Genomic DNA, 144,179 nt, shown 5'->3' with positions numbered 1-144,179 from the left:
CTTATTTGCGGATTCTAAAGAAAAGAATAAGTGAATGAACTAATCAGAAACTGGGAGACAATGAGGAAAAACTGAGGGTTGCTAGATGGGCGGGGGGAGTGGGGGGTGGGGGGGAGGGTGAGGGGATTGGAGGGCAGTCGGTGACCACAGGATGGCCACGGGGTTTGAAAATTAATCTGGGGAACGTAATTTGGTGGTTACCAGAGCGTAAGGGGGTTGGGGGGTGGGGGATGAGGGTGAGGGGGATCAAATGTACGGTGATGGAAGGGGAGCTGTCTCTGGGTGGTGAACACACAGTGTGATTTATGGATGATGTGATTCAGAATTGCACAACTGAAATCTATGTAATTCTACTAACAATTGTCACCCCAATAAATTAAAAAAATAAAAAAATATTAAAAAAAAAAAGTTGTTTTCAAAGCTACATCAATGTGATATCACTGATCTATATAAAAAGATCACAGAGAAATCAATCTGCAGAATTTAGAGTTGTATTTATTATAAGGCTTTTTAGGAGACCTAGTACATTTCACCCAATGACTGTGAACTTTAAATTGACTTTAACTTTAACTTTAAATTGATGCCATTAACTTTAAATTGATGCCAATTGGGAACCAAACTAAAAGAAATACAGAGGCAGAGGCTGAAAATAGCTTTACAAAAAGAAGCTTTATTTTCTCTTCCTTCTCCCCCAAGTAAAAGGAGGAAGGAAGAAATGAAGGAAGGAAGAAAGGAAGGAAGGAAGGAAGGAAAGAAAGAAAAAAGAAAGGAAGGAAGGAAGGAAGGAAGGAAGGAAGGAAGGAAGAAAGGAAGGAAGGAAGGAAGAAAAAAAAGAAGAAAAGAGAGGGAGGCAAGAGAGGAGAAAGGAGAAGAGAGAAACACAAAGAGCAGAGGAAGAGAGACTGGAAAAAGAGAATATCTACACTGTTAAAGATGGAGAAAGAACTCTGATTGTAGAACACCTCTTGGATGCTGAAGACTTTGTTAGCAGAGGAGTAGATAGTAAGAAGATTCCTTATGGAATTTGGTAGAAATTGTCTCTGGAGCTACCCCATCCTGGCACAGTTTGCTCAAATACGTGAATGTGATCTGAGTAATGAATACTAGTGAGATACTTCGACTTTCTGAATCAGCTGCCAGTGGCTCTGCTCAGCGTGAACTCAGGACACCTAGTTGCCATTGCTACGGTCTGGGAAGCCCCTTTTGACAGGTGCATATTATTTCCTGCTACAGTAAATGGTCCTCTAGGCACTTTCTCAGCATCCTGCGCATTTCTAACAAAAGCCATCCCATGTTCATCTTACACATTTTCAAAGATCAACATGTATTTCTTATATACATTCTGTTTCTACCATATCTCCCCAAAAATAAGACCTAGCCGGACAATCAGCTCTAATGCATCTTTTGGAGCAAAAATTAATGTAAGACCCAGTCTTATATTATAGTAAAATAAGACCGGGTCTTATATTATAGTAAAATAAGACCAGGTCTTATATAATATAATTAATATAATATAATATAATTAATATAACATAATACCGGGTCTTATATTAATTTTTGCTCCAAAAGATGCATTAGAGCCGATGGTCCAGCTAGGTCTTATGTTCGGGGAAACACGGTAGGAATATCTTCTTGCTTCTCTATTTTAATACACAGTGTTCAATTTCCAAGGTCTCTTCAAATCAAAGGGTCATTACATGGTATAGTGGATAAGAGAGAGTAGCCTTCAGTAAGGGCCCTTCTTAATTATATTACCAAAATATCCCCTTTATTGAGGACCTATGAATGAATGCCTTTATGTTCTTAAAAACAAGAACATTTATATTTGCTTTAAGAAACTGAATTCCTTTTATCTAATAGACACTCTGAATTAAGTATCTGATCAAGTTTCCCTCTTTGGATTTTCATTTGATAAAAAGCATAAAGCCTCAACAGAATGAGAAGACAAGTCACAGACGGGAAGAAAGTATTTGCAAAAGCTATATATGATAAAGGACTGTTATTCAAAATATACTAAGAACTCTTAAAACTCAACAATAAGTAAATGAACAACCTAATGTAAAAATGGACAAGAGACCTAACAGACAACTCACCACAGAAGATACACAAATGGCAAATAAGCATATGAAAAAGATGCTCAACATCTTATGTCATTAGGTTGAAAATTAACACAACGAGATACAACTACACAACGATCAGAATGGCCAAAGTCCAAAATACTGACAACACCAAATGCTGATGAGGATGTGGAGCAACAGGAACCCTCATTCCCAGCTGATGGGAATACAATATAAATAACCACTTTAGAAGGCAGTTAGTTTCCTACAAAACTAAACATACTCTTACCATATAATCCAGTAACAGTGTTCCTTTGTATTTATCCAAAGAAGTTGAAAAATTATGTTCACCCAAACCTGTGCACAGAGGTTTATAGCAACTTTATTCATAATTGCCAAAGTTGGAAGCCACCAAAATGTCCCTCAGTAGGTGAAATGGGTAAATAAACTGGGATAATCCAGACAATGGAATATTTTTCAGCACTAAGAAAAAATAAGCTATTAAGTCATGAAAAGACATGAAGGAATCTTAAATGAATATTACTAAGAGAAAGAAGCCAATCTGAAAAGGCTACATACGGTATGATTCCAACTATATACATTCTGGAAAAGGCAAAACTATGGAGACAATAAAAAGATCAGTAGGGCAGCCGGATGGCTCAGTTGATTAGAGCGCAAGCTCTTAACAACAGGGTTGCTGGTTCAATTCCCACATGGGATGGTGGGCTGTGCCCCCTGCAACTAAGATTGAAAACAGCAACTGGACTTGGAGCTGAGCTGTGCCATCCACAAGTATATTAAAGGACAATGAGTTGGAGCTGATGGGCCCTGGAGAAACACACAGTTCCCCAATATTCCCCAGTACAATTTTTTAAAAAATTAAAAAAAGACCAGTAGTTGCCAGGAGTTAGGGGGAGGGAGGACCAATAAAATGAAAATTAATTCATTAAATTAATTTTGTAATTAAAACAAAATTTATTTTAGTTTGTTCAACATATGCTCACTTTGTCATGAGAAGAAAATCAAATAACATGTGAAACAAGGAATTCTAAAGTACATAGCAAAGAAAGCCTTTCCCTGGCTTTCTAATAACTATTGGCCTAGCACATCTCCCTATGAATCTTATATAGCGACCACCTCTTGGGAATGTGGGACCACAAGGTGATGTGATGGTCAGATCTTCCTACCTCAATTTTTCCTAAAACAAGTATTTTACTTCCTCCTTGTCTATTTTGATCATCCTCTGCCCCACGTTGTTGAAGGAGTCATCCTCCACAACTCTCCACTCTGCCCATCACCCTGGAACAGCACATGCCACAGGACTCTTCTTACAAGCATGTTCATTGCCTACTTACTCAGACTTGTGCCACAGTTTTTTCATATAATTTTGATATAATTTCAAACTTACAAATTGCAAGAAATTCTGTATGACTTTCAATCACATTCCACAGTTACTATAATTGGCTTCTTTGTCTCTCTATATACTTGTATGTTTGTGTGTATACGTGTATTTCATGAATCATTTGAGAATATGTTGAGACACCATGCACATTTACTCCTAAATACTTCATCCTATATTTCCTAATAACAAAGGTTTTTGTATTTCATAACCTCAGTAAAATTATCAAAATCTGGATTTTAACACTGACTCAATACTAGTGTATAGTATATATTCTATATATATTTGAAAGAGAAAGACAGAGACAAAGAAGAGGAAGAGAAACGAGAGTGAGGAGGAGAAGGGGAGACTGACTTGTCCAGAATCCAGGATCACAAATTGCTATTAGCTGTCATGGTTTTGTAGTATTCTTTAATCTGGAACAGTTCTATAATCTTTGCCTTTCTTAATCTTCCTATTTTTGAAGAATGTAAAATGTCCCTCAATTTTGGTTTGCCTGATGTTGTGTTAATCATGTTTTTCTTCATAATTAGAGTTGGGTTATGTATTTCTTACAGGAATACCACAGAAGTGAGGTCTGTCCTCCTCGGTGCATCATGTCATCAGGCACTTACTACTATTTGTCCCAATACTGATGATGTTAGTTTTAATCAAGGTGATCTCCACAATATTACCACTTTGCCTTTTGTAATGAATTAGTATTTTTAAGAACATATTTTGAGACTCTGAATAGCCAAAGCCTCATCAGATTTTCATCATTACTTATAGTATACACTGATGATATTTGCCTGAACCAATTATTGCAGTGATGGTTGCCATCCTTCTTCATTTACTAGTTGGTAAACTACTACAAGGAAACCTTTTCCTTTTCTCCCATTCATTTATATATATATATATATATATATATATATATATATATAATCAGTATGGCACATAGAGTTTTATCTTATTTTATGAATTATATCTGTTATTATTATTATTTATTTTGATGCTAAAATTATCCCAGTTTTGACAAATGGGAGTCACTCAAGAATTCTATGTCTTTCTGATATGTTTCCATCACTGTACATTTTCTTACTTTCTGGCACAAAATATTTCTCACTCAGACAACCCAGAAAAAAATGGATGAGTTCTTAGAAAAAATCTACCAAGATGAATCATAAAGAAATAGAAAATCTGAACAGACTGATTACTAGTAAGGAGATTGAATCAGTAATTAAAAACCTCCCAACAAACAAAAGTCCAAGACTAGATGGCTTTACTGGTAAATTCTACCAAACACGTAAAGAAGAATTAATACCAATCCTTCTCAAATTATTCCAAAATACAGAAGAGTAGGGAATAATTCCAAACTCATGAAGCCAGCATCACCCTGATACCAAAAGAAAAGGATACCACAAGAAAATTATAGAACAATATCCCTGATGAATATAGATGCAAAAATCCTCAAAGAAATACTAGCAAACCAAAAAAAACACATTAAAAATACAGTAAAGGGATCATAATGATTAAGTGGGTTTATTGTAGAGATAGAAGGATGGTTCAATACCCACAAATGAATTAATATGACACACTACACTAACAAAATGAAGAATAAAACTCATGTGACTATCTCAATAAATGTAGAAGAAGCATTTGACAAAATTCAACATCCATGTATGATAAAAACTCAGCAAAATGGGTATACAGGGGATATATGTCAACATAATATGAGGCCATATATGACAAGGCCACAACTATCATCATACTCAAAGGTAAAAAGCTAATAGCTTTTCCTCTAAGATCAGGAACAAAACAAGGATGCCCAGTTGCACCACCTTTATTCAACATACTAGTGGCAGAGCAATTAGGCAAGAAAAAGAAATAAAAAGTATTCAAACCAGAAAGGAAGAAGTAAAACTGTCACTATTTGCAGATGGCACATTATATATAGAAAACCCTAAAGACTTCACCAAAACTTGTTACAACTAATAAATTAATTCAGTAAAGTTACAAGATACATAATCGATATACAGAACTTTGTTGTATTTCTATATACTAATAATGAACAATAGAGAGCCACAATAGAGTATTAATAGAAATAAACCCACACATACATGGTCAATTAATTTATGCAAAGAAGCCAATAATATACAATGAAGAAAGTCTCTTAAATAAATAGTGTTGGGAAAATTGGACAGCCACATGCAAAACAATAAAACTGGATCATTATTTTACACCACACACAAAAAGTAACTCAATATTAAAGACTTAAATGTTAGACCTGAAATCATAAAAGTCTTTAAAAGAAAACATAGGCAGTCAGTTCCTTGATTTCAGTCTTGCGATGATTTTATTGCAAAGAGAACAAAAGCAAAAATAAACAAACGGGACTGCGTTAAACTAAAAAGTTTCTTCAAAGCAAAGGAAACCATCAACAAAATGAAAAGGCAACTTACTGAATGGGAAAAAGTATATTGGCAAATCACATGTCTGATAAGAAGTTAATATCCAAAACATATAAGGCCTTATACAACTCTATAGCAAAAACATAAACAAACCAATTTAAAAATGGGCAGAAGATCTAAATAGACGTTTTACCAAAGAAGACATACAAGTGGCCAACCAGGTACATGAAAAGGTACTCAACATCACTAATCATCAGGGAAACACGTATCAAAATCACGAGCTATCACCTCACATCTGTTAGAGTGGCTATTATTAAAAAGACAAGAGATAACAAATACTGGTGAGGATGTAGAGAAAAGGAAATCCTTGTGCATTGTTGGTGAGAATGTAAATTAATGCAGCCACTATGGAAAACAGTAGGGAGGTTCCTCAAAAAATTAAATAGAACTACCATATAATTCAGCAATTCCACTTCTGGGCATATCCAAAGGAAATGAAAACACTAACCTGGTAAGATATATATGTGCCCCATGTTCACTGCAACATTATTTATAGTAGCCAAGACATGGAAGCAATCTATGTGTCCATTAATATATGAATGGATACAGAAAATGTGTGTGTGTATCAACACAATGAAATATTTTTCAGCCATAAAAAAAAAAAACTTGCCATTTGTGACAACATGGATGGACTTTGAGGGAATTATGGTAAATAAAATAAGTCAGACAGAGAAAGACAAACACTGTATCATCTCACTTGTATGTAAAATCTAAAAAAAGGAAAACAAAACTAAAATCCCAAACTCTTAGATACAGAGAGCAGATTGGTGGTTTCCAGAGGCAGGTGGGGGTGGAAGGGACAAACTGGATGAAGGGGGTCAAAAGATACAAACTTCCAGTTATAAAATAAATAAGTCTGTGGATGTGATGCAGAGCATGACGATTATAGTTAATAATACTGTACTGTATATTTGAAAGTTGCTAAGAGAGTAAATTTTTTAATTGAACTTTTTTTTTTTTTTTTTTTTTTTTTTTAAGGAGGATACAGCTCATAGTGGCCCATATGGGGATTGAACAGGCAATCTTGGTGTTATTAGCACCACGATCTAACCAACTGAGTCAACTGGCCACCCATGGGTGTAAATCTTAAAAGTTCTCATTATAAGAAAAAAATTGTAACTACACATGGTAATAGATGTTAACTAAGCTTATTGTGGTGATCATTTTACAATATATACAAATATCAAATCATTATGTTGTACGCCTAAAACTAATATGTTATATGTCGATTATATCTCAATTTAAAAATAATTTTTTTTAATAAAAAGATGATGGTTTTGTTAAGAAAAATAACTTCCTCAAAGGAAGACCAGATCCAGATTCAAAGTGTTATCTTCTATGTTAGGCCAGTTTTAATTCTAACACAAATATCTTTGATCTTCTTTTCACTTCACTGTTGTCCCAAAATTAAACTAGGCCTAAGATTTTTCTATTTGTCAGATTCTTGAAGATGTAATAAAAGGTCTTTTAATATAAATTTAGAAATTAAGTAGAGCAAATTTTAAATAAAATGGTATTGCTTTTATCTTTATCCGATTTTTTGCTTAATACTTTGTAAGAAAGTTTAATTCTTTGGTGCTCAGGACCACATTTCATGTTCTATAACTAAAAGGACCCGCCATATTTGTAAACTAACTGGGGCAAGGCATTCAATCAAGATTTGCAGCAAATCTCCACTCATATTGCAAACCAGATGGAGAATTTAACTATTTTATAGCGTCTAGCAGCTGTCGTCTTTTACTGTTCACATGCCTAGATTCAAAACCCATAGCCTGCTGAATGCATCTAGTGAAGTACGAGGCTTAAAAATCATACTTTTCTAAGTTTTCCTCCTAAAATATTTTTTAAAATTTTAGCTAGCTTGATAGTACACCAAATAATCAAACAGAAGGACATTTCTTTCACATGTAGCCTTGTATCTATGTGATAAGTAACTTCATTTTACCACAGGCTGTTCACCAATGTTTTACTATATAGTTTGTACACAAATTGGGAATAAAGATCAATGACTTGCCCTTCTATATAACTTATTGCTCAATAAAAAACTGTCATAAAAGATTTGGCAACTAACTCTGACTGGCCGGAAAGACCTACAAATGGTTCATGTCTTTCTGGCGTGCACTAAATCAGAGCCTTAAAGAGAAATAGATAGGGAAGCTCAACTTAATGTTCTCATTACAGAAGACAAATGGTAAAACAGATGGTAGAATACAAAGCAATTCCAGCTCTTTATCACTTTGGTTCTTCCAGAATTAAACATTTAGACCACGATGATTTTAAAATATATCTGTGAAAAAGCAGGAAAACAGAAAAGACATGTAAATTTTTCTGGAATCCAAGCCACAGTCATGGAGATGGAATTCATGTGGGCTTCAAAAAAATCAGAGAGAGTGAAGATTGATCTTTTAATATAAAATTAACATAGAACCCAAAACTCTGTGGTGCTTTCTGGTACTCAAATGGAGACTGTTTTAGTATGCAAGGTATTTTTTTTAAGGCTGACTGAACCCTCAGCAGGAGGGCAATCTTTACTTCACATCATTTAATTGACCAATTTTTTAATACTCATTTTGATAGTAACAGCCAAGAGCAGCTGTAGATTAAACTAACTATGAAAGCCTCAGATTCAATTTCACTGTGAAATTTCACTGTGAAATATAGTCAGAGATCCAGTTGCAGAAAGACATTAACCAGTATGACTCCACTCTTAACCTAAAGACTCAACGAAGGTAGCCAAAAAGACAATGGAGAGGAAAAAGAGAATGAATGGCAGAAGGCAAAGGAGCAAAGAAACTTGGATCTGGGTACCCTAAATCATTGCTGTGAATGAACCTGATAACATATTCCTGGAAAGAACAGTATACTGTAAACACAAACTGGACCAGTCTGGCATTCTTATACAGTTACTGCTGCAACATAATTAATGTGGTATTAAATTATTTCTTTCGTTAAACAAGAACAACATCAAGGGAATACAAAAGTGAACTGATTTCAAATAAAATGGAAACTTAGGCCACAGTTCAGTCTTAAGGACCATGAAAGTTAACATAATAACAAAGGCAAATTTAAGTCCTACCTCCCAACACTAGCATTTCCCAGGGGTTCTTCTGCAGTAACTTCAATCAATAAAGTATAGCTTTCCCTCAAAACACTAAGCCAGACAAGAATGTTCAGCCTTTCTGACACTGTACTGCCCAATATTACTGATCTGAGAAGGGATAGAAATATGTAGCAAACTTTTAGGCAATTGGAATGCTCTCCCTCCAGAGTTCAGGAAAAATCAGAGATTAGGATATCCTGAAGGAAATAAATATTTAGTTTTATTATACACTTAGGGACAAGCTAAGATGAATTATGGAAAAGAAAATGCTTATCTTCTGGGCCCTGATATTGTTGTTTCCTTCCTTTTAACAAAACAAAACATAAATGCTGTTGGGGATGGAACCTAGAGACAGAAACACTTAACTTTGCCACTTCCTAACCATGCATCATTCACCAAGTTACTTAACCTCTTCACCGTGTTATTAATTAAGTTCTAAATCAAGAAAGGACATAAAACTCACTTATTCTAAACCCTGACTTCTAACCAGTACCTTACTAGAACTGAAATCCAAGAAATCATCTCTACCCTTGCATTAGCTCTGGGGTTTGGGATGGGTATATGCATATATGTCTGACACAAAGACACGTTTTTCAACAGAGCTAGGGAAAAGTTACATGGCAATATGAGCACAAATGTGAAAGCAAGCAATATGTTCTACAGTAAAATTTAAAGAAATGGAGAGCTTGTGTAAAACACATTTAAGAAGGATGGGTTCAAATGTTCCAAGCTGCAAAGAGTCTCCTTCCACCCCAGAGAACCTTGTCTCTCCCTACTGCCTAGCCAATCACAATCCTCAGGGAGCTGCTCTTAGCTAGCTGACAATTCTTCTGCCTGACGTATCAGCAAAGTCTTTAAGGTATTCCTCCCATGGTGTTCACTTATATGTAGTCAAAGTCTTAAATTTTAACAGATCAATCACAACGTCTAAAGAGCTATTACACCTCAAAGGAAAGAATCTCTAATCATAAATTTTTTTAAAAAATTACAAAGCCTTGGGAGTTTAAAGAATAGGGTGGCTCTGTGTCCAGAATACTTCTCATATCATACCATGTGGGTAACTACATACTTTGACTAATCATGAGACCAGTCCTTAAGAGGTTGCTTTAGCCTGATAATCTTCAAAGAAAGGATGAAGCTTCCCTTAAACAGCTATTTATTTTTCCATTTGCTCGTATCTCTTACCTCAATTTGAAATGATTTTCTGTTTCCAAAAAGCCTAGCAGAGTGTCTTGCATTTATTTATGTGATTAGTAAAAATTCATTAACTTGAATTTTAAGCTGTAAGATTTTCAGAACCAATTCAAGGAAACCATTTCTACTTACAACTAGTGAATTGAGGGGTGAGGTATTATGGATGCAACCCTAAATTTCTACAGAGCTTTCCTGTTTTGAGAAAGGGTCATTTTCCAAAATGGTAGCATCAGTAGCTCAATCATTGGCGTTAATTCTCTAGAAGAGCAACCCCTTAGACAGGAAGCAGTCTCAGTGCATAAGGGCAGTGGTTATACCGTAGTGGTTTAAAATAAGGCTTTGGGCTTGTAGCTGCAGTCAAATCTCAACTCTCTCACTTAATGGTGGTATGAGGTTGGTAACTTTGTCCAACTTTGCTAAACATCAGTTCCTCTATCTATAAAATAGAACTCATACCTAGTCATTTTTATGTGTACACTAAGCTTTTTCCAGTTTGTCATACACAAACTTTCAGGTATTAAAATCTCCTGTGGCCATTACTGATGACTTTTCATTGAATCTTGCTCCTAGGAGCTTACAAAAATGAAGCCACAATAGACTAACCTGGAAAATTAACCTAAGGAATCACTGACTTACATTGTATGCACAACATTCTAACAGCAATTCTTACAATGGGAGTTGGAATGGTAGTCAGGAATTCATGATCAAATTTCTTTTAAGGCTCAAGTCAAAACTGCAGTGACAATCGACAGCAACTGGCTTCAAATTTCTGTTAACTAGAAAAGGCAGAGTCCCTACCATTGCCAACACCTCATGGTACATTGGTCAGGCAGCACAATTAATCTCTAAAGAGAAGGAGACAGCCACCTGGCTTTCCAAGATAAACCCAAATAGGCTTGGACATGTTTTCCTAATCTAGGTTTCATAATACAAAATCATGGCTTTGAAGCATTCTACAAAGTCTAATGCTCTCAGTCTTGTGTGCATTGCAGCTGTCAAGTACAGAAGTATAGACTCTCCAGAGTCTTCAGTGCTGCTGCATAGTCACAGTTAAGTCAGACAACCCAGGAAAAGAGACATGGTGTGACCTGGGTCCAACTCCAAACTGATGATTCTGAGATAAAGGTGTCATCTAGAGATCATAACAGTGATGGGGATAAGAAGTGGCTGTTTTGTAATCAACCCTCTGCCGTGGCAAGAAGATAGCTAAAGGGAGTATATAGAGGCTGAAAACCAGAACCACCCCTATCAGTTATGCAATTACAACTGCAAAATATCTTGTAATTTGAATAATACGAGGTCTGACAATAAAGTTCGCGAACTTGTTGCAAAGATGGTGCTAACCTTTTTTTTAATATTAGAATGATTATACATTATGAATTTGTACCAACTGGAAAAAAACAGTTAACCAAGTTTACTATTTGGAAGTGCTAAAAAGGCTGAATGAAAAGTTAGACGACCTGAACTTTTCGCTAACAATTCATGGCTCTTGCATCATGACAATGCAGCAGCTCACACAGCAATGTCTGTGAGGAAGTTTTTAGCCAGTAAACAAATAACTGTATTGGAACACCCTCCCTACTCACCTGATCTGGCCCCCAATGACTTCTTTCTTTACCTGAAGATAAAGGAAATATTGAAGAGATTTTGATGACATTCAGAACATCAAAGGTAATACAACAACAGCTCTGATGGCCATTCCAGAAAAAGAGTTCCAAAATTGCTTTGAAGGGTGGACTAGGCACTGTGTCGGTGCAAAGCTTCCCAAGGGCTGTACTTCGAAGGTGACCATAGTGATATTCAGCAATGAGGTATGTAGCACTTTTTCTAGGATGAGTTCACAAACTTAATTGTCAGACCTCGTACTTCCTTCTTCTCGTCCAAACTTCACCTACTTTGCATCTACCTTCACATTAATAAAGCAATCCAAAGACTTGCCCAAGTTGCTGGTATCTCTCTTAGAATTTCTGAGCCCAAATTCTAAGTAAAAAAAAAAAAAAAAAAAACATGCTCTAATGAGAAGTCATTTCAGAATTATCTGTGTTTATCAATATAAGGTGAAGTTTTAGCAGATTTGTTTCCAACCCACTGTGAAATATTGGGGTTTCCTAAGCTCTGGGTTTCCTAAGCTTAGAGTTTCCCAGCCAGAACACAAGCCTGCTGCATACACAAATGGCCAGCCTAGATCCATACTTCCCCATGGGATCACCAAGGTCACTGTTCAAACTCTATCATACTAGTTGAACTCCTCTCTCTGCCCAATCCGGCTTCCTTCACTTTTATACAGGTATTATTTATGTGAAAATCATCCAATAAACCTCCCACATGGAAATCTCAGAATCTACAGTCCGTTCTCAGGAACCTGACCTGAGATGGGGAGAGCCTTTATTTCTATAGGTATTCACAGGATTCTCACCAACAATTTGTGATGAAGCCTAGACGTACTAATAGAATCCTCTGCTATTTAAACTTTTTTCCTCACTTCACTCTCATATATGCTCACATTTCAGACTAATCTACTATTAATCAAACATTTACCACTAGGCATTTTTAACTGAGGTCACAATGGGCATATAGTTATTTGAGATTAGTCTCTTGAAAAACCTCCTAGATGAAGATTGAACATCATAGGATATTAAACTCAAGGCAGATTAAGTAAAGAGTTTGCATGAGTTTATATTTCCTGAACTGTGTACACTTTCTAAAATGATGGACTGCTTCTAAGAGAACAGTTTAAAAGCTATTGGGGGCACTTGTATCAGCAAATAAGGAGGACATGAGAGAACTGAGTAATTACACGAAGGCCTTCCTTTCATTTTTGTTTCCTATTGAAGGATTTTTTTTTTCCCCCAAGAGAAGCCAAGTTCCTTTGCCTGAAAGAGGTAAATGCTGGAACCCTGGTCACTTAACCTAAAATCATCAATTAACTGAGTTTTTTGTGTTTTTTTTTTTTTTTAATTCAAAAACCTAAGCATGGGAACCAAAGGACATCCTGAAAAGAGGACAGAAAACAGTTCTTTGTCAATATTCATTTACTGAAGAATTTTGCTTTAATAAAAGAGAAATTGGGTTTGAACCTTTCTATGCACAGCTAACAGAGCCAGAAAACCAAGAGGCACTAAGGTAATTATTTTTCCCTAAAAAGGAAAAGTAAAGCACCAATTCTTCAACCTCAGAGAACAAAAAAATCTTCTTACTTTCAAAAACAAAAATTCACCCAAAGGTAAATCAGAGTCAATTGCTGATCTTCTTAGGTGAAAGAAAGAACAAATGCATAAGTCACTGGCCTTGTTACAGCATAGTGTTTATAAAACATTTAATACAGTGTTTCCTTGCCAATTAAAAGTGAGTATAGGATTTACCTTTCAGTTTGTTTTTTTCTAATTAGTTTCAGGTGCACAAGACAAAGTAATACTTAGACGTTTATCATTTATATCCCTCACACTGTGGACCCCCTCCCCCCATCCACTATCTCTCCAACATCGCACCGAGCCATCCTATTTCCACTGTCTCCACTCCCAATGCTGTACTCTGCCTCTTGTAAGTGTATACATACATATATATACATATATATATATTATAGTTGGCATTCATTATTGTTCAGCTTCAGGTGTACAGTGCAGTGATCAGGCATCTACATCTTCCCTGAGGTGGTCTCCCGAATGGGACATGTGTCCATCAGATACCCTACAAAATCTTTACAACATTATTGATTACGTTCCCCAGATTAATTTTCAAAACCCCGTGGCCATCTTGTGGTTACTGATTGTTTTATAATCCTCTCACCTTCCCCCTAACCCCCATCCCCTTGCCCCTCTAGCAACCCTGTTTTTCCTTTGTCTCCAAAACTGTTTCTGATTAGAAACCTTTTCTGTCAACCCTCACGCAGCAGAACGCCCTGCGGTGGGCAGATCCAAGTCTCACAACGAGTCAGCCTAGGAGTTAACCCCACCTACTCACAAGCAAAAAGCAATTAAAGAACTTCTTGAACAGGACAATATACACAACACAAGAGTCACCTTTGGAGCACACCCAGAGGAGAAGAACGAAGTAGTCCAAGTCAAATATAAAGGACACATACTACATAAGATAACCTCGCAAGAACTAAGAACTCTAGGGGATCTACCTAATACATCAAAGCAAACACAGAGAGTCAGCCAGAATGGGGAAACAAAGATACACGTCCCAAATAAAAGAACAGAAGAAACTCCACAACTGGAACCAAATGAAGCAAACGTAACCAACCTTTCAGAGACAGAGTTCAAAACACTGGTGATAAAAATGTGTAAGGAGCTTAGAGAAGACATAAAGAAGAATGTAGAAATCATAACGAACAACCAGTTAGAACTAAAGAACATAATTACCGAAATTAAGAACTCACTTGAAGGAATTACCAGCAGGTTAGATGAAGCAGAGGATCGAATCAGCGACTTAGAAGACAAGGTAGTAGAGATCACCCAAACGGAACAACAGAAAGAAAAAAGAATAAAAAACAATGAGGATGGCTTAAGAGACCTCTGGGATAACATCAAGCACAACAACATGCGCATCATAGGAATACCAGAAGGTGAAAAGAGGAAGCAAGGGATTGAGAACATATTTGAAGTAATAATGTCCGAAAACTTCCCCAGCCTGATGAAGGAACCCAACATACAAGTCCAGGAAGTGCAGAGAGTTCCAACCAGGATAAACCCAAACAGGTCCACACCAAGACACATTATAGTTAAAATGGCAAAGCTTAAAGACAAAGAGAGAATCCTAAAAGCAGCAAGAGAAAGACAGAGGGTTACATACAACGGAACTCCCATAAGACTATCAAATGATTTTTCTACAGAAACATTGAAGGCCAGGAGGGAGTGGCAGGAGATACTCAAAGTGATGGAAAACAAAGGCCTACAACCTAGATTGCTTTATCCAGCAAGGCTATCATTTAAAGTTGATGGAGAGATAAAGAGCTTCCCAGAAAAGAATAAGCTAAAGGAATTTATTACCACCAAGCCAGCATTGCAAGAAATACTAAAAGGACTTCTGTAAATAGAAGAAAGATGAAACCAATCTAACTACAAATTTAAAAATGCCAATAAGTATGTACCTATCAATAATCACTTTAAATGTAAACGACTTAAATGCTCCAATCAGGAGACATAGGGTGGCTGACTGGATAAGAAAGCAAGACCCTTGTATATGCTGTATACAAGAGACTCACCTCAGAACAAAAGACACACACAGGCTGAAAGTGAAGGGTTAGAGTAAGATACTTCATGCAAATGGAAATGAGAAAAAATCTGGAGTTGCAATACTTATATCTGACAAAATAGACTTTAAATGAAGAACATATTAAAAGATAAAGATGGGCACTATATAATAATAAAGGGATCGATCCGTCAAGAGGACATAACCCTAGTAAACATCTATGCACCCAACATAGGAGCACCTAACTATGTAAAACAGGTACTGACTGACATAAAGACAGAGATCAACAGTAACACTATCATAGTAGGGGACTTCAACACACCTCTGACAACAAGGGACAGGTCTTCCAGACAGAAAATCAATATGGAAACAACAGCCTTAAATGATACATTGGACCACTTGTATTTAATCGATATTTTCAGAGCATTTCACCCCAATGCTGCAGAATACACGTTCTTCTCTAGCGCACATGGAACATTTTCTAAGATAGACCATATATTAGGCCACAAAACAAGTCTTGATAAATTTAAGAAAATTGAAATCATACCAATTGTCTTCTCTGATCACAATGCTATGAATTTAGAAATGAACTACAGGAAAAAAACTGGAAGACACACCAATTCATGGAGGCTGAATAACTTATTACTAAATAACGAATGGGTCAAGCAGAAGATCAAGGAAGAAATCAAAAGATATCTCGAGACAAACGAAAATGAAAACACGACGACCCAAAATTTATGGGATGCCACAAAAGCAGTCCTAAGAGGGAAATTCATAGCATTGCAGGCCTACCTAAAGAAACAAGAAACATCACTAATCAACAGTTTATCTTCACACTTAAGGGATCTGGAAAAAGAACAGCAAAATAAGCCCAAAGGGAGCACAAGGAGATAATAAAGATCAGAGCAGAAATAAATGAAATAGAAACCAGAAAAACAATACAAAAGATCAATGAATCCAAGAGTTGGTTCTTAGAGAAGATAAACAAAATTGACAAACCTTTAGCCAGACTCATTAAAAAAAATAGAGAGAGGACCCAAATTAATAAAATCAGAAATGAAAGAGGAGAAGTGACAACAGACACCACAGAAATACAAAAAATTTTAAGAAATTACTATGAACAACTATATGCCAACAAATTTGACAATCTGGAAGAAATGGACAATTTTCTAGAGGCGTACAACCTTCCAAGGCTAACTCAAGAAGAAACAGAAAACCTGAATAGACTGATCACCACCAGGGAAATTGAATCAGTAATCAACATTCTCCCAACAAACAAAAACTCTGGACCAGATGACTTTACAGGTCAATTTTACAAAACGTTCAAAAAAGAATTATCACCTATTCTCCTCAAGCTCTTCCAAAAAATCCAGAAGGAGAGAAGACTCCCAAACACTTTTTATGAAGCCACTATCACCCTGATCCCAAAATCAGACAAAGACACCACAAAAAAAGAAAACTACAGGCCGATATCTCTAATGAACATAGATGCAAAAATCCTCAACAAAATATTAGCGAACAGAATTCAGCAATACATTAAAAAGATCATACATCGTGATCAAGTGGGATTCATCCCTGGTATGCGAGGGTGGTTCAACATCCGCAAATCATTTAATGTGATACACCACATTAACAAGATGAAAAATAAAAATCACATGATCATATCAATAGACGCAGAAAAAGCATTTGATAAAATCCAACAGCCATTTATGATAAAAACCCTTAAGAAAGTGGGAATAGAGGGATCATATCCCAACATAATAAAGGCCATATATGACAAACCCACAGCTAACATCATACTCACTGGGGAAAAGCTAAAAGCATTCCCCCTAAGACCAGGAACAAGGCAAGGCTGCCCACTTTCTCCACTTCTATTCAACATAGTGCTGGAAGTTCTAGCCACAGCAATCAGACAAGAAAAAGAAATAAAAGGCATCCAAATTGGTAAGGAGGAAGTAAAATTATCATTATATGCAGATGATATGATACTATATATAGAGAACCCTACAGACTCCACCAAGAAGCTATTAGAGCTGATAGATGAATTTAGTAAAGTAGCAGGATACAAAATTAATATTCAGAAATCAGTTGCATTTGTATATACCAATAATAAAACATCAGGAGAGAAATTTAAAAAACAATCCCATTTACAATTGCTCCAAAGACTATAAAATACCTGGGAATAAACTTAACCAAAGAAGTAAAAGATCTGTACTCAGAAAATTATGACACTGAAGAAAGGAATGAAAGAAGATATAAATAGATGGAAACACATATCATGTTCATGAATAGGAAGAATTAGTATAGTTAAAATGTCCATACTGCCTAAGGCAATATACATATTCAACGTAATTCCTATCAAACTACCAACGACGTTTTTCACAGAAATAGAACATATAATCCTAAAATTTATATGGGACCATAAAATACCCCGTATAGCCTCAGCAATCTTGAGAAATAAGAACAAAGTGGGAGGTATAACAATACCTGACTTCAAATTATACTACAAGGCTACAGTAATCAAAACAGCATGGTACTGGCATAAAAACGACACATAGATCAATGGAACAGAATAGAGAGTCCAGAAATAAATCCATGCCTATATGGCCCTTTAATCTACGACAATGGAAGCAAGAATGTAGGGTGGGGTAAAGACTGTCTATTCAATAAATGGTGCTGGGAAACCTGGACAGACACATGCAAAAAAATGAAGCTGGACCACCTCCTTACACCATATACAAAAATAAATTCAAAATGGCTTAAAGATTTAAATGTAAGATCTGAAACCATAAAATACCTAGAAGAAAATATAGGAAGAAACTTCACAGATTTTTACTGATATATCCCCTCGCGCGAGGGAAGTAAGAGAAAAAATAAACATGTGGGATTATATCAAACTAAAAAGTTTTTTCACAGCAAGGGAAACCATCAATAAAACAAAAAGGAATCCTACTGAATGGGAAAAGATATTTGCCAATGATATATCTGATAAGGAATTACTATCACATCTATTAAAAAACTCACTCAATTCAACTCCAAAAAAACAAACAACCCAATTAAAAAATGGGCAGAGGACATGAAGAAACATTTTTCTAAAAAGGACATACAGATGGCAAACAGACATATGAAAAAACGCTCAACCTCACTAACCATCAGAGAAATGCAAATAAAAACCACAATGAGATACCGCCTCACCCCAGTCAAAATGGCTATCATCAATAAATCAACAAACAACAAGTGCTGGCGCGGATGTGGAGAAAAGAGAACCCTTGTGCACTGTTGGTGGGATTGCGGATTGGTGCAGCCACTATGGAAAACAGTATGGAGGTATCTCAAAAATCTGAAAATGGAACTACCCTATGATCCAGCAATTCCACTCCTAGGCATCTAATCCGGAGAAATCCAAAACTCCAATTCAAAAAAATTTATGCACTCCTATGTTTACTGCAGCACTATACACAATAGCCAAGACATGGAAACAACCGAAATGCCCATCGGTAGATGACTGGATTAAGCAACTGTGGTACATTTATACAATGGAGTATTACGCAGCCATAAAGAAGAAATAAATCCTACCATTTGCAACAACATGGATGGACCTAGAGAACATTATGTTAAGTGAAATAAGTCAGACAGAGAAAGACAAATACCATATGATCTCACTTATATATGGAATCTAAAGAAAAGAATGAGTGAATGAACTAATCAGAAACAGTTTTGGAGACAAAGAGAAAACACTGAGGGTTGCTAGATGGGAGGGGGATGGGGATAAGGGGGAAAGTGAGGGGATTAGAAAACAGTAACTACAAGATGGCCATGAGGTTTTGAAAATTAATTTGGGGAATGTAATCAACAATGTTGTAAAGATTTTGTAGGGTATCCGATGGACACTTGTCTCATTAGGGAGACCACCTCAGGGATGATGTAGATGCCTGATCACTGCACTGTACACCTGAAGCTGAAGCTGAACAATAATGAATGTCAACTACAAGTTTATATATATATGTGTTTGTGTGTGTGTGTATATATATATATGTATATGTGTGTATACATACATATGTATACATATGTATATATACTTACATATATACATACTTACAAGAAGCAGAGTACAGCATTAGGAATAGAGACAGTGGAAATGTAATGGCTCTGTGCGATGTCAGAAGGGTAGTGGATGGGGGGAGGAGGGTTGACACAGTGTGAGGGATATAAATGATAAACGTCTAACTATTACTTTGTTTTGTGCATCTGAAACTAATGAAAAAAAAAAGAAAAATAATGAACAAGACAAACAAACCAGCAAAAACTCAGACACAGACAACAGTTTAGTGGTTACCAGAAGGTAAGTGGGGGAAGTAGACGAAGGTAAAGAGGTTCAAATATATAGTGATGGAAGGAGATTTGATTTTGGGTAGTGAACGCACAGTGCAATATATAGATGATGAATTATAGAATCGTACATTTGAAACCTATGTAATTTTATTAACCAATGTCACTCCAATAACTATACTTTTAAAAATAATAACAAAAAAAAAGAGAGAAAAGAGATCACCACAATGAACCAAATGCCCATCACACTATAGACATTGAATAGCTATTTATTAAATGTGGAATGAATTAAAAACAAAGGCTCAAAATGATTTAGTGCCTTAGAAATACTTAGTGTTTTATTTAATTAATTTAATTAGTACTTAGTATTTTAAATAGACTATTTCTAAAAGTCATAGCTACCCTAAAAAGTAGGCATGATCAGCAACTGATTAGGTGTACCATGGCAACAGAGATGTACCCTAAAAGCAGAGGTTCATGAAAAAAGGTAAAACACAGAAAAAACTATAGAACACAATAATATTCATGAAAATTAACAATAAACATGTAACTTGTCAAAAGTCACTGAATGCTATGCATAAAAGTTGATAATTTCTCTGTGTGTGAATTTGACCTAAAAAAACTATAAACAAATACTGAAATATAATTAGTGACATGCATGCTAAAGTGTTTAAAATTAAACGGCACTGATGTCTGCAACTGATTTTGAAATTCATCTAGAAATTAAGATGGATGATGAATGGATAGAGTGATGAAAAAATTAATGGATATGTGATGAAGTAAATATAACAAAATCTTCTTTGTAAAATCAACCTGGTGTTCACTGTACAATTCTTCCAACTTGTCCATATTTTAAAATTTTTTTACAATAAGATGTTTGGGGGGGAAAATGCATGCAAAACCATGGCTATTTTCTAAACATACAAACAGAAAATTTATATATATTTTCATCCCTGAGGTCACTTTCATTCTCCTTAAATTTTAATTTTGTCCATGTTCTCCTGGATACTTTCTTTCTTGTTGTTTTATGGATGTCATTGAAACAATTCCTGAGACAAAGTTTTAGATCCTCACAATTGTTGTCCGAGTCTCATTCATCCATAGGGACTTTGTTTCTATGCTGCATGTTGAAGTACCTCATAATTGTTTGGCATCAATACCTTTCATTTTCTCAAGTTACTTCATTATATCAATTCTCCCTTTAGAATGAAGGATGTCCAAAGACCCTAATTCTTAACATGTGCACTTGGAAATCAGCGTTTGATTTGGACCAGAGAAAATGAATCACAAAACACATAACAAAATTTCATACTTTCTCAATCAATATAGCCTGGTATTGATGGTTTTTTTTTCTTTTTTTTTGAACAGCAATTTCTAATGTTGGTTGCACCTACTCCCATGATTAAGCCACCTGATCCACTGGAGAAACAGAATATGAAAACACTATTTTTTTTTCATCATTTAAATTTTTGTATTTTTTTGTCATTCTTTGGAATTTCTATTTCTGTGTATAGGACTTACTAATAATATATTAGTACAGTACGTATTACTCAGGAAAGTTTAGAAGCTACTGCTATGAATTTATAGTCCTAAGCTTTTTGGACTTTTTGGAAGTCTTAAGCTTTTTTCTTCATGATTCATAAAATGAAGTTATAATAACCAACCTACTAGGTCAAAAGAATTTCAAATATAGAAAAGGCTCATTCCATTTATTAGGCGCTCGGTGTTCTTCAGGGCCAAAGTCACAATTTTCTGGATTACTAACATTGGTCAGTATTTTCCATCAAGAGTCCTTCACAAGAATAGTAAAAATGAATTAGTCCGAGTTTCCAACCCACAATTTGGAGAAATACTGGTGAAACTCTGGAGTGCTACACTTTGGTGTGTGTGTGTGTGTGTGTGTGTGTGTGTGTGTGTGTGTGTGTGTGTGTGTGTGTGTGTGTGTGTGTGTGTGTAGGAGAACACTCCTCCTGGAGAGAGCAGAATCTCTTGACTATAAGGTCCAAGGTCACATAACTAAGAAGCAGAGCTGCACCTTGAGCCCTCATCTTCTCATTCCCAATCCCATTGTTGTTCTAATTTATACTAAGCGTATCTTTCTGGGCACCTGGAAACTCCATTACAGCATTCGTGCAATGTGGCATAGAGCTAATATGGTTTAATGGGGGGGGGGGGAATAACTAGAAAAGCTTCAGAAGCTTCCACCACTTACTGGATAAGTGACCTTAGAAAAGTATTCTAATCTCTAGAACCTCAATTTCCTCATTCTATGAAGAGGACGCAATGATTCCTGCCATGCCTACCTCAAAAGGTTGTCAAGATACAACCATATAAAGTATGTTAACATGGCTTACAAATTGTAAAGAACTTGGAAAAGTTAGGCACTCAGTTTGGTTTTCATGCACTCTCATGAAGAGGTGTTGCCTTGGGCAGGCATGTGCAGTCCTGGATATTTCCTATCTATGCTGTGAAAGTCACTGATCCTCCACTCCAATAATTTTGGACACCATTTAATGTGAAAAGCAGTAGAACACGCAGCTTCATAGCCACCAGCTACAAAATAGTGAAACCCTATTCAAATTAAGCTTAAGATTAATCCAAGCTAAGAATTCAAGAAGGACGCTAAGGGAAAGGAGAGGAGAGTCTTTACCCACCAGTAGTTATGGGAAGCAAATCATTGTATGCCCTGAAATTGGAAGGAAAATAGGGATAAAAAATATTCAGTTTTGGTATTCTTGGAGAAGCAACTGTGTACACAATTCAAAAGGAAAATAAATGTTCCCCTTCCAAAATCATCATCTTCTGGAAAGAAAATCAGAGCCATGTTTCTTCTTTCTATCCAAGCTCAGCAACTGTCATTAAGTCTTCCTTGTGGGAAGTTAATGTAACAAAAAAACTACTGAGGGAATATTAAGACCTAATACTTTCCTTAGAATCACTTAATTCTATAACGTACAGATGGAATTTTTATTTTAATAGCCATGTAGAGAGTATTTAATACTTTAACATTTTTCCCTAGCCATTTTTGCACCTCACAGTTTAGTGCTTGGAAGAGTGAAAAAATATGACCAGTAATGCTGACAGTCAAAAAAATGGAAAACTTTCTCCATCACTTTTCTCTCACTACATTTTTATTGCTCACGTGGATTGACCTGCAGGGTTTAATGGCCAAGGATTAATCAGAAATGTCTGTTCTGGTAGAAACACTGCTGCCATTGCTATGGTTAGTGATTTCCTTTTTAACATAATTTTTAAAAGCTAAATTACCATCAAGTAGTGAAACGCTCTTTCTTGGTAGATTCCCTTTCATTATTCTTATAAATTAGCTGCAATTTCAGAGAGTTTGGTGCCATTTTTCCATTATGTAGGTAAATGATCCAAAGAGGTGCTTAATATTTCTAAAAGTCCTGCCAAGTCATTCCTTCCAAACCTGAGACCACACACAAAGATGGATATTGAGATTTCTTGGTTTTAAGACTAAGACAAATGATATGCAAGCCAAGCAAAATAAGATGAGGTGACCACTTTTAGGCCACTTCCTTGACTAAAACACTTTCGTAATACATAACCATGAAGTTGTTTAACACTCCCCAGACAGTATTCTGGCGTTTCTTATGAGAAGAAAACCAATTCAGATTGACAACTATGGGGAAAAGCATATGTAGTCCAAGGAATCAATAAGCATGGATAGAAAGTCAATGACAATAAACATAGGAACACAGGAAACGAAGTAAATGAGAACCTTAATGAAGTGTTCTGAAAAAAACGTCTTTCATTAGATTCAGCATTCACAATCAATATGACACAAATTAGGCACTCGATAATAATTGAATGAGTAGGATGAAAAGTTTAGCTAGTCTTCAAAATTATCCAAGGATTATTTTTCTCTAGAATTTTCAATTCTTAGCATTCAGGGCTAGAGAAAGCTATTCACATTCCTAAATAGTAAATTGCAGGCTTCTGACACAGACCATAATTGGGAAGGCCTACTGAGCAGGACATTGCTTTGAGTGGCCTTCAGCATAGTAACATATTCATCTAGAATTTAAATACATTTCAGGGATATAATAATCCTGGAATAAGAAATTCTGTATAGAAGAGGCTTAAAAATACTATTTTCATCTCTAGTTACTGAAATAAGAAAATCTGGGAAAAAATATAAAGTAACAAAATATATTCTTTCTAGGCCTAATTATCAGGAAACAAAACAGAGAACTAGACAGTTGAATGCCCATAAAGATTTTTTGTTAGGAATCAGAATTAAATCACACAGGAAACTGTGTTTTTCTTTTTCAAAACAAGCTTGCATCCTTTTTCAAAGTGTGGTATTTGGTCCCATGTGTGCTACTAATAACTGTAATTGTTATTTCTGGATTAAAAACCATCATCTCCTCACTCTTTGATGTCTAGCACTATCCATGCAAGTCAGTAAAAAAAACAGGATACACGAAAAAAGAACTCCAAATTAATGCCATCCTAAGAGGAAAGTAAATGGGAGCAATGAAGCAAGGATAAAATTTCTCACTTGAATATAGTAGACAGAGTTTTTATTCATAATGAAGTGTATCCAGTGTTACCTGGAGAGTTTTAAGACCTGTGTTAAGATCAGCCTCTGAAATCTGCATACTAATGACTCCTAAATTTTTATCTCTACCATCTACCTGGACATAGCTGACTATGTTCTTGCCCTGTCCTAGCCCTTCACCTCACCCCAGTCATGTCCTCTTGACTAACCAATTGGTACAATAATTTCTGATATTATTTCTAAAGTAGTTATTAATTTAGCACTAAAAACTTCAGTAAACTTCAGGGGGCTAGAATAACAGGAAACCCTTATATGGCATGTGTTTTGAGGTCTTTGCATACTTAATTCTTTTAATCCTCACAATCCCATAGATAGTCCCATAGAAAGTAGATAGTCATCCATGTTTTTTACAGATAATTAATGCATACACACACACACACAGAGAGAGGGTGCCAAAAAATGTATACACATTTTAAGAAAAAAAAAACTACTAAAATTATGCTGATGTTAACTACGTTGATCACCTCTTGTAATTGCCAAAGACAAACATGACTTGTATTCATCTTTTGTTATCAGTATATATTGAGTAGCATAATTTTAATACAGCTTTTTCCTTTCTTAAAATGTGTATACATATTTTGGCATTGTGTGTGTGTGTGTGTGTGTGTTATATCTATGAAAGAATCACTCTTCTTGTTCTGAAACTCAGATTTTCTGGGGGAGTAACTACTCACTTTTGTATTTTCTCAGTGTAAATTTAAGCTCAGTCACTTCAGGATTTTCCTTGCTGATTCTTTCATCACAGGGAGTAAATGCAGTTCAGGTGGCCTTATAAGGAGTCACAATTTTGTATGGCAAGAAGGCTTCTGGTCCATTGTCATACTCTGCCTTCCACTGGCATCCTCTGAGATGTATCTCATCCTGGCTTTGTTATTTTTGTTATTGTTTTGGTTTGATATTGGCTATTTTCTTTGGTGGAGTCCTCTGAGAGACATCATAGATCTCCCTCTTAGCCTTTCCGTGCCTCTCTCAGGAGCAAAAAAAATACTTCCAGAGGCCTTCCCACACCACTGGTAGCCATGAACAATTAGAGTGCTGCCTTAGATGCTCTCTTTCTACACTCAGATTGGCCAAAAAACTTTTCCACAAGTCTTTTCATTTCCCCTGATTTCATCAGGAAGAGAGATTTGGAATCTCCTTGGTTGCATGATGAACTGGGGACACAATCAATAGAAATGTCAACAAAGTCTGAGGCTGCAGTGAAATTTCAGTCCATCTTAGTGGTCCAAGTTAATTAGCTTAATTCCAGGAATTACTTGGAAAGCAAAGGAAAAACTGTTTCTCCTTATGGAATAAACCAGTGAGATGATCCAAAGGCTCAGTCTCAACACCATAGAGATCCACTCTCCAACGTGGTAGCCACGAACCACATGTAGAGATTTAAACTTAAATTGTAAATAACTAAAATTAAATAAAACTTAAAATTCAATTTCTCGGTTACACCAGCTACGTTTCAAGAACTCAATAGCAACATGTGGCTGGTGGCTACCCTTTCAGCCGATACAGACATAGACTATTTCTATCATCATAGAAAATTCTATTGGATAGCACTGTCTTAAAAGATGCTTACATAAGAGAAAGCAAAGTGGGTACCCTAAAGAAAGTAATTAGAGTCCCAAATAGCAGGATTATTGATTTTGGCACTAGGCATCCAGATTCACAAGTAGAGTAACCTGCTTTCACCTTCACATCTGGAAGAACTAAGGGCCAGAAGGACTCACACAAGAGGTAATAGACAGTTTTCGAGAGACCTCAAAAATCATTACTTCCCTTGAGCTAAAGGGAGAGACCAAGGCGGGGGTTATTATCCTAGTTCATCGTTAGGCTGATCTGAGCTATAATGGAATGAGACTATCATTGTCTTTTACCCAGGCTGTTACCCCATGTGGCTGATACTGTTACAAAACGAAGGAAATTTCTCCACCGGAAATTGTGTGCTCTTTAAACATATAATATAGGCCCATTTCACCAAGTCTCTGTGCTATCAATCAAAAATTTTCATGTTGCACGTTTTAAATGTTCATATTCATTTTATTTGCCATTCTCTGCACATTGACGTATAGACTTGTTAGTTAATTGCATATCAATGTTTTAACTACACACCTAAATCCCTCTTCATCCATGCTCTTTCTTTCTAAACAACATTGTAGAGTTCTTGGTTATTCAATTCAGTCTCAGATTTTCTTCTCTCTCCTTGTACCAACCTTGAGCCTGCGAAGGCTCACATGTCATTCCTCTCCCTCCTCTGCCTTGCTCTGTAGAGAAGAGGGGTGCTGAGCCCCGCAGGCTGCATTTCCAAGGTTCCCCTGTAGTGGAGGATCTGAAATTGACCAGGGAACTATGGAGAGAGACTGGAGACATAGAGGAAAGAAGAACCCAGGGTATTTCTACCCCCTACCCCTTCTCCACCTTTGGCAGCATCTCCAGCAGGGCCTCGGCTCCTCTCTCTCTAGTGCCAACTCATGCCACCCAGGCCTAGAGTAACTCCATCTACCCTAGAGTGATCCTGGCCTCCAGGCTCTAATAACACTAACTGCTCCCTTTGTCATTCCTGCCATGGCCAATATTGGGGTTGGCTCACAATGTCCTGTATGACTTCTCAACAATTCCCTCACCTGTGTGATGAGTTCCCACATTAAACTTCCTATGTCTAACTACTAAGAGTGGCTGGAGGGTTCTGATGCACTGCTACAAAATCTATTCAAGCTCACCTCACATAGGAAAGCTAGCCAAGTTGTCCCCAAATACTGCAAAGCACTCACAAGCCTCCCAGGAGTCTATCAGTCTGTCTGTGTAAGCCAAGTTGACAGAATTAATTCTTCCTTAACTTGCATGCATACAAGTATATGGGTGCATGTGTGGTATCCTGCTCTGATCTTTTTTTTTTTTTTTTGATTGTAATCTTTAACAGAAAAAACTATAAAAATTTACCCCTTGGCAGGCCACCATGTTTAGTAATTCAGGTTGTGCCTGGTACAGTGGCCCCCTGCCAGGGAAGTATAAGAGATGGCTCCAGTCTGACCATCACACAAGCCCTCTGACCACCAGGCCCTCTGTCTGCCCAGGGCTGACTTGGTCTACCCAGGGTGATGCCTTTCTCCCCTTTCTCTTTGTAAGGGGTGAGGGGACACATTTTGCAATTTTCTGTCCAGAAGAGTTTTCTCTTTCTAATTTGCACAAAGGGAACTTTGTGCTCGAGGTGGCCCTCCACCTGGATATCCATTTTACTATCGAGATATAGGTAATACCACTACAGATCTAAAGTCCTCTAACTGACTGTGTAACTTCTGATGAGGAGCAAATAAGGATCCATGCTGTGGCCCGCACAGGCCAGGAGGGCTAAGCCTGAGGGGGAAGGGTGGGAGATTAAGAAAGTCACAGAGACAGGAAAGCTGGGATCAGGAGTTCCACTGTCTATGGATGGCAGAGGAGTGGCACAGTTTTTATTTCTCACACAGTTTTTATACAGTCTTAGAACAATAGCCTACACAAGCTAGTATTGGTAGAACAAGCAAGTATTAGAACATACTGTTCTGCGAATATGCAAGTTTGTATGTCTGTGGCTATAATTGTGTTATCTTGTTCTTTCTGGGGGAAGATGCTGAGGCGAGGCCTCCCTTGAATGACGTTACAGGCTGCAAGGTCCCCATCAGCTTACATCCTGCTCTCCACATCTCCCCCTTCTCTTTATGTTTTAAGCTGCAGTCTATGAGTCTCGTATATCATATTAGAAAATAGACTTTAACTAATCACCCTTGTCTGTAGAAAGTGCCATGATGCAATAGTAATTGTTGTATGTACCTCTCCAGGGGACAAAACCTTTATGTTCAAACTTACTGAAAACAATAGGTGGAGAACTGATGTTATCACATCATTGAATCACTTACATCATTAAATATAGCCACAGAGGTAGAAACTCTCCTTAGCTGGGGAAAGGTGGAGAGCTAAGTCTACCTCTATTAACCCCGTGAGTAGTTAGATGACCCCTATGCGACTGTGCCTGTCTTAGGTTGTTCCTTTTTTGAGGAATCTTACCCGTCATTGACTAACCAGCCATTTTTGGGGGTCAAGTTCTCCAGATGGCCCCTATGCAGCTGTGCCTGGCTTAGGTCGTTCCCCCCATGGGGAATCTTACCCGTCATTGACTAACCAGCCATCTTGTGGGGTCGAGTTCTCCAGCTGGCCCCTATGCAGCTGTGCCTGGCTTAGGTCGTTCCCCCCATGGGGAATCTTACCCGTCATTGACTAACCAGCCATCCTTTGGAGCCAAACAGGGAGACATAAGGTGTAAGCACAAAGGTGAGGTAAAGTCCCCAAAAGGATCAGTCTCACAGTCTCTTCTTTCTTATTATGAGGGTTAGGAACGAGACTTTCTGTACTGAGTATTTGTAAGGTTTTATGCTCTGTGGCTATATTTGTGTTATCTTGTTCTTTTTGGGGGAAGATGCTGAGGCGAGGCCTCCCTGGATGACCTTGCAGGCTGCAAGGACCTTGTCAGCTACATACTGCTCTCCACAGGTCCAGGGATCTTACATTAAGAGGGTCCCTCAATCCTTTCCAAGTCCATAGCATTTTTTACATTCTAGATCACAATGCATTATAACTAATGGATTCATCTGCCATCTCCATAGATTGTTAGCTCCCAGTGGGCAAGGACTGTGCCTCTTTCAGCTTTGTATTTGCAGAGCTTAACAAAGTGCATGGCACATAGCAGGTGCTCAATGTATGTTTACTGAATGAAGACTGAATTGTGTTTTATAGTTTACAAAGCACTTTTACATGTGTTATTACCTTTAATTCTTGCAGCAACAATGTGAAGTAACCTAGATGATTTTGCAGATGAGGAAATTGAGACCTAGAGAAGCTACAGCCACACTCATGGTTAGTAATGCATGAAGAACTTCACCTTGGGCCTACATAATTCCAGACAAATGTTCTATCACATCTATCTAAGCAATCGTCCTGGTACTAACTCTGCACCAGAAGCAGGAAAAAGCAACCGATTCTGGGTGGATGAATTACAAAAAGCTCTTTCTTCTGAGTAAACAAATTAGAAAAAGACCCTCCTTCCTCCTGGCTAGGTCAGCCCGACCAGTGCACAGGCCACCTTGGCCAGGAGATTGTGCAGAGCACAGCCCACCCAATCATACATGTGCACACATACAGTGCAATTTGTTACAGCCCATCTGTAAACTGAAGTTCAGGGATTCCTTTTTTGTTTTTAACTTACATATGCCTTGTTTTATTAATTCTAATACATACTTATACTGTAAAGATGCTTTTCTGATTTGTTTTTTCATAATGTATTTAAACTCAAAGCATTATTGAAGAAGTCTTTAATGGCAGAAATATTTTTCCATATCACAATGAAATAGCTATTTTACGTTAGCTACTTATCTTTTCTATCACCATCATCTTTAAATGCTTACAGCACTGAGCAAGGCAATTTTGAATAGATTTACAACCTTTTCCCCATAAATCTTCCATAAATCTAAGTCAACCCATAGATATTTCTAATGGATTCGTGAGCATATTGTCTTTTATCAGCTGTCAATTTTCCATAATTTTTCTTATTTTATTTTTAATTCTCATTTTCAAATAGAGAATGTACCTGAGTTAACCACTTAGAAGGCACCTTATCCATAAACCACACTTTATATCACACCAGGTCTGCCCTGTTCTTGTTTCAGGGTCATTTAACACATGTCAGAAAAGGCCCTCCAGGCTCATGAAAATGGTGGTGTCTCTCTTGATATTAACCAAACACACACACACACACACACACACACACACACACACAGACACACACACACAAATGCAACTCTGTAAATTTTTTGTAACTTTCTTTGGTCTTCTCCTAAACTTCAAAAAAGAACCACAACTTCATTTCCTGGTTTAACTTTTTTTCCCCCCTCTCCTTTACAATATCAACTGGGGTCTCCATCCTTACATCTTTTTAGGGAATTGTTATAGACACTTCTGGGATTTATAAAATAATTTCCTTTACATTAATGCAAAAATTATGCTGCTTCCCAACTCTACAAAAAAAAAGTTATGATTCCAATTTTATTTTTCTCTCTTCTCTTTCGTCTTTACCTTATGTTCCTTTTATCTCACCATTTCCATTTCTAAGCCTCAAGATCAATCTTTTTCCTCTATTTCTCCATACCACCCTCCAAACCTTGCACAAACAAGAATGCAGTCTTTTCCAACATGTTCATAGGTGTGCTCAGCTCTCTTTCCTTTCTATCTTCTGTCAGTCAGTGACATTTGAACACTGCTCCCCACTCCCCAATTTTGACTGGTGTTGAAAATTATGTACCACTAACACCTTTATCCACTACAGGATATAATCTTGACATTGATCTGGTAAGATGTGTATATTTTTTAAAAATCAATCTGGCCATCAGAAGAACAAGTAGAAGGGTAAGATGATAGTTGGGAGGCCAATTAGGGTATAATTCCAGTGGTCCCCAGAAAATGTCATCAGGGCCCAGTTGAGATAATGGTAAAACCAACACAGGAGAGAAGATGGAGTTCAAGACTCTAAGAAATAAAATTGACAAGACCCAGTGTCTGGGATGTAAGGGTTAAGGAAGAACAAGTTGTAGAAAATGACTCCCAAGATGGTCCTTGGTAGCTGAGCCATGTCATCCTTTATGAGACAAGAAGACAAGAAGAGCAAACTTTGGTGAAAATTTTGCTGAAATGATTCATTCAGTTTGGGGAAATACCCTTCCTGTGGAAATCAATGCCTTGTTTTCATTCAATTTGAAATTGATGTGTAGCATTTTTTAGGTTCAGTGAGATGTGGGTAAATGGATTTGTGCTTAACCATTGTTTTTTCTGGGTTCACCTTTGATATCCCCATAGGACAACCACAATGTGATGGCTGAAAAACAGAAACACAAATTGGAACTCTCAAGAAAGATTTGGGCTAGAAATATATATTTTTGTATATATTTTATATATGCAAAACAAAAAATATTACATACATATATAATATATATATTTTATAAGTATATAATCTATATACATATAAAATATATGCTCATATACACATCCTTTGTGCCATTTTTTTAGCTATTGTCTCTCAACTCCAAATCTAATTCTTCTATATTGTGCTTTGTGATGCTGGGACAGAGATACTGCAAACTACATTTCCCAGACTCCTTTACCAGGTGGATTCCTGTTAAATTTTGCACTAGAGAGAGACTGGAAGGCACGTTGAGAGGACAGGCAATTTCCTCCTTCTTTTTTTCCTTTTGCTTAGTGTTCCTCTCAGTGGCACTTAGCTGCAGTAGCTGGTACCTGCCTCGAGCACTTTTGGAACCCATACCCAGCCTCATCTGAGGCTATCAGTTACCAGCTGCAACACAGTCATAATTATTCCTCAGAGGCCTGGGCCTCAGCATGCTGGTCACTTACTCTGAGGTTCTAGTTTTTGACCATCCCAACCTCTTTCTTTTGTTTCCCCAGGACTAGGATTGGTAGCAGTCTCCTCGGTAATTATCTCCATGTTAGTTCAGTCAGCACCCCCCTTTTTATTTTCTGTTCTCCAACACCTGTGGAAACAATTCCCTGTATTAAATTCCCTCTGTTGAAATCTGTAGTATGGTTTCTGTTTTTGTGCCTAGACAATGACTAATATACTTTGGATATACACAGAAAATGAATAGTAAACTTCCTTTTCCTCGTAGAGCTCACAGATCTGTTAGGAGATGAAGACAGCCAATAAAAGTACTAGATTCTATTCAAGATGGTTCCCATCATTCTTGCCTCTCCCTCCCAAGACTATAAAAAAATGATAGCAAAGGAATTAAAAGACATAAACATCAGAGAGAACAGGGGAGAAAGGAGACATATCCACAGAGCATTTCAACAAATTTCTGGAAGTTAGAAGGTAGAAGACTTGTAACTGATAAAGCAAGGCAGAGAAAGCCACAGCCTGGGATACACAGAGACGGTTGTGGATAAGGATGGAGACAGTCTGTCCAGCAGAGCCCCAAAAGGACTAGGAACTCAGAAACACCAATTACCATGGAGGGCGAGACGGAGGGACCAGTCTGAACAATGGAATACTTGCATGTGCATTGAATGCCTGCCTCTCCATCCCTTGACCACAGTGCTCGGCAGCAGACAACTGCCATCCCCCCACCTCCAGGAAATAAAAATGATTTATCTCCAATAGAATAGGATGAACCATCTGGGGTAAACCAGAATAGCTAGTGGAAATGTTACTGACCCACAACCAATTCTTCTGGAATTTAGGGATCCCCAGCTTAATAGCAGGCTTCTTGGCCACATACTTTATAACAAAGCCTGCCAGTAAAAAAATCCTCACCACATCTACCAAAATTAAGTTTTCTATTGCATGTCTTCATTTTTAAAAAATCAAATACAGTCACATGTTCAGAATCAAAAATCAAATAATATAAAAAGAATAATTAAAATACTTTGTCACTTTTCCCCATCCATCCAGGTCCCACTTACTCCCACCCAAAGGCAACCTCTCTTATTTGTTCTTGTATATGCTTCTAGAGTTTTCACATAAACACAAGAAAATATATTTGTATATCCCATTTTTCCATTAAAATTAATAAGCAATACACACTGGTCAGTTTTTTTTTTTTTCAATATTAGCCATTCTAATAACTGTATAATGGTATCTCATAGTGGTTTGAATTTGCATGTCCCTCATGTCTAATGACATTAAACAACTTTTCATGTGTTTTTGTCATCTGTATCAGTCTCTCGTGGCTGCTAAAACACATTACCATAAATTTGGTTGCTTAAAACAACAGAATTTTATTCTCTCTAGTTCTGGAGGCCAGAAGTCCAAAGTCAGTATCACTGAGCCAAAATTAAGGTTTTGCACTCCCTTGGAAGATGCTAGGGGAGAGTATCTTCCTTGCCTTTTCCAGCTTCTAGAGCTGCATTCCTTACATTCTTTGGCTCCTTGCCCTTTCCTCCATCTTCAGTACTTGTGGGTAGTATTTTCTTTCTCTAACTCTTGGTTCCTTCTACTTCCATCATATGTGAACAAAGCAGAACTTCACAACATTTTTATGACATAGCCTTGGAAGCCACATAACATCACTTCTACAATACTTTATTATTTAAGACAGTCAAAAATAATCCTCTTCAAAGAAGACATACAAATGGCCAACAGATACATGAAATGATACTCTGCATCATTCATCATCAGGGAAATGCAAATCAAAACAACTATGAGATATCACCTCTCACCTGTTAGAATGGCCATCATCCAGAAGTCATGAGATAACAAGTATTGGCAAGGATTTGGAGAAAAGGGAACACTTGTACACTGGTGGTAGGAATATAAAGTGGTGCAGCCACTATAAAGTATGGATGTTCCTCAGGAAATTAAAAATAAAACTACTATATAATCCACCAATCCCTCTTCTGGATACATATCCAAATGAAATGAAATTAGGATAGCGAAGAGATATCCACACTCCCATGTTAATTGCTGCATTATTCACAATAGCAAAGATATGGAAACAACCTAAGTGTTTGTCAACAGATAAATGGATAAAGAAGAGGTGGTATATATTTATATACAATGGAATACATATACACATATATATATATATGTGTGTGTGTGTGTGTGTGTGTATATACACACACACACACACACACAAACACAATGGAATGTTATATTATTCAGCCATAAGAAGGGAATCTTGATATTTGTGACAACATAGACGGACTTTGAAAGCATTATGCTAAGTGACATAACACAGAGAAAGACAAAATACCATACATCCTCACTCACTGCCAGAATCTAAAAAAGGTGAACTCATAGGAACAGAGAGTAGAATAGGGATTACCAGAGGCTAGGGAGTAGGGAAAATAAGGAGATATTGGTCAAAGGGTACAAACTTCCAATTATAAGACAAATACATTCTGGGAATTAATGTACAGCCTGGAGACTATAGTTAATAATACTGTATTATGTGTTTGAAAGTGCTAAGAGAGTAGATCTTAAGTGGTTACACTGCAAAACAAAAAAAGGTAATTATATGAGTGGATGGAGTGTTAACTAACTCTATTGTGGTAATTATATATATACATAATATATATATTAGATATATATATATATATATTAGATAATCACATTGTACACCTTAAGCTTACACAATGTTCTGTCAATTATATCTCAATAAAAGTGGAAAAAGAAAAAATTTACATATACCATAAGACTTAGCAATTCACTTCTAAATATATGTCCAGCAGAAATGCATACATATGTATCCCAAAAGACAAGACAGAAAATGCCCATTGCTACATTATTTGTAATGCCCCAAAGCTGAAAACAATCAAAATATTTTTTCAACAGGAGAGAAGGTATCTGTAGGTATCATGATATGTACATACAATTGAATACAGGGGTAAAAAAAAAATGAGTAAACTACAACTAAATGCATCAACATGGATGAGTCTCACAAACATACCTACTGTACAATTGCCTTTATATAAAGTTCAAAACGAGGCAAATCTAAATTATGGTGTTAGAATATTTCATTGTTTCCCAAGTATGAGGTGACATAGCTATAAAACCGAATAAACAATGATGTTAGAAATAGGATAGTGTTGAGGCGTCATCAAAATGGCGGCATGAGATGAGCCTCTGGAAATCTCCCCTAGAATATACAACAAACTAAACAGCTACAACTCCACAAAGGACTCCCAGCACAGCAGACAGACAAGACGAAGAGGCCCACTACTAAATTCACCTAAATGTAGGCAAATTGCGTGAACAGGGGAGGACGGAAGGGAGAAGTGTGGAGACGGAGCCACGTAGGTGCAGGACGCAGACCTAGCTCAGTGCTCCGAGCTCGCTGCACCCCGGAGCTACCGCAGCTGCGGGAGAGGGAAGAACTCGGATTGCTAGGGCTCCGCTTATGGCCCACAGGGCTGAGGGGACAGCATATAACACGGCTGAACCCAACACTCACGGCAGAGACCTCGGAGCAAAGACTGAGGGAAGAAGGCTGAAAACGGTGGTATAAGCCATCACTGCCCAGCAGAGAACGGAAGCCTTAGGCCCTGAGACTAGCCGCCCCCTCCCTACCCTCCCAGAGCTCGCCCCGCCCCCACCTGCCCAGTGTTAGAAGCGGAACAGTAGCAGTGTCAGATCAAAAGAACAGAATATTTGCAGTTCTGAGATCTGTGGTCCACAGACACAGATTTGTAGCCCAACTAGTTCCGGCAAAGGGGAGGGAGCTGTGGAAGCAGGACTGGCTGTAGTGGTGGTCGCAGCCATTGCTTTGGGCCACTTCTCACAACTCACCCCGCCCCTGTCCCCATCTATCTGGGTGGATCCCTGCAGGAGTAAACAGAACTGCTGAAACACACGGGCCCTGAATCAGGTGCAGGAAGAGCTTTGGAACTTCAAAAGCTCTCTGCATCCCCACAGGGACATGGCGCCCTATGACCTAGGTGAACTGTTAACAGAGGAGAAGCCCGCCTTCCAGGGAATGCCCCCACTGTGTGAAAAGCTGGAATAGTACAGAGAAAACATAACACTACAGTGTGACAGAGAAAAAAGGGCTGCAGTCGGGTAGAAAATAAAACATTCTACCAACATGTACTGGAAAACAAAAGAAAAACCTCTTCCTATCAACCTGTTGCAGAATCCACTCATGTAGATGTCTCGGAAGAGAAATAATAAATCATTAATTGCCATGAATAAACAAGGCAACAAGATAGCTCAGAAAGAAAGTGAAAAGTCTCCAGAAAATGAAGTTAAAGATATGGAAATATGTAACTTAAATGACAGAGAATTCCAGATTGCAGTTCTGAAAAAACTCAATGAAATGCAAGAAAATACAGAAAGACAGTTTAGTGAACACAGAAACACAATCAAAGAACAACATGAGCATTTTACCAAAGAGATTGAAATTTTTAAAAAGAACCAAATAGAATTTCTGGAGATTAAGAACTCAATAGAAGAAATTAAGAATGAAATAGCCATCTTAGGAAGTAGAGTGGACCAGATGGAGGAAAGAATCAGTGACATCGAAGATAGAAACCTAGAAATGACACGGATGGAAGAAAAAAGAGACTTGAGACTTAAAAGAAATAAAAGACCACTACAAGAACTTTTTGACTCCATCAGAAAGAACAATATAAGAATAATGGGCATACCAGAAGGAGAAGAAAGAGAGAAGGGAACAGAGAGTATATTCAAACAAATAGTAGAGGAGAACTTCCCAAACTTGTGGAAAGAACTGGATCCTCGAATCAAAGAAGCAAATAGAACACCTAATTACCTCAACCCCAATAGGCCTTCTACAAGGCACATTGTATTGAAGCTGTCTAAAATCAACAACAAAGAAAGAATCCTCAAGGCAGCCAGGGAAAAGAAGATGGTAACCTACAAAGGAAAGCCCATTAGATTATCATCAGATTTCTCAGCAGAAACTCTACAAGCCAGGAGGGAGTGGAACCAAATATTCAAACTACTGAAAGGGAGAAATTATGAGCCAAGAATAATATACGCAGCAAAGATAACCTTTAGATATGAAGGAGGAACAAAGACCTTTCCAGACACACAGAAGCTGAGGGAATTTTCTAATACATGACCTGCACTACAAGAAATATTAAAAGAGGCTATTCGACCACCATCAACAAGGACAATTTGTGGCAAACAAAACATAAAAAGGGGGAGAGTAAAGGCCTGAACCAGAATATGGGAATGGAGAAAGTAAGCATGCTGAAGAAAATGGAATACTCTAAATATCAAACTTTCTTTTACATAAACTTAATAGTAAACACTCAAAAAAAATCCAGAACTGAAATATATACTGTAAAAAAAGAAGAAACAGAAGGAAACATCACAGAATACCACCACACAGAAATAACAGACAACAACAGAAAGGCAAAGAAACCATGGAGACACAATCTTACCAGAAAACTAAAGATAGAATGATAGGAAATCCATTTACATATCAATTATCACCCTAAATGTAAATGGACTGAACTCACCAATAAAAAGGCACAGAGTAACAGATTGGATCAGAAAACTAAACCCAACCATATGCTGTCTCCAAGAGACACATCTCAGCTACAAGGACAAGCATAGACTCAAAGTGAAAGGGTGGAAATTGACACTCCAAGCAAATGGTACCCAGAGAAAATCAGGTGTAGCCATAATGATATCAGATGAAACAGACTTCAGGGTGAAAAAGATAACAAGAGACAAAGATGGACATTTCATAACGGTAAAGGTGACTATACAACAAGAAGACATAACAGTCATCAATATTTATGCCCCCAATCAGGGAGCACTGAAATATACCAAGCAACTACTAACAGAACTAAGAGGAGAAATTGACCAAAAGACAATTATACGAGGGGACCTAAATACATCACTGACAGCTATGGATAGATCATCCAAATAGAAAATAAATAACAAAATAGCGGCCCTAAATGACACATTAGATGAAATGGACATAATTGACATTTATAGAGCACTTCATCCTAAAACATCGGACTATACATTTTTTTCTAGTGTACATGGAACATTATCAAGGATAGACCATATTTTGAGACATAAAACTAACCTCAGCAAATTTAAGAAGACTGAAATCATACCAAGCATATTCTCTGATCACAAGGCTTTGAAATTGGATATCAACTGCAAAAAGAAAGCAGAAAAAACCACAAATACATGGAGATTAAACAACATACTTTTAAAGAACGACCGGGTCAAAGAAGAAATTAGAGGAGAGATCAAAAGATACATAGAAACAAATGACAATGAAAATGTATCCTACCAAAATTCTTGGGATACAGTGAAAGCAGTTTTAAGAGGGAAATTTATATCATTACAGGCCTATCTCAAGAAACAAGAAAAATCCCAAATAAATGATCTCACATTACACCTTAAACAACTAGAAAAAGAAGAACAAATGAAACCCAAGGTCAGCAGAAGAAAGGAAATAATAAAAATCAGAGCAGAACTAAATGAAATAGAGAACAAAAAGACAATAGGAAAAATTAATGTGACGAAGAGCTGATTATTTGAAAAGATTAACAAAATTGACAAACCCTTGGCTAGGCTCACTAAGATAAAAAGAGAGAAGACACTAGTAAACAAAATCAGAAATGAAAAAGGGGAAGTTATCACAGATGCCACACAAATACAAAGGGTCATCCAAGAACACTATGAAGTACTACCTGCCACAAAATTCATTAACCTAGAAGAAGTGGACAAGTTCTTAGAAACATATAGCCTTTCTAGGCTGAACCATGAAGAAATGGAAAATCTAAACAGACCCATCACCCGTAACGAAATTGAATCAGTCATCCAAAACCTTCCCAAAAGCAAAACTCCGGGACCAGATGGCTTCACTAGTGAATTCTACCAAACCTTCAAAGAGGATCTAATACGAATCCTGCTCAAACTCTTCTAAAAAACTGAAGAAGAGACAGTACTCCTTAACTCATTTTATGAGGCCAACATAACCCTGATACCAAAACCTGACAAGGACAACCCAAAAAAGAGAATTACAGACCAATATCTCTGATGAATACAGATGCAAATATCCTAAACAAAATTCTAGCAAATCGAATGCAACAATGCATTAAAAAGATTATTCATCACGACCAAGTGGAGTTCATCCCCGGGGCACAAGAATGGTTCCACATATGCAAATCCATCAATGTGATACATCACATAAACAAAATGAAGGACAAAAATCATATGATTATATCAATTAATGCACTAAAAGCATTTGACAAGATACAACATCCATTTATGATTAAAACAATAAAATAGGTATAGAAGGAAAATACCTTAACATAATAAAGGCCATATATGACAAACCCTCAGCTAATCTCATAATTAACGTTGAAAAACTGAAGTCCTTTGCTCTACATTCAGGAACATGACAGGGCTGTCCCCTATCACTTCTGCTTTTCAGTATACTGTTGAAAGCCCTCGCCAGAGCAATCAAGCAAGAGAAAGAAATAAAAGGCATCCAAATTGGGAATGAAGAAGTTAAATTGTCACTCTTTGCAGATGACATGATGCTGTATATAGAAAACCCTAAAGACTCCACCAAAAAGCTATTAGAAACAATCACCGAATACAGTATTGTGGCCGGCTACAAAAATCAATGTAAAAAGTCCATTGCATTCCTATACACTAACAATGAAATCTCAGAAAAAGAAATACAAAAAACAATCCCTTTTGCAATTGCAGCAAAAAGAATAAAATACCTAGGAATAAACTTAACCAAGGATGTGAAAGACCTATATGCTGAAAACTACAAGACATTTTTAAAAAAAATTGAAGAAGACACCAAGAAATGGAAAGACATTCTGTGCTCATGGATTGGAAGAATCAACATAGTTAAAATGGCCACGTTACCCAAAGCAACATACAGATTGAATGCAATCCCCATCAAAATCCCAATGGCATTTTTTAAAGAAATAGAACAAAAAATCATCAGATTTGTTTGGAACCACAAAAGACCCCGAGGAGCCAAAGCGATCCTAAGAAAAAAGAACAATACTGGAGGTATCACACTCCCTGACTTTAGCTTGTACTACAGGGCAAAGATAATCAAAACAGCATGGTATTGGCAGAAAAACAGACACACAGACCAATGGAATAGAATTGAGAACCCAGAAATAAAACTACATAAATATGGACAGATAATTATTGACAAAGAAACAAAAAACATACAATGGAGAAAAGACAGTCTTTTCAATAAATGGTGCTGGGAGAATGGGAAAGCCACCTGCAAAAGAATGAAACTGGACTGCTATCTGTCACTATGTACCAAAATTAGTTCAAAATTGATCAAAGACTTAAGCATTAGACCTGAAACAATAAACTGCATAGAAGAAAACATAGGTACTAAACTTATGGACCTTGGATTCAAAGAGCATTTTATGAATCTGACTCCAATGGCAAGGGAAATAAAAGCTTAAATAAATGAATGGGACTATATCAAACTTAAAAGCTTCTGCACAGCAAAAGAAACCATCGGCAAAATAAAGAGGCAACCAACTGAATGGGAGAAGATTTGTGCAAACCGTGCCTCCAATAAGGAGCTCATATCCAAAATATACAAGGAACTCATGCAACTCAACAACAAAAAAACAAACAACCCAATTGAAAAATGCCCAGAGGACCTGAAGAGACATTTCTCCAAAGAGGACATACAAATGGCAAATAGACATATGAAAAAATGTTCAACATCACTAATCATCAGAGAAGTGCAAATAAAAACCACAATGAGACATCACTTCACCCCAGTCAGAATGGCTATCATCAACAAGACAAATAGTAACAAGTGTTGGAGAGGCTGTGGAGAAAAAGGAACCCTCATACACTGTTGGTGGGAATGCAGACTGGTGCAGCTGTTATGGAAGGCAGTGTGGAGGGTCCTCAAAAAATTTCGAATAGAATTACCATATGACCCCCCAGCAATCCCTCTGCTGGGTATCTACCAAAAAAATCTGAAAACATTTATCCATAAAGACACGTGTGCTCTTTGCACACGTGTTCATTGCAGCTTTATTTACAGTGGCCAAGACAGAAACAACCAAAATGTCGTTCGAGACATGAATGGATAAAGAAATTGTGGCATACATACACAATAGAATACTATTCAGAGATAAGAAAAGATGAAATAGGACTATTTGTGACAACATAGATGGATTTTGAGACTATAATGCTAAGCGAAATAAGTCAGACAGAAAAAGCAGAGAACCATATGATTTTACTGATATGTGGTATATAAACCAATGACAACAAAAGAACAAGGCAAACAAATGAGAAACAAAAACTCATAGACACAGACAATAGTTTAGTGGTTACCAGAGGGTAAGGGGGGAGGGGGTGGTAGATGAGGGTAAAGGGGATCAAATATATGGTGATGGAAGGAGAACTGACTGGGTGGTGAACACACAATGTGATTTATAGATGATGTGATACAGAATTGTACACCTGAATTCTATGTAACTTTACTAACAATTGTCACCCCAATAAACTTTAATTTAAAAATTAATCAATCAGTTAAAGAAAAAGAAATAGGATAGTGTTTACCTTTGCGGACATAAGGGGACAGTGACTACTACAGGGAGCTCTGAGGAAGCTTCTTGGTTGATGATAATGTTCTATTTCTTGGTCTGAATTGTGGCTCCTGAGATGTCTTTACTTTGGGGTAATTTATTGAGCTTATTAATTGTATATTTGTCTACATGGAGATCAACAAGCAAACATCCATTAAACACCTAATGTGTGTATGTGAGATAGTACTGAACACTGTGTTCCCTCTTCTTTGACCTACTTTGTTAGCATCACCTCGATGGAAGGAGCCCCGTGCTTATTAACTAGCTCATGGGACAGCACAGTAAATGAGTGCAGCCAGGCTCTGCAAGTCCAGTTAGGGCCCAGTTAGGCTTAGGCTAGAGGCTCAGTCACTTTAATTAGCAGAGTCCACTTTAGCACTTCCCAGTTCATGAAAGCTCTTCTATGCCACATTAAATTTCCAAAGGTAATTGCATGCTGATGGCCAGGAGGTCCCTGCTCCAAAGGCTCTGTGACTCGTCCTGACTCAGGTATCTGACTCTGCCATCTGGAAGCAGCAGTTGGTAGAGAGCTAGAGGAAGAGCTCGCTGCAACCCAGATGCTTGAGTGGGTGGGAGGCAGGGTCCAGTCTGAACTTGTTGAGAACTGTGCTCTGGTTACACACTAACTGCATTATGTATTTTCCCAGCTATAAAGCTATAAGAATGGCAATATACCTGTTAATATTTGAGGACTTGTTTGCATAATTAAGTTGTTAATGACATCAATGTGTGTGACAGTCTTGCCTGTATCCAGACGAAAATTTCAGTTATAAAGTTAAAGAAATAAAACCATTTTGATAAACCCCCCAAAAAAATCAAAAAAAAACAAGCCCTTCAAGTTTAAAGGGGAGGGCACAAAAACTCTTCCTCTTGATAGGAGAATGGTAAGTTTCTAGAAAATATGTGACTTGAGGAAATGTAAGTGAAACATGCTCGTCACAGAAAGATAAATACAACGTGATTCCACTTATATGAAATACCTCAAGTTGTCAAATTCATATAATCAGAGAGCAGAATGGTGTTGCCAGAGAAAGGAGAAAATGAGTTACTAAGCAACGGGTCTCAAGTTTCAGTTAAGATGAAGAAGTTCTAGAGATCTGCCGTACAATATTGCATCTATAGTCAACAACAGTGTATCGTACACTTCAAAACTTGTTAAGAGGGTAGAGCTCATGTTAAGTGTTCTTTTTATAATATTTTTTTTAAAGTAAGTTATGTGAGATAGGAGATACTGTCTTGATCATCTTTAGAAAATATAATCTGCTGTGTGACCTTAGTGTATTATTTGGGCATATGAAGATAAGCAGCAGCAGAGCTAAATACAGAATTAGTTTAAAAGAATTAAAAAGAGGTGGACCCTGGAGGATGGGCCTGGGGCTGAAAAACGGTAGGGTGGGGACTATGGTTTTTTATCTCAAGCCTTCTGTAATATTTTTTTAATCGAGTGCATGTATCAGTTTGATAGATTATTTTAATATTGTATTTAGAATAATATAAACGTAGCTAAGATATCAGCTGTTCTCTCTCTGACCTTCACAAGATGACACATCTGGTCTCACAATAGCCAATACTTAGAACCCAGCATCTTCCCTGGTTTCCAAAAGAAAAAGAATCACTACAAATTTGGAGATTTTTAAAAATTCTCTATGTAGATGTATGGGTCCATGGAAAAAGATCATATTACACACAATTGTTTTCCTAATTACAATATATTTTCATAAATACACTACATTTTCCTAAATACAATTTTTAGATAATGTATGGAACTATTAGGTGCACTTGATTTTTTAAAACTCAAAAACTACCCTAGGCTTCTGGTAAAAAGCAACTGCCTCTCCCCCACCTGCTTTCCACTCCTAGAGTCCCTTCTCCAGGGTCAACCTCTTTTAGTTCTTTTCAACTAACTCTATATTTAGTTCTTGTGGTGGTTTTTACCTGCAAAGTCCTCCATTTGAAATGTCTCTGCTTTTTTCAAGTCTCCTCTCTGCCTTCTCAATTTGACCCTCCAGCCCCACCTAGACTGTCCCCATTCCCTAGGAGGAAGTCCTGCAAACTCCTCTGGTTCTCCGAGTCCTGGGACAACTCACTCCTCAGCCTGGGGGCTCATCTGCAATTCCTGAGCAAGCTTGTCAACGCGACCCCCCCTTCAAAGGCTTGACTCGCCCCACAAAGAATTTTATACTTGCTACACATAAAAGTTTCTCCTTATTTTACACAAATGAGCAAAATATAGAGTAATATAATCAATCATGGAAGCTATGTTCGATGGTCAGAAAAAAAATGCCAGGAATAAATGGCTCTCTCTAAAGAAATCAGGAAAACATTTTTCAGAAGGAAAAAAAAAAGTTGAATAAGCAGGGAAGGCTTTTCAGAAAGGTGGAAAGACCTGAGAATGGTAAAAATCACAGTGTCTTATGAGAAACTGTATTTTTGAATTGTAAAGTTCAAGAGGAGAAAATGTGAGAAATGAGCCTAAAAAAGTTAATAAGACTCAGATGGTCCTTATATAAAAAGGGTAAGGAGCTGGACGTGAGCCCACACAGTCCAGTAGTTGAAAATTTAAGTGCCTGTAAATGCCAAACAGATCATGTCAATGAGCAAAATGAGATCATGTAAATGAGAAAAAAGACAGGAAGTGTAGGCTCCTGTGGGAAACTGGGGGAAATCGTACCCTTACAAATGGAATGGTTCAATTATTTTTATACAAAATGTAAGGTTAGTGCTGCCAGAGCTTCCAGTTTTTTAATAATAGTAGAACATCCAGATTTTTCTGTCAAATTCTCCAATTTTTAAATGTTGGCAACTACTACGTGTTTTTTCAGGCTCACAGTATGTGGTCAAAAAAATTATATATGCGCTTGAAAGCTGGTTTTAGCCAACGGACAAGTTTTCACATCTTCTAGAAGCAATAGGGAACAACCGTTAAAACATTTTATAACAAAGAGGAGCCATGGCTAAATCTGCAGTTTTAAAGATCACTATGGTGCCAGGATATAGAATGGATTGACTGGGGGAAAGAAAATTAAAAATGAATGTAGAGAGATAAATTTGAAGGCTCTTGCAATCAATCATTAATAGTAGACGTGCTGAGAATCTAAACTAAGGCACCACACTTTTATCATCGATTATTATTTTTCAGTACAAGCAGGTGAAATGATCCTGAGCATTTCCAGCAGAATTTGACCCAAAATGATCAGTAAGAACTTTCTTGTTTCTGTAAATCTTGAGTGTTACATATACTTTCAGAGGCAGAATGGATTTATCTCTTCATTACTTTGCATAACTTCCATCTTTCTTTTCTCGTAAATGTACTTGCCAGTAGTAATAAAAGGAAAGATTGTACATCTGGCTTTAGAAAGGCAGCTTGTTGAACCTCTACCCTCTGCTCCTGTATTATATCAATCGTAGAAGCAAAGATATTTTCTGCAAATGGTTCCCACGTGCCCACATCTCTGAATATAAAATAAACAGTGCAGGCCATGAAAACAGAGTATTTTAAACAGAGCATTCCAGCTGGGAAAATTATCTAACCATGAACCTTATTTTTACAGTCATTTAAAGATGTCCTTAATCTATCTATTAAATTAACTTTTGAAAAGAAGGAAATGGGATAAGAAAGAAGGGGTGGGGGAAGTGGGAAGGGAGGAAAGAAGGGAGGGAGGGAGAGAGATTATCCATCTGTTTTTCCATAACATCTAATACTTCCATTTCTATGTGCTTAGATATCAGTATATTTTTCCAACACATTTACTGCTTCTAAGCAACAGATATAGAGAAAGCTTCAGCCACTTTCAGTATATTTTTAAGATTTTTCTGAACCAAATCTTGCAAGACACATCAAATGTTATGTTAGTCGCATGTTCTAACCTATTATGTCGGTGAGAAACAATCATCCCAGGTTCCACAAAAAGAACTGGTCAGGTGCTGGCCAAGCTTCCTCTCATCCAATTCCATGAGTTCACAGGGTAGCCCAGGTAGCAAGTATGTCCCACTTGTCCCCAGAACAAAAAGTAAAGGAGATACTACATCAATATCACATTCTGTGCCAGGAAAGCTTTAAAGGTAGTCAGGACTTCAGTGACATGATCAGCCATTTACACCCTGAAGAGCACATGAAGAAGTAAGGCATACATGCAGGAAAGGGAGCTTTGACCCGCTCTCTCCCAAGTCCTGGACTCTGGGCTCTGTTAGCACTCTTTCCAACCTTTTTTTACTTTTCATAAAGATATGTATGGATATAACCCAGGCACCAGAGACCCTAATCTCATTGCTGTAAAATACCCTTTCTCCGTGGAGATAAAAGTCAACACTCCCACCCACCATATGTGTTTTGGGTAGTCTTGTTCCTGCTTCTATCTGTGGAGGCTCAGCTTAGAGAGGGTATAGTTCCCATCTCTGAGATCAGAGTAAAGGGAAATTGAAATTCCTGGGAATCCTTCTGGAGTTGTAACAAAAGGAGATATGTTCCAGATATCCTGAGTTGAAAACTAGAATACATTTTCTCATAGAAATAATCATTAGCTTCCCAGGCAAGTTCATACACCCTATTTAACCCGTAATATTCTCAGAAAATTCCAGAAATTTCTATGTAAACCATCTGCTCTATTCCAATTCTTCCCCAGGTTTTTCTTTTTTAACTGAGTAGCATGGCTATAACCTCACTTTGCCAGATTCTCCAGTCTGAGATCTCCACTCAAATTTACAAATTTCCATTTGTGTGCTCCACCAGACATTAAAACCTAGGTAGGCTCAGCAGGTAAGCGGCAGTACTGCCTGCCCGCCTCAGGCCACTGACAGTGTGGGTATGTTCCACAGCTCTTCCTTTCCCTTCTATCCTCCAGCTGTCACGCTAAATGAGAGAAATTTTGAGGCCTCATATTTTAAACGGCGACCTGCCAGTAGTGGCAAGCCCATTCCTATGTATAAATTTGATAGGTGATATCAGTTGATTAATGGGAAAACAACATTTTGTTTATTAGACGGAGTTGAGAAACTTGCTCACTGTGTGAGGAAAAACAACTCATTCTTCTGGATCTTAAGAGTCCTCTCCCCCATGTTATTGGAGAGGAGAGAAAAACAGAAATAGAAGTGCACTGGATCCTTGAAATGTATGGACTGGACAATTTCAATAGAGCTTGTCAAAGTCTCAGGGTAATGGAAGGTGACCTCCTAAAGTACAATCCACAGATGGCAGTGCTGTGCCCTTGAAGCACGATGAATGATCTACAAGCATCAGCTTGGCTTCCACTGGCTTCAAGATAGCCGCCAGTGAAACACAACAAGCATGGAATGCTGACCCAGCTCCTCTCCACCTGGACCTCCCCCAGGTGAGGCCCTCTCAGCCCCCAACTCTGATTTCCTATAAGCAACACCCGGGTCCACGTGTAACCCGCTAGTCCACGTGTCCTCCTCCAGTCCCTCGAGGATACAGATGAGGCCATCTTATTCTTCCTCAAGTTTCTTGCTAATTCTATAACGATAGCATAAATTTTGTGTCTAGAGTCCCTCAGATCTTTTGACTTTAAAAACACTATTTGAAGGAAGTAAGAGAGAGAAAAAAACTAAGATTCAGTTATTTCTTGCTGTCTTCTTCTCAAGGCAACGAGGATGCCTTGGAGTAACATGGGAGAAGTAACATAAGGAAGTGTGGAACAAAGAATACAAATATTATCACTTCTAAATATCGTGTGGCTGCACACCTGTGATCCAGCACTATCTTTATAGGACCATAGAAAAAAGAGAGCTCATGTCACTCTCGTTTTTATAAAGCTGGGGAAAGTCTCTGATTGGTCCAACTAATTTCGCCTACCACTGATCAAGCACTCTAGCAAGGAAAATGGGGTGCTATGGGAGGCCCATCTTGTGGTGGAGCTTGACCCAAACTACATATTTGGGCTATGGAAGCCACCAACAATTCTCTAAGAGAAAGTGGAAGCACTTTTCAAAGCAGGTAAAAGAATAAGTGTTTATTACACAAGAGGCTACTCAAAAAGTCACTCAGAAATAGTTTTTGAAAGGGTTTTTACATGATTAAATTAGATACTTGAGAAATATATCTCCTACAAATGGAGGGAACAGAAACCCACGCAATTATATGTAATATGTGGATGGATATATACCTTCTGTGCTGTAAGTGAGATCAGCCTTGAGAAAGTTACTCAAAATGATTCTAGCTCACAGTACGCCCACTGGTCTCTGGGATCTGTCTCTTGTTCCAACAGTGGAGGGAGCAGACTTGAAGACGCTCCTTCTTCCAGCCTCCCACCATCTTTCAACCTCTTTTCCAGTCGCAACCTCCAGGACTATCTTCCCTGCCAACATCTGCCTCCGGGACCAGCTGTCATGCAGGGTGACAGGCAGGGTCTCTTCTGGGGTCTCTAGTCCCACTCCCTGCATAAGAACGCAGGATATGGCCAGGCCAAAAAGGAACACCCACAGAGCCATAGGTACGGGAGTCATACCACTGTAGTCTCCCTGGCAGCTGGGTTAGAGACACAGGAGGCAGGATCCACATGCTGTCCGCTTCTCTGTCAACCAACCTCACTTGCTAGCTGCAATCCGCCTCTCTACAATCCGCACTCCGCCACGCCATGCCAGGACACCACACCACCACACTACACCACCTCGCCACACCTTGCTAGCTTAGGCACGGCAGTTATATCAGTGCTAATGGCTAACCCGTAACAGCCGATGGCCAACTCGTCACAGCTGATGACCATCTACTACCTGAGCCAGCACCTTTCTCTGTGAGGCAGAGAGCCTGGAAACTGCTCTCTGCGGCTCCGTCCCCAAACCAGCCAACAGCGTTTTTTTGCTTACTCCCTTACTGCCAACCCACCATGAACTTCCAGATTCCTCAGAATTATGCCACCTAGGTGAAAGCCACCATCCACCACCTGGTCAAATTGCCTCAGCAGGCCTCCTACACACCTACCTCTCTCACGGTTTCTCTTTCCATCGTTGCCTTGTGGCTCTGGAGTGTGAGGGCCACTTCTTCCACGAGTTGGCAGAGGAGAAGCGTGAGGGTGACTGTTGAAGATGCAAAATCAGCGCAGAGGTCACGTCCTCTTCCAGGTGGTGCCGAAGCCCACCCAAAAGGAGTGGGGTAAAACCCAGGATGCCTTGAAAGCTGCAGCAGTCCTGGAGAAGAACCTGACCCAGGCCCTTATGGATCTGCACGCCCTGCGTTCTGCCCGCTCAGAACGCCATCGCTGTGACTTCTGGGAGAGCCGCTTCCTAAATGAGGAGGTGGAACTCATCAAGAAGATAGCAACCACCTGACTAACACCACCTGTTTCATGGCCCCCAGGCTGGCCCCAGTGAGTAGCTACCATAGCTCTTCAAAAAGCTCACCCTCAAACAGAATTAAGAGCCTCTCCAGAGCCCAGTGGCCTTTGAGGGGGCCCTCTGCATCCCCCTGGTGACAGAGGTTCTACCTGAGCCTTCTCCTGGCATTTTTCGAACCACTCTGGAGCGCTCTCCCAAGCCATGGGCCACCTGGAAACAATAAAGCTTTTAGCAGGAAAAAAAGATTCTAGCCTTGCAAACTATTTGCATCAAGAAGTTTCTTTCTACCCACTATATAATCTAAAATCCAATGATTCCAGCAAATCCAGTGACTCAGGGACCACATTTAAACTATTTGTTGCCCCCAGAGAATGCACCAGACCCAAAGAAGAGGATCATCCCCTCATCTCTTAAAATTCCTCAGAACGCAAGCGAGCTTCACAGATAACAAGGAAGGCCTTGGTTACCCTGGAACTGGAAGGAGGAGAATTCTTGGAACTAAACTTATTTCCTGGCAGATATCCTATCCACACTTTCTTCCATAGAATACAGGAGAAAATGGCATCTGGAACTCAATGGTGTAATGCCTGAAGCCAAAAGAACCAGCTGATGTTCTCCTTAATAAAGAAAATCAAAGGAGCTCTCTGAATTGTTCATAAAACTGGACAATATATGAGCTCTAAGAGTCCCTGAATGTTTGTGATTCTACTAATATCTTTACTGATGAAACCAGTGTCTAATTCCTATGACTAACAATGAATGATTCTTTGGAAATTGATTCAAGATATTTCCTACCAGGCTCTGAATAAACAAGAAAATAAGATCAAACAAGTATTTGCAGCATTAGTGACATGTAAAAAGGGAGTTTGAAGACATGCTTAAAAATAAGATTCATAACTATACGCAGCCCTAGTTAGACTTGACAGAATTTACATAACTCAATGACTGTTACACACAGCTAAGTTACCTTAGAATTTAGCAGGTCTTGCTCTGTAGGCAATATACGATGTGTGGTAAGTTTCAAAAATGGCCTCAAACTATTCCCCTCCAACCAAAAGGTAGAGTCTGTTTCTTCCCTCTAGAATCTGGGTAGGTCAGGTGACTTACTTTGGCTAAGTGATGCAAACAGAAGCTTAAAAACTGCTTTCACAGTGGAGTTTGTCCTGTGCTGCTATTGGAATTCTGCCACCATGAGAACAAACCTGGACTATTTTGCTGGAGGATAAAAGATATGTGATTCAGTCACCTCAGATAGACAGCCAACTCACTAACTGATTATGATGAATTTCCCAAGCTGAAACTAAATAATTTGTATTAGAATCACAGGGGCACATATTTAGCCCATAACACACCTGAACCTAATCAGATAAAGAAATACTAAAATTGGAGCCTATGCTGTAATAAGACGAGACTTTTGAGGGAGGGGTAACTGTATTGTGTATGTGAGAGGGATGTGCATTTTTGTTCCAGAGAGTTGATTGTGGTAGATAGTTTCAAATATGGCCACCATCAATTCCTTCCCTCCCTGTGTGCATATGCCACACCTCATCCATAGGTAGATTTAATTTCCAGGAATCTAGGCTAATCCTGTGCCTATTTTCATAAATAAAGCAGAGGTGATGTTTTGGGACTTATAAGCCTAAACTCTAAAATAATTGGTTGGCCGGTCCGGTGGCTCAGGCGGTGGGAGCTCCATGCTCCTAACTCCGAGGCCTGCCGGTTCGATTCCCATATGGGCCAGTGGGCTCTCAACCACAAGGTTGCTGGTTCAACTCCTCAAGTCCCGCAAGGGATGGTGGGCTCCGCCCCCTGCAACTAACAACAGCAACTGAACCTGGAGCTGAGCTGCGCCCTCCAAAACTAAGAGTGAAAGGACAACTTGACTTGCACAAAAGTCCTGGAGGTACACACTTTTCCCCAATAAAGTCCGGTTCCCCTTCCACAATAAAATCTTTTTAAAAAAGAAAAAAAAAGTGACAATAAAAAAAAAATTGGTTAATCATACTTTCTTCCACTTGAAACACAGGAACCATACTGTAAGAAAATTGAGGAAAATCAAGGTCAACCACCCCAGCTGAGCTACAGGACAACAACTAGCACCAACGCAAAAGATATCTTAGATATTCTGCACTATTTGAACATGTAGATGCCTATAACCGCAACCAACCTCACATGGAGCAGAAGAATCATCCAGGTGATCCTAGTCAAGCGAAAGAATCATGAGCGATAAAATGTTTGTTTTTTAAGCCATAAGTTTTGAGGTGGTTTGTTATGCAGCAATAAATAACTAATTCTCAGGTGATAAGGAATATGAACATAATATTTACTGATAATGAAGTCAGGTCATATGACTGGAAACACTGTAAAGATCATCTCTTTTAAACTAATGTGTTCTTCACTCCAGGAGAGAAAAGGTAGGCTACGCAGTGAGTTCCTGAAGAGACCTTTCTAGAACCCATTTCTCCTGCCTTCCCAATCTGTCCTGAAAGCAAAACCATTTAAAAAACCTATGTTCCCTAAATCACAGTCACATTTCAGAATTACTCTTGAACATGATATAAAATCCTGTTGTATTCTTTTGAGAAAAAGCAGGGCAGCAATTTCTTAGAGATCAATGTAGAGTTTCTGAGAAGACATTTCTGTGTGATATGTATGAAGCAATATTTGACAAATTTATTCAGATGAAAGATTTAGAGAATGTCTCTCTTCATATAAAACTTCAGAAGAGAAAGGTTGATGGAGGAGAAAAAAAATGTTCATCTAAAAATTTTTTTCTATAAAGAACAGGAAAGATCTGGCTGCTGTTCATAGTCATTTTTCAGGTGGCAAGGAGATCTGGAGACCATATGTTGCTATCCAAGGTGAAGAGAATACTCACGGAAAGTGAAGTCTTAAAACAGCTATACAGTGAATGGCAATTCAACCTAAAGCTTCCTAAAATGGTGATCTCTAGGAAATCATTATCTTACCCTTTGAAGGACCAGGGAACAGACAATCTTTTTCTAAAAACTTTTTTGCAATTAATTCTCGAGCAGGTTTACAGACATGCTCACCTTTGATTTCTCTGACAAGGCTTTTATTCTTTGGGAGCGTACACCATAGGATTTGTAGTCCTTTCAACTTAATTGTTGTCTTTTAAAATGAATACATATTAAAATCTTTGGAGGAAAAACATGTGGCAACACAAGTTTGATTTTATTTTATATGTTTAACAAATGAGACATAATAGGGCAAAATGTGACCTTCTCACTGTCATACCATTGCAAGTTCTTAAACTTGACAAAATTCAGCATTTTCAGTTTAAATGGCACCATATGTCATATTATGTAAGTATTCAACTGACTTGCTCAGTGTTACAAGCCAAAGTATCAAAACCTAGGGAAAAGTAAGATGTTTAAAAGGATGATATCTCTACTTTTTGGTAACTATTTCACCATTATTTTAAAAGGACTACATACAGCCTTTGAACAAATTGCATATTTTGCTTGGCCTCTTGCCAAGAAGTAAATATTTGCTGTTAATTGCTAATTAAGCTAAAGTTAAGTCTCAGTTCATCACTATAAATGACCTAGCTATTAGAATCTCTTTTCATATAAGATCTTCTTATCTAACCCTCTCTGTCCCTTTTTTTTCATAAAAATTCATTAAACTTGTAACCAGAACACTGTACCTTTACTGTGTGTAACAATATTTTTATCGTCATGAAAGGCGGCATGGTTTCCCACCCATAACCATTGAAAGTTTATTTTTGATTCCTCTCAGCAAAACATGAGTATACCGAATATTTAATAAACAAGATATCTACGCACAGAACACTAAATCTTCCAAACCAGCATTCTTACGAATTAAAAGATTAATCTGATATTTGGATGAACTTTTCTCTGAAATATGTATGGACTAAACAAATGGGGAAATAATTCAATAAAAGCATTTTAAGTTTTGTTAAAACAATTTAGACAGCTATTTAACTATCATACTATTGACATTAAAATATCTATTGGTTCTTCTCAGGAAGAAAATATCTTCTTCAATTTATCTTTTTAAAAATATCCATCAATATCAAAGTAGCAATTCTTTTTAATGACAGTTTTATAATCAAAATTTCTTTTAAAAAATTGTACTGATAACCAACTCTTGTAAGTCCTATTGTTTACATGTTTATGATTTTCCAAAAGGCAGATATTGTTTTTACATAAACTTAATTTTTATTGATAAAAAATTATCTTTTCAAATTTTTACTTAAAATTCATACACACACTGTCTTTATAACTATCATTACTAATCATTGCAAAAAATAGTCCACTAAATTAGCAGAATATAAATTGCCTAATTCCCCCCCTTTTTGATGTAGTTTTTCTTTCTATAATTACTAGAGAAGTTAAGATAATCTCTCTAAAAATAGTTTATTTCTGTAGAACAAACTCTCAGAATTATGATTATTGGTTAAAGAACATCTAAAATTTCTGTGGCACATTACTTATTGCCAAATAGCTCTTTAAAAAGATTGAACCAATTTAAGGTGCCTCCAGAAATAGTGATTTCCCTGTTTCTCCAAAGTCTTATCAATGTTGATTTTTTAAAGTTTTTACATATTTGTTTATATCATTCTTAGTTTGCCTTGCTTTTATCAATTTTTAAATGTTAGATTAATATTTCTATATTATTTTAGGCAATCTTTCTGTACCACCACACCATGGTCTATTTTTCCTTTGAGGATTTAATGCTTTCCTTAAAAATATTTTTCTTTATAAATATTTTTGATATTAGGCTTTACTTAATTATTTATCATATATATTTGCCACTTTGTTTCTTTTACTTTCTTTGCACAGTTTTATCTGTGTACCTAGAAGGAAAAAAGTATCTCATATGAGGATAAGCACACCACTTCTAATTTTTTAAGAACTTTCCTTAAATATTTAACACTCTAACCTAATTAATAGGTGGCCTATTAAACAATGGATTAACATAGATGTTATCTAACCTAGTTCTCACCAGGCAATTCTTTCAACTATGTTAGAGAAGTATTCTCCAATTTTTGTCTTGTGAATAATTTCCTACCTGCAAGACAAACTGTGTAATAGCGGAATGGAAAAGAGAAAGAAAAAACTATGTCTTTTGACTGTATCTCTTATGTACCTTTTGTTCTGTTACATATATAAATACATCATTCTGAATACTATTCTCTTCAGCTGTGACAAATTTGCTTTTAAATCCATCTATGTTCTTAACTTCAATTTTTTTGTTTTACATTTGTAAAATTTCTATTTTGTTCTTTTTTTTTTTATGTCCCCAGCTTTCTGGTAAAGTTCTTGATCTTGTTTTTTATTCTTTTAAATATAATTAGCACAGTTATTTAAAAATATATGTATTAACTCCATTAAATGAATCCCCTGTGAGTCCATTGCTATTGTCTATTGCTTCTCTTCATTTTCAGTCACATTGTCTTGTGTCCTGTATGTCGGTCACAGTTATTTGTGATAGAGTACCTGACATACAGAAACACACTGTAAAAATTATTTGAGGCTTAGAATGTTCTCTTCCTCCAGAGAGGATTTTACATTTGCCTCAGACATAAGGCTGATAGCAATACTTCATCACATTAATCTAACCAGGAAATGAGATTATTAAAAGGTAGGCTTTATTCTCTATGAGAACTGTTGTATTTCTGATTCAATCTTCATCTTATGGTGTAGCTTTTTATAGTCCTAACTCAAAGTTTGGGAGGCATTCACCAGAGTTCCCTCTTATTGGGCCTGGACTCCAATTTTTGTCCCACTAACCTCACAAGACTGTCAAATCCCTGTTTGGCTTTTCAGCAGTCTCTTCTGGAATTTACTGGTCTTTTCATGGGAACATGAAATGCTGGGCTCAGCTCTCTGAATTTCATTCTGGATCTTGGTCCCATAATTCTTTACTGGCTCATTAGCTCTCCCCTGCTTTCAAGCATACTTTATTTATATTTTGAAAGATTCTCTAGATATTCTTAACAAAATAGTCTATCTGGCATTACTGAAAGTAGTATCACCAATCTTCCTCATTATCTTATTTATTCAATATATTTTATGTTTGGTTTTCTTATAGTTTCAGTGCTGCAATTTTTTGTTCTTTGATTTCCAGGAATATGCTTAATGTTATATATGAAAGTAAGAAATTTTTAATCTTCAGCTCTTTTTTCTCAAGATTTTGTATGTTTTCTGTCTCACTAGTAATAGGTTTTATATATCCCCTCACTTCAAATTATAAATTCTCTATTTTGGGGAAGGGGAGAAAGAAACAGGATTTGGACTCTTGTTATTTTGTAGTCCTTTTGAACTACAAATTTTTCATTGACTGAGACACATTTTTAGCATGCTTGCTTTGAATTTATCTTGCTGATTTATTACGTGATCATAAATTGATGTATTCCATAATTTGGTCTTGATAGGCTACACAGCTTTAATGTTTCCTCAGTCTTATCTTTATACACAGTTTGGATCTCCTTTATCTTACCCCTCAAAATTTTAGAAATATCTCGTGAGTTTTCTAGTCCAGTCCAAACTCCACCCTCAAGAAGGTGGAGCATAATTCCCCACTCGTTAAATGTGAACTGTGCATAGTAAATTCCTTCCAAAGATTATAATATAGAAAAGGGAGAGGGGGGAATAACTTTGTAATGGACAAATCTATCAAAGACTGCCTTGGCCAGGTGATCAAGCTTAACATCAACACTAATAAGTACTGTATACACTGTTGACGTGACGTAAGAAAAATGGCACTTTATCTCTGTGGTCTTCCTCCCAAAAACACATAATGCCAATCTAATCTGAGAAAAACATCAGAAAAACCCAGATGAGGGACATTCCACAAAATAGCTGACCGGTACTCCTCAAAGCTGTCAAGTTTATGAAAAACAAGAAAATCTGAGACACTGTCACAGACAATAGAATCCTCAGGAGACATGAAAGTAAAAGGGAGCTAGATGTACTTAGGGTTCTAGAGAGATTGGGAAGTTTTCGAATAGTCACTATGGGAAAACGTAAAATTGCCAACAAGGGAATAAAAAGATAACTAGTAACATTATAGCCCAGTAAAGATTAGGTTGTGGAACTCAGAGTATGGCTTCCAAGAACTATTTGATATTCTAGTTCCATTCAATAAATGTCCATTGAATGCCAACTATGTGATAGGCATTGTTCTGGAAACGCAGGATATAACGTCAATCAAGGCCGAAAAAGATTTTATTTTCAAGACATTTAAATTCTAAAAAAGATGATATAGAAAATAAAGAAGTAAATGACTAAAGGAAAGACTTTCTGAGAAGAGGCAGCAGAGTGGCCAGTCACCAGGGGAGGGATGACAATATGGAAAACCTTTCATTGGTAAATCCCAGAATAAAGAGCATATGTGTTCAGATCTAAATTTGGAATATTTTGAAAGCTGAGAGCCATGAAGCACTCTGAATTCTAAGGGTGGGCAAGATAGTGAAGTCAACAAGGTGTATTCATACAAAAGAGGAGCTACAAAGAAACCGCTGAGTTCCTTGCAGCTATGAGGATAGAGGAGATCCAGAAATTTCCCTGGTCCCGGTGGGGATAGGCCTGGGTGTCCATCTGACAGGAGGCCATTTGTAGTGCAAAGGTACACCCACTGAAAATCTATCGCATGGATCTCCTGACTTAAGTAAAAGAGGACACAGCTATATTTGAGAACCGTCATTTTCACCAAGTTGTTTAGTGTGAAACAAATGCACTTGCTATTCGCCGCCCCCTTACCCCCACCCCAGTAACACAAACCAGAGAAAGACCAAGAAAGGAAGTGTTTCCTCCTTAGCTATGTCAAATGGCAATTGTGTCAGGCCTGGGGAGTTTAGAATGGGACCTGGAGGACATCTTGAGAAGGCGCCATGTCTGTACTAAAATTGTTTACACTAAAGCTGACATAGAAATGATGAGATTGGACTAAGGAAAAAGAAAAGGATGAAATTGACTGGACCAAGCTGAATACCATTAGGCTGGTTGAGAACCCAGCTGGTCAGAAATCAATCATTATAGATTTTACCTATTTTTCAAATGTCTCTAAAAACACCAACTTTGAACACACTGGAGACCAGCATCACGTTATCTTCCAATCAGGTTTCTTCATTTTTATGCAGACCTTGAACGACAGCTTTTTAAATCATCTCTAGCCTCCATATAATACACTGCATAGGTACTAATTCTGCACCAGTCTTTTCTTTCTTCTTTTTTTTTTTAATTCAGACTTACACACAGCCTCTCCCATAAAATAATACAGGAGAGTAGACCTACCCTAGAACACAGTAATCCAATTCATCAAATGCCAGACAACGCTCAGATGCTTCTGCTCCTGTCAGAAATTCATGGAAAGCCTTGCAGTAAACATGTAACATATGTCATACTGACTATTTAAGCTTATGGCTTATGGTAAGTTTTAGATACTTTTGTTTAAATTTTTTTTTAAATTTTTTCAGGTGAGATAAATTAATTAACTTTAAAAGTAAAAATGAATCATTGGTTTAAAATTGAATTTAGTGAGAAAATACGATAAGTAAAATAAGATTGCCTCATGATGAAAAGTGCCAATTTGGTACTAAGCGATATTCAATTAATAGTCAACCACACCACTGTAGTGACAATATATGAAATGAAATCAATTGTCTGTAAGTTTCACATGAAATCTTTTGAAGGCAAAAAAATTACAGTGAGAACTATCTGTCTCCCAGTTTCATTTGAATGTGACTAAAACTGCTCAACTTCTTGTATTTCGTGCAGTGAAATCTTGCAATCCTCAGTTCTGCTAAATTACATGATTTTGAAACAAAACACAAGTTCCAAAATTAAGGAACTCAGACGGTCCTGCCTAATTGAACTACTTAGCATCATCAACAAAAATTTCCTGTGAACAAAATTTAAATCTGACAACAGCTCCTTCACCGGACCATTCAAAGTTATAAGTGAGGAAAAGACAGATTCTATCGGAAAGAGCTTATTAAAGTCTGGGCTGTGTTAAATAAGCAGATTTTTACAAAAACATAATTACCTTCCTTTTCTGCAGGCATTTAAGGTGAGACAAGTGCAAGTTATTTAGCATATGTGGCTCAAGGAAACTAAATGCCCAAGTGTGCCCTTAGGTATTTAGACAACCAAAAATGCCCCCAATGTATTTCCAAATACCCTTAAGGGCCCATACCATGCTGGTTAGCCTCATTGATGGAACCCCAAAATACACATTCACAATACATATCTGCTGAATTCCTTTAAAGCTCAGGTTTGATGATTCAGCTGAATGAAAATGGGGATTTGCTGACCTCTATGTTTTGCTTGTTTTCCTACAGAATCACACAAATGACCACAAGGAAGATTTCTTAAATAAAACACAACCAGAGGAAAAATTTAGCTTTTTCGATTCGATTATAATATACCATTGAATAACTTGGCAAAAATTTGGCCATGTCTATTCTGATGCTATGAAAAGAGTTGCTCAGATGAAAGCAATTGCTGGAATATGCCTGTGATCATTGTACATGTACTAAATAGTTGTCTATGCAGCATTGTGAAAGAAATTGGATAAAGTCATAAAAATTGTCAAATTTATTAAGGCATAGTCTTTAAACTGGATTTTCTGAGCTATTTTAATGATAAGGGTGGTAAATTCCAGAATATATGTTTTTACATTGAAGTTTTTAGTAGTTTCAGGACAAGGTTCTGGAACAGATATTTCAAATAAAAATATAAATAACTTTTTTGTTTAAAAAAACCTCCATTAATTAAACATCTTCAAATGTAACTTAGTTGTACCAGCTGGAGTATCTGTATGTTATTTTTCACCAGCTGAATGGGCTCATTTTGGTAGTTCATGCTCCCCAACAGCAGAAGAAATGTCAGAAACAAAATTGAAACCAACTTGAGACTCAAAAGACAAAAGAATACTATTTTTACTCTTCTGAAATTTTGAGGGAATGGCAGACTCAACATGCCACTAATCAGATGTTTTCACATGGCACCACTGAGTAACTCAGGGTACTGAGACATCTAAAAATGCAGTGTCAGCCAAATATAATGGTGATTTAAGCTTCTTCAGGAGTCCATTCACAAATTCCTTTTAAAAAGTGAACCCTCTCCAATAAGGAAGGAGCGAGTTTTTGGGATATTCTTAGTATTTTAACATTGATACATAAATTTCCTAATGTGGCTCTTTTAGACCTCAGGATCAGATTAACTGAAGGAGATTGAGATTTGCAAGGTTTTAATTAATGTTTTTCAAAAAATTAATTATAATTTTATAATTTCTTATCAGTGTGAAACATTTCTCTTCATACTGTGCTAACAAACAAAATATAGAAATAAATTAGATCCTGATGTTAATATTACACTGCAATTGTCACCTGTAACCCTTCCTGTTGAAGAGCATCCTCTAAAATTACATGCTGAAATCCTAACATCCAGGACCTGTACATGAGACCTGATTTAAAAATACGGTCTTTGAAGACCTAATCAAGTTAAGATGAGAGCATCATGCTCAAAGAGGATAGGCCCCAATGCAAACGAATGGTGTTTTTGTAAAAAGAGAAAAGAGAGACACAGGGAGCTCACTGTGTGAAGACACAGACACACAAGCACAGAGGGAAAATGGCCATAAATGAGACAGAGAATGGAGTTGTGTTGCCACAAGCCAAGGAATGCCTGGAGCTACCAGAAGCTGGAAGAGGCAAGTATTCTCCTCTAGAACTTCGCTGGGAGCGTGGCCCTGCCAACTCCTTGATTTTGGATTTCCAGCCTCCAGAAGAGTGAGATAATAAATTTCTGTTGTTTCAAGCCACCAGTTTGCGGTAGTTCGTTACAGCTGCCCTAGGAAACTAATACAATTCCCATTTCAATTGTTTAAGAACAACAAAATGGCCTCTATGCTCAATGCCTAACTTTTTAATAAAGGTTATCATTTAGAATTCATAATTTACCTAATAATATTATGTACTGGAGTCTATGTAAGATTACATTTGATAGGAGGAGGCTGCAGTGAAAAAAGTAAAATAGAAAGACCAAATTCACTGCCTCAGTTCCACCACATTACTACCAGTTCACTAAGATGAAGAAGGAGAGACAATGACTTGTCCAAGATGACAAAGCAAATTTGCAGTAGATGCTGAGCTAGGATTTTTATGTCTCTTGATTTCTAATCTAGTATTTCTCTCCTGCCCCTCTGGAATGAGGCTTCATTCTCCAGGGCTGGAAGCCAAGATTTGAAAAAGAAAGCCTTTTCAGCATAAGAACATTTAAATAGCATGGTTCCCACACAACGCTCTCAAGAGATTGCCTTTCATATTTAAATAAATATACGTTCTTTACCCTAGACAAGTCTAGGATTTGTCATAAACCTAAAATCAATTCTCATGTATCTGGGTAGAGGGTTCAATTCTGCATTTTATGACAGTATAAATAAACTTTAAACATAAGTGTGTTCTACTGAGTCAGGAGAAAAAGAAAAGAGGTGTTTATGATGGCTACCACTCCCAATAGGAACAAAATAGTTACATATTTTTCACCCTACGATATTACTTATTAAAAAAAATTTAAAAAGTAGTAACATATTCCTATTTCCTATCATGGTTGTGTTGTTGAGGAAAGTAACTTTCAGGGGTTATTCAGGTCCTTACTGAGGATGACAGAAGCCCCAGTATTGTGTCTTGGACACTCTTTAGAAGTTTGATCCAGTTTAGTTTCTTGGCTGAGTTCTTGGCTTTGTTGAAATCTCTCCAAAGTTTGAGGTCAAAGGGGCCTCACTAACAACAGGCAGCCAGTTTCTCCAAATGGAGAAAAGACTCAAATTGGGAAAAGAATGCAGAGGCAGCGATGCCTTTTTTATTTCTACAAATCAGCAGTGGTATGGAAGGTCAAGCAAGCAGGGCTGAGATGGAAACAGTGTGTTTCCATTTTAAAGAGGAATGTTAACAGGATGGGAAAAACTTGCAAATATGAAGATGGGTGGAGTTTTACTGAGGCTCAGGGATTGAAGGCTGAAAGTTCCCTAAGCTTCCAGCAGAATTAAGATATCCAAGGCAAAATGTTACTTTTAAATGGAGCCACTAGTTAAGAAAAAGGTATAGAGCCAAATGTGAAAAGAGAAAACAGTTCAGTCCTTGGTTATAGGGAAAATGAAAAACAAAAACAAAAGCCTCCAAAGGAGTTTGTTCCCTTCATTGTTTAATTCCAACCCTTGCAGTTCTGAACTTGAACGTTACCCTGAGAGACACTGGTTGGTGACATGCCACCCCAGAAGTGCTTACACCTCATTTTTTAAACATGCTTTTTCTCAAGGCAGATCTAGAACTTGCCATAAATCTAAAAATCATTGCCACTACCTGGAAACGCTCCCAATGAGCCAGAGAAGCAATCTTCGTACACCATTTCACTGAACAACAGAAAAGCTGCAAGCTGAGTTTGTTTTTAAGCTTTGCAAACTCAGTATGGAAGGCTGCAGGCAACTACCATGAACAAACACAGTGATGGGACGGAGGGATTGTGATGGTGGCACTCAGTCTTCTAGTTTTGAGATTTGGATCTCTGGTATAATCTCAAAAATAGAGCATTTAGGGCCACCATCACAATCCCTCCGACCCAACACAGTTTTAGATTATTTCATTCTTCCTTCAAGTTTTCAGAAAAAGCTTGCCACCAGATATGTTTAAAAAAATTCCACCTCGCGTGAGTGATTTCTTGGCACAAAGAGCCTTTCCTTTCATGTTATATTAAGAGTGTGTGCGCCACATTTCTTCAAAAGGCAAGCTTTCCTCTCACAAACAGAAAGCAAGCTCCTGGAACCTATGGCAATCCTAAACAAAGCTACATCTGGGTATCCCACTTTCCCAAGCTTTAGGAAAGCTGGAATTATATTTACCTCAAACATCTTCATTGCGTCACCTGAGCTAGTCAATATTTTGCGATGATACTTATTTTTTGGCTAATACGGAAACAATCCTCTTTGCTTCTTAGTGCTAAAATTATAACTGATCTTTCTTGCAGCAATGGAAAATATGACTATGACACTGAAAACGATGTTAACTGCCTAGCAAACACACATGCCCCAATTCTCTGGAGCAGAAATCAAAAGCACTTCATGGCGTAAACTGCCCGCCTCTGGAATCTCTCTTTTCAGGCAGACAAGAAGGTGGAGACATGGGCAGGACCTGAGGCAACATTCTGTTGACTGGAAGCAAGTTGATTTGTGATTAGGAAAAACAATTGTTATGTTGCCCCATTCCACAGAGAAGCAAGCAAGGCCGAGTCCCCTGTCTTTTCATCTAGTTAATGATGTGCACTGAGATCCAGAGAAATCAGTGGCCAGCTCACAGCCACACAGATGCATCCCTCTCTTTCCTGCTTTGCACCTGAAATCATCATTGGACTTTTGAAGTCAAAGAAAAAATTTGATGCAAAACACTGAGAAATGCAGTTCTTTGGGGATTTTTCAGACTCAGTCTTTTGAAATTCATTTTACTCTTCCATAAAAACAGTCTGAGGCAAATGGGTATGCTATTCCATTTATTAGATTTGATATGGACAGAGAACCATTAACATTTTCATTCAGGAATTTCTACTTTTTCCTATCTGCATCCTTTACCACGGGAAGCCTTAGCACTGAGCATAAGAAACCAGATCATGTTTCCCTTTTTTTCTGTATAACAAAAATGAGTTTTAAGATGATCAAGGATTTCAAAGTATAAGAAGATCTTACACCCTCTGTTTTCAGGTCAGAAGTGGTAGAAAGCTAGGGGACTTGTCAGATGGGACGAGGCTCTAATCATGGCTCACTGATACACTTGCTGAGTTATTGTGGTCCATGGAACTGACAGTCTAGTGAAGAAGGCCCGTTCACACAGCTGGACACAAATATGGGTACACTTTAGTGCTGCAGGACCTTAAACGAAAACAGAGGAGCATAACAGAGATAGAGGAAGGCTATCTCTGAGGAAGCAAGGAAGCTGCTCTGAGGAAGCAATGAGCAAGCCACTATCAGAAGGATGAATTATCAAGGCCAGGTATCCGGAAGGAAAGCTGTGGAAAGTGTTCCAGTCAGAAAGAATAGCATGCTTAGAAACACAGAAGCAGAAGACGGCAGGGAGTGCTAAAGGAAGAGAAATAAGTCCAATATGGATTCCTCCAACAACTAAATATTCACATAGGGAGGACAAAAGGGGTAGAGAAGCAAGAATCAATCCCCACAAAACCCATGTTCCACAATCTGTCAAGATTTGTAATGAGTTTTTATTTATAAGTGCTTATTAGCATCATATGGCACATAGTAAGAGCTATAAAAGTGCAAATAAGTAAATAATTACCTAAATATATAAATACATTGCTGGGAGGCTTCACTTGAGATCACCTGGCAAACAAACATGACAGAGACCCTCTCTATCCAAAGACAGGAAAAAAATAGAGACCAGAATAATCTAGTTTCACTATAAGCCTGGAAGTTAATGAGTATGTTATATATTTGGGAATGGGATTTTTTTCTTAATTAGAGAGGAAGTGAGAGAGAGTAATTAATCACTGAAAAATAATACTTCAAAAATCAAAGCGGTTTGCAAAGCATTGTTTGCAAAGCCGTTTTTCATTTGACTCCCATAGGTTTTAATTATAAAAAGGAAGCAGGAATGAATTTGCTTCGTGGTGTTCAGTAATAAGACCTAACGTTTCTTTTTTTTCCTTCAATTTTTATAACTCAATTTAATTTGGTTTTGGCCCCATCCTACTCTCACCTAGTAAGGTTAAAAGAAAATTCAGTCTAACATGGTTCAGAAGGAAGGGGTTTCTCTCTCCTATTATTGGGGGAAGGTCTTCCCTTCTGTTTCCCCGAGATCATACAAGAATTCTGGGAGATTACATAGTGCTTGGAAAATGAGGGGAGGGGTTTTAGTCTGTGGTGGTTGTCATGGTTACCACTGTTCTTTCCACATGTGAAGATGCTGATAAGTACTGGTCACCATCACTTCAGGGCGATGCTGAGATGCAATCCCAACTGTCCTTACCTCTTACCTCTTACCTAGGCTCAACTAGAGAGATACTTGGTAACGCTCTCAAACCCAAAGCTCTCAATGTCCAGCCTCGACAGGCTTCCTGCATTTGATCACATAGATGCAGTTACGGGTGCTGCAGGCCAATGGATACAGGTCTTCACCACTCTTCCCAACGTCAAGGGAGTTCTTTCCTGAATCACCCTTCAGCCAACCCTGCCTCCATCTTTTTATTCCAGGTTGGTCTTTATCATCATGGGCCTGAAATACAAAAACCAACACTTTCCCCATTGGGACTGGGAGGTAAAAGCACGTTGTAGAACCACTCAGACCTTTAAGGAACAATGCTGGATTCATCTTCTGGAGTAGGAATGGTCATAGAAGACACTTTATGCTTCCTGGGTAATACACAGTAGCAAAATTAAAATCCAAAATATCAATTACTTTTTCCCTAATAATTCACAACTGCAATAGCAGTATTTACGAAATCTCTCTACAAAAAACTTTCCATATAAACCTAAATCTGTTTCCACAAAAATCTGTTTCCACAAATATAGTCACGTTAGCTCAACATAAACATTGATTTTATTTCCTTTTCCATCTCAGCTCTCCTTGGTTATTTGTATTTATTTGTATTTTTCTTCCATTCAGGCCACATTTGAGAAGATTTCATTTAATTCTTTGAGACTCCTTTCCACCTCCCTTTAGGAGTCCTGTTTTCATGCAGGGATCTCATTTCTAACTCCCTAACTCACCTAGGCTAAGTTATCTCTTACCTCCTCCATAGATGGTAGAAACTAAGTCTCTTGTCTAAATCAAGTGACTCACCATTCCATCCTATAGTGCTCCCATCCCCACACATACATACAACAAAAACTATCACTAGTATCACTTTCCAGGGCAACATCCACTTATGCTAAGGATATTCAGGTAAGTCTAAATGGTTATATTGCTAGAACCAAAATTCACTTTCTCTGTTTACTTCCTTAATTGATACATAAAACCCATGTAGTTGGGGGGGGGGGCGGGGGAGGGAGGAGTGGGACCTCCCATATTTCTAAAGAAATAATCACTGAGGCAGGAGATCAAAAAAGAAAAATTCTGTAAGACAAAACTAACAATTGTGAAAGAAGAAAACATTGGTACATAATAAGAACCACAAACTTCGATGCCGAGAGAGGAGTTTTAATTAACCAGGAATAGATTTCTGAGAAGAAAGTGGCTTTTCTTACAAAGATGGACAATTTTATAAAAAACTTCTAGGGATAGACAACTCACTCCTGGCTGGTGTGAGAGGAGCTGGTTTTTTCCTGATTAGATCTCATGCCAACTCTCTCCAAATTTCCACTTAGTCCACCAGTAGCAGCACATGAAGTTCTCAGAGGGATTTAGGAGCAGTAACGTGATTGGTAGAGAAGCTAAAATAATTATCTTGAGCTGAGTTTGCATAGCGATCACCCAATCTGTACTTAGATTGTATGTTACATGTCAACTAGAATAACAAAGCCGTTGAAAGATATTTCCACTTATACGTTATGTAAGTTTAAAAAAAATATATCCATTGCCCCTTGTCAAACATGTGTGTATATATATATATATATATATATATATATATATATATATATATATATATATATTTCTTTAATTTGAAGTCATTTAGGGGGTAAGGATGAATGAATTTTGAAGAAACTATTCCTACTTCACCTCTAAAATCTCAACAGATGACAACACCATTAACGTCTAAGACAAGAGTGAATTCACCAATCAAGAACTTCTTTAGTTTCCTCATCTGTAAAATGGGGATAATAATTGTATCAATCACATAGGAGTGTTGTGAGGATTAAATGAGTTCTAATACATAAAGCTGATCAGCAAATGGGATAGCAAGCATTAAACATTAGCTATTATTGTAATTACAATACAGCTAATAGGGGGAATTCCTTAATTCCCCCTAGCAAATCTACAAACCTACTAACATCTGCACTCACCAATTTTCCTTTTCTCCACCTGCTAAAAGTATAACATCCCTCCTCCTATCTAAGTCACCCGTGCTCTGGCGATCCCTCTTTTCCAGCCTTCTACAGAACATGGTATTATCAATCATTTCCCCTCATTTCTGTATGTTCAACCTTGTCCTCTGCATAGATTCCTTCCCATCACGAGAAACTAAATTTTAGATGCATTACCATCTCGACAACAATAAATCCATATTTTATCTTTTTCACTTTTTATACAGACTCGGTACTTTCTAGTTATGGTCCAAAATCGAACTCATGATCTCCACATCTCTGTTCTCAGAGATCTTGGAGATGCTAGTGTAAATACACCCACTGTGCTGCTAGTTGTAGAAAGTATAGCACACACAATCATGTAGTCCATAATACTTGATGATAATAAACAACTGTTTCTGGTTTGTGTATTTACTATAGTTTACAGTGTACTCTTTCTACTTAAAACAAAGTTTGCTGTAAAACAGTATGCTGTTACAGCCACAGCAGCCTCATATGTCTTATGTTTACTGAGTCTCTTTGTTGCATCATTTTCTCCTTTGATTTAATCTCAAGTTGTTTTATAGATTTAGTGTAGCCTAAGTGCACAGTGTTATATAGTCTACAGGAGCATACAGTAATGTCCTAGACCTTCATATTCACTCACCTCTCACTGATTACTCACCCAGAGCAACTTCCAGTGCTGCAAGCTCCATTCATGGTAAGTGCCCTATACTATTTTTCTTTTATACTGTATTTGTACTGTAACTTTTCTATGTTTAGATATGTTTACATACACACTTACCACTGTTACAACTGCCTACAGTATTCAGAACAGTAACATGCAGTACAGGTTGGTAGCCTCGGAGAGACAGGCTACACCATACAGCCCAGGTGTGTAGTAGGCCGCACCATCAAGGGTTGTGTGAGTACATCTATGATGTTCCCATTATGACAAAATCACCTAACAATGCATTTCTCAAAACATATCCGCGTTGTTGACACACGACTCTGTACACACACACACACACTGGAGTATTATTCAGCCATGAGAAAGAAGGAAATCCTGTCATTTGTGAACATGGGTGGACTTGGAGGGAATTATGCTAAAGAAATCAGAGAAAGACAAATACTGTGTGATCTCACTTATATGTAAAATCTAAGAAAGCCAAACTCATAGAGAGTAGAATTGTGGTTACCAAGCATTAGGGGGTGAGGGAAACGGGGAGATATTTGTCAAAAAGTACCAACTTCCAGTTGTAAGATGAGTACGTTCTGAGGGATCCAATGTACTGCATGGTAACTATAGTTTACAATACTGTATTATATTCTTGAAACTTGCTGAGAGTAAATCTTAGTCTAAGTGTATCAAATCAATTCAATGTACACAATTTTATATAATTGTAAATAAAGTTGTAAAAAATAAAGGAGTAAAAATCTATGACTTTCATGTTTGCCCTCTTTCCCCCAAAAAAGACTCACAATATACAGCATTGGTGAAAGTGCAGAAAAGGGATTATTTCCATATACCCTTACTGGGATTACAAATTGGTGTAGCCATTTTTGGAAGTAACTTGGCAACACTGTATGTATCAATTTTTTACCCAGTAATCACACTTCTAAAATTTATTCTTCAAAAATTTCTACACATGCACAAAGGTACACATATAAGTATTTTCTCCACAGCATGATTTTAATAGAGGAATGGTCCTGATTGCCTATCAATAAAAAATGAATTAAATAAACTACGTATAGTACACCCTTCCAGTGAGGTGCTTTACAGAAATTAATAAAAATAAGATAGAGCTCTATGTGCTGATACGGAAACATCTCTAAAGTTCACTGATGAGCAAAATATAAAGTGATATACCATTTGTATAACAAAAGGGGGAAATATACATATATTATGTATATGCCAGAATACATATACACGTACTCTCTGAATACAAAAGAAATGGTTAACAGTGTTTTCTTACGAGGAGAGAAACTGAGGGTCAGGATTTTAGGGGGAATCATTTTATTGTAAACCTCATTTGCTCCAAAACATATTTTACATTCAGTCTGTTGAACAGTGTTAGTAAAATATTTGAACATAATAATTTTGAGATTCAAGAAGTGAATTTTGGGCCGGCCTGGTGGCTCAGGCGGTTGGAGCTCCATGCTCCTAACTCCGAAGGCTGCTGGTTCAATTCCCACATGGGCCAGTGGGCTCTCAACCACAAGGTTGCCAGTTCGATTCCTCGAGTCCCGCAAGGGATCATGGGCAGCGCCCCCTGCAACTAAAGATTGACCATGGCACCTTGAGCTGAGCTGCCACTGAACTCCCGGATGGCTCAGTTGGAGCGCGTCCTCTCAACCACAAGGTTGCTGGTTCGACTCCCACAAGGGATGGTGGGCTGTACCCCCTGCAACTAGCAACGGCAACTGGACCTGGAGCTGAGCTGCGCCCTCCACAACTAAGACTGAAAGAACAACAACTTGACTTGGAAAAAAGTCCTGGAAGGACACACTGTTCCCCAATAAAGTCCTGTTCCCCTTCCCCAATAAAATCTTTAAAAAAAAAAAAAGAAAAAAAAAAGAAGTGAGTTTTACAAGAAACGTGCATGGCTTATAGATTGGAAAACAAAACTGTTGAAAGAAACAAAAGAACAATTCAATAAATTAAAGAGATACACATGTTCCTGGGTGGAAAACTCAGTATTCCCAAAGTGTCAATTCTCTACACATGAACATATTTATTATAATTCCAATCAAAGCACCAAAGGATTTTTACATAGTAAGAATATTGTATTTCTCCATTAATTTGAAATGTCACTTTTATCATGTAAATAATCTTATATAACACTTCATATATGATAAAGTAGCACTTCAAATAAATGGAGAATTTAAAATTGTATTTTCAATGGAGAATTTAAGATTGCATTTTAAATTGGATAACTGTTAAAAGCAGGGGGCAGAGGTACACCCCACCTTCAAATTACATGTAAAAGACATTTTCCACTGCATTACAGAATCAAAAAAAATTCTTTAAGCCTTCTCTTCCTTCAAAAATGAGGGAAGGAGGAAGGAAGAAAAGAATAAAGGAAGGGGAAAATATGGAGGGAGTACCTACTAATTAAAAGAAACTTCAATATTTACCAAAACCAATGTATGGGTCTTATTTGATTCCGAATTTTAAACTTTTAAAAACAATGTAAGTCAATCAGGAAAATGATATTGAATAATTGATATTAGAGACTGCTAAATTCTAAATTCTGTATGTGTGGTAATAGTACTGTGGTTATATTTTAAAAAGTAAAATCCTCACCTTTTAGAGATACAACTCTAAATATCAAAATATCCCAACAGGATCTGGGGGCAGATATAGATGTAACAAGATTGATCATATATTGATGTTTCTTAAAGCTGGGTGATGGGTGCCACAGGTTCATTAAGCTCCACTCTGTACTCTTAAATATGCTTGAAATTTCACCTGTGTGTGTGTGTGTGTGTGTGTGCAAAAAAAACAAAAAATAACCTGAATAACTTACTCTGATATTGGACAAGAAAGGACTTTCTACACATTAACAAAGAAAAGATCCATAATGAAAAAGATTGAGAGATTTGATTAAAAATCTGTCTAAAAAATAACAGAAGTTATTAGACATTGTTTGCAACATGTAAAAGGATTAATATTCTTACACAGATGAACAATAAATATAACTGGCAATAAGCATAAGAATATACTCAGGCTTTATTGTAATAAAATGTAAATTAAAACAATGAACTGTCCTTTATACTTATCAATTTTCTGTATTTTAATAATATTCAGGAATGGAAGGGCACTTAAAAACAATGCCACATACCACTTGTAGAATGCAAATAACAAAAGACACTCAGAGTTTTCAGTTTAATGATGTTTATGAAAGCATTGTTTATACTGGTCAGACACTGGAAACTAAAATAATAACAGATGATCAGCCAACTAAAGTATGGTACACACAAACAATGGAATACTACATCAGTACTAGGAGTCCAACGATGTAAAGATGCTCAGCCAATACAGGATCCATTATTAAACAAATCTGGAAAAAAAACTGTATAGAAGAAGAAAATATCCTCATATATTGATAGCTAATAGATTAACAGTGATTTTAAAAACAAGTGGATAATTTTTAATTTTTTTGTTCATATTTTCTAAATTCTGTATATTGATTGTGTTACTTTCATTATTTGGAAAATTTTCTCTTTTGGAAAATGTACTTTATGGACAAAGAATTACTCTCATTTATTTTTGTTTTCTTTTACCAAGGGGCTCAAGTAAAAAGAAATACAAACTGATGTAGCTAAAAATAGTTCCCATTTTTCTTTGTATGTTACCCAGTTATTAAATAAAAATTTAACTATTAGAGTGCTACGATTTCTTCTGAAATTTGTACCTGTTTTCTCAAAAAAAAAAAAGCCTACCCAACTTAAATTCAGATTCTATATATATTTCCTCTTTATAAATTACATAATACTGTAAACCAAAAAGTAAAGCTACCTTCAGACATGCTATTCAAGCTCATCTAGGATTGACCAGTCTGGCTGAGTCTTGTCACTGAAACAATAATTGATTTAGGACTGAAATGATCTTCTATTCAATCTCTGTATATATATATAAGACTGGGAACTGCTGAGAGGTTTCTTCACCAATTTTCCAAATACTATCCTAAGTTTTCTCCTTACTTCTTCTGTCTGGCTGTATCTGGGTGAAAACAAAAGCTGTCCCACATTTCTTCTCCTTATGGCCAAAGGAACACTTCTCAGTCACTAGCTTTACAGCACCTAGTAAAAACTGGTTCAGGTATTTCTCATGAGACAGAGTGAAAATATTTAACCACAAAACCAAACCAGTTTGTACAAACTGTGGCTGTAAATAAAAATTATTGTTATTTAAACCAAGTAGGCAAATAAAATTTATCAGAAACTTGAGCCTTTCCAAAGCAGCTGCACTTTGTATGTAGCTGTCTTCACAGGTAAATTTTCTCCACTCTTTATCACTAATGCCCATAACGGTTTTTAGGAAAATTCCAGAGGCAAAGGCAAACATTAAAGGCCTAATAATGGCATCACCTTTCATTCACTTAACAAATACTCTTAAGCATTTTCTATGGGGGGACATAAATAAGCCAGGAGAAAGACCATTTGCAAATCAAGGATTTTTTTCCTGCTGCCTTCTCAATATTCTGTAAACTCACTGTATACTTACAGATATGCTCTCTGCCTTTCCTTGTTCTTGGACTGATTTTTTTCTATTAATATGGATAGCTCTACATTTATAATGAAAAGTGAGCACCTCCATTTAGAGAACATTTCTTTACAAATCACTTTTTAGGAGCTACTTAAAGAAAAAAGAATTATCTGTAACCGAGACTACGAAAACCTGGAAAGAGTGAAGATCAAATTGCGAACGTTATTGGAAATGGGTTCATTTTTCTGCTTCCCTCTGACCTGAGTTTTAAATAACTCTGATCAAATCTTATTATAAATATACTTTATTAACACACAGGTGGTTCAATATTGCAATGTTCAATCTTGCAATGTTGCAAGATTTTATATACTTTAGAACTATTTACATACAAAAAATTAGTAAATGTCCCATACTTTAAGCAAAATATGCAGAATTATTACTACTTTCTACTCTCATCACGCTGTATTTGCATAAAAGGTGAAAACTGCTTCTTAAAAAGTAATTTTTAGAAAGTCTTTCATATTCATTCAATAACAATTTATTGACAACCTTCTAAAATAAAAAATGCTAGAGGCTGAAAAACATAGACAAACATAATACGGGATACAAAAGTCAGTTACAATAACTTAAAAGTATTTATAAAATTGGCCATTTGACTTTGGTGAAAATTTAGTGACTGTGTCACTGTAGAACATTCTGGATCAATAGATTCATTAAACTAATGCCTGAAGGGATTAATGCTCAAAGATAATCACTGCACTAGAAGGAAACCTCCATTCTTTCCCTTTTCAGCCTTTTCTTACTTCTTCATGTACTAACGTGTTTCCCCAAAAATAAGACCTAGCTGGACCATCAGCTTTAATGCGTCTTTTGGAGCAAAAATATGACCCAGTATTACATTATTTTATATTATACCCAGTATTATATTATATATTCTATTCTGTTCTATTCCATTATTATATTATATAAGACCTGGTCTTATAGTAAAATAAGACTGTGTCTTACATTAATTTTTGCTCCAAAAGACACATTAGAGCTGATTTGTCTGGATAGGTCTTATTTTCAGGGAAACACGGTATAGTCGAAGTTTCCGGGTTTATAAAATGGATCAGGGACCCATCATTACAAACATAAGGAGGCAGACCCCTGAGTGGTTAACTGACTTGGCCTGAAGTCACAGAGCTAATCAGAATTAGCAATCACAACTACCTTCTACCTTCCAGCTCACTCCCTCATGCACATTCACTGAAAAGTTTGCATTTGCTTCCACGTGTACTTTGTTGGTCTCCACTACTACTCTTGTGATCATTCTAATTCCAAGATGCATGTAAGGGATCAATGACCCACTCTAGCCTCTCAGTTACTTGTCTTCCTTACATCCCATGAGCACATCCTCACTCTCACCTCAGTCACCCACTCTCATGGTCGTACGTTGGGTCTCTGTTGCAGCAACTAATGATGGATCATGAGCAAAATCTTAATATCAAGCATTCTACTTGGAGCAAACTCCTGCCTTTCCATTTCACATCTAGTAACAAAAACTCCAGCAATTCTCCAACCCCACCAGGACCTAGTGATTTTTCTCTCCCCACCCAAATTAGATGCCACAACCACGTATTTCCCTAGGACTCTCTCCCTCCATTCCACCTGCCTATAAAATAAAATCCAAGTTCTAGTTAATTCCAATCCACCATCTCCACAGCTGTGCCCACACAGCTCATCATGGCTTGGGGAAAACATACACAAGGGTGATAGTATCACTTTAAATTTATGACGACAAACCTCATGTTATTTCAGTGCTGTCTAGTGTTTCTATCACTGTCTTTATTCCATTCGCTCTCCCAGGTAATTTTCACACCTTGCCCTCTCTCCCTGAAAGACTGGAATACATCCAGAGACTGAAATACATCCAGAAACTGGAATACATCCAACTGCCTACTTACTTCAGGCATTTAGATGTCTAACAGGCATCTCCAATTTAACCAAACTTGTTTTCTCCACCAAATTTCATTTGTGTGAAGTCTTCCCCAAACTAGTAAGATGTTCTAAGTTTTACCCAGTTGCTCAAATAGCTTTAGAGGCATTCTTCTCTCTCTCTCTCTCTCTCTCTCACACACACACACACACCTTTTTGTCAACTCCGTTCTACTTCAAACCACCATCTCTTTCCTCAACTCCTACGCAAACCCCAGTAGCTTTCCCTGTTCCACTCTTGTGTGGAAAATATATTCTATCCCCTATAAAGCAACCAGTAATCCTTTTCAAACAAATCCTATCCCTTCCTTCACCTGCTCATAACCCCCAGGGACTCTGATAATACTCAGAATAAAACCCAAACTGCTCACCAATGGCCTATGAGGCCCTACATTAGCAGTTAGCAAACTAGTGCCAATGTGCAAACTCTAGTCTACTGTCTGTTTTTGTAAAAAAGTTTTCCAGAACACAGCCATACCATTTGGCTACCAAGTATCTCTGGCTACTTTCCCGCCACAATGGCAGAGATTAAGTAGTTGTGATAGAGACCCTAAAGCCAGCCCCACCCCCAAAAACATTACTGCTTTTACAGAACAAAGTTCGCTTGTCCCTGCGCTTACGATGTGCCTTTAGTCGCCCCTCACTCACTGTTCCTGCCACACGGGCTGGCTTTCTATTTCTGCAGCACGCCAAGCCTACACACACCGCAGGCCCTCGTACTTACACCCCCCAAAAGGAACTTCCCAGACTGTGCTAACGAAAATAGCGCTCTACCGTTCTCTAGCTGCTTACTCTGCTTGATGTTTCTTCATGGCCTTTATCACTAACTACACATACATGTTTATTGTCTTATCCCTCACCTTCCCACTAGAATGTAAGTTCCATGAGTACAGCATCTTTTGTTTTACTCATTCCTGTATCCCGAGAATGCTGCACATAGTAGGAAGTCAATAAATAATGAGTTAATACATTTTCTCAATCTTCATTTGATCCCTCCTTTTTGCCCATTTGATTCTTCCTTTTCCTTTGAATAGGGTGACGTAGAGGAAGACCAGAACTTAAAAATCATAAAAACAGAAATACTATACTTTAATTTTGTCTGAGAATGCTTCATGTTAAGATATAAATTACATAACATACAGTCTGTAAATACATCCCTGATTCCTTATAAATGCATAACTCTCATTTACAGTATTGCAGGCAGAGCAATGGGATGAATTGATAGCAGCTCACTATTTATTTCTAATGGTTTGAACTTCTGTTTCTGGTCTGGAATGTAGAGTTTGGACAACATCACTCTGTAACAAGTAGAAAGCTCAATTGTAAATTAACAACTTTTCTTAGATCCATCAGAGAACTGAGGTCACAGGGCAAACCACAGCCCCCAAAACTAGAGACACAAAGAGGTGGATACAAAGAATCACACTTACTGGAGCAGAAACCTCCATGGGAACCAGTATTGAGGTAGAAAAGCTGTAACTGGTGAATTGCTGGAGACTCAGTATGGACAAGTTTGAGAGTTAAAAAAATTCCAAGGGGACCTACTCCAAGCCCCACCTCCACTTTTGTGAGTTTTATCTCCAGGAGTCCTACCAGATTCTCATAGCGTAGACACAGAAAAGTCGTCTGCTTTTGGCAGGATCAGGAGAAAGTAGCCATTTTGAAAGTCACGCAAAGCATTCTGCAATTTTTAACAAGGCCTGCACTCCAAGGAAACTATTTCACCAGAGACTAACCCACTGGAGTTTTATCAGAATCTACCTCACCGAGGAGAAGTCCTTCAGATGGAACAAGGGAAATACCCAACTACAGCCTTCTCTAGCCATCCTGCCCCACCAAAGTAAGGAAAAGCCGGAGAGGCACTCGAGAAGGTCACCGCCCAGGGGCACAGGCTCACCTAATCCTGGGACTATAGAAAGCTGCTCCTCCCTCCTTCACACCTCATTGCCTTATCACTAAAGGCATGTTGAAAAAAATTACCACAGTTCTTTTTACCAGGTACATCATATCCCATTTTCAACAAATATTTACTACACGGATATTAAAATGCAAAAATCACATTTTAAAGAGACATAGCAAGGATGAGAATCAAACTCAGATACGGCAGGCACGTGGAATTATCAAGCCCGGGATTTAAAACAGTTAATATCAATATGCTAAGTATTAATAGGCTCATGGAAAAAGTAGACAACATTCAAGAGCAGATGGGTAATGTAAGCAGAGAGATAGAAATTAAAAGAATCAAAAAGAAGTGCTAGAAATCAAAAACTGTCACAGAAATAATGAAGAATGACTTTGATGGCCTCATTAGTAGACTGGACACGGTTGAGGAAAGCATCTGTGAACTTGGGAATATATCAATAGAAACTTCCAAAACTAAAAAGCAAAGAGAAAAACAGACTAAAAAAAAAAAAAGAACAGAATATCCAAGAACTGTGTGACTACAAAGGTTTAACACATGTAAATAGGAGTACCAGAAGAAGGAACAGAAGAAACATTTGAAGCAATAAAGACAGAATTCCCCAAAATTAATCTCAGATAGCAAACCACAGATATAGAAAGCTCAGAGAACAAAAAGAAAGATAAATGCCCAAAAAATCTACACCTATGCATATCATGTTCAACCTGCAGAAAATCAAAGATAAAGAAAAAATCTTGAAAAATGCCAGAGGGGAAAAAATACCTTATTTATAGAGCAAAGATAAAAATAACAGTAGATATCTCAGAAACCATTCAATCAGAGAAAGTGAAGTGAAATATTTAAAGTGTTTAAAGAAAAAAACAAAACACCAACCTAGAATTCTGTGAAATCGTCCTTCAGCAGTGAAGGAGAATCACTTTCACAGACAAATAAAAATTGAGGGCATTTATTGCCAGTAAGGAAATACTAAGAAAAGTTCAGAGAAAAGGAAATGATATAGGTCAGAAACTCAGATCTGCATAAAGAAAGGAAGAGCATTAGAGAAGGAGTAAGTGAAGAAAGTATACTTCCAATGGTTTTGTACCATATTTACCTTGCTGTTTGTCATAAATTAAAAGTAATTTCAATCACTAAGCAGAGTTGCATTAATAAGTGGAAACAGCTTGGATGCAGACAAGGAGAAAGATGACTAAAACTTGGTTAAGATATCCTTGATACTAATTTAAGATGCTTTCTTTCAGAGATGCTTATTCTTTTAACACAGTGGGCAAAGTACATTCAAATAATTAACCACTTATCAAAAAGGCACAGTAGTAAGATCTCTGGGTTTAGAATCAGGCAGAAACGGTTCAAACTCCAGGCTCGGCAACTTGCTGGCTGTATAGTCTTGGGAAAGTTACCTGAGTAACTCATCTGTAAAACAAAAATAGTGAAATCCATATTTCATGTTAACTGTAAGGATTAAATGTAAAGCGTTGCAAATTCACCTAGTCCTCTATCCTGTTAATTCTAAACGCTTAATGGCCGAGTTACAAACACTATTAATCTTGCAACTTCCTCTTTCCACTAGCATAGATCTAACAAGTTTATGGCTCTCGAGTAAATTTATAAAATTTCAGAATATGCATTTTGTGGACATCATCCTAGCTGTATCTTAAATTTTTTTCCTATCTTATAATCATTATTTTTAAAAAATATTACCTTGCTTCATACTTTATAATAGTATGAAACCTTCTGAAACAAAAGGGGGTTAAAAAAAGAGACCAAACCAGTTTAGTATCTTCTCCAAGGGGTGGATGAAATGACCCTAGAAAGTGCCTTCTAAAAGTACTTCAACCTCCAGTCTTCATCAGATGGCATGGAAGGCAGACCTGCCAGCCCACATTCCCAGCCACAGAAAACGCCTACTGCATACATATTTGTTAATCATTATGATTCACTTCTGTATTTTCCTCCCCCCGCTTATTTTTCTGGCAAAGATAAAATTTCAATTATTTGGTATTTACTAAATCTGCTTAGACTGTCTTATGTTCAAATTTCCTTTTAATCTATAAATATCAACTAACCTCTCTATACTACCGTGTTTCCCTGAAAATAAGACCTAGCCGGACCATCAGCTCTAATGTGTCTTTTAAAGCAAAAATTAATGTTAAGACCCAGTCTTATATTAGATATTATGTTATATATTATATAAGACCAGGTCTTATATTAAAATAAGGCTGGGTTTTACATTAATTTTTGCTCCAAAAGATGCATTAGAGCTGATTGTCCTGCGAGATCTTATTTTCGGGGACACACATTATGTATTGGTCTCTATTTCAGGAAATATGCCGTATGTTACTAACTTCCTAAGTGATTTGCACAATGTCACAAAAGAAGGCATAATGCTGGAGAAAAAAACACAAATAATATTTGGCTCAGTTCCATGTTAATGAGGCTATTTTTCACTATATGGAAATAAATCTAGGCAGGACTTACCTGCCCGTTTGAATATCACATTTCATTAAGGCAAGTTCATTTTTAAGCGCTTTAAAGGCACTTTTGATGTTTTACCTCTCACAAAGTAAAAATGGCTCATGTATATTGTACTCTGCATTACTCCAGTACTTTTTTACATCCGATTTTAAAAGATATAATGGTACAATCAGAGCAACACAGCACTAAAAAGGATACTTGTCTTAGCTACTTCACACTGGAAAGCAAGTGAGAATTTATTTAATAGATAATATATTTGATTAAGAACTATAAGAAAATATATTAATTTCCCCAGTAATGCATTCTAGCATTTTCAAATCTTGGAAAACTATCAGTAAAATTTAAACTTCTTCCAAAATTATGACTTATTCCTTTTTTTATTTCCCCTCTGGAGAGCAAGGCAGAGCAGCACCCTGGACTGTGTTCCCATCACCACTCCACCAGGCCCCGCTTCTCATCTACTAGGCACAGTGACCAAAACAAATCTGACCATCAGTTCCCTTCCTGAAACCTTAAATCATTCCCCGTCGTCTTTCACATGACGACCAAACTGTGGCGCATGGAAGTAAGGCCCTCAGCAGAGCACCCTCCCGACTTCTTCAGACTTACCTCCCACCACTCTCGGCCTTCTGCTTTACCTAGATACCACGTTATTCCACAATACAGCTTGTGGAGATCCCTCTGGCTTGAACTACACCATCTTCCCTTCCAGCACTAAGTCCCATGCAATCTTTAACAGGTAACTAAATTGTCTTCTGAAGGGAGCCTGCCTGGATGCTCTAGGCTGGCCCAATGTTCTGTGCTTCTACAATACTCCAGGTGTGTTTCCAACATGGTACTTCACACTGTACAGAAATTATGTTAATGTCACTATAATCTCCCTACTCCCAAATCTGGAAAGTATGAATGGAACACCTTATCATTTTTATTCAAAGTACCAAGTACATGCTGGGTACTAAATATTTAGACAATTGTTCTAAACTTGTCTTTTCTGCATATGCTATTTCTTCTGTCATTCACCTTGTCCTTCTGCGTCAGGTTTGAAAAGTCACTTCCTACGGAATATCATTCACGAACTATCCAAGAGCTTTGTCCAGATACTACCTATGTGATCTTGGAAACATCACTTAATCTCTCTGCAGCTGTTTACTCCATCAGAAAATGGAACACCAGCTTTAAGGTTATTATGAGGATTAAATGAGCTAATGTATCTGAGGCACTCAGAACAGAAACTGGCACTTAGTGTTTGATAAATGTTAAATATTCCTACCATGTTTCCCCGAAAATAAGACCTAGCCGGACAATCAGCTCTAATGCGTCTTTTGGAACAAAAATTAAGACCCGGTCTTATAGTAAAATAAGTAAAATATTATTTTACTTATTTATAGTAAAATAAGACCGGGTCTTACATAAGTAAGACCAGGTATAATATAATGTATAATACCGGGTCTTATATTAATTTTTGCTACAAAAGACCCATTGGAGCTGATTGTCCGGCAAGGTCTTATTTTCGGGGAAACACGGTATTATTACTCCAAGTGATTCATGTTCAAGCCCTCTTATCTCACATTATTGCAAAAAAGATCTAAAGTGGTGTTCGATACACAAGATATAAAGAATAAACAGTTACTTTCTGTTCCTAAATATTTGATAACAAGTAACTCAAAGCACTGATCATTCTTTACCACCACTTGGCACTTGGTAAACCTATCAAAAAATGTGTCTACTACGTCTTAGATTGAATTACTGCTGCTTGTTAAAAAGGTACCCAGGGTTCTGCTTTTGTTCAAGCCCAGACTCAAGAGGAAGTTTATGAACAATTCACTGAAGGTGAAATGACAAACTCATCTTTATGACAATGTATAACAACTTAACCTAGATTTCAAAGTATGCAAATTGTATTCGCAGGCTTCTACTTTAAATCATTTCCACTATAAGTTCCTTCCTGACTCATAACACTTCCACTTGGCTGTCTAATAAACATCCTAAACATAAACCATTCAAAGCTTAATTCACCCCTCCCAAACCTTCTCCACATTGCAGCCTCTCCCATCACTATTGGGATGGCAGTTCTACACTATTACTATTAGGTTACGACAAAAAACCTGGGGTTGTTCTTGACTCTCTCATACCACATCCAAACTCTCAGCAACCTACCTTCAAATACCCAAGTTCCAACTCTTTACCACCATCCATTCTGGTTCCAGCCACTGTTTAATAATTGCCTTTTAACTGCTCTTCCTGTCTCTGCCTTTGCTCACTTACAGTCAATTCTTCAGTCATCAAAATGATCCTTTAAAAACGTAATTCAGATCCTAACTTTTCTCTGCTCAAAAAACCCTCCAATGGCTTCCCATCTCCTTAAAGGTAAAGTCCTATCACATCAACCCCCCCAGCCCGATGACACACCAAGCATGATAAAATGCAAGCTCCGAGAAGCTAGGATTTTAAAAAATGCTTTGTTCAATGGAGTATCACCAATACCTGGGGTCATGGTGGGAAAGTGTAAGAACCCAATACATATTTGAATAAATGATCTTGCCTCAAGGGTTTTTATCCTTGTCCTCTCTGCCAGGAATGCTCTTCCTTCAGGTAACTTACATGACTTCTCACTCAGCTGCTTCAGGGCTTTGCCCAAAGGTCACTTGATCAGTAAGGCCTTACCAACTACCCTACTTAAATTGCATCACAAATTCTCTCCCTATTCCTTCCCCCATTTTTTCTTCACAGCATTCACACCACAAGACCCACAATAGTTTACTCATTTGCATACTGCCTGTCATCTCCCATCCACACACTTTTTAAGTTCCATAAGATCAACAATGTTTACTTTGTTCACTGTTGAATCCCCAGAATCTAGAGCAATGCCTTGCACTTTGCAGATGCTCTAAGATTTTGCTTTCTATTAGTGTTTTATTAATTTTTAGGCTAACAGCTAACTTCACAACATTCCTGGTACAACAAATTCTTTGCCAGAAATATTTGTTCTAACATCTCCAGTATACCTAAAAACTTCCATTCTAAGCCATACTACCTTAAAAAATGATGTAAATTATGAAACTGTAATTAAACGTAATGTTTTAAAAATGCTTTAAGTAATATCTTTAATGCTGCCCAATCACATTCCAAAACCAGAAGTCTTTTGCAAAACCAAAAGTCTTTAATAAATCTTAAATAACCTGAAGTCAGAGTTCAGATAACTCAGTGTCCTCAAACCTACTTAAAACATAGCCAAAAGATACAGAAAAAAATGTTCAGTATCATTAGATATAAGCAGAAAATGTAAATATTTATTTACGGCGTTTACTGATCCACCTCAAAATCATTATGCAAAAGACAGACACAAAAGAGTACACACTGTGGTCCATTTACATAAAATTTAGAAAATGCAAACCAGTCTACACTGAGAGATCAGTGGTTGCCTGGGGCTGGAGGGAAGGATGTACTGGAAACAAGTAGGAGGAAAATCATGGAAGGAGACGGAAAAGTTCTATATCTTGATTGTGTTGGTGATTTCATGGTTACTGTGCATCTGTCAAAAGTCTTCTAATTGTACAATTCAAATAGATTATAAGATACCGAAATGAATCAGATGTTAAAATGAGATTGTTTTTGTGATGATACATGATTGGAGAACTTTTTATTACCCAAGAATAATCAGAAAAACTAAGTAAATTGCGCATTTCCTCCAATGACAAGACCGCATCCACAGTGCATTTGAAGGGATTGATGTAAAGATTATACTCTTCAAGCCATGCTCATTCAAAACAATGACTATAAATCTCATTGAAATCTCTTAACAAATCCTACAGGGTGATAACAACATGGCATTTTACAAATGAAAAAATAGGCACTATAAATTTAAGTTAAGTCTCCTAAAATCATAGTCAGTTTTCAGCTAAACTGAGAATTAAACCCAGGGGAGTCCTATTCTTAACCCACTTTTCCACTTTACATTGACTAAAATGTAAATTTAAGTATTGGTGAAATGCAGGGAAGAGCATTCACGTCCAGTCAATGGGAGTTTACGTTGGTACCACCTTTTTACGAAAACATTTTGGCAATACCAAAACTCACAATAGACGCAACTCACAAACTCTTTTAGGTCAGCTACAGTCCCTTCCAAGAAATTACAGTATAGAAACATCTCTCCAAGTTTATTTCCAAGGAAGCTATTGTATTAATTATATGACAGAAAATATGTAAACAATCTCAGTATCAACCAATAAGGAATGGTTAAGTGACTATGGTACATCTCTGTTGGCCATAAAAAAAGTTAAGAAAGAGCTATATGAATGTCTTGAGTAAAAGCCAAATCCAAGAACTGGACTTATAACAATTTAAATAAACACAAGAGTTTTAGAACGAGTCAACAAAATATTAATTTGGAAACCAGGAAAGTGTGGCCAGTTGACAGTAATGACTTTCACTTTCATTCCTAGTTCCTAGTCTATTTTAATTTCTTCATTTCAGCATTACAATTTTAATATTTTTAAAATACTATTTTTTAAATTTTTATTATTGGCTAGTAAGACTTTTCAATATGTAAACACATTTCTTCCAAGAGTTGCCCCAACGTGATCTCAAGAATACATGTTAATTCCTTTTCTGGAAACTTTCTTTTCTTAGTTGTAGTATTCTAACACTACTGATGTTTAAGACAAACTTTCAAAGAAATGCTGACTACTCTGAATTACATTTTAAAACGCAATTAGCTATGTTGGGTGATTTAGGGGAGATCATATAGGGAGGAGTACAGAGAAACTTAAATAAGCTCTCCTACCAAGAATAACATTTACTGCCATCTTTTAAAAGTATCATTAAAAAGATGTGAGATTTCAGTCAAAATGGCGAAGTAAACACTGTACTCACCTCCTCTCAGGACCACATCAATTACATCTGAACTACAGAAAAATCAACACTGGGAATAGCCTGAAGTAGATGAACTGAAGCCCTACAACTACGGACATACGGAAGGTACCTCAAGACTGACAGGAGGGGCAGAAACACAGGAAGGCAAATCACACACCTGCGTGTGACCATTAAAATTTGGGAGGGATCATCTCAGCTGTAGTGGTCGCCCCTGAGGGGCCCCAGCTCCTCCCCAGCCCAGGGTTTCAGTGCCAGGGAGAGAAGTACCCATAATTTCTAGTTGTGAAAACCAGCAGAGACTGTGGCTAAGTGAGTCGGAGGGCGGCTGCACTCCCAGGCACAACTCTTAAAAGGACTGAGCACAGACTTATTCAATGACGGACTCTCTCTGAGCTCCAGCGCTGGGTCAGCAAACAGGCACCAGGGACACACGGGAGGAACTGAATTGTCTAGCCTCAGGGTGAGGACAGGAGGGACAGCTTCTCCTGGACAGAGGAGCTGGAAGAAGCCATCTTTGTCAAGCCCTCCCCCTCCCTGCGTGCAGACGCAAGCAGATGTCATGAGTCTCCATCAAACTAGCTATCACCTTTCATCTGTCCCACCATAGTGATTCCTTAAGACCACACCCCACCCAACTTTCGGGCACACCCAAGCTGCTTCCAGTGGCTTCTCCTGTATGAAAGGCCTGCCTTGGCTCACGCTGTGGGCTTTCCTAAAATCTCTCAAAGCTTCACAAAACCCAAATAATCAGCATCTGGCTTTGGCGTGTCCCACATCTCTGGCTGAGCAGCCCTAAGCTGGGCACTAGTGACAGCAAGCCTTATTTCACAGCTTGGCCTCCCAAGGCATCTCTAATCACAGTGTGGACAGCAGCCATCTCTGGATGGCTTTGTGGCTCTTGACAGGTAGCCCTAAGCAGGGCACAGACTGTGGCCGAACTTGGCCTGCAGGAGGTTCCCTTCTAGGAGGCCCCAGGGTTGGCAGGCCCAGTGGCCAGCTTCAGACTGGGCTGGAGCATGACCTGCCACCTCCAAGGACAACACACCCAAGGGGCAGGCTGGGTAGGCACCAGAGTCCCACTAGAGGGAACCCTGTTTTCAAGGGTCAGCCCCTACACAACAGCTCCTCCACTGTAGTCACAGCCAGTCATCAAAATCAATCAGTGGAAGGGTCAATCCCTCTTACTGACATGCAAAAAGCAATCAAGTCTCAACTACAAAAGGCCACACACAACCAACAAGAGACACACCTGGAGCACCTGGCTCTGTTGACCAGGGGGAGACTGCATTACTGGGTCCCACAGGACACCTACCACATAAGGCCACTCTCCTAAGACCAGCAGACATAGCAGCCCTACATAGAAACAAACACAGGAAGACAGCCAAAATGGAGAGACCAAGAAACATATCCCAAATAGAAGAACAGAATAAAGCTCCAGAAAAAAAAATAAATAAATAAAAACAAGCAACTGCCAGATGTAGAGTTCCAAACACTGATCATAGGATGTTCGATGTTCTCAGGGAGAACTTCAACGAAGGTAAGAGTCATAAAAATTGAGATGGAAAACAAAAAAAGCCAGTCAGAAATAAGACTACAATAACTGCAATGAAGCATACATTAGAGGGCCCAGGTACAGAAGAAATCACTAGAAAATACCCTTTTAATGACTGCTATCCTCTTCCAAGCATAGCTGTAAATTAAAATACATTATTTTTTATTTTTAATGCCCAGTAAGAATGCAACAATCCCAGGGGCGGCCGGTTAGCTCAGTTGGTTAGAGTGCAGTGCTCACTAACACCAGGGTTGCCGATTCGATCCCCCACATGGGCCAGTCTGAGCTGTGCCCTCCACCAACTAGACTGAAAACTACTTGACTTCAAGTTGATGGGTCCTGGAAAAACACTTAAAATAAATAAAAGTTAAAAATAAAAAATGCAACCACCACACACACACACACACACACAAAGGAATATTGCTCAGCCATGGAATGGGTTCTCGCCATCTGCGGCGGCATCAATGGAGATAAAGGGTATTGTGCTGAGTGAAGTATATCAGACAGTGAAAGACATGCAATGTGATTTTGGTTATATGTGGAATCTAAGGAACAAAATAAAAAAATACAGAAACAAACTCATAGATACAGAGAACATGTTGATGGTTGCCAGATGAGAGGTGAGTTGGGAATGGATAGAAAAGGGGAAGGAATTAAGAAGTACAAATTGGTTGTTACAAAATAGTCTTGGGGATGTAGGGTATGGCACAAGGAATATAGTCAATAATATTGTAATGACTATGTATGGTGTCAGGTACTAGATTTGTTGGGGTGAAAGATGGGTGGGGTACATGGTGAAAAAGGTGAAGGCGTTACGAGGTACAACACAGTCATGGGGATGTGAAGCAAAGCATAGGGAATATAGTTAATAACATGGTAATAACTGTATAGTGCCAGGTGGGTACTACATAGTTGGGGGATCAATTCTTAAATTATATAAATGTCTAATCACTATGCTGTACATCTGAAGTTAATATGAAATGACACTGAATGTTAATTTATTTAAAAATTAAAAAGGGGGGAAGGTGAAGGGAAATAAGGTTTCAATTTCGAGGTATAAAACAAGTCAGTCACTGGCATGTAACTTAGAGCACGGGGAAAATAGTCAATAATATTTTGATAGTATAGATTGCTGGACTTCACGGTGATCATTTCTTTAGATCTATAAATGTTGAATTAACTATGGTGTATACCTGAAACTAATATAATATTGCACGTTAGCTTTATTTTAATAAAAATCTAAAAGATATGTTAATAATAAAAAGATAACCTACTAAACTCTCCTAATTTGTGAAATTCAAAGACATAAACTGCGAATCTTCTAATCCACTCTTCTGCAACGCTCAATGATGTTTATACTAAACTACTTGCATTAGGCTCAGCTATCAAAAGTAAATGCTTACATTTTACAATCTATTATTATTCCCTAGCTACACACTGTCCCCCCAAAACTTTATGCTTTTCTAAAAGGAAAAAGCCCCAAGCATGTAATAATTTTATGAAAGACCTATTAAGCATCCAAATATAGATGAATTTCTGAAATAATTTTAATAGAAACATACAAATCCTTGATGATTTCATAAATTTGTAAGATTTGTAAAGTTTTTCTTTACCAGAAGCATAGAAATATTGAAGGAGGAAAAAAGTGCTTGGGGAAACAATGCATTCGAATATTCAAATACTGGGTAATATCTTCAAAAGAGTGCTGCTACTTCAAAATATGTTGCTCATATCATAAATATAACCAAGGTATTATTTAAAAATGGTGCTCATCCAAAAACAAAATTAAGAACACTTTCAACAAAATTAAGTAAACCAAAAATGGTTACATTAAAACTAAGTACATAAAAATATAAGATCATCCTTTACACTGAGACACTGAGACTGTTTAGACAAACTTAAACATAGGTTCATACGAAAAGTTACCTAATTTAATATTATCAGTGTGGTTTAAGTCCGGTTATCTCAACTCTACTAGTGTTTTGTATGGCTATTACGCTCCAAAATATCTCACCATAACAAGTTCTCAATTATAATACTATAATTTGTGCCATGTATCATGCTAAGAACAGGCAATGGCAGAAGACACTAAAAAAAATTTATAGTAGTATTACAATGTATGTTGATTTCCTCTTTCACGCCGTGAAGTTTGGTAGGAAAAGAATACTGACCTAGGAAAATGTATGGATTGCAATTCCTGCTGTAACCACTTATAAGTAAGTCCTTTTTAATTTTCAAAGTAATAGAACCATGTGTTATATACCATGCAAACCTGATTCAGGAAATAAATTGGACTATGTCAACATTTTTTTTAATTTTTAAAAATTAAAAATAATACAGCATTTCATTATATTTTAAAGACTACTGAGGTTCATGACCATCAGACATGACAAAAAAAACAAACACTGCAGACCTAATTTATATTAAAGCTGTAGTGTTAGAACTGCAAACATCTACCAAGTCACAGATTCTTTAAGACTTAAATTATATATATATATATACACATATAAAATTTCTTATATATGTAAAAAATTTTTATCCTTTTAAGAAATTATTTTTACGTATTTTAGACTAGAAAAATATTTTTCATTGAAATCCCCAAAAATGTACTTCTTTAAAACAAAACAAAAAAATTCAAATGACATTATTTCCTTTCTATAAAACTATATATATTAGCATCTCTTTGTAGGTCTACAACCCTAGGCCTTGTTATATAGATAAATATATCAGTTTTTCATATTGAGAATTTACCTAAAAGAATGCTTGCCTTTAGAAAACTTTGCAAAAGTATTAAACACTTAAAAAAAACAGTTGTTGACTATATAGAAAGTCCCCCACAAACTGTTTTAAAGACTTCAACCATATTTTGCTATTATTGTATTTTATTCAAATATCTAACACTTCTGTTAACCATATATTTAAAAAGAATTCAAATAGCAAACAATAAACGATGATTTAAATAACTGTTGCAAATTCTATACTTTTAAGAGTACTTAAATATTTAAAACATTTTATTAAAGTGTGAAAGGAAAAAAGTTTTACAGTCAAAGTTTATCAACATGATTATCATTGCTTTCAATGAGAACAAATCTTAAAATACGCAGTGAGAGTTAATTACTCTCCATCTTAATTTCCTTTCATCTGAAATTCAGAAGTAATGTGTGTCCACTTTAGGGAAGATTTATATATATGAACAAAGTAAGTTTATTAAAAAAATAAACAACTTTAAATAAATTTTTACAATATTTTCTACTTCCAAGATTCTTTTAGATAGACCAAGATGTGGCTTGTGGTTTAAACATGATCTGATTTACAAAATCTTATTTAGTCCTATTTAGTAAAACAAAACACAAAAACACCAATGGTGAAATATTAAGAACTACTAAGAAATCCAATGTAAAAGTTAAAAAACAAACAAACAAAAACAAAACACTCCACCATTTGTTGTAGGAACCTAGTATGGCAAAATTGAAAGTATATTAAACAGCTTTCACTGAAATTTAATGTACTGGCTTATTACCAAGATTAACACTATCATACTAAAATGTAACTTGTGTGGTCTAGTTTATTTTACAAAAATTTTATCAACTCTACCAGGGTTTGGCAAATTTTTCCTTAATAGGTCAGAGGACTAAATATTTCAGGTTTGTAAGCCCAAAAGTCTTACTACTCAACTCTGCTACTACAGGGAGAAAGCAGTCACAGACAACACAAAAATGAATGGGTATGCCTGTGGGCTGCGGTCTGACCGCTGCTGAACTAGACAACGGATTTTGAGTAAGAGACTAATTATACTTCAGGTGCCATATCATAAATGTCATATATAGGGGGTTAGAAGGAACAATATAGATGAGTAGACATCACTTAATGGACATTATAAATTAAAATGTTCACACTTATTTGCCAACCATAACCGCATGTTTTTATATGTATACATACAAGTTATAAAACTCTTCCACTTTAATTCTATATTCTTTTTGGCCTATTAACAGTATCGGACCAAAGTCAGATAAGCAGCAAAGTATCATGAGTGATTATGAGTACTCAGAGGCTAATCAAGAACCACGAAATTTGGTTTTAATGTCTAAATATTTCTACACAATGAAAAAACTAATTAATTTGCTGTGCACCTAAAGAAAATATTAGATGTTTATTTCAGATGTCATTTTAAAATTTAATTGAATTGTTACAATTTTGAAGCTAAATGTGATTTGCTTTTGTTTTATTAGAAAAAATACTTAGGCGTCTACAATCATCGGTCAATTAAGAATGACTTACAAGAACATGAGGCAATAAAATAAAAAATACAGTTACAAACTATATATCCAAAACACTTCTATTTGGCAATTTTATAACAAATCAAAATTTAAAAAGAACAAAGAAGATTGCAGATTACTTCGTAGATACAGAATAAAGCAATTGATGAAGTGCTTAAGCAAAAAAACAACAAAGGTAAGAAAACACACTTTTTTCATTTTAAAAATAAAATCACATTTGCTACAGATCATATGGATAACCCTTATTAAACAACCATTCCAGAATGTCTTATAGTAGCCGTGCTTTTATTTGCACTTCAATTAATTTTATATGACTCATTTCATGTATATAGCTCTTTACCCCACTGATAACGAATAAAGTTTCCCATAATTTTTATTATTTTAAAATTTTTTTAAAAGTAAATGAGAAATGATTTATGTAGCATGGAACCTTTCCCATTTTGAAACCAAAGGCTTAGTTCTCTATTTTTGTCTATTCTTTATTTAAAAAATTTAGTGTAAAAATTGCTGGTTTTTATATCACTGTAGTAAAGTGAAAACTCCTCAATCAGGAGTATTTTCTGCAGTTTGACTGCATATAACCACATACTTTACAATACGTCCTTCCAACAGTAAGGAAATAAATGATTTCACGGTCACTGTCAGAAATGAGTGCCATAACTCTATTATGGGTATAGGTCCTCCCTCAAAGACTTTCTGGAAGGATGTTCAATGTGTTTTGTTCTTAAAGATATTAACAGTAGTACATAGTCCCTTAAGTCTGCAAAAGACATTTATTGTTAAAGAAGGTGCTTTATTATAACAATTCCTCTGGCAGCACTAGTGAATTACAATATCCTTCAATATTATTTCTACCCATAATATATACATTTAACTTTCATGCCTCTAGAAAAACATCTACAGTACATTTCATAATATAAAAATATATTACAAATCTGCTGAATTATTTACAAGCAATGTTCTATTATCTCTATGCAACATTTGTTTGATACAATACTAACAAGTTACACATATTTCCATTTCTGTAAGTTAAAAAAAAAATCTATATGGCTTCTTGCTTAACGAAGCAAGAAAAGTGATTTTGCTTTCCTTTTCAAAACCAACTTTGGTGCATAAAGGATTCAGTTTGAAGATACTTTAAAAAAAGAATACAATTTTTCTTGCATTAAGAAAAAACTAAAAAAACCAAATGCTTTCCTCAAAAAAAAAATTAGAGGCCTATGTAGGTTAAAATGAAAATACTATTATTCAAATATTTGAAATATAGGTTTTTCAAAAACCGTTAACAGATTAGTTATATAGGTAAATATTAACATACTGTACTCCATGAGAAAACCCTAGTCCTGAAAAGGGAGCCACCAGACATACGGCAACACTCTTTAACAGATATTTTCAGCCCTAATTCGAAAGACGAATTTTTAGTTGATTGCAAATGTCGTTCACTGTTTGCTTAAATACAAATTGAACACTTTTCTTATCAGAGTTCTGCAAAAGAACACAAATGGCAACCAATCACATCTATTTATCATAATTGAAAGGTAAAAATTATCTCTTGATAATTTTCATTGTCTAAATATTTCCTAATATGACTTCAAATCAATAGACACTGTTAAGATAAATATCCTTACAGTGCTTTTGGTATTTGTAAGGGCACATGTTGTAATTGTTTTTCTTCCAATATAAAACTACTGTAATCACTAAAGGGGAAAAAAAAAAGCAGCTTAAAGCAGCAAGCATGCAAAGCCTTTAAGAAGCTGTTCCACTAAGTTGCCAGAAGAGTGTTTGCTCAGTCTCCCACAGTACCATTCCATGAAAATGTGGATATACAGTAATATATTAATATATTCCACAGAAGAGCCTACTTCATTCACAGAATGTTTACACTAATCATAAATATTATTCTAAATATTGGATTAAAAAAAAGGAAGGGGGTTGACTCTAATGTGCAACTTTTACTAAACCCATTGTCAGTGACTAAGACTGCAGGTGTCCCCGCTTGTTTGCTTTTTATGTATTTATTTATTTTTTACCTCTTCAACCTCTTCTGCGGCATTGTTCTAGAAAGAAAGAAAAATGAATATTCTTTTATTCAAATGAATCAAAAACACATCTTAAAGTACTACAAAAGAGACATTAAAAATATTTATAAGATATAGGCAATGTGATCATGATCATTGATCACCATTAAAAATTATTTCCAAAACATTCGCACATAATAGATGTAAATTTAGTTACAAATACAGCTTTTAATAAATTATTTTTATGTAGCCTGCTAAAGTATTTCTAAAAAGAATCTCATGTGTAACACATGCATTTTAACTAATACTTTAAAACAGATGTTTAAATCTCAAATAAATGTTCTTTCAGTCTTCTTTTTAAGTTAATGTATTTTTGGAAGGCTTGCCATGCTTTCATTTTGAGATGTGCATAAACCTCAAACTATTTCTCCTAAAGTAAGTTAGAATTGTTTTTCTCCCCTTTTACTTAATTTCACAAGTGTTCCCAATCAAAATCCAAAACACTGGTAAGATGTTACACCACAGCAAATGTAGGCGGTTCTATTACTCTGTACCACTTTAGGGTAAACTACATTCTTATTTCTGGAATAGTAGAAGTACAAAAGTTTAGACTCAAAGTTAAATGTTAAGATTGAGGGGAAAGACAGGTACAGTTAAAGAAAAATTAACTCCACAGAAGCATCTACATGTCTTAAGAACATCTTTATCACCCAAGAATGAAATCAAGTAAATATTGTAAAATTATACTTGAAAACATGCAGTACAATTGCTATGCACTTTTGGACATCAGTTCTAGGCTTGAATGATTTTTGTTAAGTTACTTTCACTAAAATACCTAAATTGCTTCATATACAGCACAAGAACAGAAAAAATAAGCTGGTTCTGTGAAAAAGGAAGACCCTTAGAGAGGGGGAGGTAGAATTCAGGGCAAGAAACACTGAAGTTAGTCTTGATCTTATAATTTATAAGATTCATCATGCCCCTTTGTCAACTCTGACTAAATCAGACCTGTTTACAACCAGTTGTAATAGCAGTGTGGCTCTCCCAAAATATCATTCTTTCAGAATGCTAATTTTAAACTACTCCCTTCAAAGAGTAAGCAGAAATACACCCTAAATTAGGTAACAGTAAGTAAAGAATATTCAATTATTTTTTAATTCACAACTTTTCCATAATTTTGGTAGTGGACTTCCCTCGATCTTCTCCTTTAAGGTTATATTTCACTGTTCTCTTTGCTAGTTATTTCTTGATAACTTAGCTCACACTACAAAAAAAGAAAGCTTTATTGTGCTTAGCACTTTCTCAAAAGACACATTAAAAAAAAAATATTTTGGAGTAGGGAAATCTCGAGTCTCTGTGTTTCCACATGGCAAGAACCATTATGTTAAAATTTCATTCTCAGATGATGTCTCAAATTATAGAGTTACTATTACAGTGTATATAACATTCCAAAAAGTAGTCATGGAATGAACAGAAATGTCAAATGTTTAAGTGCTTCAAATTTTGATATAGGACATAGTTTCTTTATGATAGATAAAATTCACATTTGGGATTATGAATTATTATGTCATCTTATAGTTATCCAACCTATTCCTATTGGTAAAATACATATTCAACTGTCTTTTAAAATATAGAAAGTTTGTCCATAATAGTGCCTTTTAAGCACTTAACCACTTTTTAAATCACCCTAGTGTATGTCATTTGGACAGAGGCAAGTATCAAGTTCAGTCACATACTATCTGTGTAACCTTGGGCAAACTATTTAACCTCTCGTCTCAGTTTTCCAATCTGTAAACAGAGATAGTAACACCTACTTCACAGGGCTGCTGTGAGGATGAAGTATATGTAAAGCACCTAGCAAGTGACTCAGCACATAGTCAGAAATGTTGGTCTCTTCTCCTTCCCCCCCTATACCTCCATAAGCACAGCACACTAAAACAAAGGTCAGATCAGAAAGTTATTAGAAATGTGAACACTATGAGCTACCTCTTAAAATAAACACAATAATATATAAACTGCTCTTTTGAAAGTTTGGGGAAGAATCTAAGTTTTAAAAATTCACTCCTTTATGATATTAGGGTACATGCAATACATTCCTCCCAGATCTACAGAAGTATTACAAAAGAATTACATACTTAACAAAAGGCTCTTATTTTCAAAATGCTATGTATATTACAATTAAGCTACTTAAGATAAATCTGGAATTAAACTGGCACATAAACTTGACCAAGATGCTATCTTTCTGGATTCTGTAATTATAAATCTTTGTGATGTAATTGCCATATACAAAACTCCAGAAAGCAAGATATGCCCTGAATTCAGTACTTAAGTCCTAACCTTATATCCAAAATTTAGGGAGATTTAAGATTACAATTCAGAAATAGAACATCAAACCAAGAATTAAAGTACCTGTATATGTTTGGGTCCAAAAGCAAGGCAGTATCTTTGGGTAGCTTTGATAAATGAACTACTTTAGTTTTTAACTGGTGTCGTTCACTTTCATTTCACCCACACATCAGGCAGACTATAAATTAAAAGTAAGTGGATAAATAAAATAACATTAATTTTAAATTTCCCCTCCCATAACAGTACCCAGCTTTTCCCGCTAGTTTGATAGGGCTACCCAGGCTCACAAGCCACTCAGGAGCCAGAGGGAACTCAGCAACCCAAAGAGTGGGACGAGGAGTCTCAACTGTAAATGGTCGGGTGAAATTTCTGGCACAAATCTGGGGGTACATTAGGAATTTTTGGTGGCAAGCCCTATCAAACTTAGAAACACATATTAGAACACTCTGCCTGTCTTTTAGCTTGCTGAGTGAAATTCACACTTGAGCCTGACTTGATGGAAATCTAACATCAAGTTCTAAAGAAGTAAGTGAAACCCCAAGTTACACTTTAAAAAAAAAAATTGCACATGTAACCAAAATTCTAAAATCAAAGAAATTTATTCTACAAGGAAATTAAAAAAAACCGTTGTACTATTTGGATTGACCAATTTCTAAAATACTAAGAATACATAGGCATTTGAATGTATTTTTTAAAGAAATTAAGTTTATAACCTCAATATAACAACAGCTCTTACAAATCAGTATGAAATAGGTGAACACTCGTTAGGGAAAAGGGGTGGGGTTGAAAAAGGACACAAACCATCAATTCACCGAAGATATGAATGATCTAAAATGATCTTATTTAAAACCAAAGAATGCAAAATGTAAGAATGATAAAAAGTGTTGATAATAAGTCAGAGAAATAAGCTCTCTCCTGTAGAAGATGGGATTAGAAATTGGTACAAACATTCGGGAGGACGCCGCCCATCAAAAAACCATATTTTGCATAGTTTGCATATTAAAAGATTTTAGTATCTTTTTTTTAACAGTAGAGAAAATGGTAACTTTAATGTTCAGCAAAAAAATCTCATTAAATAAATTGTACATGGCCATTTCAAAATATTTTACAAAGCATTTCCATTAAACCTGGAAGGGGAAGAGGGGCAACTGCTGGAAAATATGTTCTACACTAATGGAAATTTAACAGTCCGAAGAGTTTTAAAAACTACATTTCTTTATTTCAATATGTTCATGAGCATTGTAAACTCCCAAATCTATTGAATAAATTTTTATCCAAAATTTCTATGATATATCTTTATTACTTTTGTAACGAAAAAATTTTAATAAAAGGATAAAAGAAAATTAAAATTGATATCCAAATTAAGGAGCATCTCATCTGGGCCAGAAGTAGTCTAAAACGGGTAGTAAAAATCAAAGAAAAATATAATACTGTCGGAAACTGGTAAACTGCTTTTCCTATAAAATAGCATTAATTGTGTCCTGGAAAATGTTTAGGAATTTTTTAATAAATGATTCAAACAAAGGTACAGCTAAGGCTGAATGCATTACTACTTGAAGGTCATTAAAAATCCTACAAATAATTACATCTTACTAAAAATTGCTATAACAACTTTTATTAAAAACAATAAAGAGCTAGTTTTAAAGCTTATACCCTGAGCTAGGAACTGTACGAGCTTCTACCTCTTTAATCCTGACAACCTCAAAATGTTTCATGGTTTAATTTCTGTTAAGTCTTTTATATTTGAATCCAGTAACACCTAATTTTTGAGTATGAGATTTTAATAAAAGTAAGACATTAGTATTCATTATACATACTATTCCAAATACTTACATGTCTTCAGGCCATCCAATGAAGCAAAAGTTTTATCTTTCCAGAATCTTCTTTTCTCTTAGCTATTACCTAGTAATAATATGAAAGAAATCATAAAAATGATTTGTTAACACATTATTCTAACGTATCATTAAAAACACTTTTTGATTCTAATCAAGAACTTTCAAGTGTTCATATCCTGGATCAGATATTACCACCACAACATTCTGTTCTGGCCTGCTTTGTAGCAATTTCATCTTTGATCATATATTTTCACAAAACAAAAAAAAATTGAAGGTTCTTATAGCCAAATATAAAATAATATCTTTATTAAGGAACTGAAAATGCTATTTATTTTACTATCAACTGTAAAGTCTATAGTTTAGCTAGAATGCTAACCAAGAATCCATATTGGCTGAATATTTTTAAAGAACAAATAAACAGTAAAGAAAAAATACTGCTAGGAAGAGAAAGTCTCTCACAAGTAAGGTATTTGTTATTTGCTTGGGTTTTTTGCTTATTGGTTGGTTTGGTTTATTTTAAATGAAACATTAGCCAATCAGTGTTTAGGTTCAATTTTAAGGAATCCACCTAAGTTAAAGGTGGATCAACCTAAACGAAAAGTCTACAGAATTTAAGATAAACAACTAAGTTGTCATTCATTACCAGATTTTGAAATTAAGGTAATGTTTAAAATAAAATGAAAAACAAAGCAAATAGTCATACGACGTCCATAGTACAAATTGGTATGTGTTTTAATAATCTAAACCTCAATATTTTTAACCAAGTTTAGGTTCCAAACAGCCACACAAAATGTTACGTCAAACTCAAAATATACCATAATCAAGTAATAATAGCACTTACAAAAATAAAATACTTTCTAAGCCTATTATTTAAAAACCTATAGTTAAGTACCCTAATTCTAGACTTGGAAATGAGTTTAATTAAATAGCCCTAAGACAGATCTGAGGATGCTAAAATAACTCTAAAAAGAATAAGATATAAAAACAATGTAAACCAACCAACCACAGCAAGGCAATTGACTGGTAACTAGGAATCTGCTGACCTCTTCTGGAGGAGGCTCGAAAGAAAATGTTTCAATTAAAGAAGTTAAGACAAATTAGGCAACTACACAGCATAGTAAACTCACATTATGTATTTTTCTGCAAATTGTTTCATTATCCGTATAATTATTTCCTATGAAAGGTAATTTGATAACTAGAAAACTTAAACTTGTAGTTAGTACTGAACATTCTGACTACTAACAGAAATGATTCTGTTTAACACATACTGCTTCCATCAAAACCAAGTCATAGAACTTCGGAAAACTTGCTCACCTAGCTCCTTTCCTTTCTATTGTGCCCAAAGACTATTCCCCATTATGGATGTCTTTTCCTTTCACTTTCCGCAGGAAAAAGCATTCTTCAGATTACATTCTACATTACTCAGTCAAGGTACCCTCTCTGTGCCTCCCACCAATGTCACTTGGGAGTACAAATCATTCTTATTCCTGTTTTTTTTTTTTTAACTTATAACAAAACATAGGCTTCGTGTTTTTCATGTTCTTAAATCCTCTCAGATGTTTTCTATAGCGGAAAACTTATATTCATTTGTCCTACACTATTTTGACTCTGAGTTAATTTTTAAATTTTCTTCCAGACTCCTAATAACATCACCACTACTTTCAGTTCTTTCATTTTTAATTAATTTTTTTTTTTTTACCATCTCCACTCCTCTAATAGTGAACCTAAGGATTCATCGCAAGGAGTGGTCTAGTGAAAGTTCGTTATTTTTTTAAGTATCACCTTATTTATCATCGCTACCACTATTCCATCAGATTTATTGTCCTTGAAATTATTAAACATTGCTGAGTCTCTAATCTCGGTCCTTAAATTTCTTCTTTCTACTTATACTTAGTTCCTAGGTGATCTTATCCAGTCTGATACCTTAAATACCACTAATACGCTGAAACTTCCACAGTGAATCTGTGGCTACACTCTCCTCTGAGCTCAAACTCTTACATCCATCAGCCTATGTGACAGAGGCACTAGATGGCTCTACGGAATGTGTCGAAATTACAGGTATACTCCCCTCTCCTCCAATCTCCTCACCACCACAGTCTCTTTTAAATTGCAAACTCCATCCTTATGGCCAGTTGCCCAGACCAAAACATTGGAATCATCCTTTCCTTTTGTTATCAAATCCGACATCTGATCCATCCATAACTTTGTCAGTACTACTATCAAAAGATAACCACTCTAAACTCTTTGGCATCTCCACTAAGCCATTCCAGTCTTTTCCTACCTGGGATACTGAAAAGACTGATCCCTCTTCCCCGCACACTAACCTACAATCTGTTCTCACAACACAGAAACCAAAGTGAACACATTAACATTTACAAGAGGACAGAGAGCAGTGAGCTCTCTAGGGCTTGAGTGGAGGCAGAGATGAACAACAAAGCTACGTCAGTCAAGTTCTGAGTGATGGGAATGTTCTGTATTTTAACTGGCGGCAGTGGTGGTTCCATTGGTATGTAGAACTATCAAATCTCATAGAACTGTACACTTTACATGGGTGCAGTTTATATTTATTATACCTTAATAAAAAATATTTAAAAATTCACATCAGATCATGGTTATCAAACTCCTTCAATGGCTTCTCATAACTCACACACAATAAAAGTCAAGGTCCTAGTCCAATAAGGTTCTCCCTAGTACTTCTCGGACTTAACTCCTACTCTCTGCCTCACTCGTTTCCTGTAGCTACTGGCCTCCTTGCTGTTTTTCAAAATACTTGGCATATTCCCATTTCAGGAGTTTGTATTTGATTCTCCCTCTGGCTGAGATGCTCATCGCCCTAATAACTGAATGGCTCACATCCTCAGTTCTTTAAGTTCCTACAATTTTACTAATTTATCTTATTTATCATGTCTCTTCCACTAGACTGTAGACATGGTTTATTTTTTTTTTATTTTAGCCTGTTTATTCACTTCAGCATCATGAGTACTTGGCACAAAATAGGTACTCAATATTTAAGTGAATAAACAAATTAGCCATGATCTGGTCACATCTTACTGACTTCTGGGAAAAAAAAACAATTACAGACCCACCAAATCATAAACCTTTGTTACCAAACTTCAAAGGAGGATTTCCAAGTATCACTGCTGAACAAGTTCTTGATCTTGCTGCATCCCAACAAAATTCCCAGCGCACCCATTTTAACTTTGTCTTCAAACCCTCTAATTTTCCTTTCAACCCTTCCATTCTTTTACAGATAACTACTTCCAGTGTACTTTACAAGACCGTAAGTATAGTACAACCTTTTCTCAAACCCAAACTCATACCAATTTCAGAAAAGGTTTCCTTTCCTTTGTATCTTATTTTTTACCTTCTTGCCTTAATTTTCGGAATCAAAATCAAATAAGGAACTTTGAATTGGAAGTATATATACAAGAAAAAGTAAAAATGCAAGAAAGCCTCTTTACTACAGGAGATGGAAAAAAATACAGATTTAAACCAGTAGAGATACTGATACCAATATAGACCTTTTGTATTGAAATTATTGTGCATCTTAATTGAAATATAAAAACTAAAGCCTTTATTTATTTATATTTTAGCAGCCGAAATTAATCTTTTCCAGGGATTCAAAAACTAAGAGTCTGGTCTAAGTTTTATCTGTACAAACTTATTTCACCAAACTACACCAATTTAAAGATGACTGGATAATAAAAAAGACAAGGGGCATGGAAAGAAAGAACTCTTTAGTAACTCCTAGTGTAAGGGTAAAACTCAGGGAATCAATAACGTAGTTAGACTTAGCTAGTTTGCAGTTTGATCTACCCTGGTATTCAGCTGTTTTCTCTTTGTTTCCCCCCTCACTGATTGATTTAAGAACTCTTGTTTCCTTTCTTAAGGCTACATACCTTGCTAATCCACTTAATCAAAAGAATCCTAACCTAAAAAGATCAATTTCTTAATCCTCAGGCCCCCAGGAACACCAGAATCCATTTTGCAGTTTTTACTGGTGACGCATAAAGCCCAGTCCACAGTGGCCAGTACGGAGAAAACATTATCTTAAAACAGACCAGACCCCAGAAAGCAATGTCAGCCCTCGACCTGCCTGACCAACTCCCCCTTTCTTTTGTTCTGTTGTGTACCTATAAAACCTCTGACTGTTCTAGGAACGAGGAGATGGCCTTTGGACAGGAGTCTGCCTTCCTCCCAGAATGCCAGCATTCTGAATAAACCTACTTTCTTTCCACCAACCTCTCTCGATTTTTAACTTTTTCAAGGGGCAGGCAGCGGGTCTTAGCACGGTAACACTAGTTAACCAAAATAAACTATGTATTGCTTTTTCAAATATGATACTTTTCTTTTTCTGTGTTGAGCAACATAATCATTCAACAAACATACTGAGTGCTTACTATGTGTCAGAGACAATTAAAGACACTTGAGATACATTAGTGGAACAAAACAGATAAAAAGTCCCTCCTTCACGAATCTTTAATTTGATGGCCATGATCTTATTTTCATTATCTTATTTTCTGTTGAACACAAACTTTAGATGTGTGTTTTGGGGGTGAGTAACATGCAGCATGTAAGGGTGTGAGCTAAAGGACTCTAAAGTTGTAATTTTACAAATGTGGAAACCAGGTCAGAAAAGACACCTAGTTTACTAAGGTTAGAGCCTGATCTTCAAATGCCTAGTAGCCCAATGCCAACCCAATATTCCTAAATAGCTCAAAATGAAGGCTAAAATATTCAATTTAATCACAAAAATGCCTACTTGTAGGAAACATTTGCTTGATAGCCAACAATACAAGTAATTTTTTAAATACTGATAAAGCAAAAAAAGTTGTGATTTTTGTTAAAATGTAATCTTCTTAGAATTTGAGCAATTTAGAAATATGATTGTGAAGTCAAAATACATGTTCTTGCAAACCTATAGAAAAATTGAAGGAAAAAAAATTAAATACTTACAGTACTATGAAAAACAACACTGTGTCCCTTCCCTAAACTTTCTATATGAGCTGAGAGGTTAAAGCATATGGCTCGATGTCGTATCGCATCCAGTGTTTGTGCATCGAAGAAATCATGTGGTCGTGCTAAAATCCAATACAAAGAGATAAACAATATTTAAATAAAACAGTCTGCTAACCAGCCAAATAGACTATTTCACACAAAACATGTAACAAGAAAGACAAAACAATTAAACAAGTATCAACCTAGGTTTAAATGCAAGATTTTCTTGCTTTCAAAACATGAAATCTAGCTGACAAGATTAAGGATGCACAAAGCAGAATTCCAACTAATTGAGTGAGTGTGGGTTAATTTGGTCACTTGGTTATGAAGTTCCACTTAGATCTCATGATTCCACATTTCAGCTACTATCTTTCCTATAATTATACACTTTATTCCAGTATCTCTCCTGGGCACGTCGTGCATTTCAACAATCTAATGATCATCTCCATCCGTGCACCACGTGAGATCTCATTCACCACAGCCAAACATACGGAATACATTCATGAACATTCTATATTAATATAATATTATTTAATATAATATAATATTAAAATAAGACCAGGTATTATATTTTATTATATTATATAAGAACCCTGGTCTATATAGTAGAATAAGACAGGGTCTTATATTAATTTTCTTCTCAAAAGACGCATTAGAGCTGATTGTCGGCTAGGTCCTTATTTTTGGGGAACATGGTTATGTAGAATGGATTTCCAACTATCATTCATGGAGTTCTCAGAACATCTACACGAATATACCACACCTTTGTGGGAGGATGATTTCACCAGTTGGCATAACTGATATAAACAACCTAGAGACCTCTTTTCTCACTGGATTTTTCCTCAGAAGAGGAAAAGCAGAAAACACCACTTAGTAACAAAACTAGCAGAACCCCCCAAGACTAAGAATGCATGATCATGGAAAATAAGAAAAAAATATTTGATATTTATGGGAGAAAAAAGTCATGATTTTACCTAATGCTGAGAAATAAAGCCCCTTCCTATTAGATCTGTGACTACTGTAAAAAAAAGTATATACTTTCTTCATGCTCTCCAAGTATGCTTTTTTCCTGAGAAGGATAAGCATTTAGAGAAAATAACACTAACTCAGCCCTCTCAATAATTCATTCTATCATTCCTCATTCAAGATTCAAACACAGAAGTCATCGCTTGAATTAAATTATAATAATGAAGAGTCCTCAAACCTTAGTCTATGCATTCAAACCTCAACCATGTTATGTCCACTATTAAAGTATCAAGAATACTAAACTTGAACAATAGTTTCCAAAGCAGGTGTGTATCATGATGCATTAGAGTAAGGGAAGAAAATAATATCACTTCTTTTCATCTTGATATTTTTTCAATATTCCTTCCTGGTACTATAGTTGTTTCATAATGTGTATTAGCAGTATTAGCTGTACATGCTGTATAAGTACACGTTATAATTGGGAGGGGGGGGGGTTCAAGCATTTTTTTTAACTGATGAGCTACATAAGGAAAATGGATCCATAACCTAAATTCAGTAGCTAACTTTGAAAAATAAATGTTTATTCCAACAATATGAAACTTAAAGTTTAGGAAACTTTTCTTCACTTGTGGTTCATTCAACGTCCACTGTAGCTCTGTAGTAACAAAACAATTTCAATGTTTTAGAGACAAGATTTATAATCTGCATTAGTTCTAGCGTCTATTATGCACTCTAATCAAATCCCAAGAGAAAGCGTTAAGATACAATCTTTTTTCTTTCTAGTTCACCCTTGGAGTGACCTCCCTTTTCAATGACAGCTTCACTCAATCAGTTTTCATTCAGGATATATTTAATTAGCCAGCTGACACTATAAACCAGGTACAGCGCTAGGCTCTAGGGTTTCAGTCAATTACTGCTGCCAACATTTACAAGCCTTTGTCATCTAATTGTGTTCTATCCTAAATATGGAGGATACATCTCATAATCTGGTAATTAAGAATGAACAATTGTACATGTGTTACAATAGACAGTTAAGTGCTGAAACAGACTAAATAGTTTTGCTATTCACACACACCATTCGGAGCAGACAGGTTGCTTAACTTTTACTTGATTTTTATTTTTAAATGCTCAAAATTCTAAAACACTGTTAGAAACACCACACTGCCATATTTTATATTTTATTGAGAACATAATCAAAAGTAGCCCTCAAAATCTAATTCTATACAGTTTGTATTTTAAGGCCATATATACCTATACTCCCTTAGCTACTACAGATAAAATACCACTGAATTCTCACATGGTCCCACAGGTATCCTGTTTATTACTATTAACAAAAACAGGTAAGAAAGTTGAAGGCAGGCAAAAACCTGAATCTGCATGAAAGCCCGATATAAATGCATTCTAATACAGATTTTCAGTGAAACACTTACGTAATGAGCGTCGTCTTTTGTTCTTTAATTTCCTCCTTTTGTTTATTCCAGCTTTAGAAGGAGATTCTTCTTTGGCCTTTGGCTGGCTAGAAACTTTTGAGGAGTTCTGCTGACTGAAGTGGGTGGGTACATGGCGAGCTAGCCCTCCCTGAGAAGCAAAGCTGGCATTGCAGCCACCAACAACACACTAAATGAAAATAAAAAAGGATGTCAGGGATGCTGTGTATGGAACAAGCATAATATGAATGAGTGAATATTTCGTATTTTCAGAAGTAAATCATTAACACTATAGAACTAATTCCAGACACTAAGAACCATTTCATTTTATCAGTTGCGCAAAGTAATACACATTAAGTAGTGAGTGGCAGAAATGGAAAATAAAACTCAAATTTCATGACTCCCCAGTTTACTGCTCTTTCCACTATCTGCAAGACAAAAATAGTGGGATCTTCTTCCCAGAAATCTGGTTTTGAATTAGTCACTTTTTAAAGAGGTGCAATAAGTTTTGTTTACATCAAAGAATTAGATATCCTGGCATTTACTTGGATTCCTGGGTTTTTAAAATTATTTTTATCTTATATGCTATTTCAAAACCTTCAGTAGCCTCCCTACTGTTCTAACAGATAGGAAAGAAATACAATAATATTGACTTAAAAAATTAATCTAGTCTCTCAGAGAAGACTTAGCCTCAGAGCTGGTCTTATGCAATCCTCTATAAATTCCATTAAATACTGACTCTTTAGCCTGTACGTGCAAGATTGAGAAAACAAAAGGGGAACTACCCAAGTCAACCTAGTGAATCTGCTATTCGAACAATGAAAGCAGAATGCTTGGATATCACTAAAATTATAATACACAAATTGTACAAGTGTGTGACTTCTAGTTAAATCTTAGGAAATATTTGCAAGTCTTGTAACAAATGAGTTAATCAAAACAAACACCACTTCCAGAATCCCCAAATAGCAAAATCCATAGCTTGATTGCTGGTGCCTTTTCTATTAGTGACTTTATCTAGTTTACTTAGTTACTGACTTGACAACCAAACTCTAACCATCAAATTTTGTCATGTTTAAAACACCAGCTACTTCCACCACATTATTCCTAGATGCTTCAACTTATATTACATTAACTACATAATACCACAAAAAAATCTACAGTCTCTTTCTTTCAATCCAGGCACCTCTATCATTTTAAACTTCTAAAAACAAAATACAACCCTCTGTTAGAAGAGATTCTAACTTTATTCACAGTCTCTCTAAAAATCTGCCCAAATAAAAAGGAGTTCATCCTCCTCTGAGATCCTCACACTTGCACTGCATATCTAGATATTTATCCCAACTCATCCTTTCCATGCACTGTGAAGACAGGAATATATATCTCCATCCAGAAGCATCTTTTATATCAGGTGTATATTTCTAAATATCATAAGTGTATTTCTAAATATATCAGCAGAACTGAACTGCTTCAATTGGGATAAAACCAATGCTGGCTGAAACACTTCACTGTAAGCTCCTTCTATAGTGCCATCGATAACAATTCCTTTTATTTTGATATACAAGAGACAATTTTATGGACTCTAATGGCAGTCAGCATTGCAAATAAAAATCTTTGCCTGTTCTAGGATGCATACTAAGTTAAAAGGCAGAAGAATTATTCAAAATTTTTGTTCAAATACTCATCTATTCTCTATATCTAGTAATATGGAAAATTTCAGAAGTATAAGGATGACCAAGATAGAGTTCTCACCCTAAAAGTGTTTATATGTAATCAGCAAGACATACATACAAAGTGATAACTTCCAATGACTAAAGTCCAGGGTAAGGCATAGAGTGCTATGGGAACCCCGAAAAGAAGCGATTAGCCATATCCAGCACTTTAAAATTAATATTTCATTTACTTATCATGATCCAATCAAGTGTGGACCTCAGATAGCCTGCATCCAGAATGTTCAGCTACAGACTCTGACCACAAGAAGTTTAACATTTAGTGGTTACTGAATTCTTAGAATTTAAAAACTTACTATACATATTGCTACATACCACTTTAAGCAAGGCTACTATAACTAAGAAACCAAATTTTTAATTTTATTTAATTTTTATGATTTACTGTGGCTAAATTCATATATGCCACGTTAAAACTAAAATGTACAATTCAGTGACACTTAGTGTATTCACAATGTTGTATAACCACCAGCTCTTACATCCTTGCCAACACTTATTTTTCATTTATTAAAATTATCCTAGTATTATCTCATTGTGATTTTTATTTGTATTTTCTTAGTAACCATTTAAATTTTTAATCTAAAACACGATACCCAATTTAACTACTGAAAAACTTTAAAAGTATGTTCAAAACAACTTGGGTGTATGAATCTATTTCTGCAACTGCAAATTTTGTGCAATCTAAATATAGATCAAGTGTTTAGCATCTAAACTGAGTGGTTTAAGTAGAATTACCCTAATGGGTTAGTTCTGCACTGTCAAGAACATTTCAGCCTTAGACACATATAGCTACTGAGCACTTGAAATGTGACTATAAAATACATACTGAATTTAGAAGATTTAGTACCAAAAAAGCAAAACATTTCATCAGTTGGGAACATTGAGAAAAATGTTGAAATAATGTAATCAGTTATATCAAAGAAATTAAATTATTTTCACCTGTTTCAATTATTTTAATGTTGCACTGCAAATTTTATAATGACCTATTTGGCTCACACATATTTCTATTACACGGTACTGCCACAGAATAAGCCATACAATACTTATTTTTCTTTCTTTCCAAAAAGATACCAGTAGGTATTTCCTAACACCTACTCTAAAAACATACATTAAATAAGCATCTATGGTGGCCAATGTTTCCGATATTTCAAAGAATATAATATAAATAAGTTGTTGCTTTTGGGTTCCAGTTTAATATTGATTCAAACAAATCTGTTGAAAACTCCACATTTCAAATTTTAGAACAGTTACTTGACTACAATTAAAAGGCAGAGATGACCGTAACAGTTCAGATCAAAGCCCTCATGTTTAAATTCAAAGAGATTCTGTGATATGATTCCACCTGAATTATCCTTAATTGTAAGGGTCCCAGTAGGATGGTGGATTTTCTCCTGGGATCCCTCAAGACTGAAAAGAATAGGCTCTGGTAGCATCTAGAACTGAGAGGACATATTTTAAGTTTATTTTAATCAGCAATGACTCAATGCTCTGAAAATAAAATCAATAATAAGAATTCTAATACAAAATTGTTTCATCTTTGATTTTGACCATCCATTAATCAAGAATCATAAATCTAAAAAAAGAAAACACACATATGCAATGAAAATTTAGAGGAAAAGGGTACACTTTTATTAAAAATATAGTAGAATCACAATCACAAACATTTCACCTAAACACAAATTCTTTTACCCTAAAGGAGAAAATAATTTTAAGTGTCAATATTCCACTCATTAAGTGTGTATCAGAGAACAGGTGAGAGACAAATCAGCTGTTGCTTCAAATGGCCTTAGTATCTTCATTCCTCCTAACATGAGCATTTCATGGTGCTCAGTGTGATGTAGAGTTCAAATACTCATGTTTTCACCCACATATACAACAATGACCCCTCAACTCAAGTCACCTCACAGGCTATTCTGATGAATAAGCACCTTGTTTCAACAATTAGGAAAAAAACTGGTTATTGAACACTGAATGTTTTAAATGTCCTATCTCCCAAGTCCACTGAAACACTATTTATGTTGGCTACCACTGTAGTAGAGTAGCTGTTCTAAAATTTGAAACATGAAATTACTGGGGTTTTTTTCCTAAACAGAGTTGTTCAAGTGAAGCAATACTAAGACTGTCTTTGCTAGTACTAAGACTCTTTTATTCACGTTTATAGTCTCAGAAGTGCCATGAAAATCTACAAGGGGCTATTGAAACATATAGCAGAAAACACCATATTCACAGAAGATATGGTAGTACTTATTAACAGGTAATCTAAAAGAAAACAAAAATTCCAAGTAGAAATGTTGGTTTCTTTGTTTTAACCACAGTAACATGGGATGATAACATCAGGGGAAACAAACTGGGTGAAGGTACAGGGAGAGTCTCTGTACTACTTCTGCAACTTTTCCACAAATCTGAAAATTTTCCAAAATAAAAAGCTTTTTAAAATTCCACGTAGAAAGCACAGCCTACAACAAAACCACAATGAGGGTAAAGTGTGATCCTTTTGAGAACTACAAGTGGTACAGTATGGCTGGAACACAATTTCCTAGGTAGGTGTGGTAAGAAACGAATGAGAGTAGAGACGCAGGTAAATACGAGGTATGAAGACCTTATCATGCATCATGCTAAGAAATATGAATGTTAATTTGGAGAGAGTTACCAAGGATTTAAAATAGTACAGTGCCCAACAGAACCGCTGGAGATTAACTGGGCATGAAAGAGTATGATGAGAAGTAGCAGTCATATTCAAATAGGCAAGATTTACTAATGCATTTAGGGGGCCTATAGAAGTTAAGAGAGAAATCAAGAATAATTCAGGGCTCTTCAAGCCAGAGTACCTGGATGGATGATTTTACTATTTACTGAATCTCAAGTACAACATTTGGAATGGAAAACCTCAAGATATGTACATGTTAAGTTCAAAATGCTCTATTAGACATCCAAAGTGAATATTCTATTCTGGAATCCAAGAAGTTAGGGCTAGAGATAAACATCTTGAAGTAATCAGGATATAAATAGTATTTAAAACCAGAGGACTAGATGGGAACACGTAGGGTGAGAACTTTTAAAAGAAAAGAGCACTCTCCAACATGTCGAAGTCAGTCAGGTAGAGCAGAGGTCAGCAAAGCAAACTAGAAGGAGCCGCCAATGAGTTTGGGAGAAGGGGTGAAGGGGGATGAAGCATAGGCAAGTGTGGTCACCAGGGAGGCCTAGAGAAGAAAGTGAAAGTTAATAAAAATCCCATATGTAACATGCACATAGTAAACACAGCACAGATCTTTCTTCCTCCATGCTTTTCTCCCCCTTTCAAAGAGCATGAATTGGTAACCAAATTTACCAGAGAAATGCTTAGTATCAGCTAGCTATCGTATCATTAGATGAACTAACAAAGTTCACCTAATGATATAAGGGATATTTCTCTTATAAGCCCCCCCCATAAGAGAAATATCTTGTGTAACAGTTTCTTAAGCTTTGATGCACATCGAATTCACTTCAAAGATCTTTTTAAATAAAGCAATGGCTGGTAACATGCCCCAGACATTCTAATTTAATTGGTCATTGGTGCAACTCAGGCACCAGGATTTGGCACCCAGTGCCACAGTTCATACAGTAAAGGAAGAACCTCTTAATTTCTACCGGCTTTCCAAATAATAAGATCCCTACCATTCTCTAACAGCGACCAATTGGTTTTTCTTTCTCTCTTTTTTTTTGGGGGGGGATCATTTTTTGTTTTTTTTAGTATGATAATGATCACTGCAGATTATTACCCATATTTATACTCCAACTGTACTATCTTTGGTCACTGGGAGCCTCCTAAAAATTGGCTGTCGAGGCTAGGGAACATGGGAGCTTCAAACCCACAGACACACAACAGAATACAAAATGACAAAGAAAAATTAAAGAAAGATAGAACAGGGTGTTTAAAGCTCTGTTTATATTACATATAATGTTGAAAGGCAAAAGATTCTCACTAAAGTGTGTGTGTGTTGCTATGGATGTGTTAATTAAGTACATGGAGGGAATTCTTTCACAATTGTATATGCATATCAAATCACAATGTACACTTTAAATCTTACAATTTTATTTCTCAGTTATACCTCAATAAAGCTGAAAAAAGGTAAAAGACTTTAAAATTATCAGTATCAACTTCCATTATAAAATAGATTATAAAGGAACTGAAGAAGGAAATTATTTCATGACTCATTACAGTGAATGATGTAATATTAGTATCACTCACACTCTGTCCTGTGACAAATTACCAGAATTTGTCTGTATGTACAACTATAAGCCACTTTATAGTGAGAATATAATAGTTTAAGTCTGGTTTGATAAAATTTCTTTTCTCTTTATCAATCTTTCAGGCTAGGTTCTTGGTTCCAAAACATCTAAAAAGATCAGCTGTTTCATATATCAGACTTGAAATAAAGTCTAAGAGTTTTAAGTACTACTCTATCACTGTGAGAAATTAGTCAAATGTGTCAATATTACGAACGGAGTTGATTATGTTGAACTAAGGAGGACTAGCTGCTGAAGAGAAGTTACAATAGGTAAATTAACCCAAGACAAGTAAATAACTATAACAAATAACTGTGTTTAAAGGAAACAAGAAATATCAGAGTAGGGGAGAAACGTGGGAAGAAAGTAAAACAAACAACTGCGTTTATCTGAGAAGTACAACTATACAAGTTTGAACATATGCATGCAAATTCATCCAGACAAACCACTGCCACAATGACAATAAAAAAAAGGAAATCAAAACAATCACCATACATGCTATGCTGTACATAACTAAATTTTATTTTCTTCAGTTAAATATTTCTAAGTGAGGTGGGGTTGAAAACACTTAGCCATGATAAAGCTTAATAGCAGAGAACTAACAAGAATCAAAATCATAATTAGAAAAAAGAGAATAGTTTAAAGAATCCCCAAATCCTAGTACTATGAACACATGTGTTTTCCAAACCTTTAATAATTAAAATGTTTTACTACGTTTAACAAAATGACAGCATCAACACCCCTTCCTACAAATTCTAAATGTACATATAAAGCAGAGGTAGGTAGGCAGATATAGATAGGGGTGTGTGTGTGTCTGTGTGTGTATGAGAGACAAAATGAACACTTATCTAGGGATAATCTTTGCACTTTAATTATCAGAGATAAATATTCCAAGGTCTGTCACAGACGGCCACACAGGGTACTTATAACAGCCCTACCTTTCCCCAGTCTCCATTCCTTCTCTTTATTCAGGCATCACTCTAAAGAATAACTTTAAATATTTTCAGTAAAAACAGTACACATTTTTTAAAACCATTAAGATGGCTTTATGAATTATCCCACACACAGAGCAGCAACACTGACTTTTTTTTTAAAACAAAATAATATTGAACTCTTTGGCAAATGCTTGAAGCACACTGTAAATATAAAAGGCAGAAAACTACAATGCAAACTCCTTAGAATAACCTAACTCCAGACTAACACAGTTAAGAGACAGCAACATTAACCCAAAGACATATACAGCACATAAATTTACATAGTAGCTGTTCTGCATTATAAATTACTGGGAGGCACAAGTGGTTCAGGACACAGAAGCCAGATTTATACATCCTCTGAAGTCCTCAGTATGCCACTAGCTGCCATTAACCTTAGAAAATATTTAATTTCATATCAGTTTCCTCATCTATAAAATGAGGGCAACAACAGTAATTACCTCAAAGAATTGTTGTTGTAAGGATTAAAATACGTAATGCAATAAAACATGTATGTAATATGCAAGGAACTAAGCAGCATTATTCAAGCCTTTTGCTAATCATGATTATTTCTGACCTCTACACTCCGCCTTGTTCATACACAACAAATACTGTAACAGTCCTATAAGAAACTTTTTGCAACCAATTGCTTTTACATTTAATTTCTAGATAGTTCAAGCTTACTAGTCAGAAACATTTAAAATATTTTCAATTGCCACCATAAAGTATCACCCATATATATATGAAACTACATTGCTAGACCCTAAATAGCCTACTTATTCTGTTTTTTTATGCTTTCGCTCAAAGCCACATTTTTCTATAATTAAATATGGTGATGATTGCACACCCTGATACACTAGTAAACTACTGAATACTACAGTTAGCAAATGGTAGTAAACTGTATTTTAAAACACACACACACAACACACACACACCCCCACACCTGAAATGATCTCCTATCACAAGACAAAACTCTTGGCTTTTCTGTAAGACTGTCCTCATCTTCATATACTAAGAGTGGGCACAGATTTTTTTTTAAAGAATAAGAAAAGCACTAATCGTCAAAAAATTAAATTTCACTAAAGTTAAATACTATTCTTCAAAAGATTCGATTAGGAAAGGTAAAAAGGATAGCCAAAATAGACTGTAAAGTTATTTACAACACATATATCTGACAAAGGAATTGTTTCCAAAATATATTTTTAAAATTAACAATAATAAAAGACAAACTATTCAAATAAAATAAGAGAAGGCTTGAATAGGTATTTCATCAAAATAGAAAAATCAAACAGCAACAAGCACATGGAAATGTGCTCAGCATCATTACTCACCAGGGAAATAAAATTAAAGCCACAATGAGGTACCAATACACATTCACCAGGATGGCTAAAATTAAAAAAGACTGACAACTAAAACTTTCATTTGCTGCTGATGGGAATGTAAAACGATATGACCAATCTGGAAAAGTTTGGTAGTTTCTAAGAGGTGAAAACGCTCTATTCTATGACTTAGCAATTCCTCTCAAAGGTATACAGCCAAGAGAAATGAATGCATGAGTGCAATCAGAGGACCTGGAGAGAACATGCTAGGGCAGACTGATTAATAATAGCCAAAGACTGAAAACAACCCAAATGCCCACTGGCATTAGAATGGATTAACTATGGTTTATTTGTACAACGAAATACTACACGGCGATTTAAGAACGATTACTGGTACACACAACAATAAGGAAAAATCTCACCGCTATTTTGCTGAGTGAAAAAAGCCAGACACAAGAGTTCACACAACTAAGCCAGGATGACAGAAATTATTATGGCCTGGGGAAAGGGGTAGAGGACAGGTGAGGTATAGACTGGAAAGGCACATTAGGAAATTGTTTTACTGAAATATTCTTCATCAGAATGGTGGTTACACAAGGTACTACATACATATGAAACGAATCTTTAAGCTGTTGAACACTTAAATGTATTTAGGCACTTTATTATATTATGTTATATACAATAACTAAAAAATGTTTAGAAAACATGAGACTTACCTCAAACATCATGACCTCACCTGCTCCTATCTAAAGACAACCCCACTGAACTTCTCCTACTCCTTCCCAGTCTCAAATATAGTGCAGCGACCCTTGAACAACACGAGTCTGAACTGCACAAGTCCACTTATACGTGGATATTTTTCAACAGTCAGCCCTCCATATCTGTGGGTTATGCTTCCACGGATTCAACCAACCGCAGATTGAAAACAGTATTATCGATCCACAGTTGGAAATCCTGGATGTGGATGCAGAGGGCCGGGCTGACTATATGCACACTGTATGCCCATTTTATATAAGGGACTTGAGCATCCGTGGATTTTAGTATCCTCGGGACTCCGGAAACCAATCCCTCGAAAATATCAAGGGCTGACTGTAGTTCAGTTTTTGGGGAGTCAGTACACACATTTCCTATAAAATTAAAACTGCTCTAAAATAAAAACTCATTTAAAAAAATAAGATACAAAAACAAAAACAAAGAAAGGAAAAAAACGGAACTACAGACAGTATATAGTTTACTAAATTCTGTGTAAAACAAGGTAAGAATGAGACCACGTATTTATCTGCTTGTAGTTCATAAAGAAATACTAGAAGAATTCACTAGAAACTAATAACAGTGGTTACCTTATTTGGGAGGGAATAAGGGAACAAGAAAGGGAGCAAGATTTCTCACTGTAAATCACTTCTTTATATTTTTTAAAAAACTTCTTAAAGATTGTCTTTTCAAAAAAATTTACGTGACTTAAAAAAATAAACTCCACAAGAATTACCTTCTCTAATAAAAACCAGGGATTCATTTCACACAGTATTTACTTACCAGAAGATAGTATGGGTTTAACAACTATTAAACTTCTTTAAACACAACTTTTAATATCTTTGGTATATGCCTTCCATAATTATAAACCAAAATATTTTTTAAATTTTTAATAAGATAAATGGATGCTTTTTATTAAAATTTGCTCTTTATACAGATTTCCCTGACTATATCCCATTGGACATAGTAACTTACAATTAAGCTCAGTAATATGACCTGAAAACTGATTGAAAGGAATTAGGTTCCTTAATCTTTTACAATTTCATTTTGTCATATAATCATTGTTTGCTAATAAACAGGCTGAAATCTATGCCATAGATTTCATAGGAAAATCTGTTTCATGGGAAAACATAATTAGAGCACAAGGTATTAACACCAACCAATTTTAAAGACATGCATTCAAGTTATTCATCTGTCCAATATTAAGACCCTTCCCTCACAGAATTTTGTTCTCCAAATTTTAAAAATTGGATTAAGTTATCTTCCCCCTCTATTTTTTAAATTCCATGCATCTACTGGAATGTTAAAACAAATGGTTGTTTTACAATTTTTTACAATGGCAAAAGAATTGTTTTACAATTTTTACAATGGCATTAAGAATCTTGTCAATTTAAGTTGAAGTTAAAGAGAAAAAATACTCACATACATGTACTTACCTTGAAAGGTTTGTCTCCACTGTGTGTCAGCATGCCTCTGTAACCAACTCTGACTGGTTGACGGAGTGTTATATACTTTACAACCTTTCCATAAGCAAACAAATACCTGTTAAAAGAAGAGCCATAATAATTTTCATCACTTATTTCAACAAAGAATTTTATTCCTTGTAAGTTCAAATGAACATGTTGAAAGTCTTCAATTAACAAAAGAGCCATTTAATGTATGAGTCAATCAAATGCTTAAAATAGTTAAACTTTCTGAACTTCCATTATGAGAGGCACAGTATTAACCCTTCCCTCTTAAGGCTGCTGTCCATTCCCTCAATAAGGAACTGATCACTAATCTCAAAGAGCCATTCAGAAGGAAATATACAAAATATTAACAATACATCCTTAGGAACTAGGACTATGGACCAGTGTTTACATTTTGTATTTACTGTATGAGGGAACAAGCATGTATTAATTTAATTATCAGGAGAACATAACGGTATAAAGAAACAATGAAAATAAAAGAGTCAAATGTTAATCAGTGGATACGGACAGTTTCATTTTCAAAGAATGAGGAAAATAATTATAGAACTACAATTTTTCTCTTGAATTCCTGTTCTCACACATATTGTTTATTCTTATATTGTTCTAGTCACTAAAAATGATTTCAATTATCTTGGTAAGGAAGCAAAATCTAATACAAATGTCAAATTAATACAATTGCAAAAGCAACCCGCATGAGCTCCTCTATCATCTTAACAGGTCTACATTCTTGGGTTCAGGCAACTATGACTGGGTTTGGAAAAGTACGATCTAGCAACTAACAATCTAATCTTTATCATCTTCCTACCAATGTGATCAATTTTCTAACTGATTATATTTCCATCAAACTGAACACTGAAACTGTTACCTAACATCAGTAAAGAATTATTAATCTACTTATTGTAATCATCATCTTCAAAGTAGCATTTCTAGGCTCTGTTCTCTTCTAAGGTAAGAACAATTATAAATAGAGCCACACTTTGAAGACTATAATATACAACATATATACACCTAAAACTAAAAAGGTACTATATATAGAACAGAAGAAACACAAAACTGAACAATCATTGAAGTCAATTTAAAATAATTTTTTTTAAAAGCTAAAAAATCAACAGTCTAAAATAACGGAGATCAATTTTATTCAAAACCAAAACCATTTTACATCAGATGGGCCTAGCCAGGCAACACTACTACTGCTGTTTGATGTGACTGTTTAGAGGAAGTTATTGCACAGCCTGATTCCGTAACAGATTTGCTAGGTTTTTAGTTAAGCAGATATAGAAGTCATAACATTTCCTCTTTCATACCTAAAAAATTTCTGACCTTAGTACATATTTGTAAAATGATTCCTGAAATTCTTATTAAAAGCTACTTTTCAAATGAATCCACAAAAAAAGAAAAAAGTAAAGCTACACCTGTATGTTGTGAAATTTCGATAAAGTTTGATAATCACATGCAGATAATCAGTGCTATCAATTTCCTGACTCAAGATTACTAGACTCAGTCTTAAATTTTCAATCCAAGTAATAAAGACGAAGCAGAGCTTCGTGTAAAATTCTCACAAGTCATGCCCATAAACAGAAAGGCCTTAAAGCAAGTATCTGGAAACAAAATTAACATAATTTATGCAACAACTTTTATAACAGTGAAGAATTCTGTTATGTAACTCTAAATAACTCCTGTGTTGAGTTACTCTCAAAAAAAAAAAAAAAAAAAAAGATTAGACACTCAACATTGCTCCTATCTAACATTACCCAACCACTACATTTGAGAAACAACAAATCTGTGACTCCTAATTTTTTCCTATAAATAAACTCAAACATGGAAGAAATGGCAAACCTATAAGTCCATCAGATAATAATGATCCTTAATTATGAGTAGGTATGGTCTAGACTCTAGATGGAATAATGTCTAGTAACCCTATTAGGGCAACACTTTCAGGTTCACAGAAAAACCGTAGCCTTCAACCTAGCGAATTACAGAGGAAATGAAATAAGTGTAAAGACCAAAGTTAACCATGTTTAGCCCTATGTGGGTGAAATATTTGAAAAATAATTAGGGGGGAGGGAGAAGGAAACACTAAACTTGCACCAGGATAGTCTTGATGCACAAAGCAGGCACTAAAAATTCTCATCAAGGATTCACAAAAACCAAATTTTTTAAAAGCTAAATTTCCTTTCCTAATTTATATTACGAAAACCCTTTGATAAAACAGATAATCCAAAATCTGACAAAAGAATCTTTCTTCAAACCTGAGTCTTTTTAGATGCACAGTATGTGGAAACCTTTTTATACCCATTTTTAGAAATTTTCTCATTGTAAAAAATAACACTGAAAACCAAACTCCATAGGAATTTAAACTCAAATACGAAAGAAATCATTTGAAAATAAAATCTATCATGGTTCCTCTATACTATAATAAAATGAATTAAGATTTAGCTACGTTAATTAGAATACTGAGGCAGAGGTACATAGTCCAGTCTCTCGTGATAGACAGATTTATGTTATATTAGGTTGCATTAAATATAACAGAAATAGAACAAAAGTAAATGACCTGAATTCTATCCAGCTCTTTCACACTTTGAAGCTATGTAATCTTGGAAGAATCACTTATCTATATTTCCTTTCTTAGCAAATAGACAATATAAGAACACTTCTGATAATTCCAAAACACGATGAAAATGTAAGATGGTATGTTTCCTCTGAAAGACTAGTTAACATAAAAATTGTGTTTACATTAGACACTTGGATGTCTCTTCTCAAAATAACTGCTACCAGATTATTCTGCCATTGTCAAAAGAAAAAGGAAATACCACACAGCCATTAAAAGAGCATTTTTGGACTACCAAAGAATCTTCAAATTACAATAACCTAACGTATAAGATGTACAGGTCTTGCAATTTCAATGTTAGAGGAGGTTTGGGCTTTCTGTTGAGAACTCCTTTAGAACTCGTTACTATCAGAACAGGTCGGTTTTACCAAGGAGCTCCTCCAAAAGGCCCCAAAATGAAGAAGGCTGGTACAAATCTGGGAACCAAAGGTAGTCTCAGTCTCCTTCACGTTCATCAATTTCCTTGAATAAAAGTACCAGTGTATTTATCAGAATGTATGCATGGCCTACACCTACAATGGCTGTGTGGATAATAGAAGATAAAGATAAATGCACTTACACTTATCTGGCCACTACCATCTCACACTCGAAGTGTTTAAATGAATCCATCAAAATTTTCTGTAATTATAAAATCCATGCTAGGAATATAATGCAATCTGACATACGCATAAGGAAAATTCAGCGATTATTAGTGAAGTAAATTAAAATCAATCAAATGTATTCTAAATACAGAGCTGGCAAGCAGTATAATTTATATGCCCAAAGGGGAGAGAAAGCCTAGTTTTACTAAGAAATTAGATTCCAAGTGTTCCAAGAGATACAACATCTAAAGGTAGGAAGAGTTTGGATGAATGATTTCATGGTTCCTTTAAGTTCTAATATTTCTCAGAAAAAAACCCAGTTCATTCTTTTACAAAATGTGAACACACAAGAGAAGCAAAATCTTTTTTATATCTAATTACTTTGTCTCAAATTAGTTTGCTCTTTCAAGATCTGTCCAAAATAAAGCTATAATTTTGTATCCTATTATTTTTAGCCACATTAAGTATATTAACATTTCCAATTTCCTCTGTTAAATGATATTTAATAAAACAGAGGACAAAAATGTTTAATAAAACAAATTACAAGAATAAAATATTTTTCATTTATTAAGATGACCAATTTCATGTTATGCTCAAGAGATCCCAGATTGGCAATCAAAATGCAAAGTGACCTACGATTGATTTCACTTCCAGGCAGCAAACTGATTTAACCCTGCGAGTCTACAAGTGTCATTTTACAGAACATAAAGGCAACTGTCCCCATACAAGTCTTTGAATAATATCCCATCATTGGGCCGGCCCGGTGGCTCAGGCAGTGGCTCAGGCGGTTAGAACTCCATGCTCCTAACTCCGCGGGCTGCTGGTTCGATTCCCACAAGGGCCAGTGGACTCCCCAACCATAAGGATGCTGGTTCAACTCCTCCAGTCCACAAGGGATGGTGGGCTCCGCCCCTGCAACTAAGATTAAACAAGGCACCTTGAGCTGAGCTGCTGCTGAGCTCCCGGATGGCTCAGTTGGTTGGAGCGCGTCCTCTCAACCACAAGGTTTGCTGGTTCGACTGAACCTGGAGCTGTGCTGCACCCTCCACACTAAAACTGAAAGGACAACAACTTGCAGCTGATGGCACCCTTCACAACTAAGACTGGAAAGCACAACTTCACATGAAAAAAAGTCTTGCAAGTACACACTGTTCCCCAATATAGTCCTGTTAAAAAAAATATATATCCCATCATTTCCCCATCCCACCCACCAAAAACATCTCCCTCTGGCCTCTCCCCTCAAATCTTGTTTAATTATGTCTCCTCTCCTCTCTCAAACCCCCTAAAAAACATATACAAAGGTAAACTTAATAAAACTACATGTATAAAATAATTCCTGCATCAAGAAACATGAACAAATTTCTTTCTAGCAATTGTTTTTCAAGTAAGAAATAGGTAAAACAGAAAGAACAGAAGACTAATGGATCTTACTGAACCACTGAAATCCTACAAGATAGAGTTCCCCAACTACCAAAACGTAGATGTATATTAAGAGGACATACTGGGGTTTGAAATTTGATTAAACAGCTCTGTCTAGTTTTTTGAAAACCAGTCAGGCAAGGGTCCAACAACACAATTCTATTATACTTAACAAAAAAGATTAAATTTTTTGCCTGTTTTTATTTTTAAACAGGAGAAAGCTCTCTCATGATCTTTTTTAAAAGGTATATTCATAATTTGGTATTTAGATGGTTAGTATAAGTTTTATGTACAGTTAAGTATCCCCCCACTTTGACATATGAAAAGGTCAAGAAAACGTAAATTTACACCCTGACTTCAACTTACAATGTAAAGTCTACATGAGATAGTATAGCTTAAAGCGGGGAAAAAGAAGTTTCTAAGTTGTTATATGATGGTTTTGTTTTTCCCAGGGTCAAGATCAGCAAGGGATGAGAAAAGTAGGAATTAATATAGTATTTAGATCTTGCTAACTTACTACTCCAGTGAAATTGTCATCTTTCAATAATTAGAAGCATAAAGTCCTCTAGAGTTACTAACTTTTTCCTCATTTCTTTCTGTTCCATTATGACAGTTTAACACTTGGAGTAGAAAAAGAAGTATCTAAAAAATAAAGGTATGTCATCAAAATCAGCTGTTTTCCACTTATATGAGGTATCTAGAATAGTCAATTTGTACAGATAAAAAATAGAATAGCAGTTACCAGAGGCTGATGGAAGGGAGGAAGTGGGAGATATTAATGGTACAGATTTCAGTATCAGATAACGAAATATTCTGGAAGTGAGTAGTGGTGATGGTTGCACAACAATGTAAATGTAACTAATGCCACTGAATAACAGTTAAAATGACTATAAGTTCCCTTAAAAGAGGCCATTTAAAAAAAAAAAATCAGATTTCCAACCAACAACTATTCTATTTTAAAGCATAAAAACCAGATGAAGATCTCATATCTTAAATAATAGTATCAGGTTTTCAAATTCTCATTCATACTTTCATTCTGAAGACTATAGCAATGACTAATATGTAGAAATAATTAGGATTATTTTTCTACATTTCTCTAATATTTTATATTTTAGGTTAGCAATTAATGTTCTTCAAAGATGAGGACTCCGTCAAAATAACATTACTCTTAAAATGAGCCTGAGAATCTTATTATTTGTAATAAAGTAATTTTATGAATAAGTTCAAGAAATGACATGGGGGTGTTCAACAATTTATAATTATTATAGAAATACTAAGACTTTATGCATTGCTCTGTAATATCAATAAGGTACATGTAGTTGCAGTGATTACATGACACATTCAGTCTGTAATTCCATTTTTCTACAAACGTATAAAGGGATAAAACATTCTCATAAGGTTATGTGCCAACTCAACATGTAGGATGCAAGACTTAGGAATGTGAAATTCTCCCACACTACACTAAGAGAAGCTCAGAGATCTACTACATACCATGTTTACCCGAAAATAAGACCTAACCGGAAAATAAGCCCTAGCATGCTTTTCAGGATGACATCCCCTGAACATAAGCCCTTACGAATCTTTTGGAGCAAAAATTAGTAAGACCCGGTCTTATTTTCAGGGAAACACGGTAGCTCATGATCCTATATAGTTGCTAAGTTAAGTGACTAAAAAGTATCATGCTGTGGCTTATATCACCTTAGTGATGTATACCAATTGACATCGAGCACTGGCTCACAAAAAACAACTCTGTAATGACCAGGAAACCAACTTAGTTAAGATAGTGCACACTAAAAATCTGTTACATGTGAGGGGAGAAAAAAGCTGTTACCAAAATTGCCTAACCCCGGGGTGGGTTATGCAGTGAAAGTACAATATGATGGACACAGTTCCTTAATACTCCATCTAATGTCTACCTGGACACAGTATATATTAAATCTAGTAAGACAATGTTTACTTATCAAGCTTGAGTAATCCAAAGACTGCTGACATATTATAACATATTGTTACAACAGCAAATAGTTCCTAATTTTCAAATGTAATACCACAAGTTAAAACGTTAGGGGTGTTTATATATGGTTGCATGTTTTTTAAAAATTAACAATATAATCTAATTATCAATACAACCTTAGAAACAGTTGCCTGCTCACTTAAACCCTGATGATTTTAACAATTTTAGTATTAGTGTATCTCAACACTGATGGCAGGGTGATGGGAAATAATGTGGCCTAATAAATTATCTGTACTTACAATGTGACATTCACTTCTGGAAAAAACACTAAATGTGGTAACTATTCAAACAAACCTAGATAAAGTTTGAAAAAATGGTTAATATTATAAATAATATTTTGGCCCATTACACTTTGACTCAATTCATTTGCTTAGCTCTTTATTCACTATTTAATAAAAATTATATGAACTGACACAATTAAATGTGTCCTGAAAGGGTATATGTCAGTACTGGCTAATAACTTTTTATCTAAGATAGCTCTGGCAAGACTTGGGAAAGATGATCAGTTCTCATTTGCAAATAATAGGTGTGGGTTGTCATTTAATAGGACTGTATATACTAATCCTGGTACCAAGTCTCTTCAGTTAATTTCAGCATCAGGGATAATTCAGGACCACTCTAACAACAGAAATCCTAAATAGTGCCAATTCCTATATGTCCTCAACTCAAAATATCAGAACCTTGGAATACATTGTATTCATTTATAATATCCCCACTGTAATATTTCAGAAAGTCTAATTTCTTCAAAGTAATATACCTCAAGCAAATTAAAAACCAACACAGTTGAGTCTACCAAGTATGTGGGAAGTAAATGAAAGAAAAAAAAAAAAAAAAACATTTGAAAAAAGAAAGCCTGTGTAAAAACAATCCCAAATTACTTGAGAGAAAAAAAAAGCCTAACTAGCAATTATAAATTAATAAAACTAATGAAAACAGGAAGTAAAAAAAGAAATTACAAAACCAACCCCTCCTCGCTGACCATCTACATGTATGGAACGGATGTGATCTGCCAGATCTGGACTAGAGTTGAAGCAAGCCTGGCACTGGTCCCAACAACAATTATAGGCAATATTTTTGCTTGAAGAAGTAGTGCTTCCTTGTCCATTCATCATTGCTGGAGTTGAAACGCCCACTGGAAATTGTGCTGTCTACATCCATTATAGTACTGCTTATGCTACAAAAGAAAAAAAAAGGCTGTTATTCCTAGAAATTCACTAACATGAATATGATATTATAAATATTTAATTAAGATTACCACTTGATATTCTGCTCCATACAAGCATACTACCCAAATCTTCCTTTAGAAAACAACACTGCTTTGAAATTATTTAGTTGGCAATAAAGTGTAAATCAAGGCAAAAAAAAGGCTAATACCTCAAAACCAGATATGTATGGGATAATTTAAGCAGCTTTTTAGCAGATATGAACTCCCCAATACTATATGCTACAGAAAACCAAACACACATACACACACACACACACACAGTTCATAACATTTCATCCCTTCCATCGTTCTAAGAAGCATGATAAAGTAATCAAGTTTCCCACTGTAAATAATTCAGAATCAAAAGATTATTTTTAGTTTTCCAAATCACCTGTTGACACAAAATCTTTTCTTCTATCCACTTATCTGAGAATACAACTGCCATCACATTCTACCTCTTTCCATCTCAAGTAAGTTGAGAAATTTTGCTGTATTTTCCCTTTTAAATAAAAAAAGCAGAAGAGAAAACACTGGGTGCAATAAAAATTTCTGACTTTACCAAAACTGGAATAAAATGTTTTTTTCCTGGCCCTCAACTTTTTTTTTAAACTAATCTCTATCCATCAAGAGACTAAAAATACCAATAATCCCTTTTACTTTTTATGTACTAAACAAAATATTACATATTGGTAATCCTTTTATTTACCAAAAAATTACATTAGTATGACAGTAATTTGAATGCTCAAATTTCACATCTTAATAAAATGTAACACACTTCTGCTTCCATTTGAAAAGCAATTCATTTATTTTTTTCAGTATCTACTCAACAGAGAAATTACATGAAGTAGCTTCAATTACAGAAGGGTCAACAGTAAGAATGTTTTCAGATTAAATCCATCAAAAACTATATAGCTACTTGCAATTTAAGTACCAGTATATTATGAAAATTATGTTATATAAGAGGTATGCTTCTCTAACGCAAGTTTTTATTACAGAAAATTTCAGACACAGAAAAGTGTGTATAAGTCTGAATTCAACAATTAATATTTTTGTCCTACTGGTTATATGTAATTTGTTTTTCTCAATCATCTGCAACTTGCAAACATGATACTTCAACCACAATTATTTCAGCACATACCTTCTAAAATTTAAGAGCATTCATTTATACCACTACAATCTTATTTGCTGACACCTACCGGTAACACACTGAATTTTAACCAATTAAGTAAGCTTAATAATTAGTGTCTAACATCAAATGCACCCATTTAAAAAAGCTAACAAAAATGGTCTTGTAGGATGCTTCAGATATGAAAAATGGTCATTTTCCTTTAAAGGATAGTCACGTGTTTACATTCATCCAGCTAACTACCTTACCAGTCAATATATAGATTCTAAATTTCAACTCTAAAACTTTGTAATCTCTGTAAAACTCTCAAATACAAATCAGCTCTGGAATATGAGTATTACTCATAAATTGGTATTTTTTTGCAGAAATAAACTGTGGGTATGATAGTTTTCCTATATAAATCACAAATTTTTATTTAAGCCCTAGAAATTTCAAGTTTCATGAGGCCCTTAACCATGAAATGGTTACCTATTTTCCTTATCACTTGCTTCATATACTAAAACATTGTAACTGTGAAGCTCACATTTTTTTGTAACTCTAAAAGCAATTAAAATATTAACAGTTTTAATTAAACAACCAAATCACACTCAATTTATAAACAATCTCAGGAAAAGAGAGAAATCTCAATGACCTATTGTGGTATAACCTGCAAGAAACAGTTCAGTTTAAAACACACTGAAGTGCAGGGTAGTTAAGTTCCAATTTGCATACGTAAGTGGAAGAGGAAGATAGATTTAGATACAGCTGTCCTCTACAGGCAAAAGCTCTGTGGATGTGGGGGGGGGGGGCAGAGCACGAGATAAACTTTCACTCTATATATACCTTTACGTATCATTTTTAACCACAAAACTGTACTGCTTTTATTTAAAAGTCCAAAATCAGTTGAAAATGAAACCAAATCAATTTTCTTTAGATTGGACAAAGTAAAACAAGGTCAAGAGACTCCTATACTTGTAATAAATCCAACTAAAATATAGTCTATCTGCCTAGTGCTTAACATACTTTTGCTTAGTAACTTTACCACTGAAGAGGAACCGTACCAGTCCAAACATCTATGAATACTCAAGCACTGTTTAATCAGTCTGCGTGCAATACCATTCACTTAAAAAAAGAGTATTTTGTGTGGACAGATTCTCATAAACGGATAACGAAATGCAGATTTAAGAGCATGAACTCTGTCTACCATTGGCAGAGCAGGTGAGGAGCAGATCCCATAATCCTGAAGATTTGAAAAGCACTCGCACAAGCGCAGCACCCCACAGAGCCTACCACAACCAGGCAGGGCCAACGGGAGTCCTACATCACAGCCCTTCTCAGACTCCCCAACTTCCAGGAAGTGTCCAATCTTAAGCCTATAGGCTCCCTCTTGGCTCCAGATCCATCCATGCTGGAATCTGAAGGCAATAATCCTGATGTAGGGGAGCACAGCAGACAAGTTACAAGTGATTTCTGAGTGTGACAGAACCCTGAGCTAGATACTGATTTCATAGAAAGCAGTGTCCTTCTTCCTGTAACAGTAAGATAACGAGATGATCAGAACTAAAAGGTGACATTTCACCTGATCTATAATACTGCTAGGATCATATATATATTAAATTTTTTCACTGAGTAGTTATGTCTAATGAACATTTACTGATTCTATAAAACGTGAACAAAAGCAGCCTGGTATTTGGAAGAAAACCTAAGCCAGAAAAAACACTCAGTATTCAGATAGTTTCAATAATCTAAAGCAGTGCTTCTCAAACTAATGTGTATATGAATCACCTGGGATCTTATTAATTGCAGATTGATTCAGTGGGTTTGGGGTAAGACTTGAGACACTGTAATTTTAACAAGCATCTACTTCTTGATGTTGCCACTACATACATTTTAAGAAGCAAACTCTAAAAGATCTCTTTCACTATTATTATCCAACTGAGACTAACCAAAGTATCTAAGAAGTGTCTCACATTATAAAATGATGAACTAAAGCATTCGCATCCAGCCACATAAACACCATGACTGCAGAAAATCCATGAGTTTCACAAAACAAAAAACAAACAAACAAAAAAAAACCACACACACATTATTAGAGATGTCAACGCAATATTTAGGAAAGGACATGAGATACTTTTCAACAGCACATTCCCTTTTCCTCTTTTCCGTGGACCATGTTAAGAAAGCTTCTGGCAGACCAGAGTTTTCTACTTTAATATCTAGTGTAACTAACTACATGGATTTTATGAAAATGGCTTCCTTAGAAACCAATTAAGGGCCAACTCATGTATACATACAAGAACAGCCTTTTTTTTGAGAACTCAAATTACTTCCAAGAAAAATATGTGCATGGTGGACTTGACCACAGTCAACAGGGGTATCAGTAGAGAAGTGAAGATGGGCTTGCTAGATGACAAGATACAGAAGCAAAGGAAGCAATACATGTACACTATGTAATCATGACAGTCTCATGATTACATAGCATGTAACCATGCTATGTAATCACCACGGTCTCAATGTAACAGAACGAGAAGTCTGTTGATATGGTTTCAGATTCCACATTGCAATTAACTCCTAAAATATCATTTGTCAAGTTTTGGCATATCGTCAAATAGCCACAAAACTATCTAAAATGGCTATTATAATATTCCTTCCTTTCCCACTAAATGTCTGTATGAGGCCAGATTTTCTTCACATAGTTCAACCAAACCAATTCATTGCAACAGACTGAATGCAGAAGCACATGAGAAACTAGCTGTTAAGCCAGACATTAAAGACATTAAATATAAAACAATGTCACTTCTGTTTGCTTTACTGGAAAAGTCATTTTGCATAAAAATACTGTTTGTTACATATAACCGATTTATTTTAAATTAATTAATGTTTTAAAAAGTCCTTAGTTTTAATTTCCAATCCTGTAAGTGATAAATATAACCCACAAAAGCTCCGTGGATTCTTCAGTAACTTTTTAAACACTTTAACTGATATATAATTCACATTCCTCAATATTTAAGCAAGCAAAGGAGTCCTTCAGAGCAAAATGTTTGAGAGCCACTGTTCTAGACTATCTGAGTTTAACTGTCTCTCTGAAACAGAGAGGAAAGAGTCTATTTTTACCTGAAACAATTTTATTTTATTCTGAGGTTAACTCATTCTGAGGTCAAATGGGTAGAACAGCCTTATCTGCAGCCTTCTTTTCAGCTATCTGTAAGGAAATTCATCTGTGTTGTGGATTTCCCTTGGCAACGTTGGGTCCTTCTCTTCTTCCCCCTGCTCTGAAATGATTTCTAGGCTACTGAAATTTCTAACTTTAAAGGAGAGTTGAGAACAGGGGACCTAAAGAGGATATGGGTGTATAATTTGAAATCAAGTATAATTTACTCTAGTAACTCAAAAAAAAAAATCAAAATATAAGAATCTGCAATTCCTTATAAATATGACATTGATTAACAAAGTTGAAGCTCTGCACTGGTGTTTCCCAACCCTAATTTAGGTCTCCACATGTCCATTCATATAAAATTAGATCTGCAAATTGCACACCTTATGCTTTATCCAATTAAACGTCTTCCAAGAAGACTCACAGTTAACTTGCTGCGAGCTCTACTCTCTTAGGGGAGTAGCCAGGTGGCTAGTTTCAAATTAAAGGGCTTACATGAAATTATTTAAATTTTATTGCTTAAGTTTGAGGGGCTGGGCACTTTCACATTTGTAATATAAAGACAATTAAGATAGGTAAGTAATGGTGTCTTTTGAAAACAATTTCCATACTAATAATACCCTTTTACAGCTCTCGATCAGTAAGAACTAAAGTTTATATGGAGTCTGAAAGACAAGCTCCCCATATTTGCCAGTCATATTTTCAAGACTAAGCAGCCAAAAGGGAGTAAGGAAATAAACTGAATGCTAAAACTGGCATAAACTTGTATCATCCACAAACCCTACTTCAAATTTAAATTCATCTAAAAACCTTTACTGTTCTGACTTTATAAATTAATGTTAAAATTTTAAACTTATAAAATAAATACTAGATCGCAAGGCTCATAATACCAGCATGGGCCAGGCAGCTGTGTCCTACACAACTAGACTGAGAAACAACAGCTTGAACCGGAGTGGGGTTGGGGGGGGCGAGGAAGAAGGGGTTAAAAAGAAAAAAGAAATCAGCACACCAAGAATTAAGAGTCTTAATATGCAAAAGGTTCTTACAAAAAATAAATAAATACTAATAAAGTACCATTTTAATATGTCTCATGCACTGGAGTTCCATATAAAAATCCATCTGGGAAAAAAGTTTCATCCACTACTCAAAGTCTGCAAATTGTTTTCTCAACCACTTGACCTCAAAATTGTCAAACTACTATGAAATGAATAGCACTTTTACATTAAAAAGTTAGACCTGTATTTTATATACAGAGTAAGTGACCGAAAGGATAAAATGTACCATAAATCTTAAAAGAATGTAGTAGAAAAACAGGATGATCCTGGCATCTACTTTCTTCAAGATCTGGAAGTTAGTGATCAAGATTCCACAAAAGAACCTCCCTAATCTCTAATGCAGGGGTGTCCAAACTGCGGGCCCGCGGGCCAAATGCGGCCCATGATCCATTGTTAATTGGCCTGCAGCAAATTCCAAAAATATGTTTAGTTTACTTAAATAAACCAGGTGAAGCAATACGTACTTCACCTCGATACCACATATGGCCCTTGGTGAAAAACGTTGAAAAAAGTTTGGACACCCCTGCTCTAATGGATCAAGGCTGTTTTATTTTTGTTCTGTCAATGGAAAACAATCTTTAGGAAGTCTTCAGGTCAGAGTTTGTATGTTAATTATTATAAAACAAATATTCTATAATTCTAATGTTTAAGAATGGAACATGGTCCTCCACATGAAAAGAAGTGGCATGAAATATAGGGCAACAAAAATTCTACTAGTCTAAGTAAGGAACATTTAACAGAGTCAGAGCAAACATTATAAACTTATGTTTACCTCTGAAACTGGTAATAAGCTTTGGACATAAGTATATTATATATACTTTTCAAACTACTTATCAAATTTAGGTAAACAACATTATAACACTCACAGGAGCTTCCTAATCTAATCATATAACAATATAAGGTATTACTCAGCTAACAGGTGATGTTCCTTTCATCTATAAAAAAAATTGCCACTCACTACTAGCAAGATTACTCTATGTCTCTTCCACATGTATAATCAAAATTATTAAAGGTTACAATTCAAAACAGTGCAAAGCATTTAAGAGGATCCTGTATTTTTTCAAATTCTCAAATTGTATACCAGATATCATACAATTTTAAGAGTGAAACTCTGAGTTATCCATAACATTCACTCTCATTTGTTGGAATGGACAATTATTTTGTGTCCTGCTCCTTATTCTAGGCACTGACAAAGGGATTAAAAACTAAAACTGAACCAGTTACAAGAAACAGGTACTTCAAGAATACAATGAACTGGGGTGGCTGGATGGCTCAGTTGGTTAGAGCGCGAGCTCTCAACAAGGTTACTGGTTCAATTCCCGCACGGGATGGTGGGCTGTGCCCCCTGCAACTAAAGATTGAAAACGGCGACTGGACTTGGAGCTGAGCTGCACCCTCCACAACTAGATTGAAGGACAATGACTTGACTTGGAGCTGATGGGCCCTGGAAAAACACACTGTTTCCCAACAACAAAAAAAAATTAAAAAATACTATGAACTGCCTACCTGTTACATTTTATGACTTTCTCTTAAGGAAAAGGGGGGATTACGTAACATAATACATCAAAATTTGTATCACAAAAGACATTCTATTTAAATCTGACTTCCCATTCTTTATCATAACAGCTAACACCTAGTATTTGCTGTATGTCCAGCATTGTTCTCCGTGCTTGTGTGAGACCGTATTTTCCAAAGAGGTCCACACCAAAGTACACCTTCCCACAACATCCTCTTCTTACAATGTGGCATCAGGAAGGGGGGGGGGAGTATGAGGGGGTCTATATTACTTCCCCTTGAATCTGAGCAGGCCTGAAACTGCCGCAGAAGTGATACTGCCAGCCGGCTAACGCTGGCCTAAAGACAATACAACTTCAGCATGGCTCTTCTCGGACACAAGGCTTGGAAGCCCTGAACTACCATGGAAAGAAATCTGATTCTTCTTAAGCCACCATGCTGAAGAAATCCTGTGAAGAAAGTAGAGCCAGAGACAGATGCCAGGAGCCCCAGCTGTTCTAGCTTCCAGCTGTTTGGGTCTTTTCTACCCAGGCACCACGTATGTGACAGATATATGCGTGAGTTTTCTACTGAATGCAGTCTCCAGCCTTTACACTGCTCTCAGCTCACACCAAGTGGAGAAAGAATGATCTAACCGTGCCAAGCCCTGCCCAGATCATAGATTTGCAAGCAAATAATTGTTTTAAAGCCATTAAGTGTTGGAGTGGATTCTCATGCAGTCATAGTAACTGGAACAATGTTTGACATGTATTAACTCATTTAATGCTTACAACAACCATACAAGGTACGTACTGTTAGTATCCTCAACTTACAGATAAGAGAGACTGATAATTATGTGGCTTGCCCCAAATCACAAAGTACAAAATACTAATGCCAAACAATTTAACTGCCAGTTATACAGGTTAAATTACCGATTAAAAAAAAAATACTGAAATGCAGGGACGGCCCAGTGGCTCAGGTGGTTAGAGCGCCATGCTCCTAACACCGAGGTCGCCGGTCAAATTCCCACATGGGCCAGTGAGCTGCGCCCTCTACAGCTAAGATTGTGAACAACGGCTCTCCCTGGAGCTCAGCTGCCATGAGCAGCCGGAGGCAGTGTGAGCTGCCCCGGGTTGCTGTGGGCTGCCGTGGGCTACTGTGTGCCGCCACGAGTGGCCAGTGGCCAGTGTGCCAGAGTGAGCGGCCAGCAACCAGCGTGAGTGGCCGAGAACTGCCGTGAGCAGCTGACTGGCGACCAAGCCCTCAAGCCAGGGGTAGTGTAAGGCTCACAATACCAGTATGGGACAAGATGCTGTGTCCTACATAACTAGACTAAGAAACAACAGCTAGAATTGGAGGGCAGGGGAGGCAGAAGGGGGAAAAAAAATACTGAAATGCAGTCTATTTTACACATCAAAATTACTGTCACTCAGTCTCACCTGGTATCCACACACAAGATGTTTCTTTGCTTTTGTACATCTATTATTGTATGTGCACACACAAAAGATATTTAGAATCTGCATGTAATTTGACTCATCTGGCAGATAGTTTTACAAACAAGATAAACTATTAAATTTGATTTCTACAAGTCAACTAGCTTCATAAAAAAAAAAATAATTCAAGGTCAGTCATAAAAGCAACACTATCCTCAGGTAGAACGTGTCCCAAATTCAGAACTGAAACAGATCTGAGCCTAACAATGTCAATACAAAATCCAACTCCAAATATTCATTCCAGGGACAAAGGGGCAGTTACTCTGGTTTTCACTTATCAAGAACAAAAATTAGTTATGAAACTGGTCTTAAACGGGATTAAGGAATTTAAATCACATCAGATTTCTGTAAGGCCGACTAGTTTTGCCTTTCAAACTGCTGCAGTGCTGTAGGCTTTTTGGTCTTTACGCTGAGAAATAATTAGAAAGGGAAAAAAAGTAGAGACAAATGTACATTTTATATGTGCTCAACTCAAATTTCCCCATGGTCCTGTCTACTCACCTAAGGTAGGAGGAATTCTGCTTCCTTGATCTGGTAGAGCTGTACTACAAATCATCTCTAAACCTCTCATTTGGGACAAACTCCTAAACCTAGCTAGTGTCTTGCACACAGTAAATGTTCATAAGTTTTTAGTAACAAATTTAAGTAGCATTTTTAAGGTAAATAAAATATATGGCTTTGTCACACTGAGATAATCATAAAAATTAATTGGAGGCACACTAGAAATTATTAGCCAAAACCAAGATATTATTACTCTTACTATTGCAATTACAAGCTGTTATCACTGTAATTTAAAAAGCTAAAATGGATTTTTCTAATCAAGAAAAAGATTACTCTCTATCCCCACAATTATTTCTCTAAATAAAGACAAAAGATTTTCCCAAAGACCCAGCAATACTCACTAAATTGGCCAAAGGGGACTGTCATGCAACAATGATGAAATATAACCTACGGAAAACCAGTAGGCTACATTCTTCTATCACCAACTGTGCACTGTGCATATTATTTTAAATTTGTTTCTCATCTCTAGTCTACTGCCCTTTAAGATTACTCCACCCACGTTTTTCATCGAGCTTAAGATCAGCATGCAATTATCTTCAAAAAGACTGTAATACTTGAAACATTCTACTTCAATACAATTACACTATAAAGAGCTATCTTTCACTTTCTTAAAAAGATTTCCAGAAAAATACCTATATAAGCAAATATTGTATGCAAAAAATTTGCTATGAAGAACAATGCCCATTTTATAAAGAAGCAATCACATATATATTTGGTGTTTTTATTAAGTTAGTGTTAAATCATAAAAATGATTTTAGCAGATGATTGCAATATACACATTTCTGACAAAAATGACTACAGTACAGTTCAACACCCCAAAAGACATGTTAAAATGACTACCAACATGAATTTAATTCACCAAGAAGTCTACTGCTGATTCATCCATTCTCCGTACTTTAACAAGTATTTATAAAAAGTAATGGCAACAATTGTATAATTCAGAAATGAACTAATAAATGTATTTATTGAAGAATACTAATACCCTTCTACAATCTGTGTTTTCTCTAATTGGTAACACTTCATCTTTCTAGAAACTCAAAATATAAATGAAAACCAGAGAAAGCAAATCAGAGACTTTGAAAAGTGTTAAATAAAATGCCAATAAAGACTCTATTCCTCTAACGACTGAATAACTACAACACTTAAAAATTCACTTCCGGGACAGCCAGTTAGCTCAGTTAGTTGGAGGCCGGTGCTCTTAACAACAAGGTTACCGGTTCGATCACCTCATGGGCCACTGTGAGCTGTGCCCTCCACAACTAGATTGAAAACAATTACTTGACTTGGACCTGATAAGTACTGGAAAAACACACTTAAATAAAAGTATTTTTTAAATGTTTTAAAAATTAACTTCTATATTTCATAGTCTTAAGAGAGATCTAGGCTACATAATCTATGTATACATAAATATTACAAATGAAAATGAGGCTTTGCAATAAAGAAATGTAAATGAATGCTTCACAAAAGAGACAGGCTAAAAATTTAAACAGCCACTTACTGAAACAATTTTAATTAAACTTCCCTGGTCAAGGTTGTTACAAGTCACACAGGCAGTATAGTAGCTAGGAAGACCTCATCTAGAGCCAAGACTGCCTGCATTCTAAAGGAGCTGTGTAACTTGGGCAAGTTATAATCTCTGTGGACCTCCTCACCTCACGCAGTTGTTTGTGAGGATGGAATAAACTGAACTTCCAAAAATCCTTTCAATAAGCTCAAGACTCTCAACAAACTAGACAATTTTCTCCTAAAATAATATGCAAATTAATTTTTTTGTTGGGGAACAAAATTAAGTTGGGGAAGTTTGCTTTTTTAGATTTAAATAATCACAAGTTTTTTCAAATACGCTGCTGGAAAAATTGGGGGAAGACTTAAGGCACAGAATGGTTCTCCTCATTTCAAGCAGCCACACAGATGACTGTGAGAAAGAAGATGTGCTGGAAAAATTGGGGGAAGACTTAAGGCACAGAATGGTTCTCCTCATTTCAAGCAGCCACACAGATGACTGTGAGAAAGAAGATGTATGTATCAGGTACATCCATATTCAGTTTAATTCAACCAATTACTGCGTTGCTAGGCAGTGTAATAGGTAAACGTAGGTAGGTAAATGCTGGAAGTATAAAAATAAATAGGACCTAATTTTAATCTTAAAAGTGTTACAGCCTAGAGATGACAAACAGAAACAGATATTTCAATACAACACCATAAATATAAATTAGTATTCTGGTAATTTTTGAACCCAGAAGAACCTATCTGAAGTTCCTTTGAGATCCTGGATACAACAAAACCATACCAGCAATATTCTCGGTTTGTCTAAAGGATAGATCCAAATTATAGTGGTTAGTCAAAAAACCCCACTTTTAAGAAAAAGAATCAATCTGAAGTTCAGAGAAATGAAATGATTTGCCAAATTTCCAGCACGCATTATCTAGTAAAGCCTGTACTACAATACTGATTACTTACTCCCACTAGAATATTCTTTCCACATCTCTGTTATGAGAAATGGGAGGACAAATGACTATGAATTAAATATAGCCCTAGGCCCTTTTACATATTCCATCTCATTTAATCATAACACTAAGATATTTCTATTTTACAGGTAAGCAAACAACTTCTGAGACCTTAAATAAAAATAATCCAAATCTTTCTGACTTAAAAGTTCACTCTTTCACTACCCAATGTTCCTTCAGGTATTTTAGTAATAGATGTGTCTGGGGGGAAAAGGTAAACTATTGTTCCAATTAAAACCTCAAGAAATAAAACTGCCACCCAGAAATAGTAACATAATATTTGTGTTAGAGACAACTCAGGAAATTAGTTTCTCTTTCCTTTGATTCAGTTTCCCAAGCGTGACTTTCCCCCCAACTTGTACCCTAGCTCAAGTATCTTCAATTCACACCTGTACTAACTATTCCTCTTACCTTTTTTTTTTTAAGTGTGTTCTTCCAGGACCCATCAGCTCCAAGTCAAGTAGCTGTTTTAATTTACCTAGTTGTGGAGGGTGCAGCTCACAGTGGCCCATGCAGGGCCCCGCGCTCTAACCAACTGAGCTAACTGGCAGTCTCCTCCTCTTATCTCTTAATTGGACTCCCAGCTCCCAAACCTTCCTTCTCTACCTTTGCCACATATAATTAATTGCCTTGTAAACATGAGTTTCATCATTCATCCCAAATATATTTACTACCTAAAGTAAGGGTCAAGCACTGTGCCAGTTGCTGTGGATAGAGCAATGATAAAAACAAGACATGGTTCCTACTCTCAGTGAGCACACATTCTAACAGGATAAACAGACAGTAAACAATTACTTAAATTGTGATAAGGGCAATGAATAACTTGGGAGTGCTAGCAAAGTGTCTAACAAAGAATCAGGGATGGTTTGCCAGAGAAAATGTTCAAGGTAAGACCAGAATGTGAGTAAGAGTTACAAAGACAAAAACAGGGGGAAGACAAAAGAATCTGACTCACAAACCTATATTGAGAAAGATGTGAATACATGTTGGTGTGAAAAGTCCCACTTGAGCCATTAATTCTTACTTCCCAGTTCTAACCAATGTGGATCCTCTGACGTAGGCAGGAGTCTCCTGAATATGCTAGGCTCTTTTCTTCATGTTTCATTGAGCTTTCTAGAATAATAAAATCCAGTCGTTCCCACCAAAACTTTAGTAATTAGATACTCTCCAATTTTAATTTTGTGTCACAATTTACAGAAAAACTAGAAAATAAGGGAATCATCTTTTTAAAAACTAAGTATCTGGAGAGATACCATCGTATTTCCTTCTTATCACTGAACAGGGCACAATGATAACCATCAGTAAATGCTCAAAAATTGATTTTTTAAACATTCAAACACCTATCTGATCTTCTATCCATGCCCAAAATTGTCCATTTAGTTTTAAGGTCTATATAACTATTGTTTTCACAAATGCAAACTATTAGCCTTAATAATGAATTCAACATATGGTTAGATCACTGCAAATCCATTACCATTACTAGGAAAACATACCTCAAAGCTTTTTACTAATAGAACAGTGCTTTCACTTACATAATTAAAAACTACTAAAAATAAAAGGTACTATGAGGCTTTTTAGGTCAACCACAGAATACACATGTTAATGAAAATTGATTAAAATTTAGATTTTGCAATGAAATATTTTGATCTAGCCTATTCTTTTGCAAGTTTCTGCAGCACTCATTCAGATACTTGCCACACATTTAATAGTTGGTACAATACTTTTTGGCATTTAAGATCTTTTACTGCTTCAAAGCAACAGATCATTACCAGCTCTTATCAGTTCATTTGTGCAGTCTGTCTCACCCACCCATGAAGTCAGAGACTGTGTTTTATTCAGTTATATACTTAGCACCTAGATTAGTACCTGCACATAATGGAGGTTCTATGTAAACCTGTGAAATAAATACCTATCATATAGTAAAGGCTTAATAAACTGTGTGCCAAATACTCTACATGTAATCCCCACAACAATCTTACAGGTAGAAAACTATTACTGTCCACTCCTTTCGCAGATGAGAAACCTGAAATAGTAAGATGCTAAACAACTTCAATAACTGTCCCATGGTCACCCAGCTTACCAGAGCCAGAATTCAAATTGAAACATTCTGACTCATATTACACTCTTAACCACCTCACTGTCTATACTTTCTCCCTTCTTAACTTCAAAATTTCCATTTAACTTAAGGTAAAATGTTAAGCATTTTTATACAGCTCCTAAACAATGGTTTAAAAAAATACCCTCTGGGGACTACCCACTTCAGATTTGCATACCTATATGCATTTTGTAAAATATGGCTTTTACAGAAATTTATAGTTTCAGAGTTATCCAATCTTTTAACAAATATTATGCACCTCTGAATCTCCTCTAATTTGGTACTTCTTGACTTAGACCAAACTCTTTTGAAAATGTGATAAAAGTTGTTGACTTCTTCTCAGAGACATGCCCCCATAAATTCTGCATACAATCTCACAGGACTTATTTAAGTGCACTCCCAGAGAAAAGCTGGCCTTAAATTCACCAATATCAACTATAAAGGCACCAATTACCGGTCCTCATTCAAAGTCTCCTTTTTTATATAAATTCTATTGTTGGTATTGCATCTTAATTCTAATAGAATACCCACCATATTCAAGTACTGTGTTAACTACTACAAAGTTCTAAACAAGATAAACTGTCCCCGCTCTCAAAAACATAACATTCTACAACAAAAGGGACGAAGCAAGCATTCAAATAACATGGGTTCTTCAGAATAGTTCACAGGAGTAGTTAGAAATTCACCCTTCGTGGTAAATCCTAACCCTGCTTTGCAGTTCAGGAAATAAGGTTCAATGATAATCTTAAAATCATAAGATAAGCAGAAAGACTAAGATTTGAATTGTGCCCTTTGACTCCAGATTACTGCAATATTCCACACCCCTCCACACATACAGAGTAGCGCCTTAAAAGGGGAGGAAAAAATAGAGAATACAAATATGGGAATTAGTTTTAAAAAGACGAGGAAAGGATTTGTTGTGGCATTCTGATGGGTTTTGAAGGACTGTTTTGGTGAACAAAAATCTGAAACAATTGTTGTGTAAACTTATCTGCTAAATGAAGATGTATGAAGAAACTATGAGCAGGTATATGCAGGTCATAAAAAGGCATTGCGGCTTATCCACTGCTCTCTCAGATCACTTGTTCTGGGAAAAACGAGCTACTACTTCACCAGGACACAAAAACAGCCTTATGGAGATACTGACTTGGTGAGTTAACTGAAACCTCCTGCCAAAAGCTACATAAGCGAGGCATCTTGGAAACGTATTTCTAGCCCATCAAGCCTTTAGCTGACTGCAGTGCGGGCCAATGTTTTCACTGCAACCTCATGAGACCCTAAACCAGAACTACCCAGCTAAGAATTCTCCATTCTTGACTCTAAGAAACCACATGCTAACTAATGTTTAATTTGCAAATTTTAGGAAAATGTGTTACAAATAAATAAATAATACAATATTTATTGTAATAAGTAAATAATACAATAAGAAAGGTGTGACTCTCTAACTTTGTTTACATTAGAGTTAATGAGGTTTTATACTAAGAGTTATGGCAAAAGCTATACCTTGGAATTAAGTCTCACAGCAATACGCAAGACGAAGTGGGTGGGAAGCATTTTGTCTTTCCATATCCCACAACAGCTAGTAAAGAGTCCTGCACATAGTAAATACCTGTGTTTGATAGCAAACTAGCTTATATACAGGATTCCCTGACCCAACAAAGTAGCCTTAATGGTTTTTAAAAGTAAAATGACCCCTTAGAATCTCTCCATATAAATTCAATCCTGAAATCTGTAGATTTTGTCACCATACTTTCCTTAACTGAGTGTTACAAATGTTATCAATGAAAACAGACCTATTTGAAGCTCTTCCCTAAATTTAATCAAAACGGAAGGGTAGCTAAAAGAGGAATGAATTCCGGAGAGACTATGGACAGCTGGCTGTTTCAGAGTTGAAAGGGATAAATAGTAAAAAGGAGTTTCACCATGAAGTATGAACAAAGTATTACTTTATATAAAAATATTTTATTGCTTCAAACATAAAGATCCTTAATAAATACTGACAATAATCTCAACATGCAGCCTTCTAGTATTAATCTGATTTAAGAATTTAGCCTCTATATTAGAAAAAAGATCTTCCTAATCATACTACTGGGAAATTGGACAGTATAAGCCTGTTTTCCCAGTGTCAAAGCAATCTTAATTACACCTCAAAGGTGGCAACCCAAAAGGTTGCAAGTCCAAATTTTGACTTAAAAAATGGTTAAGGGCCTCTGGCCTTTGCTGATCATTTAAAATAAGTTTCACACTATATGCCCTTCCCTACCACCCCATCCTTACACATGCACTTTTCACTTGACACGTGGATTTATCCAGAAAGGCTGCTGAAAGTGGCTGAAAAGAGGTCTTGTTTTTTTTTTTTCAAAATAAGCCATGACTTATTTTCTGGTTGGGGGAAAAAACAACATAGTATAAAAAAAGAGACAAATAACCACAAAATAGAAGTTGTTACTATCAATTCACTTATATAGATTAGAAGCTAAGAGTACTTTCACATAAGTATAATCTGATTCAACAGCTAGAACTAATTTGTAAACTAAACATTTTAAAGGCTAAATTTTAGATTCTATAGGGTAAAGTTGTATGTAACTTAACTTAGCCTCTGAAATTAACTTACGAGGTGGTAACTTTTTTAAATACTTTCGCTCCGATTCAAAGTAAAACTAGTTTTCAGTGGTCTTGCACAGCTCAATACTCCCCCCAAAGTAAACTCCATTATCTCTATAACCGAAGTAAAAGCAAATTACCTATAAACTTTAAGGTTTTCTAACTTTACCAAAACAAACACACTAATACACACTTAATGCTGGTTTTGAATAACTCTCCTGGGGAAAATTATCAATGTTTCTGTACCAAGTGTCATTTAATCATTTTATAGTCACTTTTCACCACACAACACTTCCAATACATGACTGTAAAGTGACACCTTGGAACACAAGCTTAAGATCTAAGTCTTTATATTTAATTCTTTCTTAAAAAGAAGCTCTTACAGTTAAAAATATTTAAGATATTTCAACAAATTCTAAAGTATGTTAAACTCAAAGATGCGGTCTAATTTCAGTGACAGAAAAACTGAATGGACGTTCTAATAGAAACAGTAAATTCTAATGATAAAAAAAAAAATCATTGCCATGGGAATGTCAAGTTTTTTTTGAAAGCACTTTAAAACCACAATATCCTTTCATCAGTACAAACATAAAGACTTCGTATAATGAAATCAATCTATAAAATCCACATAGATAGATGTAATCTGCAGGACAATTTATAAGAATTATGAATCCTTTCCAAATTTAAAATAACTCTTAAAAAAAACTCAGAGACAAATTCAGAATTAAGATTACAAAGACCATAACCAGTTTAACTAGTAATGTAAGGCTTTTTAACACAAATGATAAATCTTTTACCCTGAAATGGTAAAATAACTACAATATTTTGAAAAGCAAGAATGTTTCATTATCAAGTTTTAACCTTATTTGGACTTATGGCACCAATACCTTACTCCTTACTCTGAAATATGTTATGAAAATTAGATAATCAAGTGAATACCTAATACATGTGAAATAAAGCCAAAACTCTACTACCCGAAATATTACTCAACCAATAATTCATTGTCCCCTAAAAGGATTCAGTAGACAGATAGTAACTCAAAACACACAAAAAAACTGACACATAAAGCTTGTTATTTAAGGTGAATTATTCTAACTCTTGCGAAGTGGAAATAGCAGGGGACTTGAGAACCTTTGTTCAGACCCAGCTCCACCTCTACCATTCTAGACTTACTGCATTTAGTTGAGACAATATGCTTCTTCATCTGTTAAATGGAAGTCAAAATAATGCCTATCTTGCATCACAGTTGTGAGACATAAAAACGACTGCGACACACTTAAATTGTGCAGTGCTAGGTGAGCGTGCGTGTGTGTGTGAGCGTGTACCAAGTAAATGGAAGAACTGTGGTAGATGCTGGTTGTATAAACTAATGTCAACTTTCAAATATCTACGAGTACCACTACAGGAGGATATAATAAAACGATAATTAACACATGCTTCACTGTGCAGTTCACATCAGTTTTTTATTTTCTTGAAAACATTCTCTTTCCTGCCATGCCTATGTAGTGCAGTGCAATTTTTCTAAGGTTAGTACCGCCTATCCCATCCCAGATGTTTTCTTAAGTAAGTATTAAGTAAGCGTCAGGTTCTAATGCTTTATTTTCAAAATATTTAGGGGCTTGTAGTCCTCATTACATTCAATATAAACCAAACTATTCATTTCTATCAGTTAATTGAGAATGCCTAGAACTTCATACTTAAAACTTTTAAATTCAAGTCAATATCGATTTTTTTTTAAATTCTACTGCTCATCAAAACAGCAAATGGTCGGAAAAAATGCTACTATACTTTAGAAGCAGTTTTTTGTTTTTAAAAAATACATTAAAAGCCAATTAGTTAAAACATGAAGTTTTCTAAAGAGATCAAAAGTAATGATAGTTAACAGTAGAAATACACTACTTGAACAAATTTTACTGTCTCGAAAAAAAACGAAACATATTTGTCAGTCTCCACGGTATTTCTAACGAGCTTTAGAAAAATGCTCATTTCTTCAGAGATTTCCCCAATACATGACTTTAAACATTATCATCTAAAACCATGACTCGCACGTTAAAGCATTACTACAGAAAGGACATTAAGCCGAATACTAGTATGTTGTACCTTGAAGGCTGTATTTTCATCCGATTCCAACTCTCTTTGATTCCGCAAATTTATTTTAAAAGACATCAATTCATTTTTCTTTTCTACAAAGATGTATTCGTTTTAAACTTTCCCCCAGATTTCGTCACAAAACAAATAGAAGTTATTAAAATCACTTTGGCGATCATATCAATGACTACACATACGGAATTTTGGAAGTACTGATTAAATATAAGAAAAATTGTATCTTCTTTTTCAAGCAGGGAGGCGTAATAGTTAGGGGGGCATCTCCTTCATGAAAAGGAAGTTCTGTTAAATCCAGGCGAAACCAGCCATGTTGGAAAACACTTGTCAATTAGAGTTCTGACAAGTGTTCGCGAACACGGTTGAAGCTAACCTTATATACCGAGGTGTGTACATCACGGAAGGGCCTCTTTTGCTCCGCCAGAGAATCGAGGCCTACTTTGGGGTTGTTTCCGAGTTAAGAACTATCTTTAGGTTTGTAAGGACTGCAGAGCCAAGGGAGAAGAGGGCGGGGAAAGGAGAGTTGGGGGAAATGGTTTGAGAGTTTGAAGCCGCTATCCGCAGCGAGAGGGGCGCGGCGGCCGGGAGAGATTTCCGAGTTGAGCCTGGGGGAGGGGCTGGGGATTCGGGGAGCAGGGCAAATCTCAGCCAAAAGTCCCCTTGGCCCAGGAGTGCAAGAGAAGGAAAAGAAGGGGAAACGCTTTAGTGCACGTACCTGTCCTCCGAGTCCATGCGGCTCAGGGGTTCCCCATCCGACGACATCTCCAAGCTACCTCGCCGGCCCCCGGAGGTCGCGCTGCTTCCGCCTCCCCCGGTCCCGTAGCCCTCGTCGCCGCCGCTGGAGACGACGCTACTGCTACTGCTGCCGCCCCTGCCGCCGCCCTGGCTGCCCCGCGGTCCCTTGGGCTCTTCCAGGCCCTCCTTGCCGTCCCCATCCCCGCTACTGCTGCTGGCGGCGCCGGGGCTCAGCGAGCGCGTCTCGTCGCTGCTGCTCCCGCCGCTGCTGCCCACCAGGCTCTCGGCGCTACTCTCCTCCTCGCCACCGCCGCTGCTGCTGCTCTCATCCTCCTCCTCCTCTTCCTCCTCTTCATCCTCATCCTCCCCGGCCTGACTGGCGCTCTCGGGGCTCGGCTCCGACATCGTCTCCGCCTCACCGCCCCCCACTCCGCCGCCGCCTCCACCGCCCCCACCGCCGCCGTTCAACAGCAACGCCGCCACCGCCTCGGCCTCAGCCTCTTCTTCCTCCTCCTCTTCTTCTTCCTCCTCCTCGGGGGGCTCAGGCTGGCCCCGAGCCGCAGGGCCGGGGCTGCCGGAGGGCAGAGGGCTCAGGCGGGAGAGCTCCTCCAGGTCGGCCATGTCGGTGATAGCGGCGGCCATGGCGGCGCCTGCTCCTCCTCCTCCTCCCCGCCGCCGCCTCCCTCTCTCGACTCTCGCTCCCTCGCCCCCTCCCAAACGCCCAAAACTCCGCCGACGCCGCTGCAGAGCAAGAGGACGGCCCGCGAGCTGCGTCAGCCTGCACACGCGCTACGGAGCCCGCGCGGGGACAGGCGCGCGACTGCGCGCACTCACGCGGAGACGGCTGCGCGCTTGCGCGGCGGCGCTAGGTGGCACCTCCCCCGGTATCGGGTTCCGCGCCCGCGCCCCCGCACGGGGCCCGCCCCGCCGAGTGCTCAGAGTTTCCTTCGGGCCTTCCCACGCCTTCCCCCGCCTGGCAGCGGGCGTGACACGCCAAAAGAAAACCTGAGCGCTAGCAGGGGATTTTAACAGCCCTCCGAGTTCTCACGATAAAGTCATTCATTTCGGGATGTTTGGGGAGTGTCCCCTGTGTACAGGCACTGAGCCAGGAATCTAACAAGTCCTTAGTTTTCGGAGAGCTTACAATCTACGAGGAGAGGCGATTAAAATGAATAAAAATTAATACAATGCAAGGTACTAAATCTATATGCGCAACATAGAGCCACAGGTTTTACTCTAAACCTGTCTGAAAACCTCGAGGAATGGTTAAATCACAGTCTCAGAGCAAGCATATCTTTCATGTTCAAGATCTTCAAACTGTTTGGCTCATGAGCCCTCTAAAATTTGTACATCCTTATACAGTTTAAAGTGGTATATACATTTTTCCAGCTTGTTATAAATGTTTTCTAACTCACACTTTTTAAAATGTAACCGATAAATTCTAAATACCATAGGGATTTATTACCCACTAATACCCACTTTTTAAGATACAATCTCTAATCTGGAACTCATCTTAACATTCCACTTCCCATCCAGAGTTTTTTCCTAATAATATATTTTATTTTTTGAGCTGTTTTATCGATTATCTTATATTTCCTTGTAATAAAAATGTGTGTATAAATTGACATTTAAGGGCAGTTTTTAAATTTCCTGTGATAAAACTGTCTTATTTCAACTGATAAAACAACTACATTGCAAATATTTATAAATAACGATTAAACATACATACAATGTTGGAAATGCATCTCACAGATATGGAATTGGATGAATTTTTTTTAACCAGTTTATTTTATCAGTAGATGAGTATTACCAGAATGAGACTGAGTTCAGCATCAATTCCAGTCCAAGTTTTCAATTCCATGGATGTAAGCATTGAGAAAACGTGTCTACATAAATAAGTAGGTGAAAATGAATGGAGTCTTGTTATAGTAATGCCCCATTCTTTGAACTCCTTCCAAATTATATGCAAAAAATCACATAACGATCTAACAAAAAATTCTTTTAATGATCTATCAGCTGACAACTCTGATTTGGTTCCCTTTCAACTTTGTTGAAATAAGTAACTGAAAACCACCTGACCTGTAAAAGGACATGTTACTCATTCTCTTTTCCAGTCAATTGATTCTTTTGGTGTCCTGGAGGTTTTACATCGCCCATAGTGTATTTCACTGTAGAGAGGTTTGGGATGGGGAGGAATTATGCCTTTCATTTGTAAAGTAGGGGAGGGACAACTGGGATGGGAGGGACTGGAAAGGAGAGCACTTTACACTCTGACCCCAGGCACATTTTCAGGCAGATCAGTTTTAGGATTGGCTATCTAAGGGAATTGAGTATCAGAGGACTGATGGCTTTAAAACAAATTCTCCGTCCTTATGCACATGTTGGAAAGTCTTCAAATACCATGAATACCCCAGTATTATATCTTCTGCCCTAGGTTTTTGAACAATTATATTTTCCATGTATTGCCTCAAGGGAAAGCAAAAATAATAAAAGTATGGGGAATTATGGTTTACAGATACCTTGACACACACATACAATGCAAAATACTAACTTCAAATATTTTAACCTAAAAGCCACTCTAAGAAAGACAGGAATCTATTATCATCCTATGTATTATAAACTAAGAAATATTAGAGCGTTTAACTGAAAAGTGTATGCTGTATGAAGTGTGTTTGAAGGCACTGTATTTAAGCCCTGGAGATAAGTGTTAACATTTAGCTGAGTTAACCAAGGAAAACATGAATGTAGGGTTTGACCAGATGTGTATAGTAGGATATATAACAACATCTAAGTTTAATTCATTTGAGCTGGATCTTGAAGAGTATACAAAATAGAATTCTGTGTGAAGGGAAATTGTAGGACTAAAAAGCAATAACCTGGAAAAGCATAAAAATGTATTCGTTAGTGTTAACCATGACAAAGCAAAGCTAGAAAGCAAAAAAAGAGTTAAAGATTAGATTGCAGAAAGTTTGAACACAAAGTTTGATTTTGAAAGACAATAGGTAGATACTGAGATTATTTTGAAAGGTGTAATATAATTAAAGTTATGTTGGAAGGGTATCTAATGTATAGGAGATATGGTAAAAAGAGTGAAAAGTGAATGGAGATTAGACATGTGGTAATGATAGGTATCTAAGCCACAAATAAATGTTCTAGCTGCAGTATTTGTACTTAAAGAGTAAAATGAGCTATCGTGGAACTAGCTTTTTTGAGAAAAGTATGTTTTCCATCACTGAAGAGTTTTTTCTTAAATTGGAAATTTCCTGACAATTTGAAAAAAAATTTGGATAATAAACACCTGTATACCTGCCTAGATTCATCAAATACTAACATTTTGTCACATTTGTGCAGGCTATGTCCCTGTCTCCTCTCTCCACAGTCTCTTTCCCTCTCCCTCTCCCTCCCCCTCTCACCTTACCCCTACACCCCCATTCCTTCTCTTCTCTCTCTCCCTCTTCTTTTAGTTATAGACCATTACTCTGCGTGTATCTCCTTAGAACAAGGGCATTTTTCTACATAACCAGTGTCACAGTGTCATTATCCCACTCACTGAAGGGTGTGACTAGAGGCAGGACCTTTGGGTGATGCAGTTACTGCAGGTGGCATCAGGTAAGAGAGGTTGATAAAACTGTAAGAAGTGTGTGTGGTCTGCAGACCAGTGCCCATCCATGAACTGTTTGTTACAGGTCTGCAGCTAGATTAAGTACTGAAATTAGCTTCTGGAAACTTTTATCACAACTTGACAGCGTAATTTTATGTCTGCTGAACCTAATAATAAAAAATCGGGGCTTGTATTTTCAATGTCATGAGTTTATTTTTATTTTATTATTCTGGTAATTCACTTTTACTGTATTTTGCAAAAGTTATCAGTCCACTGGAAATTAAAAAACAAACAAACAACTGTTCCTTCATAGATGGAGCATCACTGTTCTGTAGTTCGCTCTGTCCTGCTTGGAGAGTGTATAATTCTGTGTATAATTATATGTTACCCAATAACACTCCATTGCATACGAGCTATGTGATTAGGAATAGCATTCAAACACATTGACTACAGTACTAATGATCAGATTAGCAACCATAACTTGAATTTCACAGACTCTTCTACCTACCAAGCCAATGAAAACAGTGAGGACACCTCTAGCTTTCTGGGAGCTCCTGGGGTGTGTATGGGAGAAGTCCCTCATATACTTACACATTCCTCTCTCTCAGTGCCCCCTGCTCCTGCTCTGTTCTTGTAGGCACTGCAAGCTCCTACCAGGATCTGTTATACAAACAAAATAGCCAAAGCCATGGTGCAGCCTACAGAAATGGAGATCACTGTGCTGACCTCTTATAGGGGAACCCCAAAGCGGACTGCTTGTGCTCAACATCTTATACAGTTTTCAGTGAAACAGCTCTTTATGTTTTTACTCAGGGCTCTGTTTCTCTTAGGGACCCAGACATGCTTTCATGGGCCTAGATTGGCGACAGATTTGAGTAACAGCTCCCCTAAGCTGTATTTATTACTCCCCATCCAATGACTAAGTCTTTCTTATAGGGCTTCTCTGTCTAATTCTCTGTACCACAAAAATGAGTTCTATTCTAGGAAGCAGTCTCAGCCCCCATGTCAGCAGGTTTCTTTCAGTCCTGACTCACTAGTTTTCCAGACATGCCCAGACATGCTTGAACCCCAGCAGCAGACCCAGCTTAGATTGAGATTCCTGCCACACCACAAGTGAGTTACTTCTGAAATTTTTTTCTAAAATGTGCGGCTATAACACATTTTACAACTTTATTTCAGGTTCCTCATTTTGCCTGTTGATACTGCCATATTGAGCAGGATCAATAGTAGCATAATGACCTCATTCTCTGATTGACTTAAAGTCTAAAGAAAGTATGCATGAAACAAAGCAGAAATAGACTCACAGATACACAGAACAAACTGATGGTTGCTAGATGGGAGGGGGGCTGGGGGAATGGGTGAAGAGATTAGGAAAGACAAATTGGTAGTCACCAAATAGTCATGGAGATGTGAAATACAGTATGGGGACTATAATCAATAATGTTGTAAAGACTATGTAGGGTGTCAGATGGGTACTGGACTTACTGGGGGAAATACTTCATAGATTATACAAATGCCTAACCACTGCCCTATACACCTGAAACTAATATGAAATAATAATGAATGCTAACTATAATTAAATATATATATATACAGAGGGTGCCAAAAAAAGTATACACATTTTAAGAAAGGAAAAAACTGTATTAATATATACTGATAACAAAAGATGAATACAAGTTTGACTTCTGCAATTACAAGAGGTGCTCAAAGTGGTCACCATCAGCATCCAGACACTTCTGATTATGGCGAATTACTGCTTGAACAATGTTGACCAAA

At 36.4% G+C, this 144,179-nt stretch overlaps 1 protein-coding gene and 1 pseudogene across 1 annotated transcript; one reads left to right on the top strand and one right to left on the bottom strand.

The window, feature by feature from the left end:
- Window positions 1-48,258: 48,258 nt before the first annotated feature.
- On the top strand, window positions 48,259-48,843 carry LOC117028770 (ferritin light chain-like; annotated as a pseudogene).
- Window positions 48,844-87,899: 39,056 nt separating this feature from the next.
- On the bottom strand, window positions 87,900-139,507 carry AEBP2 (AE binding protein 2). The gene is given in 12 exon segments (XM_033116938.1): window positions 87,900-90,041; window positions 92,412-92,506; window positions 92,508-92,526; window positions 94,182-94,192; window positions 94,194-94,250; window positions 99,140-99,264; window positions 101,578-101,764; window positions 112,041-112,071; window positions 112,073-112,146; window positions 119,658-119,816; window positions 119,818-119,866; window positions 138,783-139,507. Coding segments are annotated over 12 exon segments (1,500 nt in total). The 5' UTR covers window positions 139,445-139,507; the 3' UTR covers window positions 87,900-90,010.
- Between the last annotated feature and the right edge of the window lie 4,672 nt (window positions 139,508-144,179).

This window comes from Rhinolophus ferrumequinum, chromosome 10 (genome assembly GCF_004115265.2).
Source record: "Rhinolophus ferrumequinum isolate MPI-CBG mRhiFer1 chromosome 10, mRhiFer1_v1.p, whole genome shotgun sequence".
NCBI classification, from domain to species: domain Eukaryota; kingdom Metazoa; phylum Chordata; class Mammalia; order Chiroptera; family Rhinolophidae; genus Rhinolophus; species Rhinolophus ferrumequinum.
Note: the sequence above shows the minus strand (reverse complement) of the source record. Positions and strands in the feature narration are given on the sequence as shown.